The sequence below is a fragment of the Scyliorhinus torazame genome, chromosome 20 (genome assembly GCF_047496885.1).
Source record: "Scyliorhinus torazame isolate Kashiwa2021f chromosome 20, sScyTor2.1, whole genome shotgun sequence".
NCBI lineage: Eukaryota > Metazoa > Chordata > Chondrichthyes > Carcharhiniformes > Scyliorhinidae > Scyliorhinus > Scyliorhinus torazame.
Window position 1 is genome coordinate 27,804,547 of NC_092726.1, and position 144,179 is coordinate 27,948,725.

At 51.5% G+C, this 144,179-nt stretch overlaps 1 protein-coding gene across 2 annotated transcripts; it reads left to right on the forward strand.

Moving 5' to 3' along the window:
- The first annotated feature begins 20,775 nt into the window (after positions 1 to 20,775).
- On the forward strand, positions 20,776 to 103,842 carry LOC140396748 (prosaposin-like). 2 transcript variants are annotated; one of them, XM_072485488.1, is made up of 11 exons: positions 20,776 to 20,891; positions 25,858 to 25,991; positions 47,432 to 47,524; positions 50,791 to 50,940; positions 63,505 to 63,657; positions 65,617 to 65,706; positions 76,693 to 76,873; positions 80,140 to 80,273; positions 88,241 to 88,318; positions 89,373 to 89,483; positions 103,089 to 103,842. In XM_072485488.1, exons 1-11 carry the CDS (start codon positions 20,849 to 20,851, stop codon positions 103,122 to 103,124), a joined length of 1,203 nt encoding a protein of 400 aa, XP_072341589.1. In that variant the 5' UTR covers positions 20,776 to 20,848; the 3' UTR covers positions 103,125 to 103,842. The 2 variants fall into 2 exon arrangements, with proteins under 2 accessions (XP_072341589.1, XP_072341590.1); XM_072485489.1 differs by having other exon boundaries at positions 50,791 to 50,916.
- The last annotated feature ends 40,337 nt before the right edge of the window (positions 103,843 to 144,179 follow it).

Sequence of the window (144,179 nt, forward strand, 5' to 3'; positions counted from 1 at the left end):
GGTGAGATCGTGGTCAGTGTTCAACGGCACTTGGTGGCGAAGATGAGCTCCCATGAGCTTCTCGCTATTCCTGGCTGGCTCGCCGTCTGATGGGCCGGACTCTCCGCTAACCAGAGGGAGCTGTTTAGAAGCTCTCACTCCCAGTGACCACACAAGAGTGCAGGTGTGCTCCTCATTTTCGGCCTGCCCACCAGTCCAGGCTTCTCCACATTGTTGCCCGAGGGGGTCGGATGACCAGCAGCAGAGTCAGCGATGCCCCCTGGGAGGCAGTGGCAGCAGCTCTCAGTGCGGGCAGAGTGACCAGGAGGCACAGCCGTCCAATGTCGGAAGAAGACCAAGAACCTTCACTGAGCTGCAAGGGTAAGTTACCACCACTCTCTTGGCATCGCTTCAATCTAGCAGCCCTCCAAGTTCCCAAACCCCCCCCCCCTCCCACCACGGCACCCACCAGCACAACCTCTTCATGTCCCGGTACCGTGCCCACACATGCCACCTGTTCTCGACCCATCAAGCGTGCAACTCACGTCGGCCTCTCTTTGTCTTCGCAGAAGATATCCCATAATAAGCAGGGAAGGCCCAAGCCCGGGCTAGGTGGAGTCCCAGAGATCCGAGCCCTCACCCACTATGAGTACCGGGCCGTGGAGACTGTGGGATTGACCGAGGAGGCAGTCAATGACAGTGAGGTTAGCTGCACAGGTGAGGCTCCACTGCCCATTCTCCCAGTAGGCCTCAATTCAGCAGTTCATGTCAGACAAAACGATCCTTCCCCTCTCAGTGACCACACGCCCATTGTCTAGCAGGATCTCCATCCTGATGGGCCAGAATTTCCTGAGTCACCTTCCCTCTCTCTGGCCACACAAGAGATGACCTCGGAGGAGAGCGCCGAGGTGACCGCCATCTAGGCATCTCAGCTATCACCCCCGCCTTCCACCAGCAGGGACACACACCTGGGTGGGCGACATTAAGGGACAGGCACCCGGGGCACAATCTGGCGAGCTCCACAAAATCTCTAATGTACATCTGGTGGAGGCAAGACCTTCCAGGCAGAGGTCTGCTGGATCCCAGGGCTCAGATGGGTCCCAGTCAGATGCCCAAGGTTCTCCCAGGACTGCTGCAGGTGACGGGCCATGCCATTTAGGAGGGGGTTTTAGGTACATTCCAGCAACTGCAATGCCCATTGGAGGAGTCCCCAAGATGGCAGGAGATGGTGCTGACAATGCGTGGCACCGAGGCCAACACAGAGGCGACCGCAGTGTGGAAAACCTGGGGCACGACGTCCGCCCCCCCCCCCCCCCCCCCCCCCGACCTCCATTCTGTGGTTCCACCCCCGGCTCGTCCTCCACTTTCTCCCGGTTTGGTTCCCCCTCCTCCGAAGGCGAGGCCACATGTCGCGCAGCCTCCTCCAGCATGCCACCCCGCTGCTGTGCCAGATTGGAGAGAGCACAGCAGACCACCACAAAGCGGGAGACCCTCTGGGAGGCCCCACCAGAGCGGGCGAGACATTGGGACCAGATTTCCAGCAGCCCGATGCTCAACGACAGCATGGGTGGTAAAATGGGCCTCATTCTAACGCATCAGTCTACAGCCTCCGCAACAGCAACATCAGCCAGGTCCTCAACGGGTATTCCTTGCCCCCATCAAGAGCAAACCCAGGCGGCCAAACACACTGGGGATCTCCGAGTGCCCCAGGGCGCAGCTGCCATGCACACGCTCCCTGGTTAGCGGGCACACACGGACATGGGATGGAGGCGATGGTTACGCATAATCTGAGGTTTCAGGGAGTGGAACGCCTTCCTGTGAGTGAAGGACACTCCCTGGTGCCCGAGTACACACAGGGTGGCATGTGTGCCATCAATATTCCCTGGACCTGGGACATCCCGGCGATGGCAGCGAATCCTGCAGCCTGGGCATCTTGGTGGGCCTGGTCCACCTCAAAGGTGATAAATTCTGATGCCCGGGTATACAGGGCATCTGTGACCTCCTGCTCGAGCCCGGGAATGACCCAGCGGCATAAAGATTGAGGGCTGCGGTGACAATCCCGGCCGCTGGGAACGGGTATCCACCTCGTCCAGATGATGCCAAGTCTGCAAGAACTTGGCACAGGTGCCGCCCTGCCTGACTCCTGAGATGGAGTCTCCTGCGGGCACGTGCTGTCCGTCGACTCATTGAAAGACCATCGATGCTTGTACACTTTGGGCCATCATTGGCCGACCCCTCTGGGCTCCTCCTCAGCCTGATGGGTGGTCGGATCTTCAGGGTGGTGCAGTGGTCCCTCTGCACATGAGGTGCCGCCTCCAGATTGCGTTGTCGCTGTTGCCTTCTGCGGTGTCTACCCGCCTGGGCTACTACCAGCAACGTGAGGGAGCCCGCAGCTGGACCGAACACCACCATCGATCTTGGTACCTGTAAGGAATTGAAGAAGGCCACAGCCCGGCAATCAGTTACAGCTTCCATTCCACATCCCCGATGTCCCACAAGCCTCCCCCACCCTTCCAACCTTACCACAACTGTCCTGCCTTCTCTCAGAGTGCCACTCTCTGTGCGGAGTCAGCACGTTCTTCCCCGTGTCTGCGTGGGTTTCCTCCGGGCGCTCCGGTTTCCCCCCACAAGTCCCAAAAGACGTGCTTGTTAGGTGAATCGGACATTCTGAATTCTCCCTCTGTGACCCGGACAGGCGCCGGAATGTGGCGACGAGGGGATTTTCACAGTGACTTCATTGCTGTGTTAATGTAAGTCTACTTGAGACAATAAAGATTATTATTTCATAGAATTTACAGTGCAGAAGGAGGCCATTCGGCCCATCGAGTCTGCACCGGCTCTTGGAAAGAGCACCCTACCCAAGGTCAACACCTCCACCCTATCCCCATAACCCAGTAACCCCACCCAACACTAAGGGAAATTTTGGACACTATGGGCAATTTATCACGGCCAATCCACCTAACCTGCACATCTTTGGACTGTGGGAGGAAACCGGAGCACCCGGAGGAAACCCACGCACACACGGGGAGGATGTGCAGACTCCGCACAGACAGTGACCCAAGCCGGAATCGAACCTGGGACCCTGGAGCTGTGAAGCAATTGTGCTAGCCACAATGCTACCGTGATGCCCTAATTATTGTTGAGAAGACGAGGGACCTGGGTGTATACGTACATTGATCATTGAAGGTGGCAGTGCAAGTAGAGAGAGCAGTGAATAAAGAATATAGTATTCTGGGCCTTATCAATAGGGGTACAGAGTACGAGAGCGAGGTGGTTATTCTGAATGTATACAAGACACTAGTTAGACCTCAGTTGGAATATTGTGCACAGTTCTGGGGGCCACACTATAGGGAGGATGTGAACAGGTGCAGAAGAGGTTCACAAGAATGGCTCCAATAAAGATTATTATTCTCACACTAATCATTGAACATTGAGGAAATGTCATTGTTTCATATTGGTACCAATACAAAGCCATATCAGCTCACTCTCACAAAGAGACCAAACATACTGTACAGGCTTCTCCCAGCTTCCGTGTCGAAATCGCGTTCGGCGCGGGAGCGGAGAATGGGCGTTCGCGCGGCATCGTGACGCGTGCCGCTGAAGCGATTCTCCAGTCACAGTGGCCCCCCCCGTGCGATTCACCGAGGGTAACGGGCCGCGTTCCCGCCGGTGTGGTTTTCACCACATATCGGCCGTCGTGACCCTCGGGTGGCCGCTGCGGACTCAGGGCGGGGGTATCGTTCACCGGGGGTGAGGGGGGACCCCCTAATGGACGGCCGGGCAAGCTGTCGGGCGGCACCTATCCGCGGGCACGCGCGATCGCGAGGGGGGCTACTTCTTGCATCAGGGTCCGCGGGTGCGAGTCCGCCAATACGCACGGGGCGGTCGCCGCAGGCGCATGCGCGGACTCCCGACCGGAGGTGCGGGGTCCTGTATTGGCAGCCAGAGCTGCGAGGAGCACTCCGGGGCCCTGCTAGTCCCCTGCAGGTTGGAGAACCACCCTGGACTTTCTTGAGCAAAGTCCAGAGTGAAACGCCCGCGTTTTGACACTGCTGTGGGGACATAGCCCCATTTGTGGAGAACCCAGCCCACTGTCTCACCGCTCGCAGCTTCCTGAGCAGCAAAAGGAGGATAACCAGGAGAATGTGTGATCATGTCCAGAACTTTGTCGTAGAAATGATCTGTCCATCAATGTGTGGCTTGTTCCACATATCAGTGCAGCTGAACATCCTTGACTTCTAGCGTGTTCATCCCGTGGTGACATGCCAGTTACATGCAGCACTCATCACACTAACAACAAAAACACCAGAAATCTGCAAAAGCATTTCTTCAACGGAGTCATCAGGTAGCACATTTTGACCAATGTCGCGCACCAGGTCCCACGGTGCCTTCTTGCTTCAAACCGGATCTCCTCCTGGATGCATACGTCCCCTGAGCCCCGTGTTCCAGCACCCAACTGGCCCCGAACAAATTGTCCTCCTTTCCGGCGACAGAAAAGGCAGGAAACAGCAACAGCAGCCTCCAGGCATCTGCAGCCACCAGCAGGAGCGAGCAGCAATCACAACCTGCAGCGGTGAAGAGCCAACAAAGGCTTGTGAAGCTGGAGGCTGCTCCCAGTCAAAGGGATTGCGATTGACTTTGAGCACTGAGTCCCAGAAAGACTCTGTCCTAGATGTGTTTTGTGGAACAGACAGGCGACAGCTGTGGTTGCCCCTGTCATGGGTATCCACAATATTTAAAGGCGGCTTGAGGTTCTCACAGACGCCAACCCCCACCCCCCTCCCTCTCCCCCTCCGCCACAGCCGAGGGACGACTTGACCTGAAATGCCTCAGCCCCCCCCCCGACCAAGGTCCTTGAGGGGTGTCGTCCCCCCCCCCCCCCCCGCTCACTGAGCACTGGACCAGCACGCTGCTGAAATCTCGCTAATGAGGTTGAAATGAACGCAAATGAGGGTTAATGACATGCTCGCCGTGTTCGGATGAGATCCGAAACGCGCCAGCAGGGGTGGGCTGGGTTGAGTTACAAACTGGTTCGTGCCCGGCTCAGATTTTGGCCTCTTGCGCTTTGTACCCGGCGCCCCCAGATCTGTGCCAGGCGCACTGTGGGGATCAAATCATGCCACATGGTTAAATCATGCCGTGGGAATTAATGGTTGACAACGAGAAGAATTATTGGAACAAACATCTGCACTTTCAAATGAGAAGAATCATTATTGAAATCTCTGTCTCGACTATGGGAAAAATCCTGGGAATATATTGATGTGCCTTCCTTTACGGAAAATGATCGTTTGTGCTCTGAAACTTTCAGCGAAGCAATGAGAAAATAATCAGTATTATTTATTTTAAACAGCAGTCAAATCATAATCCTGGAACGATAACAGGAGCATGGCGATAAAATACATTAAAAGTGTTAGGGCCAGGGTTTAGAGAACCCCAAAGTGTATCATGGAGTTCACCTGACCCACAACTTTTACTAGATTGTGGTATGGGGAGCACACGGCCCACTCTACAGGTGTGGGGCAGCAGAAATGGAAAAGTATTTTTTAAAGCAAAACAATGTTTATTCTCTGAACTCAAGGTAACCTTTTTAAAATATACAGTGAACATCTCAGCAACCATCAATTCAAATACAACCCCCAAAGAATACAACACTAAGTAATCCTGAATAACTTCCCAAACAACATCCAGAAGACAAAAGAAACACCTTTCAACAGAAGCACATCAGGTTTACATTCACTACTGAAAACATTTATACTTCTGAATTCACCAAATGATCAAGAGATGGTCTTTTGATGGCAGAGAGATCAACAGTACACCTGCTCTGTCTGGCTTCAGCTCCAACACTGAAAACGAAACTAAAACACACCCTGCAGCAAACAGCCTAAAACGAAAGTAAAAAGCTGACAGACAGCCCAGCTCCACCCACTCTCTGACATCACTGATAAACACCCATTTCTTAAAGGTACATTTCTTAAACACCCATTTCTTAACGGTGCTCTCACATGACACTGAATACTGGTTAACCCTTTCCCTCCATACTTCCAGGATTCCCTACACCAGGATTTTCCGGACATGGTCAAACCAACGACGCTATGAGGACCAACCCAGGTTTCCTGATTTAAAAGGAAAAGGCACACTTTTTACAAAACAAAGAAGTGATTGTGACAATTGTCACCATTGTTGTAAATCTGCATTAACTCCCTAACATCTATGATTTATGCTGTGCTCTGGTTTCCTCCCACAGTCGCCATTAACACACACAGCCCCCCCTCCCCCCAACACTCCCACCCACACGCCCCAACTAATGTTCAATGTTATCATAGATTTCATAGAATTTACAGTGCAGAAGGAGGCCATTCGGCCCATCGAGTCTGCACCTGCTCTTGGAAAGAGCACCCTACCCAAAGTCAACACCTCCCCCCTATTCCCAGAACCCAGTAACCCCACCGAACGCTAAGGGCAATTTTTGACACTAAGGGCAATTTATCACGGCCAATCCACCTAACCTGCACATCTTTGGACTGTGGGAGGAAACCGGAGCACCCGGAGGAAACCCACGCACACACGGGGAGGATGTGCAGACTTCGCACAGACAGTGACCCAAGCCGGAATCGAACCTGGGACCCTGGAGCTGTGAAGCAATTGTGCTATCCACAATGCTATCGTGCTGCCCAAATGATCCAGATGATTTGCATATTCAATAAACTTCTACCAATCTACATATTTGCAAATTGATGCGGTTTGTTGTCATGTCTTTCAATCCTTCAATGAGCCATTTACCATCGGGGAGGCTGAACATTGAGGGCGGGATGTCCCGTCGACACTCGCCTGGTGACCAGTAATTCCCGCCCGAGATCAAGGACCTTTCCATGGTTCCCTTCTGTGGCGGTCTTGCTCGGGATGCGGCTAAAAAATCCAGCCCTGAGTTTCTGAAGGATGTTTCTACAGCTGTCGTGAACCATCAAAGCTCAGTCTGGCTCCTACCCAATATCCACACCTCAGCAAACCTGTAGCAGCTGACGCCAACAGGCAGGGTCACTCAGCGCAGACTGGGGTCACTCAGAGCAGACTGGGGGTCGCAGCACAGACTGGGGGTCACCATTTCACTTATTTGATCTTGGACTAAACATGGAACTCAAGGAATGGTCTCAATCATATAAGACATGGGATAGACTCTGCGAAACGAGTTGACACGACACCCTGGGCTAGTGCACGGTCGATTCGAGCCCCACAGACCCCGGAGTCCCAACACAAGTGAATTAACCAATAATACAAATAAAATGTGCAGAACCGCTTCCCCCTTTGACTCAGTAAGTTACAGCCACCAGGTTGGTAAGTTGAACACAATAACTGTTCATTTATTACAGAAACAAAGTTGAAATCTGCAATAATTATAAAGGAATAACGGTCGTCTAATGTATTACCCCTCTTCTAACATTCCACCCTCTACGAACACACAGACAAGACAGACAAACACAGAGGGAGGGGTAAAATAAGAGGGATTACGATAAAGAGAGAATCCTTGCTTCTGATGTTAAAATCTCTGCAGCAGGCTGTCCTCCCAGAATGTTTAGGGATCAAACAGTCACATGGGAGATGGTCTTCTGGCAGCTACATTCAGCCAGTCCTCCCAGACAATAGGATGTCCTCTGGATAAACACTTCAATTTTCATTAACCTGGGCCTTCATTCAAAGGAACACCCTCAAGCCTATTTAATTCTTACTTGTTTCCAACTCCACCAGAATGACCACTCCTGACGGAATTTCCTGTTTTTAAATTTAAGGTATGCCGCTTGGTTTTAAAGGCATTAAACATCCATGGACCCAATGTTGTAATGGCAAATTAATGGAAATTTAAAGCAAAAAGGGGACAGTCAGGGATTAAAGAGGAGGTTCCTTACATACCTGGCCCTCTAAACGAATGAAACGTCAGGGCACAGACGTTTCATTATGAAGTATCCAAGACATAAAACACCAACAGGTTCCCATTGAAACTAGCCCTATTAGACAAGTCCTTTCCCCTTTTCTGCATCATTACTTGAGTCTGCCTTTAAGTGCGTGTCAAAGCGTCTACTGACACAGTGGGCGGGATTCTTTGTCCCGCCAGCCCCGTTTTCCGGCACGGCACACCCCCATGTTCCCGCAGCCAGCCAAAGGGGGTTCCCATTGTGGGCCATCCCAAGCCATCGGCAAGTTGTTGCAACAATAAATTCCAACAGAATAATCCTGCATTCTGGGTCTTCAACACCTCAAAAACGCATGATGTGGAGATGCCGGCGTTGGACTGGGGTGAGCACAGTAAGAAGTCTTACAACACCAGGTTAAAGTCCAACAGGTTTGTTTCGATGTCACTAGCTTTCGAAGTGCTGCTCCTTCCATCGAAACAAACCTGTTGGACTTTAACCTGGTGTTGTAAGACTTCTTACTCTAAAAACGCAAGTAGATAATGGTTTGGAAAAGTCCAGGGCAGTCTCCAATATCCTCCCAACACAGTCATCAATCTTCCAAACCCTCCTTGATGTTCCGTGGTCCACACAGTTTCATTTGTTTCTGCAACATGTCCAACGTACATTGTTCCGCAGTCTCTAAACCGAGCCAGTCTCTGTGATTCTAATTGAGGCGGATGTGGTTTTCGTGGCTCGTAGTTTCTTATGTCCACAGCATGAGTAGTTAGCAGAGTAACCCCTGGTGTTTCCTACACCCCCATCTCTACTCTTCCAGTACGTTTACTATTTCTCTCTCTTTCTGTCCCTCGTGTCATACCGTCAGTCTTTCCTGATTGTCTAATCAATGTTTAACCAAGTTTCGACGATCGCCTGCAACCAATCTACGAGTAGGATTGCCAACACAGAGATGTATTGGGTTCTCTTTTAACCAATAGACCCTTTTCAACACACCCCCCCTCCCCCAGCTTTACATTATCTCTTGGCCTTCACATTGCTACCTTCAGCAACAAGGGCAGCTGAGGGGTCAGTCCTCTCAGGGCTGGTTGACTTGAAATGCACTATTCCTACAGTGACGACTTATACTTCCTGATTGGAGTTTTCGTAAACACAACTTGCACAGCCAGTCAGTAATACAGAATGACACGATTTGTGCTTTCCTGATTTCAATTTCGCTTTTCTACTTCAGAATCAGAGTATTATTGCTTCTATGAACGTTTTGGGTTTTGCTAACATCTGTGGGTACAGAGCACAACAGGGTTCTCCATCCTCCTTCCTCTTAACTCACAAAAGGAATTGATTGCCAATTACTTCACCTCCATTGCTATCTACTTCAGTTACCTCGAAGAGGCGCTGTAGACCGTCAAAAGGATGTGGGTTAACGAGCCGCTCGCTTCGTATCACGTCACAACCCTTACTGTCCTTGTCCTGAATAGCTGATACCATGCCGTCACGTATCCTTTCCTTCAAAGTGTTGCCTTTTTTACCTACTGTAAATATGGCAGTCAGTGAGTTTGCCCTCCTTTCTTTGGATATCAATATTCTAATGCTGAGAGTCGCCAGGTATCAAATGATACCACCACAAGGTTCAACCGGCGATCGATCAAAGAGCCAAACACCAGTTACTTAGTTTAAGGTCAAGGGGACTTTATTTACACACAGTTAATCATGCAGCATAAACACTACTAGTTAAACTACACCTAACAACTATGTCAACCTGTACTTAACTTCAGGCACCCGGCTTAGGTCAGAGGAACAGTGGCCGTTGTCCGATTCTGGGCCTATCGGGTCTGGAGAAGTAACTGCTGCTCAGCTGGGCTCATCCGTCTGGGTAGCGGGCTTTGAACTTGAATTTGCTTCTGGTGGGGCTGCGATTGGAGGTGGACGTTGCCGGAGAGCCAGGTCCAAGAGGGATCAAACACATGGGGGTCTCTCTTTATCCTTGGGGAGTTTCGCGCTCTTTTGGGCGGGCCTTCAGTTTGGACCCCACTAATTGGGTAATTCCTGATCACTGAGTTCAATTCGAACCAATAAAGGGGCGGGTGCCTTGCTGACTGGGCGTGTCGTAAGCGGTCATTGACCCTGTTGTTGATGCTTCCTGGGTACAGGGAGTGACGCCGAAATGTCTGGGATTGTATCGGTTACTCGAGTATCATAGAACATTACAGAGCAGTAGAAGGCCCTTCGGCCCTCGATGTTGCGCCAACCTGTGAAACCACTCTAAAGCCCATCTACACTATTCCCTTATCGTCCATATGTCTATCCAATGACCATTTGAATACCCTTAGTGTTGGCGAGTCCACTACTGTTGCAGGCAGGGCATTCCACGCCCTTACTACTCTCTGAGTAAAGAACCTACCTCTGACATCTGTCTTATATCTATCTCCCCTCAATTTAAAGCTATGTCCCCTCGTGCTAGACATCACCATCCAAGGAAAAAGGCTCTCACTGTCCACCCTATCCAATCCTCTGATCATCTTGTATGCCTCAATTAAGTCACCTCTTAACCTTCTTCTCTCGAATTGTTACAGCCTCAAGTCCCTCAGCCTTTCCTTATAAGACCTTCCCTCCATACCAGGCAACATTCTGGTAAATCTCCTCTGCACCCTTTCCAATGCTTCCACATCCTTCCTATAATGCGTCGACCAGAACTGCACGCAATACTCCAAATGCGGCCGCACCAGAGCTTTGTACAGCTGCAACATGACCTCATGGCTCCGAAACTCAATCCCTCTACCAATAAAAGCTAACACGCCGTACGCCTTCTAAACAACCCTCTCAACCTGGGTGGCAACTTTCAGGGATCTATGCACATGGACCCTGAGACCTCTCTGCTCATCCACACTGCCAAGAATCTTACCATTAGCCCAGTACTCTGTCTTCCTGTTATTCCTTCCAAAATGAATCACCTCACACTTTTCTGCATTAAACACCATTTGCCTCCTCTCAGCCCAGTGCTGCAGCTTATCTATGTCCCTCTGTATCTTGTAACAACCTTCCGCACTGTCCACAACTCCACCGACTTTAGTGTCATCTGCAAATTTACTCACCCATCCTTCTACGCCCTCCTCCATGTCATTTATAAAAATGACAAACAGCAGTGGCCCCAAAACAGATCCTTGTGGTACACCACTAGTAACTGGACTCCAGTCTGAACACTTCCCATCAACCACCACCCTTTGTCTTCTTCCAGCTAGCCAATTTCTGATCCAAACTGCTAAATCACCCTGAATCCCATGCTGCCGTATTTTCTGCAGTAGCCTACCATGTGGAACCTTATCAAACGCTTTACTGAAATCCATATACACCACATCAACTGCTTTACCATCATCCACCTGTTTGGTCACCTTCTCAAAGAACTCAATAAGGTTTGTGAGGCACAACCTACCCTTCACGAAACCGTGTTGACTATGATTATTCAAATTATTCCTTTCCAGAAGATTATACATCCTATCTCTTATAAACCTTTCCAAGATTTTGCCCACAACAGAAGTAAGGCTCACTGGTCTATAGTTACCTGGGTTGTCTCTACTCCCCTTCTTGAACAAGGGGACAACATTTGCTATCCTCCAGTCTTCTGGCACTATTCCTGTAGACAAAGCTGACTGAAAGATCAAAGCCAAAGGCTCAGCAATCTCCTCCCTAGCTTCCCAGAGAATCCTAGGATAAATCCCATCCGGCCCAGGGGACTTATCTATTTTCACCCTTTCCAGAATTGTCCTTTGTCTTGCGGAGATGGGCCATCAAAATGCTAATCGGTTGGGGGTTTCGATACCGTCTGGATTCCTCACTCACAAATATACATTCAGGCTCAGGGCCTGCCCGAATCTCGCATTGTCCAATTTTCCCACTATGCTTTGCGACCTTCCCTATTCCTGATTGTAAGTGGCCGTCCCAGATGGCTACAAAAGTCAACCTGCTCTGGGAAATTCACATGAAGGGCGTGGTAATGGATTCACTGCAAGAGGCGACAACAACTGACTTTTAGAAAATTCCAATGCCCTTTCTTCTTCCGGGTCGCCGTGTCCTTCACCGAGCTTTGGAAGAAATGCTTATCAATTGTTCACGCCAAATTAGGGATAGGTCTATTTCGTAAAAACTGTTCGGGAATCGCTTCATAGTCAGAACCAAAATCAAGGAACTTCCAGGGGTGACACACTGGTGGAGGTTGCACGTTGGGTATCTCGTACTAGAGCTTTCGTTTTCGTGGCCCATTTCACCCAGATTTGGGGGAGAATTTACCTGATTGATTGTTAGAAAAGTTGCAGCAACCAAAGGATGCTGAAATACTAGGTGCGAGCGATAGGCAGCCAGCGGGCCCAGGTTCGGTGGGGAGCGCTATGGGAGGAAAGATGGGGGAAGCAAGCTTGCCGGGTGGGGCTGCTCCTATTACAGTGGAAACGATGTGGGAAGGGAGGGGCTGCGGATGTTGGAATCTGTATGGACAGGTTTGGATGGGCCTGGGAGATGGGAATGATGGGAGGATGGGGACGACCCAGGAGAATTGGTTTTGAGAGGCAGTGGCTGGGGTTTCTGGGAAAGGGGAGGGGTATTTGGCTGGTATAGGGCTAGGGCTGGGTCGCCCCTGACGAGCAGGGCCACGAGTGGCGGTTATGACTGACAGCTGACAGGAGGGGTGGGGCGGGGGGGGGGGCTGGGCAATGAGAGATACCCTGTTCTGTATGGAACATGGAACATGTGAGGGTTGGGCAACCAGTGAAGGAAGCGCGAGGTTTCTCACATTTGAAGAGCTTGGAACCGCGACGTGTGCTGCTGCAAGAGACCCATTTGAGGGTGAAGGACCAGGTAAGGCTTTGGAACGGCTGCGTGAGTCAGGGGCTTTGATATTTGGGCCTGAGGGTGAGCAATATGGTGGGTAAGAGAGCGAGGTTTCAATTGGAGAAGGTATTGGCCTGACCGGGGGGCGCAGGTAAGTGATATTGACGGGTGCTTTTGGGAGGGCGGAGGTTGGGGGTGTCGGTTCGTGTGTACTCCCCGAATTGGGATGACGCAGGGTTAATGAAGAAGATGTTGTCTGCCATACGGAGTTTGGATAATGTGGTATTATCAGGTATTGCTGTACCAAAGAGGCTGATGACCATTGGTTAAACCTAGGAGTTTACCATTGGCTGCTGATACGTAGCTCCGCCCTGACAGGCGGAGTATAAGAACCGGTGCCATCCCAGCAGCCCTCACTTTCTGTACCGAAGCGGCTGGGGAACAAGTTCTAGTCGATTAAAGCCTTCAGTTATGAAATCACTTCTTCTTGAGTGTCATTGATCGTGCATCAGATACGTACCAGTTAATACTGAGGGGGGAGCTGTGCTGCTTCATTCCTTCTAGATGGTAGAGGTGGTGGGTTTGGAAGGTGCTGCCGAAGGAGCCTTGGTGAGTGGCTGCAGTGCTTCTTGTAGATGGTACACACGGCTGCCACTGTGCGTCGGTAGCTGAGGGTTTAATTGTTTGAGGAAGGGGTACCAATCAAGCGGACAGGTGGAAACATCCTCTCCACGTCCACTCTATCCAGGCCTCGCAGTATCCTGTAAGTTTCAATAGGATCTCCCCTCATCCTTCTAAACTCCAACGGGTACAGACCCAGAGTCCTCACCCGTTCCTCACATGACGAGCTCTTCATTCTTGTGAACCTCCTCTGGGCCCTTTCCTAGGCCAGCACAGAGGGGCTGAATGGCCTACTCCTGCTCCGACTTCATACGTTTGTACACATGTGGGATGTGTGGCACCCATGGTCTTTCCTGTTCCTTATGGGATGGAGCGTTCGTGAGGGGAAGGTCCTACTGTGCGTGCGCCTGCTGAGGAAAGGGTTGGCAAGGCCCAGGCGTGGTGTCCTCAGCATTGCCTGACAAGTGACAGGATAGCAAACCTTGCCTCGTTTCATCAATGCAGTTAGGGCTCGAGGCCTTTGAGGAGTTTGGTGGCTCTTCTGGAAGCAAGCATGGGGCAAGATGCCCGTGGAGGGGACGCCATTCAGATGGGTGTTGTGGGTGTCAGCGGGTCTGAGTTATGAGTGAGGGACTTTCAGGGAGGAGCAGCAAAAGATAGTTACAGCAGCGGACACAGAGCTTAGGGTCGAGCGGCGACATTGGGAGTTGAACAGCGGACACAGGATGGCTAATGAGTACACAAAGTACTCTTAATGGGCCAGCTCTCACAGGGCAGCAAGGTTTCAGCATTCAGTGACATGAGCAATGAGTACCTGAGTGGGATGGTCAGAGTTCGACTCCAGTGGGCTTCCGGGGTTGTATCCGGGTGGAACATGTTGAACGGCGCCGATAACTGCCCTGTTATTTGGCACAAGTCACCGAGCTGCCTCCACATCTGAGCTCCTCCAGGCCTACACCCCAGCCCATAGCCAACCGGGAGTTACAAACCCCACTCTCATCCACCTCCACATCTCTCCGAGATGTCACTTCACTATCCCCCTCACCGTCTTCAACCTTTCGAAGTCCCACATCATCGAGGAACGTCGAAACGTTACCCAAGCCCCGGTCGTTAACAAATATTACAAAGATAATGCAGACCCCTGGGGAACACTACTGTCTCCTACCCTCCAGTCTGAACCACAACTGCTCACCACTGCTCTTCATTGGCCAGAATCAGTTTTATATTCATTCTGCTGCTGACCGGGAGGTGGTATGTGGTGGTATTCTCACTGGGCTAGTAATCCAGAGATACAGGGTAATATTCTGGGGAGCCTGGTTCAAACCCTGCCAGGACGAATGGTGACATTTGAATTCAATAAAACTCTGGAATTTAAAGTCTACTGATGACCATGAAATCATTGCCGATTGTTGTAAAAAAAAACGCATCAGGTTCACAAATGTCCTTTAGGAGTGTTTGTCAAACTGTTTTTTTCCTGGGACCCACTTTGACCAACCGGCCGACATTTGTGACCCCCACCGGCCATCCTTCACAACCCACAACATTTTTGCTTACCTTTAATGTGACAGGTGAGTCCTCACGATCTGACTTGCTTTGTTACGTTCAATGTTACATTTCTGTGAAAGAAATTTGTCCGTGAACTTGCCGTCAAAAGTCTTCAAAACCTTTTGAAGTTTTGATGGTTTTAAACTCTCATTTACCAGTACTGCCCTGCAAATAACACACTTGAAATCTACATTGGCACAATTAACAAAGCCATACCTCAAGAAATCATCTCTGTACTGCTTTGCTCCCGCTTTTGGTTTTCCAAATGTTTAAAACGGTCCATCTTCAGTTCTTCACAGTCCTGTTGCCTTGCTCACAGCTAGAAAATGGAGGGATCTCTCCTGATCTTGCGGCAAAAGCATGGACGTACAGGGCACGTGACGTCTGTGATTGAGGACGACGCGACCGATCGCTTGCGACCATCCCAACACCATGCTGCAAATGCCAATGATTCAATGTCGACACTGTTGGAATGTAGGGAACGCCGCTGCCAATTTGTGCACAGCAAGCTCCAACAAACAACAGCATGAAAATATCCAAATGATATGTTCTTTTTCTGTGATGTTGACATCATTGGCCAGGGCATCAGGAGAAACTGCCCTAATGTTCTTCAAGGGAGCACGACAGGAACATTTCCATTGACTATATCTGTTTAATATGTCATGAAAAACAGGGCGGTTAAGATTCTCCGTTGATCAATGGCGGAATGGTGACGCGCGATTGGGAGGGTATCGGTTTTGGCGCCGAAATCATGGAAAGTGCCACGTTTACGCCAGATCGCGATCCTCCTGTGACTTGACAGCAGCGTCAATGCGTTCCACCCCGCGCGTACAGTAAATGGCGTATCGTTAGCGGGCCTGACCCGCTATCCTCCGGGGTCATCGCTATTCTCCACCTCCACCATGGGCAACTCCCGACGGCGAGGTTCACTTATTCTGATGAGGGGGAGAGAGGGGAAGTGTCCAACATCATCGGGGGGGGGGGGGCTTCTGCCAGGGCTGGGGGGGGGGGGGGCCTTCTGGGGGGGCTTCTGCCAGGGCTGGCTGGGATGAGTGTCCTTGTGTGGAGCGGAGTGCGAATACGCGGCTGCAACTTGTCAGCCCGGAGTGCCAATCCCGGCACCATTTTCCATTGGTGCCGGCGCCGACCCCTCAACGCTTGGTGGATCGGTCCAGGTGTGGCACCAGCTGTGCTGTGGCGGAACTCCATCAATCCTGCCCCCACGTCAACGCGTCGTCTCCGGAACGGGAAATCCGGCCCAGGGTTTCCAGCAGGCCAATGACTAACACACTGGAGTGTCAATGTATGTGCTCGCGCCCCCAGAGGCCGACTTGAACACACAGGGCGGCATTCTCCAGTTGGCTGGAGCCAAAATTGGGAAGCGCGATTGGGCGGAGAATAGGTTCCAACACCAAAATTGCGGCAGGCGCCGATGTGCAGACGAATCGCAATTCTCCGGCACCTCGACAGCGGTGGCAATGCGTTCCGGAACGTACGTACTGTCACGTGAGGGCACCTTTAAGACATGGATGTTTAAGCAATGTGCCTTTAAGAACAGTAAGAAGTCTTACAACACCAGGTTAGAGTCCAACAGGTTTGTTTCGAATCACTAGCTTTCGGAGCACTGCTCCTTCCTCAGGTGAATGAAGAGGTCTGTTCCAGAAACACATATATAGACAGATTCAAAGATGCAAGACAATGCTTGGAATGCGAGCATTAGCAGGTGATTAAATCTTCACAGATCCAGGGATGGGGTAACCCCAGGTTAAAGAGGTGTGAATTGTGTCAAGCCAGGACAGTTGGTAGGATTTCGCAGGCCAGATGGTGGGGGATGAATGTAATGCGACATGAATCCCAGGTCCCGGTTGAGGCCGCACTCATGTGTGCGGAACGTGACTATAAGCTTCTGCTCGGCGATTCTGCGTTGTCACGCGTCCTGAAGGCCACCTTGCAGAACGCTTACCCGGAGATCAGAGGCTGAATGCCCTTGACTGCTGAAGTGTTCCCCGACTGGAAGGGAACATTCCTGCCTGGTGATTGTCGCGCGATGTCCGTTCATTCGTTGTCGCAGCGTCTTCATGGTCTCGCCAATGTACCACGCTTCAGGACATCCTTTCCTGCAGCGTAATTGGCTACCTTTAAGAAAACAGTGATGTCAGAGAGTGGGTGGGGCTGAGCTCAGGTCAGCCATTTTGCAGGTTTTTAGTTTCAGTTTAAAAAGCAGTGTATGTGTGTTTCCAGAGAGCTGCAAGTTTTGAAAAGAGCTAGGGGTGTGTCTGTGTTTGCAGTGAGCTGCATCTCTGCCATGAAAGACTATCTCTGGATCATTTGGGTGATTTAAGTAAAGCCTTTAACTTGATGTGATTTTGTTTAAAGGTGTTACGTCTCTTGGAAGTTTGAAGAAACATTTTAAGGAGCTATTCACTGTTGCAATATTTTCTGAGTTATCTTTGAAGTAAGGGGTGTTAAGAGATCCAATGTTTATTTAAGATGTTAAGTTGAGTTCATGGAATAAACAGTGTTTTGTGTTTAAAAACCCACGTGTCCATAATTGTAATCCCACACCTAGAAAACAAGCCGTGTGCTAGGAAAAGCAACAAATCCATTAAAACATAGAACATAGAACATTACAGCGCAGTACAGGCCCTTCGGCCCTCAATGTTGTGCCGACCTGTGAAACCACTCTAAAGCCCATCTACACTATTCCCTTATCGTCCATATGTCTATCCAATGACCATTTGAATGCCCTTAGTGTTGGCGAGTCCACGACTGTTGCAGGCAGGGCATTCCACACCCTTACTACTCTCTGAGTAAAGAACCTACCTCTGACATCTGTCCTATATCTATCTCCCCTCAATGTAAAGCTATGTCCCCTCGTGCTAGACATCACCATCCAAGGAAAAAGGCTCTCACTGTCTACCCTATCCAATCCTCTGATCATCTTGTATGCCTCAATTAAGTCACCTCTTAACCTTCTTCTCTTTAACGAAAACAGCCTCAAGTCCCTCAGCCTTTCCTCATAAGATCTTCCACATCTTTCCTATAATGCGTCGACCAGAATTGCACGCAATATTCCAAATGCGGCCGCACCAGAGTTTTGTACAGCTGCAACATGACCTCATGGCTCCGAAACTCAATCCCTCTACCAATAAAAGCTAACACACCTTACGCCTTCTTAACAACCCTCTCAACCTGGGTGGCAACTTTCAGGGATCTATGTACATGGACACTGAGATCTCTCTGCTCATCCACACTGCCAAGAATCTTACCATTAGCCCAGTACACTGTCTTCCTGTTATTCCTTCCAAAATGAATCACCTCACACTTTTCTGCATTAAAATCCATTTGCCACCTCTCAGCCCAGCGCTGCAGCTTATCTATGTCCTCTGTAACTTGTAACATCCTTCCGCACTGTCCACAACTCCACCGACTTTAGTGTCATCTGCAAATTTACTTACCCATCCTTCTACGGCTACCACCGTCATTAAAGCCCTCCTCAGCATCTTTACCTTGTTCGGTTTCCCCACCTACATCCATAGCGATAGGGGATCCTCCTTCATGAGTGACGAGCTGCGTCAGTTCCTGCTCAGCAAGGACATCGCCTCCAGCAGGTCGACCAGCTACAACCCCCGGGGGAACGGTAAGGTAGAGAGGGAGAATGGGACGGTCTGGAAGGCCGTCCTACTGGCCCTACGGTCCAAGAATCTCCCAGTGTCCCGATGGCAGGAGGTCCTCCCCGATGCACTTCACTCCATCCGATCACTACTGTGCACTACTACCAACGAAACACCTCATGAACGTGTCCTTGCCTTCCCTAGGAAGTCCTCCTCGGGGACATCGCTCCCAACGTGGCTGGCAGTCCCCGGACCCGTCCTACTCCGCAATCACGTCCGGGCCCACAAGTCGGACCCACTGGTCGAGAGGGTACATCTCCTCCATGCTAACCCCCAGTACGCCTATGTGGTGCACCCCGACGGCCGACAAGACACGGTCTCCCTCCGGGATCTGGCCCCCCGCTGGATCCCCCCCCTCACCCCCCCCCCCCCCCCCCCCATTGTGCCGGTGTGTGGTGAACCATTTTTTCACCGGCGCACACCACTGCAGCCCCCTTCCCAGGAGGATCCGTCCTCCCATTGGCCCCGTCCGGATGCGATGGAGCTGAAGACCACACGCTCCCAGAGCCACAGATGCCCGAGCCGACGCCAGCATCACCGCCGGGACTGCGACGATCGCAGAGGACGACCAGGGCCCCCGACCGGCTGATAGTTTCATTGGAAAATGAACTGGTAAATAATTGTCTGTAAATATGTGTAATGCATGTAAAGGATCCGAAGGGTACCACTATAACCTCTACCACTGTAAAAGCAAGGCCACCACACCCGCCGGATTCTTTTTTAAACAGGGGGTGAATGTGGTAGGCTATATTAGGGATATCGCGGTACCTAGGTGGGATGTACCTTATACTGTAGTATGAGTGGTGGAACCTGCCTGCTGGTTCCGCCCAGCAGGCGGAGCATAAGAGTCTGTGTTTCACCCACAGCAGTCATTCTGTGCCGGAGCTGCTGGGGGAACTACTTGTTCATTAAAGCCTTCAATTGGACTACAATCTCGCTTCAGTAGTGATTGATCGTGCATCATGGGGTAGGTCTTATGAGGAAAGGTTGAGGGAGCTAGGGCTTTTCTCTTTGGAGCGGAGGAGGATGAGAGGCGACTTAATAGAGGTTTATAAGGTGATGAGAGGGATAGAGAGAGTGGACGTTCAGAGACTATTTCCTCGGGTGGATGTAGCCGTTACAAGGGGGCATAACTATAAGGTTCAGGGTGGGGGATATAGGAGGGATGTCCGAGGTAGGTTCTTTGCTCAGAGAGTGGTTAGGGTGTGGAACGGACTGCCTGCTGTGATAGTGGAGTCGGACACTTTAGGAACTTTCAAGCGGTTATTGGATAGGCACATGGAGCACACCAGAATGACAGGGAGTGGGATAGCTTGATCTTGGTTTCGGACAATGCTCGGCACAACATCGAGGGCCGAAGGGCCTGTTCTGTGCTGTACTGTTCTATGTTCTAGGTTCAAAACGTCTGCCCCCAAATCCCGAGAATGGATTCTTGCAAGATGTAAGCTAAAACCTCTTCTAAAAATGCTACCAACCAACAGGACTGTTGTTCCTGTTGAGTATCACATGTAGGCAGCTGGGCCTCGCTGTCTGAATCACGAATAACTCAATGGTTTTTGTCATAATATACACCAGTATATTATGGTGCAGACACACCTCACACACTGATGGCCATGCAGTGGGACCAATCAGCATACACAACACCGCAACCAATCACCAGCGAGAGTACACGCACTATAAAGGCAGGGGACAGGAGAGTTCCCGCTCATTCTAGTAGCAGCCAGCTCGGAGCACAGAGCTCACAGCCTGCAACACAGACATTCACCATGTGCTGAGTGCATCGCCTGGTTAGGACTAGGCAAGGGTCAACAGTTAAAGCTGGTATTGCATTTACCCACAGTTCAAGTATGTTAATATAGTTAACCTTGTAATAAAATAGAGTTGCACCACTTCCAGTGTTGGTGACCAGTTTGTGATCCAGAACACCCAACACATCAGTTTTTATTACTGGTGATGTCGGATGGGAGCGAGAAAGAGAACACAGGAAACATACCTATGGAAAAATGTGAAGTTCTGCTGAATGACCTCGTGGCTTTAAAGAGAACACGTTAAAGAGTGGCTCCCTTTGAACGTGAAATTTTAATTGTAACAGGGTGACGGGGAGGAGATACCACTTTAAGAACTGGCACATTGCAATAAATCTGCTGGCTTGAGTAAGGGACGTGGATATTGGCATGTTTTCTATTGGATGAAACTTTCTTGTTTGACACTCAGTATTTTCTAATTGGCCGATGAAGTCTTTGCTGAGGCTCGCTCCTTCTATATAACAGTGAGAGTCAGTGTGGTTTGTACAGTAAGGAAGCAGAGATGACTCCCATTGTGTTCCTTGTCTTGTTATTCGCCCTTCCAGGTAAGATGTCAGCCGCTGAGTAAAATGTATTTCTCCAGTACTCGGAGAGAGGGCTGAGTATCAGTGTGTGTCACTCCACGTTGCTGTCTCGCTTCTTTTAAGTGTTTGTGAAGTTGCAGCTCAGATTGTAATCCAAAGTTGTAATGTGTTTCCTCTGTGTGTTCAATGACCCTGCCGTGTTTAGATCACCTTCAGTGATAAGCTAACATGGGCTCTGTGCCCACCCAGCCGTGCCTGTCCAGTACTTTCCGACAGAATGATTCTGTCGAGCGAAATCCTGAATCTCTCCTCAAACCCGAGGATGAGGATCCTTCGCCTGTGATGGGCATTCAGACTTGGCAATTCAACAACCCATTTCTCATTTTCTATTTAACTCAGCTGATCAGATGCTGCGGGTGATCAGATGGTTTCTTTAGCAGCGAGGCTGTTGTGCGGTCGATATGAACAAAGAACAAAGAAAAGTACAGCACAGGAACAGGCCCTTCGGCCCTCCAAGCCCGTGCCGACCATGCTGCCCGACTAAACTACAATCTTCTACACTTCCTGGGTCCGTATCCCTCTATTCCCATCCTATTCATGTATTTGTCAAGATGCCCCTTAAATGTCACTATCGTCCCTGCTTCCACCACCTCCTCCGGCAGCGAGTTCCAGGCACCCACTACCCTCTGTGTAAAAAACTTGCCTCGTACATCTCCTCTAAACCTTGCCCCTCGCACCTTAAACCTATGCCCCCTAGTAATTGACTCCTCGACCATGGGGAAAAGTCTCTGACTATCCACTCTGTCTATGCCCCTCATAATTTTGTAGACCTCTATCAGGTCGCCCCTCAACCTCCTTTGTTCCAGTGAGAACAAACTGAGTTTATTCAACTGCTCCTCATAGCTAATGCCCTCCAAACCAGGCAACATCCTGGTAAATCTCTTCTGCACCCTCTCTAAAGCCTCCACATCCTTCTGGTAGTGTGGCGACCAGAATTGGACACTATACTCCAAGTGTGGCCTGACTAAGGTTCTAAACATCTGCAACATGACTTGCCAATTTTTATACTCAATGCCCCAGCCCATGAAGGCAAGCATGCCGTATGCCTTCTTGACTACCTTCTCCACCTGTGTTGCCCTTTTCAGTGACCTGTGGACCTGTACTCCTAGATCTCTCTGACTTTCAATACTCTTGAGGGTTCTACCATTTACTGTATAATTCCCACCTGTCTTAGACCTTCCAAAATGCATTACCTCACATTTGTCCGGATTAAACTCCATCTGCCATCTCTCCGCCCAAGTCTCCAGACAATCTAAATCCTGCTGTATCCTCCGACAGTCCTCATCGCTATCCGCAACTCCACCAACCTTTGTGTCGTCTGCAAACTTACTAATCAGACCCGTTACATTTTCCTCCAAATCATTTATATATACTACAAAGAGCAAAGGTCCCAGCACTGATCCCTGCGGAACACCACTAGTCACAGCCCTCCAATCAGAAAGGCACTCTAAAACAGATACCTGTAGACTCTGTGCCTCACTCTGTGCAGTTACATAAACAGGCTGGAACCCCGCCTCCCCACATCCTGGCCAGGCGATAGATGGAAGAGGTCCTAACCAGGGAACTGAAAGAGATGAAAGATGTGATCTAGGCCGAGGTCAAGGCTGCAGTCAAGGTGGTGGAGGTCCTCGCCGCCATGCCGATGGCGCTCGACGACATGGGGAAGGGACTGAAAGCCCAGGGTCGGGGAGCAGCCGAGGGTGATAATAGCCAAGCTGCACAAATACCAGGACTGGGAAAGGATCCTTCACTGGGCTGGGAGAGACGTCAGATCAGAGTGTATCAAGACATTGGGGCGGACCTGGCAAAGCGCAGGCCCGTATTCAAGCATGCCAAGTCAGCGCTATATCAGAACAAGGTCAGATTTGGGAAGTTATTCCCAGACAAGCTCTGCGTAATGGACCAGGGCGAAGAGCATTATTTAACTGCCCCTGCAAAGGTGGGCAGGCTTGTCTGTAAGATCAGTCTGGACAGGTAACAAAAGAGGCAGCGGTGAGGACGGCGCAGAGGAGGCGAAGGGAAGAGATTGGACAATTTTGCATGGGATTCCATCGCCTAGCTATGAACAGGGGAGCCAGCTGATAGGAAGGAGGGGGTGTGGGCGGCAGAGGGCAGGAGTGGGTGAGGAGGCGACAGAAAGGGCACCAGCAGAACGGAAGTAAAAGGGGGTTGGATGGACACTGGGGGGGGGGCCACCACATGAGCGGGAAAGCGAGCACCAGGAGGGGTGGAGCAGTGGTTAGCACTGCTGCCTCACGGCGCTGAGGACCCGGGTTCGCTCCCGACCCCCGGGTCACTGTCCGCGTGGAGTTTGCACATTCTCCCCCGTGTCTGCTGGGTCCTCACCCCCACAACCCTAAGAGGTGCGGGGTAGGTGGATTGGCCGCGCTAAATTGCCCCTCAATTGGAAACAAATGATTGGGGGCTCTAAATTTTTTTTAAACGCGGCAGGAGGAGTGAGAGAGAGGGGGGGGGGGGCACATCTCCCACCGGGGAGAGAGCGTCTGGCTGGGGGTGGGTGGGTGGGGGGAAACACAGTGATGGTGGGGAAGGCAAGGGGCAAACAGAAGAGGGTGAGGTATGGGGGGGGTGAGGGGCAATGAGGGAGGCAGAAGGGCAATCAATACCACGGCGGGAACGAAACTACAGAGGAGGGAAGGGCTTGAGACTGGATTCAGCAGATTAATCTCGGACACATGGAACAAGATGGCACCGTAAGCGGCCATTTTGGAGAGTCCCTAAACAAAGGGATACCCCAGAGTTCAGAGGCTCACCCACATGGCATACACCCAGTTGGTAGCCATGTTGGGTGGCCGCTGGACAAAGGGAACACCAGAGAGCAGGCCCTCGGCTTCATGATGAGTACGGTGACTGAGGCCAACAGCACCTATACCTCCTCAGGAAACTAAGGAAATTCGGCATGTCCACATTGACTCTTACCAACTTTTACAGATGCACCATAGAAAGCATCCTATCGGGCTGCATCACAGCCTGGTATGGCAACTGCTCGGCCCAGGACCACAAGAAACTTCAGAGAGTCGTGAAAGCCCAGTCCATCACACGAACCCGCCTCCCATCCATTGACTCCACCTACACCTCCTGCTGCCTGGGGAAAGCGGGCAGTATAATCAAAGATCCCTCCCACCCGGCTCACTCAGTCTTCCAACTTCTTCCATCGGGCAGGAGATACAGAAGTCTGAGAACACGCACAAACAGACTCAAAAACAGCTTCTTCCCCGCTGTCACCCTCTTATGGACTGATCGGCGGGGAATGGGTGAGGGTGGAGGAGTCCTCCTGTACTGGGACGACTCTCTGGACCCTCGCCACAGCAGCGCTCCCAGTCCCGCCAGCAAAACGGTCGGGGCGGCACGGCAGCACAAGTGGCTAGCACTGCGGCTTCCCGTAACAGCCTCCCCGAACAGGCGCCGGAATGTGGCGACAAGGGGCTTTTCACAGTAACTTCATTTGAAGCCTTCTTGTGACAATAAGCGATTTTCATTTCATTTCACAGCGCCAGGGCCCCGGGTTCGATTCCCCGCTGGGTCACTGTCGGTGCGGAGTCTGCACGTCCTCCCCGTGTGTGCGCGGGTTTCCTCCGGGTGCTCCGGTTTCCTCCCACAGTCCAAAGACGAGGATTGGCCACGCTAAACTGCCCTTAGTGTCCAAAAAATGTCTGTCGTCAGTTCATCCCATCGTGAAACGATAAATCTGCCGATCTCCACAGAAGCTGTCCGACCTGCTGCGTTTTCCCAGAATTTCTGGGCGGAATTTGACCCCCACCTCGGCAAATCCGGAAAATGCGGCGCACCTTTCAAAGGTCCATCGTCTACGGCGGGACAAGAAAGTCCCGCCAGAGGCAGAGGCCATAAAATTCCACCCTTTGTTTTATTCTCGATGTCCAGCATCCAGAATGCTATGTTTTTTTTACAAAGAACAAAGAACAAAGAAATGTACAGCACAGGAACAGGCCCTTCGGCCCTCCAAGGCCCGTGCCGACCATGCTGCCCGACTAAACTACAATCTTCTACACTTCCTGGGTCCGTATCCTTCTATTCCCATCCTATTCATGTATTACGTGCAGCTTCTATCTTCAGTGGATTGGAACCATTAACTTTTAATGAACACTGATATAAATTGAACGTTGACCGTCCAGACAAAGGAGGTTGAATCCTCAATCTGCTCTGAGGCTGTGAGATGGGCCTGAAACAGGAAATGCGCAAAGCCCCAAGCATCAGGCAGTATCTGTGGATAAAGGAAGGCAGAGTTTACAGTTCATCTTCATCCAGTCAGCCAGCCTACTTTTGGTTGCAGTCCAGTCACCTTGGGTTGCCTTCCCGGTTTGGGCGTCTCCCGGCAGCCTTAAAAACGGTGGCATTCTACGCCTGGAAAGCTGGCGCAAAAACGGCCACCTATTCCCCGTTTTGCTGGGGGCCAGCAGGGAGGCAGCGTAGAGCAATGGTAGTGCCCCCCACCCTTCGGCCGCTCGCGCGCCCACAGGGCCCTGAATAAAGCACCCCCCCCCCACGCCCGCAGATCGGCCCTCCCCTGAACCGCCGCGCTACGTTCACGGCGGGTGAGACCATGAGAGTCCCACGTCGTCGGGTACTCAGCCGGTCGGGGACCTAGCATCGCGGGGTGGACCTCAGGCAACGGCCTGAGGCCGCGGGTACCTGGTGCAGCGTACTCCCCGAGTATGCCGCATTTCAGGGGGCGCAGAATCCGAAAACCGGCGGCGCCCCCCGATGTTGGCGTCAAAACGGATTCTCCGCCCGGTCGCCGAACGTGATTCCGGCGTCAGGCAACGTACAACCTTCGGACCGCGTATTAATTTTAATCCTGTGAAGTGAATAGGCCTGGAGGCAATCAAAATGTGAGCTCTTGTGTTTTGGAGGGGAGCGATGATTATCTGCTTTTAATATCTCTCAGTTGTGGCCAATTTGGATCAAAGGATCTGGACATGCAGTTCTGACATCGAAAACGAGTGCCAGGACTTGAAGATAGCTAACCAGTGCAACGCGGTGTCTCGTTGTGTGAAGACTGAATGGATAAAGCCTACATTGGTAAGTGGGGTTGAGGCCAATGTTATTGCTCCATGAGCACAAGTGAATGTGTTCACTCCCAGACCAACTGAGGCCCCTTAATATTTGACGCCATGAGCTGACTGACCCATAAGATGGTGGGCCTTTATAAAAGACTGCTTCTGCCTCACCTGTTGTATTGTGTTCAGCTTTGGGCACTGTCCCTGAGGAAAGATGTGAAGGCATTGGAGAAGATGCAGAAAATATAGTTTGTGCTTTATCATATATTTAAAACATATTTAAGTGTGCTGTTGATTGTTCCTTGGCTTCAGTGCTACAGAACAGGGGCGAAATTCTCCCGAAACGGCGCGATGTCCGCCGACTGGCGCCCAAAACGGCGCCAATCAGACGGGCATCGCGCCGCCCCAAAGGTGCGGAATGCTCCGCATCTTTGGGGGCCGAGCCCCAACATTGAGGGGCTAGGCCGACGCCGGAGGGATTTCCGCCCCGCCAGCTGGCGGAAACGGCCTTTGTTGCCCCGCCAGCTGGCGCGGAAATGACATCTCCGGGCGGCGCATGCGCGGGAGCGTCAGCGGCCGCTGACAGTTTCCCGCGCCTGCGCAGTGGAGGGAGTCTCTTCCGCCTCCGCCATGGTGGAGACCGCGGCGGAGGCGGAAGGGAAAGAGTGCCCCCACGGCACAGGCCCGCCCGCGGATCGGTGGGCCCCGATCGCGGGCCCGGCCACCGTGGGGGCACCCCCCGGGGTCAGATCGCCCCGCGCCCCCCCCCAGGACCCCGGAGCCCGCCCGCGCCGCCTGGTCCCGCCGTTAAATAGGTGCTTTAATTTACGCCGGCGGGACAGGCAATTTATCGGCGGGACTTCGGCCCATCCGGGCCAGAGAATCGAGCGGGGGGGGGGGGGCAACCGGCGCGGCGCGATTCCCGCCCCCGCCGAATCTCCGGTGCCGGACACTTCGGCAACCGGCGGGGACGGGATTCACGGCAGCCCCCGGCGATTCTCCGACCCGGCGCGGGGGTCGGAGAATGACGCCCCTCGTTTGGTTTTAATCTGTCTCATCACTGCGCGGTTCTCTGGAAAGGTTTCTAAGTGTGGGAGCGAGCGGGAACAGCCACACGGGCTTCACGCCATCCGATGAAGGCTCGCCAGCCGAATTGCCAGACCCCACGAACAAGCTCAGAGCAGCCATGGGGCCGAGACGACCGGCGCCAATATTTGGAGAGGCGGATCTGGGGAGGCTCCCAGATGCAGTGGAGGCCAGGAGGGATGTTCTGTTCTCCCGTGGGCGAGCCGCAGGGCAGCCAGTGCCGTCTGGGACAACGTGGCAGCGGCCGTCAGCTTGGGAAGCGGAACCAGGCGGATTGGCCTCCAGTGTCGCAAGACGGTCGACGACCTACTGGGCAGCATGAGTGAGTTTGCTCACTCCCCCATCCCCAACGACACTTTTCCGTCACTGCGCGGGCACCCACCACCCCAACCCTCCATGCGTCCCCCAACCCTCCCTTTACCCCATCTCTCATCAACGGCCCCACCCAGCCCTTCCTTCACCACCACTCCCCACCACTGTGAACCATGGCATGTGGCTAACGGTGGCCTTTCCGTGCCTGCGCAGGAGAAACTCCCACAATCGTCGGGAGAGGGCCCAGGCTGGCGTTGGGGGTGCTGGACATAAGACTCCTCACCTCCTTCGAGGAGCGGGCCATGGAGGTGACTGAGGTTGCCGAGGACAGAGCGGTCACCCAAGTGGAGTCTAGCGGGCACCGCAGAGGTGAGGATGCACCGGGCCCCACCCGGAGGACCTGTCAAGTGTGAGTTGTTATTGCCTTACTGACTGACCCATCCCCCCCACTGACCGCATGTCCCTTCTCCAGCCCACGGCTTTGGCCCATCCCAGGTGGCCCCCGCTCTCCAGCTTCCCAGGAGAACACCTCGGAGGAGAGCTCTGAGGGAGGAGAGATGGAAGGCCTCACAGCTGTCGTCCCCACCCTCCACCAGCTCAGTGGGAAACATCAGTGGTCAGACTTCTCGGGCACAATCTAGTAAGCACCACACAGCACATCAGGTGGAGGCAGGAACCCCCAGACGAGACAGAAGTCTGCTGGACCCCAGGAACCCAGCTAGGCCCCAGCCTGATGCTGAGCCTGTGGAACATGCGAACGAGCGAGTCGACAGACCCACGAGGCAAGGCCCCCCCGCCCCGCCCCGACCTGGAAAGGAGTAGAAGCCATTCCTCACCAAGGAGCTGATCGTGATGAAGGAAGAAACCAAAGTGGAGAGCCAGGTGGCGGTCAGGGCGGTGGTCGCCACGCCGACGGCGCTCCATGGGATGGCGAAGAAGCTGGGGGCTCAAGGAAGAACAATCCACGAGCTCAAAAAGACACCGACTGACCAGAGCGACTGGGCCGTCACCCTGGAAACGGAGGTCGGTGGTGAGGCCAAGGGGAAGGACGAAGGCCAGGGAAGCCTGCTCCGGGCGACAGAATATTTGCTGGAAGAGATCGAGGGCAGAAGCCCAGCTGACTACGTGGCCCAGATTCTGGGCAACTTGGTTGGAAATAACAGCGTCCCCAAGCCGAAGATGGACAGGGCCCACAGGTCACTCGGGCCGAAGCCCAAGGCCGGGCACAGCCCAGGGTGATAATCAACTTGCACAAGTACCAGATCGGGCTCGGCATATCAAAACAATAGTTGGGACCGACACAGAAGTTGGGTGTATCAAGATACTGGGGCAGACCTGGCATAGTGCAGGTCCGAGTTTAACCACGCCAAGTCGACCCTATACAGAACATACAGTGCAGAAGGAGGCCATTCGGCCCATCGAGTCTGCACCGACCCACTTAAGCCCTCACTTCCACCCTATCCCCGTAACCCAATAACCCCTCCTAACATTTTTTGGTCACTAAGGGGCAATTTATCATGGCCAATCCGCCTAACCTGCACGTCTTTGGACTTGTGGGAGGAAACCGGAGCGCCCGGAGGAAACCCACGCAGACACGGGGGAGAACGTGCAGACGCCGCGCAGATCGCGACCCAAGCCGGGAATCGAACCTGGGACCCTGGTGCTGTGAAGCCACAGTGCTAACCACTGTGCGACCGTGCCGCCCCGAACAAAACAAAAACAATGTAAAATTCCGGATGTTATTCCCAGCCAGACCCCGGATGACATTCCAGAATAAAAAACACTGGGTTGGGTTCTCCGGTCCTCAGGCTATATCCTGACGCCCGGTGTGGGAACGGTGGTGTTTTACAACTGAACATTTGGCGCAAAGCGGCCACCGGTTCTCCGTTTGGTGGGGGGGCGGGGGGGGCTAGCAGGACGGCAGCGTACAGCACCCGGCCCTAGCTGCCGGTACGGCCTGGAGAATTGTTCATCCGGTACGCGCGCCCCGGACCACTCCCCAACAGTGCCCCCTGCCCCTGACAAAGTCCCCCCCTGCCCGCGGATCGGCCCTCCCCCGGCTGCGGCGACGCTGAACTGAGTCCGCAGCCGCCACGCCGAGTTCCCGACAAATAATAGCATGAGAGACCCACGACGACGGGAACCCAGCCGGTCGGGGACGGAGCGTCGGGGGGTGGTGGGCCTCAGGCAACATCCTAGAGTCCGCCGCTTTGGAAGGGGCGGCACATCGCGAAAGCGGCGCCCCTCCCGATTTAGTCGGGAACGGGGATTCTCTGGCCAATCGCTGAACGCGGGGTTCGGCGTCAGAGACGGGGGGGAATCCCGCCCACTATTCCACCGCCCCGACACAGGCAGACGCATTTGTGCAACGCGAGGGGCCCGGGAAAAGCAGCGGAGAGAAAGAAAAAGCTACGGACATGGGCAACTCGTGCGCAGGGCAGGCATGGCTTTGACTCGGAGCACTAGCTCATAGCGAGGGAGGGACAAGGGCAGCTGAGCGCGAGAGAGGGTGAGGAGGAGACAGAGAGGACAGCAATGGATCGAGCATAGGAGGGGGGCAAATCAGCCCTGAGAGATGGGGAGGGGGTCCACCTCACTAGCGGGGAAAGCTAGCGCCAGGACGGGGGGGGGGGGGGGTAGGACAGATGCCCCTCACCAGAATAGTCACCTGGGATGTTAGGGGACGCAAGGGCCCAGTGAAAAGATCCAGTCTTCGCCCAGCTGAAAAGTATGAAAGCCGACAAGGTCTCTCTCCAAGGGAGAAGGACCGACAACGCGTAATGAAGGGCTGGGTGGGACAGACCTTCCATTCATGCTACGGGACGAGTACTAGCCCGGTCGCCGCACTGATAAGTAAGAGAATGGGGTTCACAGTGACAAAAGCGATACGGACCAAGGGTGACGGTATGTCATGATCAGCAGTGACCTAGGCCGGACGTCGCGGTAAACGCACCAATTGGGACGACGCGGAATTTGTTAAAAAGACCACAGCGCAAATCCCCGACGTAGGTCCGCTCCGACTGATCGTGGGATGGGACTTGAACTGTGTGCAGGACCCACTGACGGGCAGATCAAACCCCAGAACGGGGAAAACGACAGGCATGGCGAGGGAACTGGGAACGCGAGTACGTTACTGGTCACCGGTCACTGAAAGGGGCGACACAGGTGGAGAAGGTAGTCAAGAAGGCATACGGCATGCTTGCCTTCATTGGCCGGGGCATTGAGTATAAGAATTGGCAAGTCATGTTGCAGCTGTATAGAACCTTAGTTAGGCCACACTTGGAGTATAGTGTTCAATTCTGGTCGCCACACTACCAGAAGGATGTGGAGGCTTTAGAGAGGGTGCAGAAGAGATTTACCAGGATGTTGCCTGGTATGGAGGGCATTAATATGAGGAGCGGTTGAATAAACTCGGTTTGTTCTCACTGGAACGACGGAGGTTGAGGGGCGACCTGATAGAGGTCTACAAAATTATGAGGGGCATAGACAGAGTGGATAGTCAAAGACATTTTCCCAGGGTAGAGGGGTCAATTACTAGGGGGCATAGGTTTAAGGTGCGAGGGGCAAGGTTTAGAGGAGATGTACGAGGCAAGTTTTTTTACACAGAGGGTAGTGGGTGCCTGGAACTCGCTGCTGGAGGAGGTGGTGGAAGCAGGGACGATAGGGACATTTAAGGGGCATCTTGACAAATACATGAATAGGGTGGGAAGAGAGGGATACGGACTCCGTAAGTGTAGAAGATTGTAGTTTAGTCGGGCAGCATGGTCGGCACGGGCTTGGAGGGCCGAAGGGCCTGTTCCTGTGCTGTACTTTTCTTTGTTCTTTGTTTGTTCTTTGTACTAACAAGCAGAATGGGGAGGTCTCACCTTCCACATTCTGGGAGGCACTGAAGGCCATGATTGGGCACAAGCTCTAGCCAACAAGGAGAGGGAAGAGAGGGGCGGCTGTGCAACAACAGATCGACACCGTCCTGGAGGTTGACAGGAGATACTCCCAGGCCCCCCCACCGTGGAACATCTGGTTGAGAGGAGAAAGCTCCAAATAGACTTTAGCCTGCTATCCACCAGGAAGACAGCGCACCCACTCTGCCAGACACGGGGGGCCTTTTATAAACACGGAGACAAGGCCAGCCGCCTGCTGGCTCACCAGCCGAGAAAGTAGGCAGCCACAAGAGGAATAGCCCAGGTGTAGCACGGAGGCGGACTGGCAGCAGAACCAAAAATGGTCAGCAAAGTGTTCGGGGCCTTCTCCCAGGCGGCTGTACACCTCAGAACCCCCTTGACGGGGACTCGAGAATGAAACAGTTCCTCGACAGACTGGACTTGCCAGTTGTAGGGGTTGGCAGACGGAGGGAGCTGGAAGCATCAATAGGACTTGCAGCGGTCATGGAGAGCATCAACTCCTGGCGGACATCTACAAATAAGTCGCACTGCCCAGGTTCCTCTTCCTGTTTCGATCCATGTCCCCGCACCTTTGGAAGATGTTCAGAGACTCGCTAGCGAAGGGCATCTTGCCTCCAACGCTAAGAAAGGCCACCATCTCGCTGATACCCCCAAAAAAGATCCATTCCTCTGTTCAATGTGGACGCGAAAATACTCGCAAAGGTCCTGGCCAGGAGACTGGAGAACTGCATAACAGAGGTGGTCGCAGAGGACCAGGCGGGCTTTGTCAAGGGTAGACAGCTAACCTCGAACATCAGGCGCCTGCTGAACGTGACAACGACCCCCATCCGGGGAGAGAACACCAGAGGTGATCGTCTCCCTGGACGCAGAAAAGGCCTTCGACAGAGTCGAGTGAAAGTACCTCATTGAGGTACCAGAGCGGTTTGGGCCAGGGACGGGGTTCACCTTATGGGCGAGCATTCGGACGAACACCATCATCTCTGGATACTTACATTTGCATAGAGGTACCAAGCCGGGATGCCTGCTCTCCCCGTTCTTGTTCGCCCTGGCAATTGAACCCTTGGCGATCGCCGTGCGAGGCACGAGAGGCTGGAAGGCAATTCAAGGAGGATGCAGCGAGCACAGAGTCTCGCTCTGTGCGGATGGCCTGATCCTCTACACCGCCGACCCGCAAAACGGCATGAACAAATCCATGAAACGCCTGGGAGAGTCCGGAACCTTCTCTGGCCACAAACCCAACCTGGCCAAAAGTGAGGTTTTCCCGGTGAACCCGAGAGGGGGAGGGGCAGAACTGGCAGGTCTCCCATTTAAAATAGCCCAAAACGAATTCCGCTTCCTGTAAATCCAAATAGCCCCCGACTGGACACGGATCCACAAAAGAAATCTTAGTCTGTGAGAGGAAGTTAAAAAGGGCCCACTGCGATGCGATGCACTCCCGCTCTCCCTGGTGGGAAGGGTACGGATGATCAAGGTGGAATCATAGAATTTACAGTGCAAAAGGAGGCTATTCGGTCCATCGAGTCTGTACCGGCCCTTGCGAGCACCCTACTCAAGCCCACGTATCTATCTGACTCCCATAACCCTGACTTAACCTTTTTAGGGCAATTTAGCATGGCCAATCCACCTCACCCGCACATCTTTGGACCTGTGGGAGGAAACCGGAGCACCCGGAGGAAACCCACGCACACACGGGGAGGACGTGCAGACTCCGCACAGACAGTGACCCAAGCCGGGAATCGAACCCGGGACCCCGAAGCTGGGAAGCAACTGTGCTAACCACTGTGCTACCGCGCTGCCCATATGATGAACGCACTGCCCAGGTTCCTCTTCCTGTTTCGATCCATGTCCAACTACATCGCCGCGGCCTTTTTCCAAAACGTAGTCAATCCTGACGTCTGTGGTGGCCCCCATCTTCGGCAATCGCAGGTTTGCCCTTGCTCTACGCCAGAGGGGGAGACAGGGCAGGGTGCGCGGCGGGGGGGGGGCACGAGGGGTGAGGGAGTTAGACACAGGGGGCGGACTTGCGACCCTAGAAGAGCCGACGGGAGACTGGGGCTACTGAGCGGACGGGGATTCCAACAATTGCAAATCAACAAGTTTCTCCGCAAGGAGAGATACCCTCGGGCCGCGAGAGTCAGAATGCTAGAGGAGTTACTGGGTGGAGACAGTCTGGGAAAGGGGACATATACGGACGATTATTAGAAGGGACACACTCCCCACCGGACGGAACGAGGGAGAAATGTGGTGGGCCCTCTGGAGCGGAGCAGTGAACAGGGCCAACTCCACCTCCTTCTGCGCAAGGCCTCATGCCGCTTAAAGTGATGCACAGAGTGCCTGACAAGTTCTCGCCGGAAGTGGAGGATAGACGTGAACAGTGGCAGCGAGGCCACATGTTCTGGAGAGCCTTCGGCGAGGCCATGCCCAAGGTTGTGGGGTAAGAGTGGGGCCTTGCCCAAGAGCGGCAGTGTTCGGGGTATCGGACCAGCCAGAACTTCATATGGGGAAAGAGGGCCGACGCCCTCGCTTCCCGAATCGCCCGCCGAGAGAATCCTGCTCGGTTGGCGATCGGCAGTGCCACCCACGGCTGCGGACTGGCGGGCAGACCGAATGAAAGTTCTCCATCTTGAGAAGGTCAAGTTCACCTCCGCAAAGCGTGGGGACCATTCCAAGACTTGGTTTGAAGGCCAATAATAAGAACATAAGAACTAGGAGCAGGAGTAGGCCATCTGGCCCCTCGAGCCTGCTCCGCCATTCAATGAGATCATGGCTGATCTTTTGTGGACTCAGCTCCACTTTCCGGCCCGAACACCATAACCCTTAATCCCTTTGTTCTTCAAAAAACTATCTATCTTTATCTTAAAAACATTTAATGAAGGAGCCTCTACTGCTTCACTGGGCAAGGAATTCCATAGATTCACAACCCTTTGGGTGAAGAAGTTCCTCCTAAACTCAGTCCTAAATCTACTTCCCCTTATTTTGAGGCTATGCCCCCTAGTTCTTCTTTCACCCGCCAGTGGAAACAACCTGCCCGCATCTATCCTATCCCTTCATAATTTTATGTTATAAGATCCCCCCCCGCCCCCCCCCCCCCCGGCATCCTTCTAAATTCCGAGTACAGTCCCAGTCTACTCAACCTCTCCTCGTAATCCAACCTCTTCAACTCTGGGATTAACCTCGTGAATCTCCTCTGCACACCCTCCAGTGCCAGTACGTCCTTTCTCGAGTAAGGAGACCAAAACTGAACACAATCCTCCAGGTGTGGCCTCACTAACACCTTATACAGTTGCAGCATAACCTCCCTAGTCTTAAACTCCATCCCTCTAGCAATGAAGGACAAAATTCCATTCGCCTTCTGAATCACCTGCTGCACCTGTAAACCAACTTTTTGCGACTCATGCACTAGCACACCCAGGTCTCTCTGCACAGCAGCATGTTTTAATATTTTATCATTTAAATAATAATCCCTTTTGCTGTTATTCCTACCAAAATGGATAACCTCACATTTGTCAACATAACTGACAGAATGGAGGGTGGGGGGGGGGGCGGGGGAGGGGGGGGGGGAGCCCAGGGAGAGACCGGAGATGGGTCCAGAGGGCCCATTACAAAACCATAAGACAAACACCAAACAAACCATCTCCGGTGAAAGAAAGGGCCAAAGGATAGGACCCGGAGACGTCAGAGAAGGGAAGGCGGGGGAGCAGGGGGCAGTGGGCAAAGGGAGGAATGCCAAAATATCTTTTTTGTAAATGCGTGGCACCGAGGCCGACAGTGCCAGGGTGGCGACTGCAGTGGAGAGCCTGGCGCACAATTTCAGCAGCATTAGTGGAGGTGTCCAAGGCGTGGCACAGTCGGTGACGACCGTGGCTGAGGGTCAACGCAGAATGTCCGCCTCGCCGGGTGGGGGGGGGGGGGGGGGGCGACGTGACCCAGTACCCGACTGACCTTGATGAGGTGCAGCCGGACATCTCCCGCTTTCAGTGTCCCGCTTTCAGATAAGGATGGCCGAGGGGCCGCGGATCGTGTCCCACTCACTGAGGGGTATCGTCCAGGGCGTCGACACGATGGCGCAGACATCGGGGAGTGGCCAGGCCTGGCAGAGCCAGATGATGCAGGGGCAGCCGGGGCTCGACCCCAGCTGAGAGGGAAGGGGGGAACCCGGACCCGTCCTGTGGAGTTGTCATGGTGACCCTTCTGTTGAGGCCACATATCAAAGTTAGCACCTGGCACGGCTGTGCACGTGCCGTGGACAAGTGCGTCGGGGGCCCTCCAGCCCCGGAGGATGCCCGCGAGGAGCATCAAAGGCCACGTGATGTGGTACGCAGCTGGCACCTCCGACGTACATCCTTGGGACACGTGTAGATGTAGCGGGTCGAGCAAGGAAGGCAAAGCCCATTGAGGATCACTGAGGGCACCGGGGGAAAGGGAGGGGTAGGCAGGGGCTTGGGGGGGGGGGGGATGATGGCGAGAGCAGGGCCACCGGGCGAGTGGGGCATTGTTGGCCACCGGTGAAACGTTAAAAACCCTTCGCCACAATCAGTATGACGCCTCTGCCACTTTCCTCGGCAATGCGGGCCAACCTCCGAACCCATGGCCCATCCCTCCGAGCATGCACACACCTTCCCCCCCTGCCCCCCCCAACCCCCAGCACACTGCGTGATGGGTGTGAGCGAGCACTCAGCAGACAGGCAGGGGTCCTCGACAGTGACCCGCTGATGGGTATGTTTATTGTCAAGTGTTCGAAATTGCAAGTGAAAAGGTGAAAAATGAAACGAGACTTGAAGTTGCTGGGTTTTTTTTCTTGGGGGGAGGTGTCATGTGAGAGTACCTTTGAGAAAGGTTTTTGTCCTATCACATGGCTTCAGTGATAGGTGCCTTGGAGTGATGTTACACATACCCTGGGAGGGTGGGGGGATGGGGAAGGTAGTGATGGTGGACCTGGCCAAGTTCGATGTGAGGCGGAAGAGTACGAGGGCCTCCCTGGTCCTCCGGTTGATCCCCGGGCTCGTCCTCCAGCCTGCTGGTCCGGCGCCGCTCACCACCCTTGTCCTCCTACTCCTCCTCCTCGATGGGCACATGTTCCTCATCCCCAACCCCCAGCACGTCACCCCACTGCTGTGCCAGGTTGTGGAGGACACAGACCACCACAAAGCAGCGACCCTCCGGGAGAAATATTCAGAGCACCTCCGGAGTGGTCGAGGCATCGGAACCACACCTTGAGCAGTCTGTTTCACCACTCAATGACAGCCACATGGGCCTCATTGTATCGGGTCTCTGCTTCGGTCTCTGGCCTCTGTACTGGCGTCACTGGCCTTGTCCTAAGCGGGTACCCTTTATCCCCCAAGAGCCAGCCGCTCATCCTTGGGTGGTCCTTGAAGATTCCGCGGATGTATGACCTACTCAGGATGTAACTCCCAGATGGCCCGGTGAGCACAAGGCGATATGCGCGCTGTCTATCAGCCCCTGGACCTGGGGCATCATGGCGATGGTGGATAAACCTGCTCCCGGGCATCCTGTTGAGTTTGGTCCATGTCAAAGTTTATATAGTTCTCCGACGTGCAAACTGCCTGTTTGACCACCGACCACTTCCGTGGGCCATGGTTTAAAAACTCCAAAGTGGTCACCTGACCAAAAACTTTTTATGTTGAATTTGGCTAGGGTGAGCACAGGAGATGTTATTTAGCAGTCTTTCTGAATACTTTAATCCAAACATGCTTTATTCTAAGAACTTAGTTAACATTTATATAAACACACAGCAAGACTTTTATCAATTACAAACATTAAGACCCACACAGCTACAGTACTCTATGTATAACACTTAATGAATTCCCCCTTAACTGTTCCAATTCCAAAACAAAATCCTATAAACCCCTTTTCAAGGACGTTGGCCCATCACTCTGCATTCTCACTTGAACAAGACTGGCTTTTCCTGAGATCCTGACCCCATCTCACCGGCAGGTTTAAACCCTTCCGGAAAGCAAGCTATATCTTTTAAGCTACCAAAGCAGTAGGTAGCTATAATCAATGTTCTTTTTTTTACTGATATTTAAAATGAAAATTGAGAGAGAGGCAGAACCAAAACACTTATTTTCTCTGTCTGAGTCCACAGCAGTCAAATCTGAAAGCGAATGTAAAACTTTCACACAGCCACAGCCCAGCTCCACCCACACAATGACATTGCTGAAGCCATGTGATAGGACAAAAGCCTTTCTGAAAGAGATACTCACATGACACCTCCCCCAAGAAAAAAAATAAACCATCAACTTCAAGGATGGTTTATTTTTCACCTTTTCACTTGCAATTTCGAACACTTGACAATAAACATGCATACATTTGAAAACACCAAAATAGGCAAACATTTACAATAATACAGTTGATTTTAGTTCTTCGTCTTCCACCATCGAACCTGCTTCTCTTCATCACATTCGCGACAAAGCATCGGCTATCACGTTTTCTCGTCCTGCCACATGTATAAGTTTTAAATTAAATGGCTGTAATAATAAACTTCATCGAAACAGTCTGGCATTTCTATTCTTGAATTTCTCCAAAAACATCAATGGATTATGATCAGTATATATATAATTGTTTCAGACGAATTGCTGGTAACATAAATGTTTAAATGTTGCAAAGCTAGCACCAAGCTCAAAGTCTCCTTTTCAATCGTTGAATACTTCTTCTGGTGATCGTTTAATTTCTTTGAAAAATACCCAATAGGCAGCTCGATTCCTTCGTCGTCTTCTTGTAAGAGCACAGCACCTACACCCACATCACTCGCATCGATAGCCACCTTAAATGGTTTTGTGTAATTTGGGGCGGCCAACACAGGAGCAATGGTTGACACAGCCTTCAGGCCGTCAAATGCCTGTTGACACTCCGCTTCTTCAGCAAGTCCGTCAGTGGAGTAACCACGCTGCTAAAATTTGGCACAAATTGACAGTAACAACAACTCATGCCAAGAAATCGCATTATTTCCCTTGGTGTCGAGGGTATTGGAAACTCCCCAATAATCTCCCCAAGAACCTGTTTTCACAGACTGTGGGACCATTTGTTCCACGTCTGATTGTGTGGCCAAGAAACGTGACTTGGGCTTTTCCAAATTCACTTTTGGCGAGGTTTACCACCAAACCCGCCTCCTGAAGTCGATCGAATAACTCCATCAGATGCTTCAAATGTTCTTTCCATGTCTGACTAAAAATCACCAGATTGTCGATGTACCCCGCACAATTGATGAATCCTGAAATGACTTTGTTAATTAACATTTGAAATGTGGCTGGGGCGTTTTTCATGCCAAATAACATTGAATTGGTATATACCATTTGGAGTCACAAAAGCTGAAATCTCCTTCGCCCTTTTGGGTAAATGTACCTGCCAGTAACCTTTCAGCAAATCCAGGTTGGAGATAAAAGTTTATTGTCCGACCTTCTCAATGCAATCCTCCAAACGTGGGATAGGATAAGAGTCCGTTCTTGTAACTGCATTAACCTTTCTATTGTTCACACACAATCATTGGGTAATGTCTGGTTTTGGTACCATCACTATGGGTGAGCTCCATTGGCTGCAACCCACTTCAATTATGCCATTTTTAAGCATACTTTCACTTTCTTTTTGAACCTGTGCTAATTTTAGAGGGTTAAGTTTATATGGATGTTGTTTGATTGGAACAGCATTTCCCACATCTACATCATGTATAACCATTTTAGTACTTCCAAACTTATCTCCACAAACTTGCCCATGTGATAACTTTCAGGTCAGTCCGTTTTTCCTCTGGAAGGTAACTCAACAATTTTTCCCAATTTTTAAGAACATCCTCATTATCCAATTTAGTTTGAGGAATGTCAAATTCAGAGTCATCTGGATTTGGTTCGTCACTTTGAGTTGGAATCATTAAAACCTCCTCCTTTTGCTCTCCTTCCCTTTCAAAATACCTTTTAAGCATATTCACAATGCACACGTGGTGAGTCTTCCTTCTATCTGGCGTTCTTACCAAATACTTCACCTCACTCAATTTCCTTTCAATCTGATGAGGTCCACAAAACACTGGCTTTCTTGTTGGCTACCTGTTTCATCAGATGCTGTGCACCTTCTAAATGTTGTCTGACCAATTCCTCTGCTCTATTTAATCGTTCCCTAAAATCTGACATGCAATCCAATAACATTGTTTTAGACTGCTCAAGCACCAATTTCTCCTTAATCAATTTCAATGGTCCTCTTACCTCTTACCTCATGACCAAAACTTAGTTTAAAAGGACTGAATTTGGTTGACTCATTAGGTGCATCCCTAATTGCAAACAATGCAAATGGAATTCCTTTATCCCAATCCTCTGGATAATCTTGACAATAAGCCCTTAACAATTGTCTTTAATGTCTGATGCCACCTTTCTAACTCTTCCTGCGATTCTGGATGGTGTGCAATTGATTTAAATTGTTTTACTCCTAAGCTATCCATAACTTTTTCGAATAACCTTGAGGTAAAATTTGATCCTTGATCCGATTGTATTTCTGTGGGTAGTCCATAGCTGGTAAGAAATTTAAGTAACTCGTCCACAATCTTTTTAGCTGCAATATTACGTACTGGAATGGCCTCTGGAAACCGTGTAGACACATCCATTATAGTCAAAAGATATTGATTTCCACTTTTCATTTTAGGAAGCGGTCCTACACAATCAATTAGGACCCTTGTAAAAGGTTCCTCAAATGATGGAATGGGTATTAAGTGCACTGGATTTATCACTGCTTGAGGTTTCCCTATAACTTGACATGTGTGACATGATCGACAAAAGTTAACTATATCTTTATGTAGTCCAGGCCAATAAAAATGTTTCTGGATATTAGCTTGAGTTTTCCTTATTCCCAAATGACCTCCCACTGGTACATAGATTTCATAGAATTTACAGTGCAGAAGGAGGCCATTCGGCCCATCGAGTCTGCACCAGCTCTTGGAAAGAGCGCCCTTCCCAAGGTCAACACTTCCACCCTATCCCCATAACCCAGTAAACCCCACCCAACACTAAGGGCAATTTTGGACACTAAGGGCAATTTACCATGGCCAATCCACCTAACCTGCACATCTTTGGACTGTGGGAGGAAACCGGAGCACCCGGAGGAAACCCACGCAGACACGGGGAGGATGTGCAGACTCCGCACAGACAGTGACCCAAGCCGGAATCGAACCTGGGACCCTGGCGCTGTGAAGCAATTGTGCTATCCACAATGCTACCGTGCTGCCCTCATGTGCAACTCGCAACACCTCCTTTCTATACCCCACCGGCAATACTACTTGATAAACCTCTGCCCACTTTTCATCCACCTGTATATGTCTCAATTTTCTCATTAAGACATCATTTTTAAGGTAATAACATTCTGGTATACACTCAGATTCCTCTCCCGTGTATGCTTTCTGATACATCGTTTTATTTCTATATCTTTCTATTGTAATTGCGCCAATTTTCCTGAACTAAAAATATCCACCTCATCTTCCACCTCTTCTTTTCCAATGATCTGATCAAAAATCGTTTCAACTTCATCTTCACTCTTTGATTTCTTCTCTTGTCTTAACCTGTCACTTTGCGATCTTGTTACTACACAATCCGGTAAAATCCCAGGATATTTGTCCTTCAACGCTTCAGTTGTCTGATATTCCACTGGCTTATCAACCACAGTAGGCATCACTCCCACCTGCGATCCAGCTATATCATTACCCAAGATAAACTATTCCTGGACAAGATAGTCTATCTATTGCTCCTACTACCACTTCACCACTCTTCACTGGATTCTCCAACCTCACCTTATATAATGGAACACTACTCTTCTCACCCTGAATTCCACATATTACCACCTTTTCTGGCAATATTCCTCCCAAACTACATAACTCCTCATCTCTTACCATAAAAGATTGACTAGCTCCTGTATTTCTTAAAATTGTGACTTCTTTACCTGCTCCTGCTGATACACATGAGTAAACTTTACCCACACAGGTAAATTCTTAAAAGAGATCTGGCACCTTCTTATCAATCACCTCTTGATCAGGCTGTACATTCTTTTGCATCTCCTTCGCTTCACTTGGGCTTTCCTTTACCATTTTACCAAACCCCACTGGCTTATCCTGTTTTACCACATCAGCCTTCCCAGTGCTTTTCTTCAACTCCCAACCCTGTGACTTTACATGGCCTAGTTATTACAGTGAAAACATCTGAAACTTATCATTCCTCTTCCACCCTCCTGGATTTCTTTTTTAATCTGAGGTACACTCTCTTTATTGTCTCCCATCAGATTCCTTTTACCTTTACCACTTGAGTATTTCTCATGTCCCCAGTTTATCCCTGACAGGCTGAAACTGATGTTGGAAACCAAACTTTGATTTATGAACTAATTCATAATCATCTGCCACTTCTGCTGCTAACCTCGCAGTTTTAACCCTCTACTCTTCCACATGAGTTCTCACAACATCAGGGATTGATTTTTAAACTCCTCCAACATTATAATTTCTCTGAGAGCTTGGTACATTTGGTCTATTTTCAAAGCCCCTATCCACCTGTCAAAATTACTCTGATCCTTTCAAACTCTATGGAACAGGTTCTTTCCTTAAAATTCTAAACCTTTGTCTGTCGGCTTCAGGCACTAGTTCAAATGCACTTAAGATGGATTCTTTCACCTTCTCATACATCCCAGATACCGCCTCCGGTAGTGATGCAAACACTTCACTAGCCCTACCTACCAGCTTTGTTTGAATCAGTGCCCACATGTCCTGTGGCCATTTCATTTGTTTCGCCACCTTCTCAAATAAAATGAAAAAAGCTTCTACATCCTTCTCATCAAACCTTGGCAATGCTTGGACATATTTCAATAGATCCCCACCAAACCTTTGACAATGACACTCTTGCTCTTTCTCACTATCCTCAGACTGTACGTTTCTCTTGACCTCTGCCAATTTTAACTGACATTCACATTTCCTGCCAGTTTCTGAAGTTCAAAGTCTCTCTCTCCTTTTCTTTTCCCCTGATCTGCACCTCCCTTTCTCTCGCATTTTGTTCTGCTCGGGCTATTCGTTCTTTTTCCCTTTCCTCTCCCTCTTTTTCTTTTTCCCTGATCTGTACCTGCCTTTCTCTCGCTTTTTGTTCTGCTAGGGCTAGTCTTTCTATTCCCTCATTTTGAATTCAAGCTTTTAATTCTTTTTCACGTCAAAGGTGCTTTCATTCTTTTTCATGTTCAAGCTGCTTGATCAGAAAATTGAATTCTTGCCATTTCCAATGATTCTGACTGTGTCTCGGGCAATTTTAAATGCTCAGCTACCGCCGCAATTACTTCCTTTTCGTATTTTGTCAGGCATTGTTAACTGCAATGTTTTTTTGCCATACCTAAAAGCCTTTTTTTAGTCTCCGTTTCTAAGGTACTGCACGTGACCTCCTCCACCCCCAAAAATCTCTGAGCCTCTGAAAGAGCCATTGTCCACAACACACTCCTTATTTAACTTTGAATACAATACCTGAATAGCAATCACAAATATGCTCACCCCTCACTGTCATTAAGTTCACTAAGCCAACCCAATCACGAAAGATAGACTTTTATCCCGGACGAGCCCCCAATTTAGTTTTGGGCCAGAGTTTAAAAACGCCAAAGTATACTATGTTTTGTTGAATTTGGCTCGGGTGAGCACAAGAGCCTTCGCTTGAGGTGTGATTTGACAGTCTCCCTGGACACTTCAATCGAAATAAGCCTTAATCCAAGAACTTAGTTAACATTTATATAAGCACGCAGCAAGATTTTTTAATCAATTAGAAACATAAAGACACTCCTCAGCTACAGTAATCTACGTAGGATATTTCGGGAATTCCCCCTTAACTGTTCCAATTCAAAAACTAAATCTGATAAACCAAAACCCTTTTCAAGGGCGTGGCCCCGCACTCTGTATTCTCACTTCAATAAGACTGACTTTTCTTGAGATTCTGACCCCGTCTCACCAGCAGATTTAAACCCTTCCGGAAAGCAAACATATCTTTGAGTTACCAAAACAGCAGGTTATTTACTGGAACAGACCTTTGAAAGGAAAATAGCGAGAGAAAGGCAAAAACATTGAGTTTCTCAATCTGAGTCCACAGGAGTCAAATTATGAAAGCAAAAGCAAAACTTTCTCACAGCCACAGCCCAGCTCCACCCATATAATGACATCACTGAAGCCATTTGATAAGACAAAAACCTTTCTTGAAGGAACACTCACATGACAGACCCATAACTCCCGCTGACAGCGGAGGCCTCTAGCTGTTCAGCTGAAGGCTGTTGCTAATAGGGAATTGGCAATCGTGGGGAAGTGAGCATTTCACCCATCCCAAGTGGATTCCCGCGGGTGGGGGGGGGGGGGGGTGCCGTGTAGCATGTGGGGCCCATTCGCACCACGCTTGAACACAGGCACAGCAGCCAACCTTCGCTCGCCCAGGAAACGGAACCCCAGCCGTGGGCACGTGCTCACGGCCGGGTGTGCGTGCGTGTTGGGTGGGGGAGGGGAGGCGGCCGGGGGAGGGGGGGAGGGAGGAGGGCAGGTTCCCATGCCTGGGGGTGGGGGCCTGCGATTGGTGGTCAGATCGCTTCGCGCGACAAAGAGACTGGTTGCGTTGCGGGTATTTTAATGTTTCTCGAACAAGTGCACACCACTGCCCCACTCTCCCGAAGGTCCCGTGCCGCTAGCCCCCTTCCCCCCCACGTACCTTCCACGCCTGACCCCATACCTACCCCCGCCCCGCTCCAGTACCCCCCTCATTGATGCTTCAATGTGCTTCGCTTTCCTTGCTCTACGTCTTGGTGTATCCCCAGGGCTGCACATCAGAGGTGGAGGCAGCCTGCTGCTTATCCATCCACGTGGCCTTCGATGCTCCTGATGGTGAATGCTGGTGGGCTCTAGGGACCCGTCGCACTTGACGGCGGCACATGAACAGCCGTGCCACCCTGTTCCGAGTGCGGACTACGGAATGGGCCTTCGTCAGAGTGGCGGAACCCGGGAGAGCTGGTGGCCATTGTTGTCACTCCGTAGGATGGTTCTGGGTGGCCACCCTGCGCCCACGTCCTGCCGGTTGGTGCCCCTCGGGAGCGACGGGCAGTCGGATTGAGCCCCGGCCACCCCTGCGTCATCAGGCCCTGCCAGCCCTGGGGGCCCCCCGATGTCTGCGCCGTGATGTCGACGCTCTCGGCGATGGTCCTCGGCGACTGGGCCACGCTCTGCCGCGACTCGGCAATGCCCACCTGCGACTGGGACAAGCTCCGCAGCATCTCGGCCTTTCCCTGTCTGATGTATCCCACAGCACCTCATCAGGGTGCGCCTAGCGCTGCATCACGTCACCCAGTGAGTTGGACATCCTGCTGTGACCCTCAATCGACTGCGCCATGCCTTGAACACCACCAATGCTGCTGACGTCGTGCGCCAGGCTGTCCTTTGCAGTTGCCATCCTAGCGGGGTTGGTCTCGGTGCCACTCACTGCTGGCGCCACCTCTGTGCCCGTAACCTTTGTTACACGGTAGCACAGTGGATAGCACTGTGGCTTCACAGCGCCAGGGTCCCAGGTTCGATTCCTGGCTTGGGTCACTGTCTGTGCGGAGTCTGCACGTTCTCCCCGTGTCTGCGTGGGTGTCCTCCGGGTGCTCCAGTTTCCTCCCACAAGTCCCGAAAGACGTACTTGTTAGAACATAGAACATAGAACAATACAGCGCCGTACAGGCCCTTCGGCCCACGATGTTGCACCAAAACAAAAGCCATCTAACCTACACTATGCCATTATCATCCATATGTTTATCCAATAATCTTTTAAATGCCCTCAATGTTGGCGAGTTCACTACTGTAGCAGGTAGGGCATTCCACGGCCTCACTACTCTTTGCGTAAAGAACCTACCTCTGACCTCTGTCCTATATCTATTACCCCTCAGTTTAAAGTTATGTCCCCTCGTGCCAGCCATATCCATCCGCGGGAGAAGGCTCTCACTGTCCACCCTATCCAACCCCCTGATCATTTTGTATGCCTCTATTAAGTCTCCTCTTAACCTTCTTCTCTCCAACGAAAACAACCTCAAGTCCATCAGCCTTTCCTCATAAGATTTTCCCTCCATACCAGGCAACATCCTGGTAAATCTCCTCTGCACCCGCTCCAAAGCCTCCACGTCCTTCCTGTAGTGCGGTGACCAGAACTGTACGCAATACTCCAAATGCGGCCGTACCAGAGTTCTGTACAGCTGCAACATGACCTCCTGACTCCGGAACTCAATCCCTCTACCAATAAAGGCCAACACTCCATCGGCCTTCTTCACAACCCTATCAACCTGGGTGGCAACTTTCAGGGATCTATTAGGTGAATTGGACATTCTGAATTCTCCCTCTGTGACCCGAGCAGGCGCCGGAATGTGGCGACGAGGGGATTTTCACAGTAACTTCATTGCAGTGTTAATGTAAGCCAACTTGTGACGCTAAAGATTATTAAAAAAGTAATCGGCTATGGACTTGCTGGAGTTTCGCTGACATCTCCCTCTGAATGTCACGGCCGATCCTTAATGTCTCCATCAGCTCTAGATAGCCTGGAGTCAGCATCTGGCTGGGACCCGACTGAGCCCTGGGATCCAGCAGCCCTCCGACTACTGTCATGCCTGGCTGTTCCCGCCACCATCTGATGTACATCAGCGGCTGTGTGGTGCTCACCAGAATGTGACCCAGAGGCCTGGGGGGGGACGGTCTTGGATGGAGGGTGTAAACGTCCGCGTGCGGCTCCGGTGTGGGCCGTTGACCTTCTTGCAGGACTGGAGGTCGGTCCTCCCGCTCGCACATCCTGAGCTCACGGTCGCTGCCGCTTCACCCCTGGCTCACTTTGCAGGACCCTCGGGGGATCAGGATATCCCTCCCTCCCCAGCCCCAGGTTCCCAAACTTTGGGGCCATGGTTGGCGAGCCTCCATTTGTGGTGCGAAGCATGTGGGGCCTCGCTGTGGACCAGTTACTGTCAGATTGCATTGCCGACCTCGCCACCCACGCATCAGGGAGCTCACAGCAATTCCTGCTCTCTTCCACAATCCGGAGAATCGCGCCCCACGGATTTTGTTCGATCGTGTGCTAACTGTCCTCCGCTGTATGCAACCTGGATGCATATAAATGCAGCGTTTTGCCGTCAAAACGGAACTCGTTGTTTGTGAAGCATTTAAAAAGCACCGATGTGTCATTGCACTGCACAGACGCACATTCCTCCTGTCCATTTTTGCCTGTGGGTGCTCATTGTGATAGCACAACAGTCAAATAGCCCACCAACGCTCACTGTCCTGGCTTGTATATTCACGAAGCTCGGTTGAGTCACATACCCAGTCGTCTTGACCTTGTGTTACAGGCGAGGCGTTTTCAGAACCCCAAAATGGATCATGGAGTTCAACCAACCTCCCCCTTTAATGCTATTGTTGCTTTCCCGAGCACACGGCCTGTTCTCCAGATGTGATACAGCAATTATGGACAAATGGTTTTTAAACACAAAATAATGTTTATTCCATGAACTCAACTTTTTAAATAAACATTGGATCTCTTAACACCCCTTACTTCAAAGATAACCCCAAAAATATTACAACACTAAATAATCCTTCAGTTATTCCTTTCAACATCCAAGAGACTTAACATCTTTAAACAGAAACACATCAGGTTAAAGGCTTTACTATTATGAGTTTAAATCACCCAAATGATCCAGAGATAGTCTTTCATGGCAGAGATCACAGCAGGTCCAGCTCACTGCAAACACAGACACTCCCAAGCTGTTTTTAAACTTAGCTTTCTCCTTCCAAGCAGCACACAGCCGCTCCCAGCTTTCTCCTCAAACTGGCTTTTTCCTTTCAAGCCTCTCGCAGCAAACCAGCCAGGCACCTTTTAGCTGCTCGCTCCCAAAACTGAAACTAAAAAACTGCAAAATGGCTGATCTAAAGCCCAGCTCCGCCCACTCTCTGACATCACTGCATTTCTTAAAGGTACATTGCTTCAACATCCGCGTCTTAAAGGCACTCCCGCATGACACTTGTGAGGAGAGGACATCTGGAAAACTGGGAGGTAGTGTGGAATAATAGAAATGTTTCTGCTAATTTGATGCCCCATTGTAACAGCTGTATCGTGACAAAGAGATATTCACCGTGAACTGCAATTCCAACAAATTCCTTCTTGTTTTTCAGGATGACAAAAACTGCAAAGTGTGTAAAACATTCACGCGTGAGGCAGTTAGCAAGTGGAAGGCCACTGCCCCGCGGAAGGTCAAAGTACAGCAGGTACTGATCAGTAATAAGGAAAAGGCGTTTGGGTCAGGGCGAGGGTAACGCAGGGAACCCAGTCTCTGAACATTTTAATGTTAAATATTCAGTTATCCCAGTTGTGGTGAATGTAATCACCTCATGCATGCATGATACTGTAACCTATGACCTATGACCTGGAAGTGGTGATACGAGCTGCTTCCAGGTACTGTACTGTAACCCCGGTGGGCTCCGCCCTCACCGGGGCCATATATAGACCGGCCACCTGTGGGCGGCACTCATCTGTACAACCGACTCTGGCTAGGCAAGTTCATGATTAATAAAGCCTAATGTTCACTCGCTCTCTCTGCCTCTCGGTGAATTGAAGGTATATCACCTGTCGTTACCATTGAATCATGGTGCCTGGAGCCATGGTCACAATCTGAACTATTGCTGCTGCAAAGCTGATTCCAGGGACTGGCTCTGTGATCACAGCAGGATCACCCCACTGAGAATCCTCCGCATAGCAGCATCTGGCTTTCAAGGGGAGTCTTGTCATTGTCTGTCCCAGCTCTTCCTGCCTCAGCAGCAGTCATGAGGTGCCCTGGACTTGAGGGTGATAAGAGTGTCAAAGCTTGCAGCGGGCTTTACTCCTCACTGATACCACTCCCCGGTACAATCCTACTGCTGTACCTGTAATGAAATGAAAAATGAAATGAAAATTGCTTATTGTCACAAGTAGGCTTCAAATGAAGTTACTGTGAAAAGCCCCTAGTCGTCATATTCCGGCGCCTGTTCAGGGAGGCTGTTACGGGAATTGAACCGTGCTGCTGGCCTGCCTTGGTCTGCTTTCAAAGCCAGCGATTTAGCCCTGTGCTAAACAGCCCCTAGTCAGGTGTTCAGGACTGGGTTAATGTGGGACTGGGGCGACTGTACTGCCCACATGATCTGAAGATAGGGGCAGCACGGTAGCAAAGTGGTTAGCACTGTTGCTTCACAGCTCCAGGGTCCCAGGTTCGATTCCCGGCTTGGGTCACTGTCTGTGCGGAGTCTGCACGTTCTTGTCTGCGTGGGTTTCCTCCGGGTGCTCCGGTTTCCTCCCACAGTCCAAAGACGTGCAGGTTAGGGGGATTGGCCGTGCTAAATTGCCCTTCGTGTCCAAAAGGTTAGGTGGGGTTACGGGGATAGGGTGGGGGTGTGGGCTTAAGTAGGGTGCTCTTTCCAAGAGCTGGTGCAGACTCGATGGGCTGAATGGCCTCCTGCTGCACTGTAAATTCTATGTTCTATGTATTCTATGTTCTACATGATTAGTGGTATTGGATTGGATTGGATTTGTTTATTGTCACGTGTACCGAGGTCCAGTGAAAAGTATTTTTCTGCGAGCAGCTCAACAGATCATTAAGTACATGAGAAGAAAAGGGAATAAAAGAAAATACATAATAGGGCAACACAACATATACAATGTAACTACATAAGTACTGGCATCGGATGAAGAATACAGTGTGTAGTGTTAATGAGGTCAGTCCATAAGAGGGTCATTTAGGAGTCTGGTAACAGCGGGGAAGAAGCTGTTTTTGAGTCTGTTCGTGCGTGTTCTCAGACTTCTGTATCTCCTGCCCGATGGAAGAAGTTGGAAGAGTGAGTCAGCCGGGTGGGAGGGGTCTTTGATTATGCTGCCCGCTTTCCCCAGGCAGCGGGAGGTGTGGATGGAGTCAGTGGATGGGAGGCAGGTTCGTGGGCGAGATGCCGACAATGGGGAAAATCCATTGACCTCTGGAGGGATTCTCTGGTCGCCCGGGAAGCCCAGCCGGAGAATCCCGCTCCAAGTGAATTCTTGGCGGGTTTTTCAGAGAGCCTGCTGCCGCTGAGTTCCCCATCGCTATTCAATGGCACGTAGTCATTTTCTGGGGCCTTCGGGAGCTTCTCACCGATTTAGCCCACACTTAGGGCAGGATTATCCGGAGAATCCCGCCCAAGGTCTGTGGTGATATACATCACTGTAAGTACACAAAGGGTTAATGTGCATACACTACACCTAGCTAGACACTAGAGGGAGCACCAGAGACATGACAGACAGTCAACCAATAGGTCAGTAAGATAGGACACGACCAATGGGCATTCACGATACACACAGAGGTGACACTACCGCAGGAGGACATTACACCAACCCATATAAAAGGACACATCACACATGCTCAGTCTCTTTCCAGTGGAGACACTCAGTGAGTACAGACACAGGGTTGATTGAACATCACAACCACCACGTGGATTGTAGCAGACTGGTTAGTCAGTCTGAGTAGCTATAGCAGGATCAACAGTAGCGTCGAATCCAAGTAGGAGAATAGTTAACAGTTTAATAAACTTGTTGAAGCTATCTCCAAGTCTGAACCTTCCTTTCTCAGAGTGCACCTCAAGGAAGCAGGTTATGCTACGACAAGAGCGTAACAAAACAAGGTCAATGGACTTTTCTGTTGCCCGTGTCTCGCCCGTGGCGATCGTGCGGTAGGCGGGGCGGAAGAATCCGGCCTGGTCTCCCCTCCAGGCCACTATCAAGCCACCTTACAGCACCCCTTCCCTTCCATGACCCCCACCTGTCACCACCCCCCAATCTCCTGGAGGCCCCTACTTACCGGCCCTGCACTCCCCCCCCCCCTTCAAACCCCCCCTCCCTCATTTCATGGGCATGGTCCCCCTCGCCCCCTGACCCGTGGCAGTGTCATCCTGGCGCCTGGGCGCCCTTGCACTCCCACTCTGGCACCCAGGTAGTGCTCCAGTTGGCTTGGCAGTACCACCCGGGTATCTTGGCATTGCCGCTCCGCCTGGTCCATGTTTGCGTGGAGCAGCACCAAGAGGCCCGACTGCAGCCTCCCTGGTGAAGCCAGAGAATCGAGGGAGGCCGGTAGTTCGGCGAGCCCTGTTTAGTCCCTCTCTTGTTGGGCGAGGTTCCGATTCCGAAGTCCGATGTGGGAGAATCCCACGAGGCACAGAAGCTGTTGCGAGGCCTGCTGTAGGCTTCTCCCGGAATTCTCGAGTCGCATTGTGCTCTCTCTTGAGCGCAATGTGGCAAGAAAATCACGGCCACAGTTTCTGTCAGCTCTACGTGGCTGGATATAGAGAGAGGGAGGATCGACACGTGTAGATTGATAAGATGCATTATTGTCCAACAGCCAGAGTCTTTGACATACATTTCCCACGATGAGCTCTGTGCGTGTATTTTATGCTGTGCGTGTAGTTTGCGTATCGCACGTTATATGCTGTGCGGTGTACCATGCCCCTGGGTCAACTAGTTTCTCTCTTTTCGACAGATCGGTGTGAGAGATGCTTTAAACAAAGGCTGTCGTTCCATCGCTGTCCAAGAGCTCGCAAAGCAGTGTCAAGACTATGTTCATTTATATCTGCGCACAATAACGCACTTACTCAAGAAAGAGGTGGTAAGTCCATCCCCGGGCTCGAAGGTGAGTGAGCTCACTGCTCCTTGTTACTGCATGGAAGGGGATCGGGGGTTATGGGGAGAAGGCAGAGAATGGGAATTTAGCCGGTAGAGGACAGAGAATCGCGGGGCGGGCCTCAAGCAATGGCCTGAGGCGGTGGATACTCGCTGCGGCGTACTCCCCGAGTACGTGAGCGAAACCGGATTCCCCCCCCACCCCCCATCGCCGAACGCGATTTTGGGGTCGGGTTACGGAGAATCCAATGTAGTATTTGCGGAGCTGTGATAGCTACGTGGAAAACCCTGTGAATAATAACAATAATCTTTATTGTCACAAGTAGACTTACATTGACACTGCAATGAAGTTACTGTGAAAATCCCCTCGTCGCCACATTACGGCGCCTGTTCGGGTGCACAGAGGGAGAGTTCAGAATGTCCAATTCCCCTAACAAGCACGTCATTTGGGACTTGCGGGAGGAAACCGGAGCACCCGGAGGAAACCCACGCAGACACGTTCAGATTTGAGCCCAAACTCTGCCTGCTATTTCAGCAGCACCGTGGGGAGTATCGCCAGAATCATACCTGCCTGCACTAGTCATTCCGTTCGATGCAGATGATTTCAAGGCCCGATTCAAGGCGGTTAATTCAATGACCAGTCAGCAATCATTCCGTGTAAATGTTCTGTTGTTCCTCCCTAGTGCCAAAAGCCAAACTCAAAATGTAAATTCTTGCTCTAACCGGATCGTGTCCAATCGTGGATGCACGCACCCGTCACTAGCAAGGCGTCCGTGAAATTGAGGACTGCTTCGATCTCATCCGCCTTGGGCTGATCCGCCGAGAGAGCCGGCAACGGGAGTCGACTTAAGGCGTCGGCATTTGGATTCGACGTGCCCGGATGGTGTTCAAATGAGTATTCGTACATAGCCAATAGTAGAGCCCGCCTCTGGATCCGTGCCGACACAATTGGTGGGACTGCGTTAGTGTCGTGAAGAGGCCAATCAGCAGCAGCTTATGATCTGATCTGCTGAAAAAATGGCCGCCGTCAATGTGTTGGTGGAAGCGTTTGACTCCGAAGCCACCCACCAGATCTTCTTTTTCTATATGTGCCCAATAGCCTTTTGCAGCCATTAACGTCCTGGAGACAAGTGGTACTGGACGGTCCTGTGCGGTGGGAAAGCCCATCACCAATTTCATACGCCGATGTGTCACACGTCAAGTAAAGGGGTTTCGCGGCGTCAAAATGAGTGAGGGCCTTGGACGGGGCTAACGTCCGTTTTACCAAATGAAATGCTGTACCCTGGTCGACGTACCAAACCCAGGATCGGATTATCCGCAGAGGAAAATGGAGGAGGCGCCACATTCGGTTTGAGGCGGCTATAACAATTTTACAGGCCGAAGGAGGAGCGAAGCTGTGTAGCATCACGTGGTGCGGGACCATCGTTATGGCGAGGCCGCTGCCCAGTCAGCAAAGCGAACCGCCCCAATGAGGCCCAGGCTTTCTAATGACTAGAGCTCAGCTTCAACCTTGCCCACAATTGCATCGGGCAGAGGTCAAGCAGGGCAAAGGCGAGGCGGGGCCTGCGGATCCGCGTGAATTTTTGCTGTGGCCCGTTTTACCTTCCCAAGGCCGGGCCCGGAAACGGCGGTTAATTCCTGCGAAACCGCCCGTTTCGGCCGTGAGGTAGCCAGTCGAGATGTAAGTGGCGCAGTCAATCCCGACCCAGCAGGTTGGGACCACTGCTCTGCATCGCGGTAATGTGACGACTCAAAGCCCTTAAAACACTGGGGCGAGCGTGTAGCCCTCAATCGACATACGCCGCCCTGTATTTGTAGCGAGCCAGGCGGCCAAATAAGCTAACCACAATTTACTCACTCCGCGTTGGATCTGGTCGAACACGTGGTGGGGTGCAGAACTGGATCTAATTCTGTCTGAATTAAGTGGCCATTAACTCGCCCAGGGATGCGACGGGGTGCCACTCGAGGTGCAGCAACACAGTTCAGCTGCATTTCAGTCTCATCTCCCACCATCAGGATCGTCTAACTCAAGGCCTGCGCATTGGGCCGATGCCTATCTCGCCCCGAGCGGTCTGGGCGCTGCCCCTCGTGCTGCCGGTGGCTTCGGTGATCCCCAACGCCCTCACATCTCATGGGGGTGGCGTCGAGCCCTCCTGAATCCAGAGAGGGAATGCGCCACGGCCTAGCTCCTTGAGACTTCGAGCCTGTTGCATTATGGCAATGGAGAAGCCACCCCACTATGTTTTGGCCTCAATTGTTTCCTGGGGTAGAGACTTCCATTGACTTGCCTTCTCTGGGTGAAGACATTTCTCCTCATCCATTCCTACCCCATATCCTCAAACTGTGACCCCCTGGTTCTGAAACACCCCCAGCATCGGAAAAGTCCTTTGTCCATCTACCCTGTCTAGTCCTGTTAGAAATCTATAGGTACCTTTCAGATTTCCCCCTCATTCTTCTGAACTCCAGCGAGAACAATCCTAACCGACTCAATCTCTCCTTATACGTCAGTCCGGCCATCCCAGGAATGAGCCTGGTAAACCTTCGCCGCACTCCCTCCATAGCAAGAACATCCTTCCTCAGGTAAGGAGACCAAAACTGGATACAATGTTCCAGGTGTGGCCTAACCAAGGCCCTGTACTACTCCAGCAAGTCGACCCTGCTGCTGGTACTCGAATCCTCTCGCGATGAAGGTCAACTTACCATTTGCCTCCTGTTGTGTTGGGCGCTCTGGATCCGTGGAACACATACAGGCCACCGACACTTGAAATAGTGCAACACTATTTTATTAAGTCAGAAACTGTTTAACATACTTTCACTGTGGGTTAACACAATATTAGATTGAACTAAAGCCTTGTCCTAACCAGTCGATGCACCCAGCACATGGTGAAGATCTGTGCTGCAGGCTGTGAGCTCTGTCCTACTGGGAGGCTGCAGCTCGAATGAGCGGGAACTCTGATGCCCCCTGTCTTTACAGTGCGGGTGCTCTAACTGGTGATTGGCTGTGGTGTTGTGTGTGTTGATTGGTCCCACTGTGTGTCCATCTGTGTCTGCACCATGATATACTGGTGTATATTATGATGCCTTCTTTACCACTTGCTGTACCCACATGCTTGCCTTGAGCGACTGGTGTATGAGGATACCCAGGTCTCGTTCCCCTCTCAATTTATAGCCCTTCTGCCCTCCTATTTTCGCTACCCAAGTGGATAATCTCGCATTGATCCACATTCCACGACATGCATTTGCCCCCCCACTCAGCTTTTCCAAATCGCACAAAAATCTCTGCCTCATTCTCACAGCTGTCCCTGCTTTGCATCGTCAGCAAATTTGGAGAGACGGGCGGAGCAGTGACCCTGGTTGCCCAGTGGCTAGGATTCGCCGCTTTCACTGCCACGGCCCCCGGTTCGATTCCCGGTCAGGGAGTGATGCTGTATTATTGTCCAATAAACCGTTCAATGAAGCTGACCAGCAGTCGAACAGAGAAGAGGTCTGCCAGAATCAGTTGAGTGAGATTTTGTGGACGGCACGGCCGCACAGTGGTTAGCACAGTTGCTTCACAGCTCCAGGGTCCCGGGTTCGATTCCCGGCCTTGGGGCACTGTCTGTGCGGAGTCTGCGCGTCCTCCCCTTGCCTCCGTGGGCTTCCCCCGGGTGCTCCGGTTTCCTCCACAAAGATGTGCAGGTTAGGTGGATTGGCCATGATCAATTGCCCTCGGGTTAGGTGGGGTTACTGGATTACGGGGAAAGGGTGGAGGTGTGGGCTTAAGTAGGGTCTCCAGGTGACCCTTTGTCAAAGTTGACTCGAAACGTTCGCTCTTTTCTCTCCCTACAGATGCTGTCAGACCTGCTGAGATTTTCCAGCATTTTCTCTTTTGGTTTCAGATGCCAGCATCCGCAGTAATTTGCTTTTATCCCCTGTTCTCCAGTTGGCTCCTCAATGTATTGGTCCCGAAAACCATCCCGTATACACTCCAGGAATTTGTCCTGTACGGTATTGTGGCTAATTTAATTTGCCCAATCTATATGCAGCTTAAAGTTACCCATAATTACAGATGTTTCTTTATTGCATGCATCTCTAATTTCCTGTTTAATGCCAGTCCCGACATCAACACTACAGTTTGGGGATCTATATGCAACCCACACAACAGGCGGCATTCTCCCAACGGGAATCTAAGTGCCGACGCCGGAGAAAAAACCGGAGTGTTTTATTCCGGCGTCGGGGCCCGTTCCCAGGCCCCTATTGTGGGGCCTCCGTGGGGCTGGCAGCGGCCTGGCGCGATTTGCAGGGGCCGGGTATCGGCGCGGCGTCGGAGACCCTTGGGTCCCGCGCATGCGCAGTTGGGCAGAAGCCAACTAGCGCATGCGCAGTGGTCGTCCACCCCCAGGCCGCCCCCGCACAACAATGGCGCAGGGATGTGACATTGCCGGCGGAGGAAAGGAGGCCCGCCGTCAGAGAGGCCGGCCCGCCGATCGGTGGGTCCCGATCGCGGGCCAGACACCATCGGAGCACCCCCTCCCCCCCCGGCGAGGGAGCCCCCCTATCCCCCCCCCCCCACCCCCACAGGCCGCCCCCCCCCCGAGCGTTTCCGCAGGGTTCCCGCCGGCAGCGACCAGGGGGGAACGGCGGCGGCCGGACTCTGTCGCGGCGGAGCAGCTGCTCGGCCCAATTCCGGCGGCCCTTGGCCGGCGCCGCGCCAAACTCGCCGGCGCAAATGGCGCCGATTCTCCGCACCTCGGAGAATCGCGCGACGGCATGGGGGCGTCGCGGCGCGGTTGCTCCGTTTCTCCGGCCCGGCGCGGGGCTCGGAGAATCGGCCTCAACGGTTTTGTCCCTTAGGGATTCTCAGCTGCACCCATACATGTTCCAAATTGTCGTAACTAATATCTTTCCTCGCTATTGCATTAGTTTCCTCTTTAACCAGCAATACTACTCTCCCGCCTTTTCATTGTTGCCTCTCCTTCCTAAATACTGAATACAACTGGATGTTCAATTCCCATCCCTGGTCACCTTGCAACCATGTCACAGAATCACAGAATAACAGTGTAGAAGAGGCCCTTTGTCCATCGGGTCTGCACCGACACATGAAAATCACCTGACCTGTCGACCTCATCCCATTTGCCAACACTTGGCCCATAGCCTGGAATATCATGACCTGCCAAGGTCTCATCCAGGTACTTTTTAAAGGATGTGGGGCAATCACCCTCTTGCCCCTCAACTTGAACTTGTGTCCCCTTGTAACTGACCGTTCAACTGAGGGGAACAGCTGCTCTCTATCCACCCTGTCCATGGCCCTCATAATCTTGTACCCCTCCATCAGGCAGCCCCTCAGTCTTCTCTGCTCCAGCGAAAACAACCCAAGCTTATCCAACCTCTCTTCATAACTTAAACGTTCTATCCCAGGCAACATCCTGGTGAATCTCCTCTGCACCCCCTCCAGTGCAATCACATCCTTCGTACAATGTCACAACCAGAATTACACACAATACCCCAGCTGTGGCCTCGCCAAAGTTCTACACAACAACATGACCTCCTTTCTTTTGTAATCTATGCCTTGATTGATAAAGCTGTATTCTGTCGTAACCCGGATCAGGAAAGAGAGGCCCTAGATTAATTGATATTATCTAATATTTAGCATCTTCCAAAGGTTTATTTTAAAGGGTTCATGGCAGGAGAGCTCAAAGCAGCGGTGTGCTCCTCTTGCTACACGTGGGAAGCCAGGAACATTTCTAGTGCCCGGGGCTAAGATGTGTGCAGGAAGTATCTCCAGCTGAAGCTCCTGGATACCAGAGTTTCAGAGCAGGAGCAGTGGCGCGACTCAACATGGAGGAGTAAAAAGTGTGTGATAGTGTGTGATTCACCTGAGGAAGGAGCAGTGCTCCGAAAGCTAGCGATTTGAAACAAACCTGTTGGACTTTAACCTGGTGTTGTAAGACTTCTTACTGTGCCCACCCCAGTCCAACGGCCGCATCTCCACATCTTGATTGATAAAGGCAAGTGCCTCATTTGCCTTTTTCACCCCCTATTAACCTGCCTTCAGAGATCTATGGACAAACACGCCAAGGTCCCTTTGTTCTTGGGAACTTTCCAGTGTCAGGCCACTCACTGAATACTTCCTGGTCACATTACTCCTTCCAAAGTATATCACCTCACATTTTTCAATGTTAAATTCCATCTACCACATTCTGTCCATTTGACCATTCCGTCTACACCTTCCTGTAACCCAAGACACTCAACGTCACTGTTACCCACCCGGCCAATCTTTGTGTCATCCACAAACTTACTGATCCTACCCCCACACAGTCATCTATGTCGTTTATATAAATGACAACAATAGGGGACCCAGCACAGATCCCTGTGGTACCCCACTGGACACTGGCGTCCAGTCGCTAAAGCACCACCCTCTGTCTCCTATAGCTAAGCCAATTTTGAATCCACCTTATCAAGTTACCCTGTATCCCATGTGCATTTGTCTCCCGTGTGGGACCTTTGCTGAAATCCATGTAAACTACATCAACCGCACTACCCTCATCTACACCCCTGGTCACATGCTCAGAAAATGTATTCGCGTGACCGCCCTCTGATAAACACGCTGACTATTCCTGATCAAACCTTGCCTCTCCAAGTGGCGAGAGATTCTCTCCTTCAGAATTTCTCCAATTGTTTTCCTATCACTGACGCGAGACTCACTGGTCAGTAGTTCCCTGGCTTATCTCTACAACCTTTCTTCAATAGTGCAACCACGCTGTTCTCCAGTACTCTGACACCTCCACCTCGGCCACAGAGGATTTGGATCGGAGCCCCTTCAATCTCCTCCCTCACTTCCCACAGCATCCTGGGACACAATTTATCCAGGCCACTTTTAAGCCTGCCAACGCCTCCATGACACTGCTCCAGCTCTGAAACTCTGGTATCCAGGAGCTTCAGCTGGGGACACTTCCCGCACACATCTTAGCCCCGGGCACTAGAAATGTTCCTGGCTTCCCACGTGTAGCAAGAGGAGCACACCACTGCTTTGAGCTGCTCCTGGAGCAGACCCGATGGGCCGAATGATCTAATTCTGCTCCTATGAACTTATGAATTTAATACCTTGTCAGTCCCTGTGACAATTTGCTGAAGAGCTTCACAGTCTCTCTCTCCCAGAGTTCCATTCTACCTCCTCGTTTTCTTGGGTGAAGACAGATGTGAAGATAGAGTGCCCCCACGGCACCAGCCCGCCCGCGGATCGGTGGGCCCCCATCGCGGGCCAGGCCACCATGGGGGCACCTCCCGGGGCCAGATCCCCCCCCCCCCGCGACCCCCCAGGAACCCCGGAGCCCGCCCGCACCGCCAGGTCCAGCCGGTAAGGGATCAACTCTAATTTACGCCGGCGGGACCGGCTACAGGCGGGCGGGACTTCGGCCCATCGCGGGCCGGAGAATTCGTGCATCCTCGGCGTCCATTGAGTCACGCCGGACCGCGCCATTCACCGAGGCGGGCGGCGCGACTCACGCCGGGCCGGTTTTTTTGGGGGGGGGTAGAATTGGGCGGACGGCGGAGGCGGGATTCACGCCAACCCCCGGCGATTCTCCCACCCGGCGGGGGTCGGAGAATCCCGCCCCAGTTGTTTCATGGCGAATACTCCCCACGTTAATGCACACAGTTTTTTTATGTCCTATTCTCACTGCTTTGCGCAGGATTACGGCCCTTGATTTCTCTGTCGATCATTTTTCTTATTCCTCTTTCTGTCTTGTTCTTGTCCATGTTTCCGCCTCCTCTGGCTCCTTGAATAGGTTCCCATCCCACTGCCATTTTCGTTTAAACCCTCCCCAACAACTCTAGCAAATACTCCCCCCTACCCCCCCCCCCCCCCCCCCCCCCACCCAGTGTCATGATATGCAGACACACACACAATGATATACAGACAAGCAGCTAATGGACACAGAGAACAGGACATGACCAATAAGCAGGCAGGACACTCAGGGGTGGGATCTGACTAGAAAAGACATGAGGTACTCACACTCCACCTCTTTCCACTGATGAACATCGAGAGAGTCAGTCAAGGGTGTTGTTACAATCTCACACCTCCACCACGTGGCTAAGAGCTAGTCTGGTTCAGTCAGACAGAGTAACCACACTTAAGTTAGCAGAGAGTCGAACTCACAGAGAACTGTGCTAACTGTGCTGTTAGTTCAATAAACCTGATTGAACTTACTTCAAGGTCTGGAGTATCTTTCTGGTTTAAACTGCATCCTGTTGCGGCCAGTGTTAGACCAGTGCACCTAACACGACACCCAGGACATCAGTCCTAGTCCTATCCTAACTGGCCCCACCCCCCCAGAACTGGTCTCAATGTCGCAGGAATCTAAAGCCCTCCCCCTCACACAATCTCGTCAGCCACATATCCGCCCAATATATCCTGCTATTTTTACTCTAACTAGCACATTGCACTTGTAGTAATCCTGAGAGCAAACCTGGGGCTGGCTTAGCACACTGGGCTAAATCGCTGGCTTTGAAAGCAGACCAAGGCAGGCCAGCAGCACGTTACAATTCCCGTACCAGCCTCCCCGAACAGGCGCCGGAATGTGGCGACTAGGGGCTTTTCACAGTAACTTCATTGAAGCCTACTTGTGACAATAAGCCATTTTCATTTCATTTCGTTCATTTCAGTACCTGTGAGGTCCTGCTTTTCAATTTACTTCCTGTATTCTGCTTTTAGGACTTCATCCATTTGTTTTAACCTATGTGGTTTGTACCAATGTGTACCACGACCACAGGACTGTTCATCCTCCGCCACCCCTCCCCCTCTCCAGAATGTAACCGCTCTGAGACATCCTTGACCCTAGCATCAGGAGGCAATATCACATCTTGGAGTCTCTTTTGCAGCTACAGAAACAGCTATCTATTTCTCTTACAGTCGAATTCCCGATAACCATTGAGTACCCACACTTTTTATTCCTCCATGTTGAGTCGAGCTACTGCTCCAGCTCTGGAACTCTGGTGCCCAGGAGCTTCAGCTGGAGACACTTCCTGCACACATCCTATCCCCGGGCACTAGAAATGTTCCTGACTTCCCACATATAGCAAGAGGAGCACACCACTACTTTGAGCTCTCCTGCCATGACTTACCCCTTCAAATTAAACCTTTGGAAGATACTAAATATCAGATAATATCAATTAATGTAGGGCCTCTCTTTCCTGATCTGAGTTACTACAGAATATAGCACTTACAAACGATAAGCCACAAAAGGACCTTACAATCTATAAGCGGTAAAAGTAAGAAATACTAGTTACTAATCAGCTCTCTTCCTTGTAGCCTCTACTGCTGCGACAGAGCAAAGCCACTCTCTGAAGATTTAAAAGTTAGAAAACAAAAGAGAAAAACGCAAAAAGCAATACTTTCCATTCTGCCCCGACTTCCAACTGTGCTCCAAATTCCCGATACTCAGGATATGCTGTCATGTTTTAAGAAATGGGAGTTTATAAATGGGTGTGTATATAAATATCTGCAGTGAGAGTACCTTTAAGAAATGGGTGTTTATAAATGGGTGTGTATATAAATATCTGCAGTGAGAGTACCTTTAAGAAATGGGTGTTTATAAATGGGTGTGTATATAAATATCTGTAGTGAGAGTACCTTTAAGAAATGGGTGTTTATAAATGGGGGTGTATATAAATATCTGTAGTGAGACTACCTTTAAGAAATGGGTGTTTATTACTGCAGTGATGTCAGAGAATGGATGGAGCTGGGCTGTCTGTCAGCTTTTTACTTTCGCTTTAGGCTTTTTGCTGCAGGGTGGGTTTAGTTTTGGAAAAGCTGCAATTACAGCAGGATGTGTGTGAATCTCTGCAAGCTTATGTCCATTTGCTGATTTCAACATAGTAACTGTTCTCAGTCGTGAAGTTAAACCTGAGGTGCTTCTGTTAAAGGTTTTGTTTTAAGTCTTATGGATGTTACAAGTAAAGCTTAAGGGTGACTTAGTGTTGTATTCTTTGGGGGTTGTATTTGAATTGATGGTTGCTAAGATGTTCACTGTATGTTTTAAAAACTTGAGTTCGTAGAATAAACATTGTTTTACTTTAAAAAATACTTTTCCATTTCTGCTGTCCCACACCTGTAGAGTGGGCCGTGTGCTCCCCATACCACAATCTAGTAAAAGTTGTGGGTCAGGTGAACTCCATGATACACTTTGGGATTCTCTAGACCCCCTCCCATAACAGTGCCATCTCTCACTGCGCATGTGCAAAGCTTGCCTTAACTTCGTCAACGTTCCCCCAGTTGAGCCCCTGCACTGCACTGCAGTCCCGTCCCTTGGCGCTGTCCACTTTCCCTCCTCCCTTATTCTGTCTCTCTGCCTGCAGCCCATTACAAACCACCATCGCATTACTGCTGGCCTGGTAGGTCGAGCCATGCCTGTGAAAGTGATGTTGTGCTGCCTGGCCCTATGTCTGACGTGCCGGGAGTGCTGCATGGTGCCAGGTAGGCAACTAAACCTTAAAGTTACAAGCAAAATGCAGGGCACTCCATTTATATACAGCTTCAAGAATGTCGGTCAAGTTAAAGGCCAAAATACCCTTCTGATCAAGCATGAAAGGGTGGAGGGTGATTCTAGGGACCAACCAATATGCATTATGTTCAAATATATTAAATTGACGTTCCCAATATTGCACAGCAGGAAAAGCGAACCACCATTGAAGTCAGGAGTGGATGACCATATCCTGTTTTCCCAAAGTCATAAAACTGCTTTGTTTTTTTTGCTTATTTTCCACTTCCGGTTGGCATGACGACCACCAGGGACAGGAGCGTAGAATCCCGGCCTCTGATCTGAACCCTGGTCCATTGGTAATCTGCCTCTTGTCTAAGATGGAAGGTGGAAACTACCGCCCTGACTGTCACTGTGTGGGTGTAGAAGCCAGCTAGTTTAGAACATAGAACATACAATGCAGAAGGAGGCCATTCGGTCCATCGCGTCTGCACCGACCCACTTAAGCTGTCACTTCCACCCTACCCCCGTAACCCAATAACCCCTCCGAACCTTTTTGGACACTAAGGGCAATTTATCATGGCCAATCCACCTAACTTGCACATCTTTGGACTGTGGGAGGAAACCGGAGCACCCGGAGGAAACCCACACAGACACGGGGAGAACGTGCAGACTCCGCACAGACAGTGACCCAGCGGGGAATCGAACCTGGGACCCTGGCGCTGTGAAGCCACAGTGCTATCCAGTTGTGCTACCGTGCTGCCCGACACGGTAGCACATGGGTCCTCTATGGGTAAAAGATAGCTATTTAGCATTCAGCTCCTAGTCTATTAAATACCATTTTAAAACTCACTCATCACCTCAGGCCATTTCAAAACACACATTCAGCATTTCAAAACGTAGCTTCGACAGGACAGAGGAACAGGTAGATTAAAACGGCATTCTTATTCAGCTAACAAATACATTTGCAAGACAGGGCAGGCTCCATGGCAACGCCACAGTAACCTACAGGCGCTGTTGTCCTCAGCAAGAATCCAGCTCAAGCAGCTCGGGAAGCTGAATCGCATTCCATAAGCTCCTACAAGAATACATTTGAGGTTAATGTTGCCTATTAATGAGTGACAACGAACCCTCGAATCAAACTCATTAGACGTCAATCCAAACCAATTAGGATTACATTGGGGTGTAATTAGGTGGCGAAAGTTTGATACGATTTGGTGTAATCGTGATGGATTGTTGTCTCTCTCTCTCTCTTTCATGAATCATACTTTGACTTTACTATTCGCTGTCTCCCTGTCTTTCATATTTCACTTTCAGACTTTGCGTTTTGAAGTTATTGCGAGCTGTTTGCCTAAACAAGAAAATCATTTCTGTCATTGTTTGAAAATTCAATTGTCTACAAATTGCCTCTCTGTGAGTCCGATGCCGGCTGGACTCATTATAGAACATGACTTCAAATGATTCTCAATTGTAATCACTCGAGGTAAATAAAACTACTTATTTGCACCTGGGAAGTTTTAACTCAAGTTTCTACTGAGTTTTAGTGATCGCAAAGTGCCGTTAAATCTGCATGGTAGATCTAACAGTGGGCTCCCTGTGATCCCAGCTCCACTTTTCGAAATGACCAACAGGAAAACAATGGTCAGGATTCTCTGGGGCCCCAGCTCCCTGTTTCATGGCATTCTGCGGCAACGGAATACTGTACTCACACCGCCTTTCAATGTGATTTCCCACTGACACCGTCCCAAACCACCCGGAAACCCAGGGATGCAGAGAATCGCAACGGCTGGCGAATTCCAGCCAATATCTCTGGCCCATTTAGCTGTCCCGCCCTGCAGTGAATTCATGTGCATCACAATATATACAATGATTCAGACCAATTTTAGATTTGAAAAATCCAGCTAATTATGGAGGGCAGCTACAGAATTCCTTTCTCTGCACCCATCCCTCAAAATCCTGAGCAAAACATAACTTAAAGCACCGTGTGACTATCTTCAAAAGCAGGGGATGACGTTGAAGTGGCAGAACCAGTTCTGAAGGGAATAGGGGAGGGGGTGGAACGGTTCAGTTCCAGGCGTCTCTCACGGCCAAATTCCGTCTCCTTTGGTTCCCACCAGACACCAGATGTGTTTTGTGCCGCTCTCGGCCTCTGCAAGCTTCAGCAGCGGGAACGTCCCTCCGATGGGATCGCTGAGGACAAGCCAGATGTGGACAAGCCAGCTGTGGTCAATGACTCTCCGGATAACACAGTAGACAGGAGGCACTACCGGGTAAGGATACTATAGACTGGAATTTGCACCTTTGGTGGCGATTAGTGACGTGGAATTCCTTTTTGTTCTGTTCGTGACTAATTAGTCCTTGTGAAGAAGTTAAGAATGGACAACATGGGCGGCATTGAAGTCTACTAATGCAGAACAAGGCCAGCCGCGCGGGTTCAATTCCCGTACCGGCCTCCCCGAACAGGCGCCGGAATGTGGCGACTTGGGGTTTTCGCAGTAACTTCATTGAAGCCTACTTGTGACAATAAGCCATTTTCATTTCATTTCGTTCTGGTGTGCCCCATGTGCCTATCCAATAACCGCTTGAAAGTTCCTAAAGTGTCCGACTCCACTATCACAGCAGGCAGTCCATTCCACACCCTAACCACTCTCTGAGTAAAGAACCTACCTCGGACATCCCTCCTATATCTCCCACCCTGAATCTTATAGTTATGCCCCCTTGTAACAGCGACATCCACCCGAGGAAATAGTCTCTGAACGTCCACTCTATCTATCCCCCACATCATCTTTTCAACCTCTATTAAGTCGCCTCTCATCCTCCTCCGCTCCAAAGAGAAAATCCCTAGCTCCCTCAACCTTTCCTCATAAGACCTATCCAGGCGGCATCCTGGTAAATCTCCTTTGCACCCTTTCCAATGCTTCCACATCCTTCCTATAGTGAGGTGACCAGAACTGCACACAATACTCCAAATGTGGTCTCACCAGGGTCATGTACAGTTGCAGCATATCCCCGCGGCTCTTAAACTCAAGCCCCTGTTAATAAACGCTAACACACTACAGGCCTTTCCCACGGCTCCATCCACTTGAGTGGCAACCTTCAGAGATCTGTGGACATGAACCCCACGATGTCTCTGATCCTCCACATTCCTCAGAACCCTGCTGTTGACCCAGTAATCCGCATTCAAATTTTTTTCCACCAAAATGAATCACCTTGCACTTATCAGGGGTTAAACTCCATCTGCCATTTTTCGGCCCAGCACTGCATCCTATCAATGTCTCTTTGCGGCCTACAACAGCCCTCCACCTGGTCTACTACTCCACCAAGTAGGGACCTCAATAACTCTGAAAATGACAAACTTTACCTCAGTTACCTACAGCAGATACATGCTGAATTTGGCATCTTTCAATTCTGATTGCATCAGAAAGAATGCACCAGAACCCATCTCTCAATTGCAATCTTTCACATGTGAAATGTCCAGGTATAATCCCAGCCCCTGGGGGTGAGAGTTTGAATTGGGTCCAGATGGATAGGGTAAACAGTCATAGAATTTTTTTACAGTGCAGAAGGAGGCCATTCGGCCCGTCGAGTCTGCACCGGCTGTTGGAAAGAGCACCCTACCCAAGATCAACACCTCCACCCTATCCCCATAATCCAGTAACCCAGTAACCCCATCCAACACTAAGGGCAATTTTGGACACTAAGGGCAATTTAACACGGCCAATCCACCTAACCTGCACATCTTTGGACTGTGGGAGGAAACCGGAGCACCCGGAGGAAACCCACGCACACACGGGGAGGACGTGCAGACTCCGCACAGACAGTGACCCAAGCCGGAATCGAACCTGGGACCCTGGAGCTGTGAAGCAATTGTGCTATCCACAATGCTACCGTGCTGCCCCAAAAGTCGGAGGGAGTAAAGGGGGGTAAAGGAGCTTCAGCAATGCCAGTCACATCACATACGAGCTTGTACACATCATGAAAATTGCCTCTAATTTGGACAAAGATAGCGATCAGCCTCAGAGGTCATGGGAGACATGGAAAGGGTTGTCTGAGGTTAGGGTTGAGACACAATGGTCAAACAGAATAAACAGAGCCTCTGCATTTCGCTTGTGAGATGGGAGTGCTTGACATCAAGGGTGGAAACATTGAAATATTTATTTCCCAGCACAATTCTCCATTTGAGAATCATTCTTCCAACTGTACACTGATGTTTTATTTACGTTGAACAGGTTACTCCCAACAAATTAACAGCCAAGTGCAAAGTATGTAAGACTGTCATGGGAAACGTGCATAAACTTCTTATCAACAAGAAAGTTCAGGTGGGTTACTGCGTGTCATTAAAATAAAGAGTTCTGAAGCACAAATTCTGGGAATCCAAATGTCTTGTACCGAAAAAGAGTGAAGAGGTGAATGTCTCTCTCTATAGATCTGATGTGCATTCCCACCCAATTTCCCTCCTCTTCTGATGACCCTATTTCTTGATGGAATGCCACAGTGACCCTTCACCTGTGAGATTGACAGAAGGCCGGTTAGATGTGTAATGTCCACAGAGCATCCTGATCCAGGGGCAGGAGCTTGCAGAATTGCCTCCAAGTTTAGGGCCACAAAGTGCCTCAACCAAGGGCTCGGAACAAGGAATCGCTGCAAGTACCCACCCAGTACGGTCTCTGGGCGAACGGGGACCCCAGAGTGCAGGGGACTACCCGCGTGGCGGACGCACAGCGGGCGGCCATGTCGGGTGCCCCCGGGACAAAGGGAAACCCCGGAGCGCAGGGGCCCGACCGTATGGGGTGAGCAATGACAGCGGCCTTCCTGGACGGCCCCCTAACGAAGGGGAACCCCGGCGGGCAGGGGTACGTCCACCAGGTAAGCATGGTTAATCCCACAGGAGCGGGGGTTGGGGCAGAAGCCCCCCTCCAGGATAGTCACCTAGAACGTAAGGGGACTCAACGGCCCAGTGAAAAGATCCAGAGTCCTCACCCACCTAAGAAATATGAAAGCCGACATAGTCTTCCTCCAAGAGACGCACCTGAGAGAAGCAGTACCGACTGCGGGTAAGAAAGGGCTGGTTGGGATAAACCTACCATTCCTGCTATGGGACAAGGGCCAGGGGGGTAGCGATACTAATCAGCAAGAGCACGATGTTTAGGGCGATGAAGACGGTTACGGGCCCAGGACGACGGTACGTCATGGTCAGCGGGGCCCTGAATGGGGCACCGGTATTACTAGTTAACCTATACGCGCCCAACTGGGATGACACGAGATTCATCAGAAAGACTGTGGTAAACCACTATGTTCTGATATTAGAGGTTGTACGGTAGAACCTGCACTACAGGTTCACCTGTGGCCCCTGCATGCTAGCTCCGCCCAGGAGGCGGGGTATAAATACGCGTGGCCTCCAGCTCGCAGCCATTTCGCCAGCTGCTGTGGGAGGCCACACATCTGATACTCATAAAGCCTCAGTTTGGGTTCAACTTCGTCTCCAGTCAAATTGATCGTGCCTCAAAGACCATTGGCAGAAATCCCCGACACAGCGACGCACCGCCTAATCATGGGGAAGGGACTTCAATTGTGTACAGGACGACTGACAGATCAAGCTCCATAACGGGGAAAACTTCAAGCATGGCAAGAGAACTCGGTCACTTTATGGAACAGATGGGAGCTGTGGACTGGAGGTTCGCCCAGCTAGGGGAGAAGGAGTTTTCCTTCTTCTCCCCAGTACACAACGTATACACCAGAATTGACTTTGTGGTGGGGAAAACCGTGCTTCCGGGGATAGACAAAATGGAATACTCCACAATTGTGATATCAGACCATGCTCCACACTACATGGACGTGAGGCTGGAGACGGGCAGGGCCCAATGCCCCACATGGAGGTTGGACGTCGCCCTACCAGCAGACAAGGCCTTCAACGAAAAGATATCACAGACCATAGCAGAGTACGCGGAGAACAACCGAAACGGGGAGGTCTCGCCCTCCACGTTCTGGGAAGTGCTAAAAGCCGTAGTAAGGGGGGAAATTATAGCTTTCAAAGCTCGAAGAGATAGGGAGGAAAGGGCGGCTAGGCAGCAGCTGGTCGACTCCATACTGGAGACCGTAAATACTCCGAGGCCCCGATTGTAGAGCTCCTGGCGGAGAAGAAAGAGCTACAAAGGAACTTTGATCTGCTCTTCACCAGGAACATAGAACATGGAACATTACAGTGCAGTACAGGCCCTTCGGCCCTCGATGTTGCGCCGACCTGTGAAACCACTCTAAAGCCCATCTACACTATTCCCTTATCGTCCATATGTCTATCCAATGACCAGTGAAATGCCTTTAATGTTGGCGAGTCCACTACTGTTGCAGGCAGGGCATTCCACGCCCTTACTACTCTCTGAGTAAAGAACCTACCTCTGAGTAAAGAACCTACCTCTGACATCTGTCCTATATCTATCTCCCCTCAATTTAAAGCCATGTATCGTCGTGCTAGACATCACCATCCAAGGAAAAAGGCTGTCACTGTCCACCCTATCGAATCCTCTGATCATCTTGTATGCCTCAATTAAGTCACCTCTTAACCTTCTTCTCTCGAACGAAAACAGCCTCAAGTCCCTCAGCCTTTCCTCATACGATCTTCCCTCCATACCAGGCAACATTCTGGTAAATCTCCTCTGCACCCTTTCCAATGCTTCCACATCCTTCCTATAATGCGGCGACCAGAATTGCACGCAATACTCCAAATGCGGCCGCACTAGAGTTTTGTACTAGTGCAACATGACCTCATGGCTCCGAAACTCAATCCCTCTACCAATAAAAGCTAACACACCGTACGCCTTCTTAACAACCCTCTCAACCTGGGTGGCAGCTTTCAGGGATCTATGTACATGGACACAGAGATCTCTCTGCTCATCCACACTGCCAAGAATCTTACCATTAGCCCAGTACTCTGTCTTCCTGTTATTCCTTCCAAAATGAATCACCTCACACTTTTCTGCATTAAACTCCATTTGCCACCTCTCAGCCCAGCGCTGCAGCTTATCTATGTCCCTCTGTAACTTGTAACATCCTTCCGCACTGTCCACAACTCCACCGACTTTAGTGTCATCTGCAAATTTACTCACCCATCTTTCTACGCCCTCCTCCAGGTCATTTATAAATATGACAATCAGCAGTGGCCCCAAAACAGATCCTTGTGGTACACCACTAGTAACTAGACTCCAGTCTGAACATTTCCCATCAACCACCACCCTTTGTCTTCTTCCAGCTGGCCAATTTCTGATCCAAACTGCTAAATCACCCTGAATCCCATGCCTCCGTATTTTCTGCAGTAGCCTACCATGGGGAACCTTATCAAACGCTTTAATGAAATCCATATACACCACATCAACTGCTTTACCCTCATCCACCTGTTTGGTCACCTTCTCAAAGAACTCAATAAGGTTTGTGAGGCACAACCTACCCTTCACAAAACCGTGTTGACTATCTCTAATCAAATTATTCCTTTCCAGATGATTATACATCCTATCTCTTATAAACCTTTCCAAGACATTGCCCACAACAGAAGTAAGGCTCACTGGTCTATAGTTACCGGGGTTGTCTCTACTCCCCTTCTTGAACAAGGGGACAACATTTGCTATCCTCCAGCCTTCTGGCACTATTCCTGTAGACAATGATGTCATAAAGATCAAAGGCTCAGCAATCTCCTCCCTAGCTTCCCAGAGAATCCTAGGATAAATCCCATCCGGCCCAGAGGACTTATCTATTTTCACACTTTCCAGAATTGATAACACCTTCTCCTTACGAACCTCAAGCCCTTCTAGTCTAGTCGCCTGTATCTCAGTATTCTCCTCGACAACATTATCTTTTTCCTGTGTGAATACTGACAAAAAATATTCATTTAGCACCTCTCCTATCTCCTCGGACTCCACGCACAACTTCCCACTACTGTCCTTGACAGGCCCTACTCTTACCCTAGTCATTCTTTTATTCCTGACATATCTATAGAAAGCTTTAGGGTTATCCTTGATCCTACCTGCCAAAGACTTCTCATGCCCCCTCCTGGCTCTTCTTAGCTCTCTTTTTAGGTCCTTCCTAGCTAACTTGTAACTCTCGAACGACCTAACTGAACCTTCATGTCTCAAATTTACATAAGCCTCCTTCTTCCTCTTGAAAAGTGATTCAATTACTTTAGTAAACCACAGTTCCCTCACTCTGGTTTAGCACACTGGGCTAAATCGCTGGCTTTTAAAGCAGACCAAGGCAGGCCAGCAGCACGGTTCAATTCCCGTACCAGCCTCCCTGAACAGGCACCGGAATGTGGTGACTAGGGGCTTTTCACAGTAACTTCATTTGAAGCCTACTTGTGACAATAAGCGATTTTCATTTCAGTTTTCATTTCGACCACTTCTTCCCTGCCTGACAGGTACATACTTATCAAGGACACGCAGTAGCTGTTCCTTGAACAAGCTCCACATTTCCATTGTGCCCATCCCCCGCAGTTTCCCTCCCTATCCGATGCATCCTAAGTCTTGCCTCATCGCCTTTCCCCCCCGATCTAACTCTTGCCCTGCGGTATATACCTATCCCTTTCCATCACTAAAGTAAACGTAATCAAATTGTGGTCACTATCACCAAAGTGCTCACCTACCTCCAAATCTAACACCTGTCCTGGTTCATTACCCAGTACCAAATCCAATATGCTATCTACATACTGTGTCAGGAAACCCTCCTGCACACATTGGACAAAAACGGACCCATCTAAAGTATTCGAACTATTGCGTTTCCAGTCAATATTTGGAAAGTTAAAGTCTCCCATAACAACTACCCTGTTACTTTCGCTCCTATCCAGAATCATCTTTGCAATCCTTTCCTATACATCTCTGGAACTTTTCGGAGGCCTATAGAAAACCCCTAACAGGGTGACCTCTCCTTTCCTGTTTCTAACCTCAGCCCATACTACCTCAGTAGACGAGTCCTCATCAAACGTCCTTTCTGCCACCGTAATACTGTCCTTGACTAACAATGCCACCCCTCCCCCTCTTTTACCACCTTCCCTGAGCTTACTGAAATATCTAAACCCCGGCACCTGCAACAACCATTCCTGTCCCTGCTCTATCCATGTCTCCGAAGTGGCCACAACATCGAAGTCCCAGGTACCAACCCATGCCGCAGGTTCACCCACCTTATTCCGGATGCTCCTGGCATTGAAGAAGACGCACTTTAAACCACCTTCCTGCCTGCTGGTACACTCCTGCAACTTTGAAACCTTACTCATGACCTCACTACTCTCAACCTCCTGTATACTGGAGCTACAATTCAGGTTCCCAAGCCCCTGCTGAACTAGTTTAAACCCTCCCGAGGTGCAGTGCACCAACTCCGCCAGCCACGTGGGACCCTAGACGAACACGGAGACAAAGCCAGCCGCCTGTTGGCACACCAGCTGAGAAAGCAGGCAGCCACCAGGGAAATTACACAAATCAGGGATACCAGAGGCACATTAGAAACAGAAACAGAAAAGATCAACAAAACCTTCAAGGCCTTCTACCAAGGGCTGTCCACCTCAGAGCCCCCAATGGGGGAGTCTGGGATGAAACGGTTCCTTGATGGACTGGACATTCCAGTCGTGGGGGAGGACAGAAAACGGGGCCTGGAAGCACCACTAGCACTGGGAGAGATCATGGACAGCATTAGCTCCACGCAGGCGGGGAAGGCGCCGGGACCCGACGGGTTCCCGGCGGACTTCTACAAACAATTTGCGACAGCACTGGCCCCGCACCTGCGGGAGATGTTCACAGACTCGCTAGTGAGGGGCCCACTGCCGCCCACGTTAGCACAGGCCTCAATCTCGCTGATACCTAAGAAAGACAAAGACCCAACGGAATGTGGGTCGTACAGACCCATCTCACTGCTGAACGTAGACGCCAAAATACTGGCCAAGATTCTAGCCAAAGGGCTAGAAGACTGCGGTACCAGAAGTGGTCACAGAGGACCAGACGGGCTTTGTCAAGGGTAGACGGCTAACCTCGAACATCAGGCGCCTGCTGAACGTGATAATGAGCCCCTCCGGGGAGAGAACACCAGAGGTGATCGTCTCCCTAGACGCAGAAAAGGCCTTCGACAGAGTCGAATGGAAATACCTCGTGGAGGTACTGGAGTGGTTCAGGCTTGGAACAGGGTTCACCCCCTGGGTAAAACTCCTATCCAACGCTCCCATGGCGAGCGTACGGACCAACAACACCAACTCCCGATACTTCCAGCTGCACAGGGGCACCAGACAAGGATGCCCACTGTCCCCGCTGCTGTTCGCTCTAGCGATCGAACCACTAGCAATTGCGCTCAGAGCAGCAAAAAGCTGGAGGGGGATCCGAAGGGGAGGCACAGAGTCTCACTCTATGCAGATGACCTGCTCCTCTACATTTCGGATCCATAAAACAGCATGGACAGAACCATCGCGCTCCTGAAAGAGCTTGGCGCCTTCTCGGGCTACAAACCCAACATGAGCAAAAGCAAGATCTTCCCGGTACACCCACAAGTAGGGGGGGGCAGCACTAACGGGACTGCCATTTAAACAACCCCGACACAAATTCCGCTACCTGGGGATCCAAATAGCCCATGACTGGAAAGGGATCCACAAATGGAACCTCACCAGTCTGACAGAGGAAGTAAAAAAGGACCTGTAAAGATGGAACACACTCCCACTCTCCCTCGCGGGGAGAGTCCAGACGATCAAATTGAACGTACTGCCAAGGTACCTCCTCCTACTTAGATCCTTTCCGATCGACATCCCCAAGGCCTTTTTCAAAGCGCTGGACAAACTAATCATGGCGTTCGTATTGGGGGGGGGGCACTGACAGTCAGGGACCTATACACGGACGGCAGGATCGCAACACTGGACGAACTGACAGAGAGATTCCAGCTAGCCAGGGGGAACGAGTTAAGGTACCTGCAACTCCTAAAAGGAGACAAGGACCTGTCCACAACCACCACGACAGACATCACTGGAGGAGTTACTGGATGCAAGCATCCTAGATAAAGGGAACTGGAGCGACATGCATGACCGACTGGTAGAAAGGGTCAACACCGTACTGGACGCAACAAGAAAGAAATGGGAGGAGGACCTGGGGATTGAGATAGGGTGGGGACTCTGGAGCGAAGCACTGCATAGGGTCAACTCCACCTCCACGTGTGCTCAAGGCTCAGCCTGACGCAACTAAAAGTGGTACATAGAGCTCACTTAACAAGAACCCGTATGAGTAGGTTCTTCCTGGAGGTGGAGGACAGATGTGAACGGTGCCAAGGAGGCCCGGCCACATGTTCTAGTCTTGCCCCAGACTTTTGGGGTACTGGACAGCCTTCTTCGAGGCAATGTCCAAAGTGGTAGGGATCAGGGTGGAGCCATGCCCATAAGTGGCGGTCTTCGGGGTTTCGGATCAGCCAGATCTATTCCTGGGGAGGAGGGCGGACGCCCTTGCCTTTGCCTCCCTGATCGCCCAGCGTAGAATCCTGTTCGGCTGGCGGTCAGCAGCACCACCCAAAGCTGCCGACTGGCTGTCCGACCTCCCGGAATCTCTCCAAATGGAGAAAATCAAATTGGCCATCCGAGGGCCGGGAGGGGGCTTCCACAGAACGTGGGAGCCATTCACCCAATTGTTCCGGGGCCTGTTTGTGGCCAACGAACAAGCGGAAGAATAGCCAGGTAGCCAAGAGTCAGGGGGGAGTAGCCGAGGCGGGGGAGGGAGGGATAGACCGGTGGACAGCTAAACCTAAGAGGAAAGAAAGGCGAACCCCGGGAGAAGGGGAGGAGGGGGAAGGGGGCAGAAGGGGGGGGGGAGGGCGTGGAAGAGGGAGGAGACAGGGAACAATAGAGGGGAACCAGAGAGGTGGGGGGGGGGGGAGGCAAGGGAATGACAGCCGGAAGGATAACAAACTTGGCATCTCCAGGAGCAGGGAACCAGGAACGGAGGACTCATCCCCCGATTTCATATCCCACCACGTCAGTGGGGAAAATGAATCGAACAAATGTAGGATGAAAAGCTAGGAGCACTGGAAACAACTGGCGCAGCCGGAGGAGCCGAACTGCGTGCCGGAGCGGGAGGTGATGTCGCCGAGGGTTTGGGCCATGGATCAACATGTCCAAGGTCCGGGGCAGCCCTGCTCCAGAGCCACCGGGGCATTGCGCTCCTGAGTGTGGCCCAGTCACAGCAGGCCATGGCTGAGAGCGGCGGCAGCATTGCCCTGGCACTGCCAACGTGGCTCAGACACAAAAGTCACTGGCTGGTGTGGCGCAGACCCAGAAGGTGGTGGCACAGTCGCAGTGTGATGTGGAGATGGTCCACTCCCTGTGCTCCATTGCCATGAGCGTGGCTGAGATGGCAGCTGGCCTCCAGGACTGGCAGCGCCAAGGGGTTTGCTCCGCCAGCACCCCCCATCCCACGGTGAAGCGTGGGGGCCATCAGGCACTCCGAGGGAGGAGAAGGTGATGGGGGTCGGTGCTGGCGACTCCCGCAGGGGAGATGCCCGAACACTGCTGCTCCCCCTCCCGTCCCCGGCACATCACATGGGCAGTGGGCAGAACAGGGCAGGGCCGCACCAAGCCATCTGGGACACCCGAGCAGCAACCGGGCGCATTCCAGGCCCGGTTGCCTGGGAGACGGCTGGAGATCCACCTTGGGTCCGCAAGGCCAGAAGATTAGACACCAGTTAGGTTGGCACCCAGGTGAATGGTGGGAGGTGCAACTGTGGGCAGAACCCAGGGCCCACCCACCCACCGAGTCGGTGAACATGGAAGCGCTCAGAGCATACCGTGCGCATACCATCCACGGCCTTCCCCGCATCTTCCCTGTCAGCCGAGGGTTCACCCCCCCCTCCTCCAGCACGTCGCTCCCTCTGCTGCGTGGTGGTGCGGAGGAGGACACAGCAGGCCACCACGATGCGGGCGAGCCTCTCCGCATCAGTCCCCCTCGAGCGGTCGAGGCGCCCGACCGCCATCTCCCAGCTGACGAAGCGCCGCTCGATCACACCCCTGGCCGTGGCACGGTCGTTGTTCCGGGCCTCCGCGTCGGCCTGCGGTCTCCGGAAAGGCGCCACCGGCCACGGCGGGAGTGGATGACCCCTGCCACCCAGGAGCCAACCCCCCCAACTAGGCGGGCACCTGGAAGCGGCCAGGAACCATCGGGCGTGCCTGGGTGAGGGCACGCAGGTCGCACGCCAGCTGTACGTTCATCGAGTGGAATCCCTTTCCGTTTGTGAAGATCGGCCTGTCCTCGGCCGGTGCTCGTAGGGTGACATGGATCCCGTCCATCACCCTGGGGCATCTCAGCAATAATGGCCAACCCCACTGCCTGGGCATCCTGGTGGGCTCGTTCCACATTGAAGTGGATGTATTGTGTCCAACTGGGCATACAGGGCCTCCGGGTCAGCGCCATGCACCTGTGCACTGGGCACAGTGACATCCAGGCCAGGTCCCCACTTGGCGCCCGGAAGGACCCCGTGGTGTAAACGTGAATCCCGCCCAGCCACTCCGATGGCGGCTGCCGAATTCTCCGGCGCCGGTTTTCGGGCTGGGGCGGGGATCGCTGCGCGCCGTTCGGGGGCCGTTGGCAGCGCAAGCCCCCCCCCCCCCCCCGGCAATCCTCCGGGCCCCGAGGGACGAGCGGCCGCCCGTTTTCGGCCAGACCCGCCGGCGAGAAATAGATAAGGTCCATCCCGGCGGGACCTGGCTTGGAGGGTGGTTAGCGGGGGGGGGGGGGCCTGTGCCGTGGGGGCGCTCATTCCCTCCGCGCCGCCCTCAGTAAGGCTCGGCGATGGCTGGCGTGGAGAAGAAACCCCCTGCGCATGCGCAGGAACCACGCCGACGGTTCTGCGCAAACGCCGGCCAGCAGAAGCCCTTCGGTGCCGGTTGGCACGGCGCTAACCCCTCCAGTGCCGGCCTAGCCCTTGGAAGATTCCGCACCTTCCGGGCGGCCCAACGCTGGAGTGATTCACGCCACTCTTTGGCGACGGTACGGGCCGCCCCGCCGATTGCGGGAGAATCCCGGCCAATATTCTATAAGTAACCCTTAATTCCTCCTTCCAACATCCATAAGACAAGTACCCTCTTCAACTCAGAGATCAGGTTTAAATTCTCTACTGAGAGCAGTCATCACTTTGAAATCACCCAAATGAACTCTCTTTAGCTTGTAGAGAGATCAATGCACATCTGCTGCCTTTCACTGCAGCCCGTAACTCTCAAAACGAAACTAAAACTCACAGACACACACCCGAAACTAAAACTCACAGACACACACCAGCTTTTGTGCAAAGCGAAAGTAAAAGCAGACCGACAGCCCAGCTCCACCCACACTCTGACATCAATTATTTGATAAACACCCATTTCTTAAAGGTACACTCCCATGACAGCTGTAAGTATTGAATCTTTCCCAAAATATGACACTATTGTCTCTGTGTTCATATGCCGGATATGGTAATGAAGGTTGATACAGTCACCGAAATCAGAGCCTTTGCCTGCACAATGTTACAAATAACTGACACAATATTTTTCCATCAAAATAACAATATTGCACAATATTGTTAAGTCAAATTTGCACTTGTTGGTTTGTTTAATAGTCACGGCGGCTTCACATAAATTGACACAGTTTTATATCATTGCTGCTTTTAATATTAATGACTCACTTGACGTCTCTATCGGGCAATAGTTGTAACCAGATGCCAAAATGGGTGTGATCATTTTACTCGTGGAATTATAGAGTCATAGAATTCGCAGTGTAGAAGGAGGCCCTTCGGCCCGTCGAGTCTGCACCAGGAGAAACGGCCGGGCCCAAGATTCTTTTCCCCGGCCTTGACATGCCCTGGGCACTGTATCCAAAATATTGCTGGTTTTCATAGAACAGCGGCTGACTGCCTTCATCCGCCAATCCAGGGGGCAAGTTTCAAAGAGTAAGGGGATTTCCATTAACAGTTGAATTGCAGCTTGTGGTGAATGTATTCACCTAAGTATGAACTGTCTGCACAGTGCTCTGACCTATGACCTGGAAATGATAATACGGTCTACTTCCAGGTACTGTACTCGAACCTCGGTGGGCTCCGCCTCTTGCTCCGCCCTCACCGGGACGATATATAGACCGGCCACCTGTGGGTGGCACTCATTTGTACAGCGGACACTGGCAGGCGAGTTCCTGGATAATAAAGCCTTATATTCACTCGTTCTCACGGTCTCACAGTGAATTGAAGGTATAACACAGTTACAAACAGGATCAGTAATGCAGAGGTGTAATTGCGCTGGAGATTTTATGCTGTTGGTTTAAATGTTTAACTTGCATTTACAGAAATACAGCACCAAAGCGATCTGGAAGGTCTGTACCCTGCTGCCAAGAATATACGAGGTAAAATGCAAAGATATAATTACTGGTATCAAGAAAGATCCAAGTGACAAGCTCCAAGAAAAATACACGACCAAGAAAATGTGTCAAGATATGACCCTCTGCTCTGAAAAGAAGAGGGATGTAGGTATGTGTCCAAACCACCAGAGATCAATATCTTAAAGCAGGAGGCAGGCATTCATTTAAACCTCACAGGGCTGGATTCTCTGCCTCGTGCCACTGGGAACACGAATTGCGACCGGGTAGAGGATCTGGGGGTCAAGAGCCAATTGAGTTTTGTGTCGAGCACCGATTAACACATCTATGTACACATGTAAACGTAGCAAAACATTTTATCAATTACAAACATAAAGACACCACAGTAACCTGTGTATGACGCTTAATGAATTCCCCCTTAACTGTTCCAATTCAACAACAAAATCCAATAAACAAACAAAACAACCTTTTTACGGGTGTGGCCGAGCACTCTGCCTTCCCACTTGAATGGGACTCGTCCTTTTCCTGGGATTCTGATCCCGGTCCAACCGGCAGATTCAAAGTCCTTCCGGAAAGCAACTGTATCTTTGAAGTGAGCAAGGCAGTTAGCCACAACCAATTGGCTTTTTACTGGAACAGCTTCTAAAATGAAAATGTAGAAAGACAGGGAAATACTCTCTCCTTCTGAGTCCACAGCAGTCAAACTGAAACTGAAAGACTCTCTCACCTCACAGCCACAGCCCAGCTCCGCCCACAAAATGACATCACTGAGCCCATGTGATAAGATAAAAACCTTCCTGAAAGGGGCACTCACATGATACCTTTAAATGCTCAGAAAGCCTCTAGTCACCTGGAAGCCTACCCAGGCTGCCACTCTGGGCATGATCGTCCTCCAGCTGTATCATCAAGTGGATGGGTGTGGCCAAGCTCAATCAGGGGCTCAACAGGTGTTGCCACTCCTCAGAAATGCTGCCCGACTACAGATCGGCTGGATTCAGCAGGCTCACCCAACCAGAGGGCACCTACACCCTAGCCTTTGGAACCCTCCCTGGTTCTCTGCCCATCTCAGGGCTGAGGCCTCACCAGGACCCCCACCCTGTGGACCACCAGCTGTCTCCTCCTGGTAATCTGTGACAAAAATTAACTCCCTCCCCCACAAAGCTTTGTGCCCAGGTAGCACTGTCAGGCTGGAAGGGGCACTGCCAGGCTGGCAGAGCCTAGGTGCCAGGTTGCCCATGCCAGGGATCGGGCCCTGGGGTGCCCTGCCCTTATGAGATGGGGCGAGAGGGGGCTCGAGGAGCCCTAATTGGTAAATTAGAATATTAGGGGAACGGGGGAATTTAAAAAAGGCTCCCCGATCTCTTCCTGTGCTTACGTTCCCCATAGGGGGCCCCAAAAAAGTCCGGTTTGAGAGCAGTGTCGTCCTGAGCACTGCCTGCTCCAGGAAATACCCCGTTATTCCAGTCCACCTCAGGGAGAGCTTAAGATTTCTCTCACCTTTCCGAAACTGAGATTGTGGTTCGATTTTCCGCATCCCGCGCAGATCTGGTCTCCATTGACTCGCAGCAGGATCTTCTGCAGGCTCCGAGAAATACCCCGTCACTCCAACCCCAAAACGGGGCTCTGGATATCTTCACTCAATCGTGCCCAGAGCTTGATTCATTTCTCGGTTTCCCACCCTGCTCTCACCCACGCCCGTCAGCCTAACAATTGAGGCTTGGCAGGGAAAGGTACTTAAATGTCCACTTTAAAGACCCTAATAGGAGAAAGGGCGGGCTCCGACCCGAGACCCCCCCCCCTCGCTACCCCCCCCCCCCCCCACCGTGAAATTGCAACAAAGCCGCAATCCTGGAGGGAATTCCAGGAGGCTTTGTAGAGAGTAAAGAAGAGGTTTACCAGGATGTTGCCTGGTATGGAGGGCATTAGCTATGAGGAGCGGTTGAATAAACTCGGATTGTTTTCACTGGAACGACGGAGGTTGAGGGGCGACCTGATAGAGGTCTACAAAATTATGAGGGGCATAGACAGAGTGGATAGTCAGAAGTAGTGGTTGTAGCTTAAACGGCAAATATTTTTAGATACAAGAAAGTCCATTCACCCACGTTGAATCTGCCTCCACCACACTCTCAGCAAGGACATTTCAGATCCTAACCATGCAATGATTAAAAGTAAATTTGTCCGCATGTCACCGTTTTGTCGTTGGTTTAAATCGGTGTGCTCCGCATGCAGCACATATCGTGAAATTAGAAAGTATGTGAATTTCTCCCAGTGATGTGGCTTCAACACAAAGCTTTCAAATTAGTTTAGTCCGGTTCAGGATTGGCCAATGAACCCATCCGAGTTTAATTAGAACATAAGAACTAGGAGTAGGAGTCGGCCATCTGGCCCCTCGAGCCTGCTCCACCATTCAATGAGATCATGGCTGATCTTTTGTGGACTCAGCTCCACTTTCCGGCCCGAACACCATAACCCTTAATCCCTTTATTCTTCAAAAAACTATCTATCTTTATCTTAAAAACATTTAATGAAGGAGCCTCTACTGCTTCACTGGGCAAGGAATTCCATAGATTCACAACCCTTTGGGTGAAGAAGTTCCTCCTAAACTCAGTCCTAAATCTACATCCCCTTATTTTGAGGTTATGCCCCCTAGTTCTGCTTTCACCCACCAGTGGAAACAACCTGCCCGCATCTATCCTATCTATTCCCTTCATAATTTTATATGTTTCCATAAGAGCCCCACATCCTTCTAAATTCTAACGAGTACAGTCCCAGTCTACTCAATCTCTCCTCCTAATCCAACCTCTTCAACTCTGGGATTAACCTAGTGAATCTCCTCTGCACACCCTCCAGTGCCAGTACATCCTTTCTCAGGTAAGGAGAGCAAAACTGAACACAATACTCCAGGTGTGGCCTCACTAACACCTTATACAATTGCAGCAGAACCTCCCTAGTCTTAAACTCCATCCCTCTAGCAATGAAGGACAAAGATCCAATCGCCTTCTTAATCACCTGTTGCACCTGTAAACCAACTTTTTGCGACGCATGCACTAGCACACCCAGGTCTCTCTGCACAGCAGCATGTTTTAATATTTTATCATTTAAATAATAATCCCTTTTGATGTTATTCCTACCAAAATGGATAACATCACATTTGTCAACATTGTATTCCATCTGCCAGACCCTAGCCCATTCACTTAGCCTGTCCAAATCCAAATTAATCACAACAATTTCTCTCGTTCTCATGCTTTGATGTACGTATTTCCCCAGGGAGAGTGAAACAGCTAGTTTCTCTTGGACATTTTCCCTCATTTTCCAGCTGATAAATTTAAAGCATCCATTTATTGCTTCCCAGGAAAAAATTGGGTTCAATTCTTCACTCTGTTCAATCTGAACCTCTCCCCCATTCCCACAATGCAGTGCTGCCCACGATGTTCTGTGATACATGTGAGGAAATAATGCTTCGTCTCCAGTCAGCTCGGAAGCAGGGCGCAGAAGTGGACGCGATTCTGTCTGAAGCCTGCAACCCGTATTCTGATGTCTCCAAGTCGGAGGTGAGTTCCTGTAAGGGGAAGTTGAAAGGGCTTCTGTGGACCGTGTTGAGATCAGATAATGTACAGAGACCAGGGGTGGGATTCTCCCCTACCCGGAGGGGCGGAGGGTCCCGGCGTGATGGAGTGGCGGGAACCACTCCGGCATCGCGCCGCCCCAAAGGTGTGGAAGTCTCCGCACCTTTAGGGGCCAAGCCCTCACCTTGAGGGGCTAGGCCCGCGCCGGAGCGGTTTCCGCTCCCCCGGCTGGCGGGAAAGGCCCTTGGCGCCACGCCAGCCTGGGCCGAAAGGTCTTCACCGGGCGACGCAGATCGGCGCATGCGCGGGAGCGTCAGCGGCCGCTCACAGCATCCCCGCGCGTGCGCAGAGGAGGGGGTCTCTTCCGCCTCCGCCATAGTGGAGACCATGGTGAAGGCGGAAGAAAAAGTGTGCCCCCCCCGGCATAGGCCCGCCCGCGGATCGGTGGGCCCCGATCGTGCACCAGGCCACCGTGGAGGCCAGATCGCCCCACGCCCCCCCCCCCCCCGGACCCCGGAGCCCGCCCGCGCCGCCTTGTCCCGCCGGTCAAAAGGTGGTTTAATCCACGCCGGCGGGACAGGCATTCCAGCAGCGCGACTTCGGCCCATCGCGGGCCGGAGAATCGGCAGTGCGATTCCCGCCCCCGCAGAATCTCTGGTGGCAGAGACTTCGGGACATGGTGGGGGCGGGATTCACACCAGCCCCCGGCGATTCTCCGACCCGGCGTGGGGTCGCAGAACCCCGCCCCAGGATGTCGCAAATCTGTGAATTGGATGGAGAATGTCTGATTGAAATGTGAAACACTCAATGTTGTGTTATGCCTCTTCATGTAGCATAAGCTGCTTCCTCTATGTATACTCTGACAAAGGAAGGTTCAGACTTGGAGATAGGTTTAACACATTTATTGAACAGTTAACAATTCTCCTACTTGAGTTCGATTCTCCTGCTAATCTTGCTGTAGTAACTCAGTCTAACTAACCAGTCTGCACTAAGCCACGTGGTGGGTGTGATGCTTCAGATCTGCCCCTGTCCTACTCTCTAAGTTTCGCCTGTGGAAAGAGACAGAGCATGTGTGCCCTGTCCTTATATATGGGTTGTGTACTGCCCCCTTGTGGTAGTGTCACCTCTGGGTGTCTTGGCTGCCCATTGGTCGTGTCCTATTCTATGTGTTCATTAGCTGTATGTCTACATGTCATGACATCTCCAGTGCTCCCTCTAGTGTTTACTTAGTTGTAGTGTATTTACATTAACCCCCTGTGTATTTACAGCACAATGCCAGATTCTTCCCTCCAAAACTAGAGTTGTGCTTGAGGCGGGCCCAGCAAACACTCCTGGCAGTGTAGGTCTGTCAGCGAAGGTGATAACCAATTAGGAAAGACCCACATAGCGTTTGTCTCCATGTTCACCTCTTCGAACAGGAGACCTCCACTCTTCACAATGGATTCTTACACGGGTCTCCAATACTCTTCCTCCACCTGGACCTCTTGCCCGGTCTTGGTCTTTTCATTGATAACTGACTGGCAGGAAGCAGACAGTCGAGATAAATGGGTGTTTATCGCGTGGTGTGAAGTAACGGTGACACGGGGATCAGTGCTGGATCCTCAACTATTTCCAAACTACTTCAATGAGGTGCATGAACGTTTAGTTGTTAAGTTGGTTGATGACACCAAGTAAGTTGCACTAAGTGCATTCCAGCCACTCGAGCGTGTGATTTCACGGTATTGACAACGCCTTGATGTGGGCAGCCTCCGCACAGACAGTGACCCAAGCCGGGAATCGAACCTGGGACCCTGGCGCTGTGAAGCCACTGTGCTAACCACTATGCTACCGTGCTGCCCCAGCATTGGGGTTTCACCACTTAAGCCACTGAAGTGTGAAGGGGGATGAATGGATGAAAGGGACAGTTGGTTGTCAATCAGAAACCACTACTAGAAAGCCATGAATGGTGTGCAGAAAGTGTGTCTGTGGGAATGAGACGCAGGCAGAGCTGCTGACCTTGGAGGGATGGAGACGTGGTGGGGCTGCAATGCTCCCCACTGCCCCGGTCTGGGCTGCTCTCGAGCTTCCAGATAGGGGTATTTATTCTGGAGGGGTCTTTGTGGGTGGGGGTGGTCTGTGTGTATGTGGGGGGTCTGTGTGTGCGGGGTCTGTGTGTGTGAGGGGGGTCTGTGTGTGGGAGGTCTGTGAGTGAGGGGGGCTGTGTGTGAGGGGGGGGCTGTGTCTGGGGGGGTCTGTGTGAGAGGGGGGCTGCGTGTGGGAGGTCTGTGAGTGAGGGGGGCTATGTGTGAGGGGGGCTGTGTGTGAGGGGGGCTGTGTGTGGGGGGGCTGTGTGTGGGGGGTCTGTGTGAGAGGGGGGCTGTGTGTGGGGGGGCTGTGTGTGGGGGGTCTGTGTGAGAGGGGGGCTGCGTGTGGGAGGTCTATGAGTGAGGGGGGCTGTGTGTGAGGGGGGCTGTGTGTGGGGGGGGCTGTGTGGGGGGGGCTGTGTGTGGGGGTCTGTGTGTGTGAGGGGGGTCTGTGTGTGGGGAAGTCTGTGTGTGAGGGGGGTCTGTGTGAGAGGGGGGCTGTGTGTGGGGGGGGCTGTGTCTGGGGGGGTCTGTGTGAGAGGGGGCTGCGTGTGGGAGGTCTGTGAGTGAGGGGGGCTGTGTGTGAGGGGGGCTGTGTGAGGGGGGGGCTGTGTGTGGGGGGTCTGTGTGAGAGGGGGGCTGCGTGTGGGAGGTCTATGAGTGAGGGGGGCTGTGTGTGAGGGGGGCTGTGTGTGGGGGGGGCTGTGTCTGGGGGGGTCTGTGTGAGAGGGGGGCTGCGTGTGGGAGGTCTGTGAGTGAGGGGGGCTGTGTGTGAGGGGGGCTGTGTGTGGGGGGGGCTGTGTGTGGGGGGGCTGTGTGTGGGGGTCTGTGTGTGTGAGGGGGGTCTGTGTGTGGGGAAGTCTGTGTGTGTGAGGGGGGTCTGTGTGTGAGGGTGTCTGTGTGTGAGGGGGGTCTGTGTGTGAGGGTGTCTGAGTGTGAGGGTGTCTGTGTGTGAGGGGTCTGTGTGTGGGGAAGTCTGTGTGTGTGAGGGGGGTCTGTGTGTGAGGGGGGTCTGTGTGTGTGAGGTCTGTGTGTGTGAGCGGTGTCTGTGTGTGAGGGGTCTGTGTGTGGGGGGTCTGTGTGTGAGGGGGGCTGTGTGTGAGGGGTCTGTGTGTGTGGGGGTCTGTGTGTGAGAGGTCTGTGTGGGGGGGTCTGTGTGTGGGGGGTGTCTGTGTGTGAGGGGGGTCTGTGTGTGAGCGGGTCTGTGTGTGTGAGGTCTGTGTGTGTGAGGGGGGTCTGTATGTGTGAGGTCTGTGTGTGTGAGGGGTCTGTGTGTGCGGGGTCTGTGTGTGTGGGGTCTGTGTGTGGGGGTGTTTGTGTGTGAGGGGGGGCTGTGTGTGTGGGGGGGTCTGTGTGTGGGGGGGCTGTGTGTGGGGGTCTGTGTGTGTGAGGGGGGTCTGTGTGTGGGGAAGTCTGTGTGTGTGAGGGGGGTCTGTGTGTGAGGGTGTCTGTGTGTGAGGGGGGTCTGTGTGTGAGGGTGTCTGAGTGTGAGGGTGTCTGTGTGTGAGGGGTCTGTGTGTGGGGAAGTCTGTGTGTGTGAGGGGGGTCTGTGTGTGAGGGGGGTCTGTGTGTGTGAGGTCTGTGTGTGTGAGCGGTGTCTGTGTGTGAGGGGTCTGTGTGTGGGGGGTCTGTGTGTGAGAGGTCTGTGTGGGGGGGTCTGTGTGTGGGGGGTGTCTGTGTGTGAGGGGGGTCTGTGTGTGAGCGGGTCTGTGTGTGTGAGGTCTGTGTGTGTGAGGGGGGTCTGTATGTGTGAGGTCTGTGTGTGTGAGGGGTCTGTGTGTGCGGGGTCTGTGTGTGTGGGGTCTGTGTGTGGGGGTGTTTGTGTGTGAGGGGGGGCTGTGTGTGTGGGGGGGTCTGTGTGTGTGGGGTCTGTGTGTGGGGGTGTTTGTGTGTGAGGGGGGTCTGTGTGTGCGGGGTCTGTGTGTGGGGGTGTTTGTGTGTGAGGGGGGGCTGTGTGTGGGGGGGTCTGTGTGTGTGGGGTCTGTGTGTGGGGGTGTTTGTGTGTGAGGGGGGCTGTGTGTGTGGGGGGGTCTGTGTGTGTGGGGTCTGTGTGTGGGGGTGTTTGTGTGTGAGGGGGGCTGTGTGTGAGGGGTCTGTGTGTGTGGGGGTCTGTGTGTGAGAGGTCTGTGTGGGGGGGTCTGTGTGTGTGAGGGGTTTGTGTGTGGGGGGTCTGCGTGTGGGAGGTCTGTGTGGGGGGTCTGTCTCTGGGGGTCGGTGTGGGAGGTCTGTGGGGGGGGTCTGTGTGTGGGAGGTCTGTGGGGGGGTCTGTGTGTGAGGGGGGTCTGTGTGTGAGGGGTCTGTGTGTGAGGGGTCTGTGTGTGGGAGGTCAGTGTGGGCGGGCTGTGTGTGAGGGGGGTCTGTGTGTGAGGGGAGTCTGTGTGTGGGGGGGTCTGTGTGTGGGGAGGGGTCTGTGTGTGAGGGGGCTGTGTGTGTGAGGGGGTCTGTGTGTGTCTAGGGGTCTGTGTGTGGGGGTCTGTGTGTGTGGGGTGTCTGTGTGTGGGGGGGTCTGTGTGTGGGGGGGTCTGTGTGTGGGAGGTCTGTGTGGGGGGTCTGTCTGTGGGGGTCTGTGTGTGGGGGGGTCTGTGTATGTGGGGGGGTCTGTGTGTGGGGGGGTCTGTGTGTGGGAGGTCTGTGTGTGAGGGGGCTGTGTGTGTGAGGAGGTCTGTGTGTGTGTGGGAGGTCTGTGTGCATGGGGGTCTGTGTGTGGGGGGGTCTGTGTGTGGGAGGGGTCTGTGTGTGGGAGGTCTGTGTGGGGGGTCTGTGTGTGGGAGGTCTGTGTGGGAGGGATCTATCTGTGGGGTTGGTGTGTGCGGGGGGTCTGTGTGTGAGGGGGGTCTGTGTGGGGGGGTCTGTCTGTGGGGGTCTGTGTGTGGGGGAGGTCTGTCTGTGAGGGGGCTGTGTGTGGGGGTGGTCTGTGTGTATGTGGGGGGGTCTGTATGTGAGGAGGTGTGTGGGGTCTGTGTGTGAGGAGGTGTGTGTATGTGGGGTGTGTGTGTGAGGGGGCTGTGTGTGTGTGGGTCTGTGTGTGAGGAGGTGTGTGTGTGTGGGGGGGTCTGTGTGTGGGGGGGTCTGTATGTGGGGGGGTCTGTGTGTGCGAGGGGGCTGTGTGAGGGTGGTCTGTGTGTGAGGGGGGCTGTGTGTGTGTGGGGGTCTGTGTGTGAGGGGTGTCTGTGTGTGAGGGGGTCTGTGTGTGAGGGGGTCTGTGTGTGTGGGGTCTTTGTGTGGGGGGGAGCTGTGTGTGAGGGGGGCCTGTGTGTGTGGGGTCTGTATGTGTGAAAAGTCTGTGTTTGCAGGGTCTTTGTGTGAGGGGGTCTGTGTGTGGGGGAAGTCTGTGTGTGAGGGGGTCTGTGTGTGAGGGGGGCTGTGTTTGAGGGGGGCTGTGTGTGAGGGGGGTCTGTGTGGAGATACCGGCGTTGGACTGGGGTGAGCACAGTACAAAGTCTTACAACACCAGGTTAAAGTCCAACAGGTTTGTTTCGAATCACTAGCTTTCGGAGCGCTGCTCCTTCCTCGGGTGAATGAAGAGGTATGTTCCAGAAACATATGTATAGACAAATTCAAAGATGCCAAACAATGCTTGGAATGCGAGCATTAGCAGGTGATTAAATCTTTACAGATCCAGAGATGGGGTAACCCCAGGTTAAAGAGGTGTGGATTGTGGCAAGCCAGGACAGTTGGTAGGATTTTGCAGGCCAGATGGTGGGGGGTGAATGTAATGCGACATGAATCCCAGGTCCCGGTTGAGGCCGCACTCATGTGTGCGGAACTTGGCTATAAGTTTCTGCTCGGCGATTCTGCGTTGTCGCGCGTCCTGAAGGCCACCTTGGAGAACGCTTACCCGGAGATCAGAGGCTGAATGCCCTTGACTGCTGAAGTGTTCCCCGACTGGGAGGGAACATTCCTGCCTGGTGATTGTTGCGCGATGTCCGTTCATTCGTTGTCGCAGCGTCTGCATGGTCTCGCCAATGTACCACGCTTCGGGACATCCTTTCCTGCAGCGTATGAGGTAGACAATATTGGCCGAGTCGCACGAGTATGTTCCGCGTACCTGGTGGGTGGTGTTCTCATGTGTAATGGTGGTATCCATGTCGATGATCTGGCACGTCTTGCAGAGATTGCCATGGCAGGGTTGTGTGGTGTCGTGGTCACGGTTCTGAAGACTGGGTAGTTTGCTGCAAACAATGGTTTGTTTGAGGTTGCGCGGTTGTTTGAAGGCAAGTAGTGGGGGTGTGGGGATGACCTTGGCAAGATGTTCATCGTCATCAATGACGTGTTGAAGGCTGCGAAGAAGATGACGTAGTTTCTCCGCTCCGGGGAAGTACTGGACGACGAAGGGTACTCTGTCGGTTGTGTCCCATGTTTGTCTTCTGAGGAGGTCGGTGCGGTTTTTCGCTGTGGCGCGTTGGAACTGTCGATCGATGAATCGAGCGCCATATCCCGTTCGTACGAGGGCATCTTTCAATGTCTGTAGATGTCTGTTACGCTCCTCCTCGTCTGAGCAGATCCTGTGTCTACGGAGAGCTTGTCCATAGGGGATGGCTTCTTTAATGTGTTTAGGGTGGAAGCTGGAGAAGTGGAGCATCGTGAGGTTATCCGTGGGTTTGCGGTAAAGCGAAGTGCTGAGGTGACCGTCCTTGATGGAGACGAGTGTGTCCAAGAATGCGACTGATTTTGGAGAGTAGTCCATGGTGAGTCTGATGGTTGGATGGAACTTATTGATGTCATCGTGTAGTCGTTTCAGTGATTCTTCGCCATGGGTCCAAAGGAAAAAAATGTCATCGATGTATCTGGTGTATAACGTTGGTTGAAGGTCCTGTGCGGTGAGTAGATCTTGTTCAAACTTGTGCATGAAGATGTTGGCGTATTGGGGTGCGAATTTGGTCCCCATGGCTGTTCCGTGCGTCTGGATGAAGAACTTGTTGTCGAAGGTGAAGACGTTGTGATAAATAATAATTAATGTTATAATAAATAGTTGTTGCTTTGGGCGCGATCTACCGGTCACGCTGCGCGCAAAAAACAGCGATGCAACATGACGTAAATGACGGGAGACTCCACTCCCAGGATCGATGGGGCTCGCCGTGCCTCACGAGATCTAACGCGATCTCGCAAGACGTCGCGATGTGAAGCCCGGCCATTGTGGGCTGCGTCACCTTTTGGCAAATCCGCATATTAGACTGAGACAGCTAATCTCACTTTAATATGGAGCTCCCCGAGGGAACCAAGACTTTGGGATCGGTCCCCCTTCGCCTCGGCGAGCTCGGGCGAGCGCCGTTCAGAACCGGTCGAGGACCAGACGGAACGGCACTCGTGGGGGTCTTCCAGGTGATTGGAGGTCCCCAGGTACAGGCCTTCTGGGTAGGGTTGTACCCTGGTGCTGTTGATGCTCCCTGGCACCCTGATGGTACCACTGCCAAGCTGGCATTATTTGCACAGCAGTGATCAAGTTGTGGGGGGGGTGGGGTGGGGTTGCCCTGCATGGATGGGGGGGGGGGTCTCCTGACAGTTAGATGGGGCTTGAGGGTGGGTTCGGGGTTGGGTCGGGGGCCCTCCCTGCCCTGAGGGGTTTCGGCGAGCGAGTCTCCTCAGCGCGGGAAACGGGACTCAGTGCGGCCTGGGCCGCACGTTCCCCACGCGTATCTAACCGGAGTCACGTTAGATAGCGTTGTATTCCTCGGTGCTGCGAGCACCGGGAAACGCAGCGAACCGCGCTCGCTGAGGGACATAGTTCCCAGTTGGCGAAACCGTGACCAACATTTTCTTTTTGCTTTGTGTTCAGTCACCATTGTTTAAGGCACTTGGGTGTGAAGAGCGTTGAACCAATTTAAATTATTAGGTGCACGAGATTGAGATGATCTGATTTTCCTTTTTTATTTAATCTGATTCTTATAGTGCGAAGACTTTATTCACTCCAGTAAACCGCAGCTCAGCATTCTTCTTCAGAACCAGGAGCAAAGCGATCTCTGTGTAGTAAGTGTATAAAGGTTAACACTCCCATTCTCCAAAGGGACGGCCTTCCTCCATGACAAAGCGGCGAGGAAATATGGGGGTGACTGATGTCATCACAGCCAAATACCATGCGCTGGATTCTCCAGAAATGGGGCTATGTCCGCACGCTGACGTAAAACTGCAGGTGTTTCACTCCCCAGTTTCCTGAAAAAATAAAGAGCTATTCACTTATTTGCAGGGGGCTGGCAGGGACCCTGGGAGCTTTGCGCAGCTTTGGCCGCGGATACGAGCCCCCGATACCAGCCCCAAGAAACAAGATTCCCCCCCCCGATCCGGCCTGCGACAACAGGCCCGATCGTTCTCCCAGCCGCCCATAAGGCCTCCCCCCCCTCCCTCGGGTGCTGGATCCCCCGCCCCGCCCCCAGTGCGGCCGCAGACTGAGTCCCGAGCGGCCAGATGTGGAGCCGTCAGGAAATCGGCCGGCCAGGAGCATCGCTGCTCCAGCTCACTGGGAGAATAACCATCTCATAGCATTTTTTTCCCATAGAATTTACAGTGCAGAAGGAGGCCATTCGGCCCATCGGGTCTGCACCGGCTCTTGGAAAGAGCACCCGACCCAAGGTCAACACCTCCACCCTATCCCCATAACCCAGTAACCCCACCCAACACTAAGGACAATTTTGGACACTAAGGGCAATTTATCATGGCCGACCCACCTAACCTGCGCATCTTTGGACTGTGGGAGGAAACCAGAGCACCCGGAGGAAACCCATGCACACACGGGGAGGATGTGCAGACTCCGCACAGACAGTGACCCAAGCCGGAATCGAACCTGGGACCCTGGAGCTGTGAGGCAATTGTGCTAACCACTGTGCTACTGTGGGTGCCCTAGAAAATAACCAACACCCATAGAGTTGTGCTGATGGGAAGATTCATGACGGGGTCAACGTCTCTTCCCCGATAATGTACAAACAGCAAAGTGTACCCGTTTGTTGACCTGTCAGAGAGCTGTCTAAACTGATGTTCATTCCAGGCTGGGCCTTGATCTTTATCACCATTGTGTATTCACTGACAGGAACTGTCTGTCTGTAGAAGACAACGGACTATTGAAATACTTGGACCGGATAAGTGTACTTGGGGACCAGCCTACTGGTGTTCAGCACCAGAAAATGCCCGTGAGTGTGGCGTAAGTATGACGTTACATTTTTTACAAGTTCTGGGATGGGGCCGCCACTAGCTAAAGCAGCATTTATTGGCCTTCCCTAATTGCCCCTTGAGAAGGTGGTGGGTGAGCCGCCTTCTTGAGCCGCTGCAGTCCGTGTGGTGTAGGTACGCCCACTGTGCTGTTAGGGAGGGAGTTCCAGGATGTTGCCCCAGCGACAGTGAAGGAACGGCCGATATATTTCCCAGTCGGGGTGGTGAGTGACTAGGAGGGGAACCTCCAGGTGGTGGGGTTCCCAGGTATCTGCTGCTCTTGTCCTTCGAGATGGTAGAGGTCGCGGGTTTGGAATGTTGCCGAAGGAGCCTTGGTGAGTTCCTGCAGTGCATCTTGTAGATGGGACACACGGCTGCCACTGTGCGGCGGTGGTGGAGGGAGTGAATGTTTGTGGATGGGGTGCCGATCACGCGGGGCTGCTTTGTCCTGGATGGTGTCGAGCTTCTTGAGTGTTGTTGGGAGCTGCACTCATACAGGCAAGTGGGGAGTATTCCATCACACTCCTGACTTGTGCCTTGTAGATGGTGGACAGGCTTTGGGGAGTCAGGAGGTGAGTTACTCTCCGCAGGATTCCCAGCCTCTGGCCTGCTCTGGTAGCCACAGTATTTATGTGGCTGGGTCCAGTTCAGTGTCTGGTCAATGGTAACCCCCAGGATGTTGATAGTGGGGGATTCAGTGATGGTAATGACATTGAATGGCAAGGGGTGATGGTTAGAACCTCTTATGTTGGAGATGGTCATTGCCTTGTGCTTATGTCACGTTAATGTCAATCTGTATAATGATTGGTAATGTTTAAAGATTTATAGACAACTGATAGTGGCTGACAATTAAACCTTATTTAAAGTTTGTGTTGTGGGAGGTTTTACGGCTATGGTGTACCTTAGTCCCTTTGAGCACCAACCTGACAGAGTTCTGATTAAGATCTTGATTCAAGCAATAGCAAGGAGTGTTGTCTGCCAACACGTGGCCCACAGGTTCCCTGAACGAAGACACGGCAGCACAGTGGTTAGCACTGTTGCTTCACAGCGCCAGGGTCCCAGGTTCGATTCCCGGCTTGGGCCTGTGTGGAGTCTGCACGTTCTCCCCCGTGCCTGCGTACGTTTCCTCCGGGTGCTCCGGTTTCCTCCACAAGTCCCGAAAGACGTGCTTGTTGGGTGAATTGGACATTCTGAATTCTCCCTCTGTGACCCGAACAGGCGCCGGAATGTGGCGACGAGGGGATTTTCACAGTAACTTCATTGCAGTGTTAATGTAAGCCTACTTGTGACAATAAAGATAATTCTTATTATTAATTATAATTTTAGCTTATCTTACAAACAATTTGCATCGACCAATTGAAATGAGACACTTACTCGAAGATGGATTCACAGAGTGTCATGTGAAAGTACCTTTAAGAAATGGGTGTTTAAGAAATGTACCTTTAAGAAATGGGTGTTTATCAGTGATGTCAGAGTGTGGGTGGAGCTGGGCTGTCTGTCAGCTTTTTACTTTCGTTTTAGGCGTTTGCTGCAGGGTGTGTTTTAGTTTCATTTTCAGTGTTGGAGCTGAAGCCAGACAGAGCAGCTGTACTGTTGAACTCTCTGCCATGAAAATACTATTTCTTGATCATTTGGTGAATTCAGAATTATTAATGTTCTCAGTAGTGAATGTAAACCTAATGTGCTTCTGTTAAAAGGTGTTTCTTCTGTCTTCTGGATGTTGTTTGGGAAGTTGTTAAGGATTACTTAGTGTTGTATTCTTTGGGGGTTGTATTTGAATTGATGGTTGCTAAGATGTTCACTGTATGTTTTAAAAAGGTTAACTTGAGTTCATAGAATAAACATTGTTTTGCTTTAAAAAATACTTTTCCATTTCTGCTGTCCCACACCTGTAGAGTGGGCCGTGTGCCCCCCATACCACAATCTAGTAAAAGGTGTGGCTCAGGTGAACTCCATGATACACTTTGGGGTTCTCTAAACCCTGGTCCAGAACAAGAGTCATACAGCGTAGAAACAGTCCCTTCAGTTATCATGTCCAAGCTGAGCATCAAATAGCAATCTATACAAATCCCATTTACCAGCACCATTACTTGCTATGGCTTGGGTCAACAAAGAACCAAGAAAAGTACAGCACAGGAACAGACCCTTCGGCCCTCCAAGCCCGCGCCGACCATGCTGCCCGATTGAACTACAATCTTCTACACTTCCGGGGTCCGTATCCCGCTATTCCCATCCTATTCATGTATTTGTCAAGATGCCCCTTAAACGTCACTATCGTCCCTGCTTCCACCACCTCCTCCGGCAGCGAGTTCCAGGCACCCTCTACCCTCTGTGTAAAGGGGTCGTGGATAATAATCAATATCCAAGCACAATTAATAGTCATTGTTTCCACAGTAGCATCTGACCAATTACAGAAAACCTAAGCTTTCTTAATTACAATATCCCGCTCCAATTGAGGTCATTGCTCAAGTCCTTGAATTCCAGATAGCGACATGTAGGAAGCAGCCACATACATAGAACATACAGTGCAGAAGGAGGCCGTTCGGCCCATTGAGTCTGCACCGACCCACTTAAGCCCTCACCTCCACGCTATCCCAATAACGCCTCCTAACCTTTTGGTCACTGAGGGCAATTGATCATGGCCAATCCACCTAACCTGCACGTCCTTGGACTGTGGGAGGAAACCGGAGCACCCGGAGGAAACCCACGCAGACTCGGGGGAGAACGTGCAGACTCCACACAGACAGTGACCCAGCGGGGAATCGAACCCGGGACCCTGGCGCTGTGAGGCCACAGTGCTATCCACTTGTGCTACCGTGCTGCCCTGTCCCGTCCGGGAACTTTACCTTGTCACCTTTCCCGCCCTGTTTTTTTTTGAAGGGTGTTGGGGTGCTAATTTAAGAAATTTGATGGGATAAGGATCCCATGTTGTTGAAAGGCCAGGGAAGTCACGGTCGAAGAAGCCAGCAAGCAAAGACGTGAAATGAAAATCGCTTATTGGCACAAGTAGGCTTCAAATGAAGTTACTGTGAAAAGCCCCTTGTGAAAATCGTCATCCGATTCAGTAACCTCTCGGTTGACAAAATGGCGGAGGCCACTGTCCAAGCTTAGGTTACCTCATTGACCATCGAGATGCCTACGGGCACCTTTGCTGAGGAATTCAAGAAACAACGCCAGCCTGCCTCTGAGGACCTCCATACTTCAACTGAAGAGGCCCTAGTTCCTATTCGGTCGGCGCTGGCAAAGACGGACGAAACGGGAAAAGTGCATGGCGCAGCGTTGCCAGGTGTAGAGGCGGCACTTTCGCCTCTTTGGAGGCTGGGAATAGCAAACCTCCGCCTGCCGAGGCGGACGACTCGGAGAATGGCTCCAGCAGGCAGAACCTCAAAGTGGTGGGGCTGCCGGAAGGAGCGCAGGTCCCGAAGCTGACGGAATATATTGCCGAAGATGTTTGGGAAGGTGGTGGGGGAGGGTGGGCAGTTGTCCCCTCCCGAGCTGGATCGGGCCCATCAGTCGCTCCGTCAGACGCCTCACCGTGGGCAAGTATCGCGAGGTTCCACAGTCAGCAGGAGAAGGAAGAGTCCTGAGGTGGGGGAAAGATCACCCTGACTACAAATGGGAGGGCCACACCATTAAGCTCTATCAGGATGCGAGAGGGAGCGGAGCTTGCCAAAGGGAGAGCGCCGTTCAACAAGGCCAAGGCAGCATCATTCAAAAGTAGAGCTTGGTTTGTGTCGTTTACCCTGCAGGCCTCTGAGTGACTTAGAACGTAAAAGACGATTACTTTGAGGCGTCGGCGGATGCCAATTCTTTTGTGAGGAAGCATGGGCTGGGGGCGAGCCGATTATGTATTATGTGGGACATCCTCTTGTTATTGGAGAGGGCTTGAAGTTTTGGGGACTTGTTGGGGTTTCTTAGACCAGTTTGTATTTTATTGTTCGCATTTAGTGTGTTTCTTCTTGGTCATTAATGTTGATGTGGATGGGGGAGGGGGGTGGGGGTGGGGGGGGGGGGTTGTGATTGGTCTTCCATACCTTACGAGGGAATCCAACAAACACCTCAACCTGTCCAAATCGGAATCTTTTATTGAGTCTCGTGTGGTAAGATAGCAATCTGATACAGAGCACGTTATCATGGAGGCTGCTCCTCTGGCATCGACACCGAGCACTGACCAATCAATTGGATGTCATACCACTCTCGGCAATGGCCGGACGTGTCTCCCCTTGTACGGGAGCCACTGGTCACATGGCCCTGGCCTTGAGGCCGCATTGGGTGTCTGCACTGCCACCTGCTGGTTGGAGGTCTCACACCGTCCATCTATGATATAGCCCAGAGGCATATCACCATCGTGGGGTGGCGTGGGGCTGCTGGTTGTCATGGTTATTTATTTTTATATGTCCCGGGTGGGGGTTTTCCCCGCTCGCTGTAGAAGCTAGCTGACGGGAGTGAAGCAGTGGGGATAACTGCGGCTCATTATCTTAGTCTAGGTTTTAGACAATGAAATTAGGGGGGGGGTTTGTTTCGGGTTAGGGGTAGATGAATGAGGGGTGTTGGTGGCCTATTGACTGTTTGTTTGGGCAATTGGGTGTGGTTAATGAGAGGCGGGAAGGTGGGGGAAAGGGGAGGGTTTATTAACGGTGACTACAACTTGTCCCTTGTCCTGTGCGTTGATAAATTAAAAGGGTTTCTTTCTCGGCTGTAAAGATACTGCCAGATCAGAATGGGAGACATGGGATTATCCTTGTCCATGTCTGTGCTCCGAATTGGGACTGTACGGTTCATATTGATAAATTACTGGCCTCTATTTCTGATTTGGATTCACATCAGCTAATCTTGGGGGAAGATTTTAATTGTATTCTCGATCCTAGATTGGACCGATCTATGCCCAAATGATTGATTCCTTCAGGAGTGCAGGCAGCTTTTATAGACAAGTTTCGAGGGGTAGGCCCGTGGCCGTTTTTAGATCTGAGGGATAAGGATTTTTTGATCTTCTCCCATGTACATGAATAGACTTTTTTCTGCTGGGTGGGTCTCCTTTCTCGAGTGACGAAGGTGGGCTGCTCAGCAATTGTCATCTCAGACCACGCGCCACATTATGTCGATTTAGTGTTTGAGCCGGGTCCCTAACTTGAAGGTGTACCTCAGCAAGAGACCCTCGCTGTTCAAGTGAAGACAAGCATCCAGCAGAGGGCAGTAGAGCGGAGCTGGTGACTGGCTGTTGCGGGGGAAATTTGCATGCGTCCGTGTACTCACCCTAACTTGAAGGTGTACCTCAGCAAGAGACCCTAGCTGTTCAAGTGAAGACAAGCATCCAGCAGAGGGCAGTAGAGCGAAGCTGCTGATTGGCTGTTGCGGGGGAAATTTGCATACGTCCATGTGCTCATCCTAACTTGAAGGTGTACCTCAGCAAGAGACCCAAGCTGTTCAAGTGAAGACAAGCATCCAGCAGAGGGCAGTAGAGTGGAGCTGCTGATTGGCTGTTGCGGGGGAAATTTGCATACGTCCGTGTACTCACCCTAACTTGAAGGTGTACCTCAGCAAGAGACCCTAGCTGTTCAAGTGAAGACAAGCATCCAGCAGAGGGCAGTAGAGCGGAGCTGCTGATTGACTGTTGTGGGGGAAATTTGCATACGTCCGTGTGCGCACGCTACCTTGAAGGTGGTTTGTAGAGGAGCTGTTATCAAGTGACACTTAAACCCGAAACACTTCTTCAGTGGTTCCCTCCCTACCCCCTCTTCTAACCAAAAAACCAACAACCGCTGTTAAGCTCAAGAGGAAGGCTCGAGGGCAGGTCGAATTAGAAAGAAGTTGGACCGTGACGTCACAGCCTGCAGGTAAGGGACTGGCTGGTGACTGGTAAGTAGTTTTTCTTTTATTTTCCCTCAGGTGTTATTGTGCGGGGCGCAGAGGTTGCTGAGTGAGTGCTTGCTGAGACGGGGAGTGAATAACAGGTAAGCGCTTTCTTTCTTTTTCTTTTTTTATCCAGAGGGGATGGCAGGGAAGGCAGTGCAATGTTCCTCCTCCAGAATGTTTGAGGTGAGGGACGCCGTCAGTGTCCCTGCTGATTTCATCTGTGGGAAGTGCACCCATCTCCAGCTCCTCAGAAACCGCGTTAGGGAACTGGAGCTGGAGGTGGATGAACTTCGGATCATTCGGGAGGCAGAGGTGGTCATAGATAGAAACTTCAGGGATGTAGTTACTCCGAAGAATAAAGATAGATGGGTGACGGTGAGAGGGGCTGGGAGGAAGCAGTCAGCACAGGGACCCCCTGTGGTCGTTCGCCTTAGTAACAAGTATATCGCTTTGGATACTGTTGGGTGGGTTGGGGGGGAGGGGGGGGGGCTTACCAGGGGTAAGCCATGGGGTACAGGTCTCTGGCACAGAGTCTGTCCCTGTCGCTCAGAAGGGAAGGGGGGAGAGGAGTAGAGCATTAGTCATTGGAGACTCCATAGTTCGGGGAATAGATAGGAGATTCTGTGGGAACGAGAGAGACTCGCGGTTGGTGTGTTGCCTCCCAGGTGCCAGGATGCGTGATGTCTCGGATCGTGTTTTTGGAATCCTAAAGGGGGAGCAGCCCCAAGTCGTGGTCCACATAGGTACCAACGACATAGGTAAGAAAAGGGATAGGGATGTAAGGCAGGAATTCAGGGAGCTTGGGTGGAAACTTAGATCTAGGACAAACAGAGTTATTATCTCTGGGTTGTTACCCGTGCCACGTGATAGCGAGATGAGGAATAGGGAGAGACAGGAGTTGAACACGTGGCTACAGGGATGGTGCAGGAGGGAGGGTTTCAGATTTCTGGATAATTGGGGCTCATTCTGGAGTCAGTGGGACCTTTACAAACGGGATGGTCTACACCTGGACCAGAGGGGTACCAATATCCTGGGGGGGAAACTTGCGAATGCTCTTCGGGGGGGTTTAAACTCGTTCAGCAGGGGCTTGGGAACCTGAATTGTAGCTCCAGTATACAGGAGGTTGAGAGTAGTGAGGTCATGAGTAAGGTTTCAAACTCGCAGGAGTGTACCGGCAGGCAGGAATGTGGTTTAAAGTGTGTCTTCTTCAATGCCAGGACCATCCGGAATAAGGTGGGTGAACTTGCGGCATGGGTTGGTACCTGGGACTTCGATGCTGTGGCCACTTCGGAGACATGGATAGAGCAGGGACAGGAATGGTTGTTGCAGGTGCCGGGGTTTAGATATTTCAGTAAGCTCAGGGAAGGTGGTAAAAGAGGGGGAGGGGTGGCATTGTTAGTCAAGGACAGTATTACGGTGGCAGAAAGGATGTTTGATGAGGACTCGTCTACTGAGGTAGTATGGGCTGAGGTTAGAAACAGGAAAGGAGAGGTTATCCTGTAAGGGGTTTTCTATAGGCCTCCGAAAAGTTCCAGAGATGTAGAGGAAAGGATTGCAAAGATGATTCTGGATAGGAGCAAAAGCAACAGGGTAGTTGTTATGGGAGACTTTAACTTTCCAAATATTGACTGGAAACGCAATAGTTCGAGTACTTTAGATGGGTCTGTTTTTGTCCAATGTGTGCAGGAGGGTTTCCTGACACAGTATGTAGATAGGCCAATGAGCGGCGAGGCCATATTGGATTTGGTACTGGGTAATGAACCAGGACAGGTGTTAGATTTGGAGGTAGGTGAGCACTTTGGTGATAGTGACCACAATTCAATTACGTTTACTTTAGTGATGGAAAGGGATAGGTATATACCGCAGGGCAAGAGTTATATCTGGGGGAAAGGCGATGAGGCAAGACTTAGGATGCATCGGATGGAGAGGCAAACTGCAGGGGATGGGCACAATGGAAATGTGGAGCTTGTTAAAGGAACAGCTACTGCGTGTCCTTGATAAGTATGTACCTGTCAGGCAGGGAGGAAATGGCTTAGCAAGGGAACCGTGGTTTACCAAAGCAGTCGAAACACTTGTCAAGAGGAAGAAGGAAGCTTATGTAAAGATGAGACATGAAGGTGCAGTTAGGGCGTTCGAGAGTTACAAGTTAGCTAGGAAGGACCTATAGAGAGAGCTAAGAAGAGCCAGGAGGGGACATGAGAAGTCTTTGGCAGGTAAGATCAAGAATAACCCTAAAGCTTTCTATAGATATGTCAGGAATAAAAGAATGACTAGGGTAAGAGTAGGGCCAGTCAAGGGCAGTAGTGGGAAGTTGTGCTTGGAGTCCGAGGAGATCGGAGAGGTGATAAATGAATATTTTTCGTCAGTATTCACACAGGAAAAAGACAATGTTGTCGAGGAGAATACTGAGATTCAGGCTACTAGACTAGAAGGGCTTGAGCTTCATAAGGAGGAGGTGTTAGCAATTCTGGAAAGAGTGAAAATAGATAAGTCCCCTGGGCCGGATGGGATTTATCCTAGGATTCTCTGGGAAGCTAGGGAGGAGATTGCTTTGATCTTTAAGTCATCTTTGTCTACAGGAATAGTGCCAGTAGACTGGAGGTTTGCAAATGTTGTCCCCTTGTTCAAGAAGGGGAGTAGAGACAACCCCGGTAACTATAGACCAGTGGGCCTTACTTCTGTTGTGGGAAAAATCTTGGAAAGGTTTATAAGAGATAGGATGTATAATCATCTGGAAAAGAATAATTTGATTAGAGATAGTCAACACGGTTTTGTGAAGGGTAGGTCATGTCTCACAAACCTTATTGAGTTCTTTGAGAAGGTGACCAAACAGATGGATAAGGGTAAAGCAGTTGATGTGGTGTATATGGATTTCAGTAAAGCATTTGATAAGGTTCCCCATGGTAGGCTACTGCAGAAAATACGGAGGCATGGGATTCAGGGAGATTTAGCAGTTTGGATCAGAAATTGGCGAGCTGGAAGAAGGCAAAGGGTGGTGGTTGATGGGAAATGTTCAGACTGGAGTCCAGTTACTAGTGTACCACAAGGATCTGTTTTGGGGCCACTGCTGTTTGTCATTTTTATAAATGACCTAGAGGAGGGCGTAGAAGGATGGGTGAGTAAATTTGCAGATGACACTAAAGTCGGTGGAGTTGTGGACAGTGTGGAAGTTACAGAGGGTCATAGATAAGCTGCAGCGCTGGGCTGAGAGGTGGGAAATTGAGTTTAATGCAGAAAAGTGTGAGGTGATTCATTTTGGAAGGAATAACAGGAAGACAGAGTACTGGGCTAATGGTAAGATTCTTGGCAGTGTGGATGAGCAGAGAGATCCCGGTATCCATGTACATAGATCCCTGAAAGTTGCCACCCAGGTTGAGAGGGTTGTTAAGAAGGCGTACGGTGTGTTAGCTTTTATTGGTAGAGGGATTGAGTTTCGGAGCCATGAGGTCATGTTGCAGCTGTACAAAACCCTGGTGCGGCCGCATTTGGAGTATTGCGTGCAATTCTGGTCGCCGCATTTTCGGAAGGATGTGGAAGCATTGGAAAGGGTGCAGAGGAGATTTACCAGAATGTTGCCTGGTATGAAGGGAAGATCTTATGAGGAAAGGCTGAGGGACTTGAGGCTGTTTTCGTTAGAGAGAAGAAGGTTAAGAGGTGACTTAATTGAGGCATACAAGATGATCAGAGGATTGGATAGGGTGGACAGTGAGAGCCTTTTTCCTCGGATGGTGATGTCTAGCACGAGTGGACATACCTTTAAATTGAGGGGAGATAGATATAGGACAGATGTCAGAGGCAGGTTCTTTACTCAGAGAGTAGTAAGGGTGTGGAATGCCCTGCCTGCAACAGTAGTGGACTCGCCAACACTAAGGACATTCAAATGGTCATTGGATAGACATATGGACGATAAGGGAATAGTGTAGATGGGCTTTAGAGTGGTTTCATAGGACGGCGCAACATCGAGGGCCGAAGGGCCTGTACTGTTCTATGTTCTAACTCTGAGAATCTCTACAGTTCAGAAGGAAGCGATTTGGTCCAACGCATCTGCACTGGGCCTTGGTCCATCAGAGCTCCCTGCCTAGGCCCAATCCTGCACCCCGATCCCAATAACCCCACCAAACTATTTTGGACAATATTAGCATGGCCAATCCACCTAACCTGAACGTCTTTGGACTGTGGGAGGAAACCTCACTTGCAGATCACCTCGCTCAATGGGCGCGAGGGAAGAATGGGAACAGAGCCCGTAGCGAGTGCGTTTTCCCGGGTATTTCTCAGCACACGGAACGCTGAGACACACCACGCTATTGAGTACCCATCAGTGTGGATATGGGGCCTCAGCGAGGAGCATCCCGTCGAGGCCGCACTCAGACGCTCCAGTCGCCGGAGTTCCTCAGCGCGGAAGAAGATGGGCGCCATCTTTAAATGGCGTCCCGATCTGAGACCCCCCTGCACCCGCACTGGGCACTTCCAGGCCCGATCCGCAGTACAGGGAAAATGCCAGCTTGGCAACGCCCCTGCCAACTGGCGTGGCATTGATCGGGCCCCGGGGGTGCACAGTGCGGCTGTGGAGGAGTGTGGGGGGTGGGGGTGGAATCTGGGGGCCCCTTTATAGGGAGTTGGGGCTACAGGGGGTCACGTCGGGAGCTCCACGTCGGGGACTTCCCCGTTGAGACCCCCGATGTACCCGAATGGCCGTTAGATAGTGTGTTCTCAGCACCTGCATCAAAGACAAGATCACAATTGCCAACAGGAAGAACATTCAAGCACGACAATCCCACAGATCATTATGAGCAGTTCAAGAAATCTCCAGCCAAGGTTACCATGACAGGAACTGGATGTACCCGCAAGTTACCTCAATGTTTTCAAAACTCATAGATGTATCTGTTGTATGTAGATTGGGAGGGGGAAAATTTAACTTGGAAAAGGGTGGAAGAAAACAGGGAACTTGACACCGGTTCGTCTTACATCCAGTGTTAAGGAAAATGCTTGGGTTCTATGTTCTATATTCAAATGGTCATTGGATAGACATATGGACGATAAGGGAATAGTGTAGATGGGCTTTAGAGCGGTTTCACAGGTCGGCGCAACATCGAGGGCCGAAGGGCCTGTACTGCGCTGTAACGTTCGATGTTCTATGTTCTATTACAAAGATGTGGGGCGATATTCTCCGACCCCCGTGCCGGGTCGGAGAATCGCCGGGGGCTGCCGTGAATCCCGCCTCTGCCGGTTGCCGAAGTCTTCGGCACCGGAGATTCGGCGGGGGCGGGAATCGCGCCGCGCCGGTTGGCGGGCCCCCCCGCTCGATTCTCCGGCCCGGATGGGCCGAAGTCCCGCCGATAAATTGCCTGTCCCGCCGGCGTAAATTGAAACACCTACCTTACCGGTGGGACAAGGCGGCGCGGGCGGGCTCCGGGGTCCTGGGGGGGGGGCGCGGGGCGATCTGGCCCCGGGGGGTGCCCCCACGGTGGCCTGGCCCGCGATCGGGGCCCACCGATCCGCGTGCGGGCCTGTGCCGTGGGGGCACTCTTTCCCTTCCGCCTCTGCCACGGTCTACACCATGGCGGCGGCGAAGAGACTCCCTCCACTGCGCAGGCGTGGGAAACTGTCAGCGGCCGCTGACGCTCCCGCGCATGCGCCGCCCGGAGATGTCATTTCCGCGCCAGCTGGCGGGGCACCAAAGGCCTTTTCCGCCAGCTGGCGGGGCGGAAATTCCTCCGGCGTCGGCCTAGCCCCTCAATGTTGGGGGCTAGGCCGCCACTCTGAGCCTGAGTATTCTTGTCCTCCCCATTGTCCTCTATGCTTTTGCCTCTTTCCATGCCCATTCCGTGACTGCATGTCTGTCCCTGACTCTGGACCGGCCAAATCCAACACCCCCTGTGACTGTGACTGTCTTCCTGCCACCTAAGGACCCACAACTATGTCCCAGGGACCAAACCTTACCACTAACAATCCCACCCCCTAGGCCGAGTGTCCACCATACCATCGCTGCTTGGAACCTCCCCCACCCCTCCTTACAGGACCCCAGGCCCGTCTCTCCCCCCCGCACTTACCTGCACCTGAATCCTCACCTTTCCCTACCCACCGCCCGGGCAATGCAGTCGACACCCTTACCCATAACCCGTTAGGACAGGGCCAAGGTCTGGAGCCCCTGCAATGTCCAGGTAGCTCTTGTACAAGGCCGCATGTGACAGGGCCACCCTGTCTGGTGTCTCGTCTACTGTCTGCACCATCTGTGCCCCAGGCTTTTGACATCCTGGCCCATGGCTGATACCTTCGCAACCAAGGACCCCACCAGGGATGCCACCTTTGCGGCGTTGGCATGGGTGGCAGGCATGACGGGTACCGCCTCCTGCCCCTGCAGACTCCTCCCACTGCACATGCCGGCCCTGGATGGTTGTTGACACCCCCTCATGTAGCCCCCCCGCTCTGTGTCTGCATCATTATCGAGAAGGTTCCAGAAGCCCCGCCTTAACGGCAGCTAGTCCCTGGGGTTGCACGTGTGTGCGGGGCGCACCAGATACTTCCCACAGGAGCCTCTTCGCTGAAGTGCGCAACCGAGGTGAGAGTCTCTGGGATCGGGGAGAGTGTTAGAGACAGCTGTGACGGACCATCGCTGGCATCCCCGGACTGGTCCAGGGTGTCTCGGGCTGGCGTCCCGGGCTGGTTCCCTTTGCTGTCTGTTGCTGCCTTGTCATTGGTATCTTCTTGGGGTTGTGGCCGTGTGCGGGGATGGGGGGCACCAGAAAGGCCCGCTACGTCGTCAACTCACACGGCATGGCATGAGATGGCGCGTGGGTTGGTGTGGCGTGGGGAATGGTGGGTGGCGTGGGGGTGGGGTGATCTGAGGGTCGTGAGGATGGCGTGGGGGTGGTATGGTGGTCTGGGCGTGGTGGGTGGGGAGCGTGCCACGCGTGCCGCAGGGACACCGCAACTCAGCGGGGGCTCATTTGACTGCCCAGTGCCGACCTCCACCTCGGGCATCTGCCCTCTCTCCTGGTCCTCCGACCTGTCCCAGGCGGTCCCCCTCCTGCCACCTGTCTCTCTCTGCGGTTGTGCGGCACGTTCGCCTGGGGTGGGGGGGGGGGGACGGACTGAAAACGCAAGACAGTCGGATGTGTGGCGCACAGGGGGTGCGCAGCTGGTTGAACTTGTGCCAGGGGGCCCGGCCATGCCGGACACTATTGGGTGCTGGCGTGTGGTACAAAGTGGGTACGAACGGTCGGCCGATGGGTGTGTTCAGTTGACCTCCGTGTGGGAGGGGGGGGGGGGGGGGGAGGGGGGGGGGGGGGGGGTGGAGGTTGGGGGGGGAGGTTACGGGCGTGTGGAACAGGGCCCGGTGCCAGGAGCACAATGCTGCCCACTCACCCTGGCCACCACGAGAAGGCTGTGCAACGTCTTCCGGCGTTGCTGGCTGGTCCTGGCGCCCACGATCCCTGGCACCTGCGCCAAGGCCCGTGGCGGGCCTTGCCCACCCCGGGGAACAGGGCGGCCTGCCCCTCCTCCAGCAGGATAGCGGCAATTGGAGAATCCCGCCCTTCGACGCAGAAAAGGCAAACCCCGCCCCCCCCCGATATTTCGCAGCACATCTAATTAAGTCACCCCCGCGCCATATTTTCTACTCTCACGGGCTTCATAAAAAAGCATCCGCGTTTTGCAGGAATTAGCAAACGGTGGGGCCTCTGCCCAAAGTCTGTCTTTGAGTAAAGCGCCCTCATGTTTGAATTTTGGCTGTTCTTTCTTTCAGACTCTGAATTACTGTGAGAGGCACGGATGGAGCTAAAGCAAATGTTTAAAAATCTCCGGTGGAGCATTGCTTAAATTTAAAGAAATTAAATTGCCACACAATCTTTGCTCGGAAATTCACTTCAGCGTCAGCACCAATAGATCTGTCCCACTCCATGCTATGTGCTTGTCTCTTGTTTGCTGCCCATTACTTGTTAATGCAGCACAATCCCGACCCTGCGAAATGAGCCACTGTGGCTGAATCCTTGTTATCCCTGCCGCTCCATACTTATCTTTCCCTGTGGATGGTGTTGCCTCCAGATCAGGGTTGCTGGCCTTTTGCACTGAATGTGAATTTTATTTTTCAATCAGACCTTCTCCGTTAATTGTGGTCGTGTTTGCTCACATCGCAACTCGTGCAGTTTAAAAGTTAGTTATTGACTGAGAGACAGGTCTGGCACCGTGATAAGTTACTGTTTCAGTTTGAGTCCTTCTTGTCTGTGCGCTGTGCTGTCAATTACTTCAGCCAATTCCTATTCCATGGAGGCCGACGAGACTATTCGGACCTGCACAAGTTTCAAGAACGAAAGTGATTTTGGCAGAATGTTGCGCGCTGATGTAGATCTGAATTAACCCACTAATATTCATGATTAAGCATCCGTTCCTTGCCCTCTGTTGCTGATTTGCGCTGCAATGATGGACTCTGACAGTTAAGCATGTAGGCTAAAATGCTTTGAAACCACGATTTGCTTGTTTAATAAACTTTTACTAACTTATTTGGGAGTTGATGTGGTTCGTTGTCATGTCTTTCAATCCTTCAACTCAATACCTCGTTCAATTAGCCTTTTGTCATGGGGGAGGCTCAATGTTGGCTCAATGAAGGGTGTTTTCTTCAGCTGGGGCGACCGATAAAAGCTGATTCTGCTACTTATCTGCTGAAACTGAATGAATGAAATGAAAATCACTTATTGTCACAAGTAGGCTTCAAATGAAGTTCCTGTGAAAAGCCCTTAGTCACCACATTCCGGCGCCTGTTCGGGGAAGCTGTTACGGGAATTGAACCGTGCTGCTGGCCTGCCTTGGTCTGCTTTCAAAGCCAGCGATTTAGCCCAGTGAGCTAATCCAGCCCCTGTATATTATGCACCTTATCCAACACGGTGCAGCTGAGGCGAACTGCAGGGTCACAACAGAGAGGGGGCTGAATTCTCTGCTTCCTGCCACCGGCAGCGAATAGCGCGGAATGGAAAAATTGGCCCAGCGCCGATTCTAAAGTGTAGTCCCGCGCGGGCGGGTCCATGGGACACCGTCATTGGCATGGGTTTGAATCTCAGTCGCGGGTTGAAACTTCCTGCTACATCCCTCTGCGAAGCTCCGCCCCTCTCAGGTCACATGGGCGCAAATTGGTACAAGTATTTAGCAGCGGGGCCTGGGTGTCGCTGTTGTCCAAGAGCAAGGAGAAGCTCAAATCACTCTCAGAAAATATGGGGCGTGCTAGGGGGTGGCTGTCACTGCATTCCTGAATGCCCTGCTACGAAGCAGTGACGCCCATTCATAACAGCTGGAGGGGCATTTGTACACGTATCCACTGCGGCACAGATTATAATAGTTTAAAAGATAATGCTTTCTTTTTCACATACAAACCGACTTAAATCGATTTATTGCTAAAATGAGGGATGCATTTCGATCTTGCACTGGGACAGGACCACTCAAAGGTACTTTCTCAAATTGTGAGAGACTCAGGCACTCAGGGATCACACAGCCCCTTGAAGCTACTTTGCTATTCAGTGCGAGCATAGATTAACCCAAGTCTCTACTTCACTTTCCTGCCCCTTCATTTCCTGATAGACAAAAATCTCTCACTTTGAGCTGTAAATAGATTCCAGGCCCAAATCGTCCACTTTCCAGATCACCAGAACTGGAAAACAGGGTGATAAGAACATAAGAACATAAGAACTAGGAGCAGGAGTCAGCCATCTGGCCCCTCGAGCCTGCTCCGCCATTCAATGAGATCATGGCTGATCTTTTGTGGACTCAGCTCCACTTTCCGGTCCGAACACCATAACCCTTAATCCCTTTATTCTTCAAAAAACTATCTATCTTTATCTTAAAAACATTTAATGAAGGAGCCTCTACTGCTTCACTGGGCAAGGAATTCCACAGATTCACAACCCTTTGGGTGAAGAAGTTCCTCCTAAACTCAGTCCTAAATCTACTTCCCCTTATTTTAAGGCTATGCCCCTTAGTTCTGCTTTCACCCGCCAGTGGAAACAACCTGCCCACATCTATCCTATCTATTCCCTTCATAATTTTATGTTTCTATAAGATCCCCCCTCATCCTTCTAAATTCCAACGAGTACAGTCCCAGTCTACTCAACCTCTCCTCGTAATCCAACCCCTTCAGCTCTGGGATTAACCTAGTGAATCTCCTCTGCACACCCTCCAGCGCCAGTACATCCTTTCTCAGGTAAGGAGAGCAAAACTGAACACAATACTCCAGGTGTGGCCTCACTAACACCTTATACAATTGCAGCATAACCTCCCTAGTCTTAAACTCCATCCCTCTAGCAATGAAGGACAAAATTCCATTTGCCTTCTTAATCACCTGTTGCACCTGTAAACCAACTTTTTGCGACTCATGCACTAGCACACCCAGGTCTCTCTGCACAGCAGCATGTTTTAATATTTTATCATTTAAATAATAATCCCTTTTGCTGTTATTCTTACCAAAATGGATAACCTCATATTTAGAACATAGAACATAGAATGATACAGTGCAGTACAGGCCCTTCGGCCCACGATGTTGCACCAAAACAAAAGCCATCTAACCTACACTATGCCATTATCATCCATATGTTTATCCAATAAACTTTTAAATGCCCTCAATGTTGGCGAATTCACTACTGTTGCAGGTAGGGCATTCCACGGCCTCACTACTCTTTGCGTAAAGAACCTACCTCTGACCTCTGTCCTATATCTATTACCCCTCAGTTTAAAGCTATGTCCCCTCGTGCCAGCCATTTCCATCCGCGGGAGAAGGCTCTCACTGTCCACCCTATCTAACCCCCTGATCATTTTGTATGCCTCTATTAAGTCTCCTCTTAACCTTCTTCTCTCCAACGAAAACAACCTCAAGTCCATCAGCCTTTCCTCATAAGATTTTCCCTCCATACCAGGCAACATCCTGGTAAATCTCCTCTGCACCCGCTCCAAAGCTTCCACGTCCTTCCTATAATGCGGTGACCAGAACTGTACGCAATACTCCAAATGCAGCCGAACCAGAGTTTTGTACAGCTGCAACATGACCTCCTGACTCCGGAACTCAATCCCTCTACCAATAAAGGCCAACACTCCATTGGCCTTCTTCACAACCCTATCAACCTGGGTGGCAACTTTCAGGGATCTATGTACATGGACACATAGATCCCTCTGTTCATCCACACTTCCAAGAACTTTACCATCAGCCAATATTCCTGCCAGACCCTAGCCCATTCACTTAACCTCTGCACTTTTTTTGCTTTACCACTTGTGGCGCACAAAGACTCCGTGAGACAAACAGAGTGAAGTCGATGAGGCTTTATTAAGCGTGTCTGTTCCCCAGCAGCCCGATAGTAAACTGGCATGCGGGGGAAGGCACCGGCTTCTTATACTTCGCCTTCAGGGCGGAGTATGAGGTCAACGGCCAACCAGGACCCGGGATCTGTCAGCCAATGACATTAGGGCTTCCAGTCCCACATGACCCCCAATACATACTACCACACCACTCATCTTCGTGTCGTCTGCAAACTTGGACACATTGCCCTTGGTCCCCAACTCCAAATCATCTATGTAAATTGTGAACAATTGTGGGCCCAACACTGATCCCTGAGGGACACCACTAGCTACTGATTGCCAACCAGAGAAACACCCATTAATCCCCACTCTTTGCTTTCTATTAATTAATCAATCCTCTATCCATGCTACTACTTTCCCCCTAATGCCATGCATCTTTATCTTATGCAACAACCTTTTGTGTGGCACCTTGTCAAAGGCTTTCTGGAAATCCAGATATACCACATCCATTGGCTCCCCGTTAACTACCGCATTGGTAATGTCCTCAAAAAATTCCGCTAAATTAGTTAGGCACGACCTGTCCTTTATGAACCCATGCTGCGTCTGCCCAATGGGACAATTTCCATCCAGATGCCTCACTATTTCTTCCTTGATGATAGATTCCAGCATCTTCCCACCTACCGAAGTTAAGCTCACTGGCCTATAATTCCCCGCTTTCTGCCTACCTCCTTTTTTAAACAGTGGTGTCACGTTTGCTAATTTCCAATCCGCCGGGACCACCCCCGAGACTAGTGAATTTTGGTGAATTATCACTAGTGCATTTGCAATTTCCCTAGCCATCTCTTTTAGCACTCTGGGATGCATTCCATCAGGGCTAGGAGACTTGTCTACCTTTAGCCCCATTAGCTTGCCCATCACTACCTCCTTAGTGATAACAATCCTCTCAAGGTCCTCACCTGTCATAGCCTCATTTCCATCAGTCACTGGCATGTTATTTGTGTCTTCCACTGTGAAGACCGACCCAAAAAACCTGTTCAGTTCCTCAGCCATTTCCTCATCTCCCATTATTAAATCTCTCTTCTCATCCTCTAAAGGACCAATATTTACCTTCACCACTCTTTTTTGTTTTATATATTTGTAGAAACTTTTACTATCTGTTTTTATATTCTGAGCAAGTTTACTCTCATAATCTATCTTACTCTTCTTTATAGCTTTTTTAGTAGCTTTTTGTTGCCCCCTAAAGATTTCCCAGTCCTCCTAGTCTCCCACTAATCTTTGCTACTTTTTATGCTTTTTCCTTCAATTTGATACTCTCCCTTATTTCCTTTGATATCAAAGAACAAAGAACAAAGAAATGTACAGCACAGGAACAGGCCCTTCGGCCCTCCAAGCCCGTGCCGACCATACTGCCCGACTCAACTACAATCTTCTACACTTCCTGGGTCCGTATCCTTCTATTCCCATCCTATTCATATATTTGTCAAGATGCCCCTTAAATGTCCCTATCGTCCCTGCTTCCACTACCTCCTCCGGTAGCGAGTTCCAGGCACCCACTACCCTCTGCGTAAAAAACTTGCCTCGTACATCTACTCTAAACCTTGCCCCTCTCACCTTAAACCTATGCCCCCTAGTAATTGACCCCTCTACCCTGGGGAAAAGCCTCTGACTATCCACTCTGTCTATGCCCCTCATAATTTTGTATACCTCATAATTTTGTATTGCTGTCAGAGTGCTTGATGCTGAGACTGGACACCTACATTTGAAAGAGTTCCCTTGCATTAATATGGTACCAAGCAGCTCTTATCAAAGCAACAAATGACATCCTATGTGACTGAGGAAGATAAACTACTCCTCCTCACCCTTCTTGACCTGGTCTGTAGTCTTTGACATGGTTGACCACGCCATCTTCCTTACTGCACTGTCGTCCAGCTAGGTGGGATTGAAATCACCTGGTTCCATTCTTAACTATCTAATCATAACCAGAGAATCATTTACAAAGAACAAAGGACAAAGTACAGCACAGGAACAGGCCCTTCGGCCCTCCAAGCCTGCGCCGACCATGCTGCCCGTCTAAACTAAAATCCCTACCCTTCCGGGGTCCGTATCCCTCTATTCCCATCCTATTCATGAATTTGTCAAGATGCCCCTTAAACATCACTATCGTGCCTGCTTCCACCACCTCCTCCGGTAGCGAGTTCCAGGCACCCACTACCCTCTGTGTAAAAAAACTTGCCTCGTACATCTCAACTAAACCTTGCCCCTCGCACCTTAAACCTATGCCCCCTAGTAATTGACCCCTCTACCCTGGGGAAAAGCCTCTGACTATCCACTCTGTCTATGCCCCTCATAATTTTGTATACCTCTATCAGGTCGCCCCTCAACCTCCTTCGTTCCAGTGAGAACAAACCGAGTTTATTCAATCGCTCCTCATAGCTTATGCCCTCCATACCAGGCAACATTCTGGTAAATCTCTTCTGCACAAGAGATATCCACGGTCGATTTTTCCTCCTTCTACCGTCCTTCCTTTTTGTTGGTATAAACCTTTGCTGAGCACTGTGAAAAATCGCTTGGAAGGTTCTCCACTGTTCCTCAACTGTTTCACCATAAAGTCTTTGCTCCTGGTCTACCTTAGCTAGTTCTTCTCTCATCCCATTGTAATCTCCTTTGTTTAAGCACAAAAGACTAGTATTTGATTTTACCTTCTCACCCTCCATCTGTATTTTAAATTCCACCATATTGTGATCGCTCCTTCCGAGAGGAGCCCTAACTATGAGATCCTGAATCAATCCTGTCTCATTACACAGGACCAGATCTAGGACAGCTTGTTCCCTCATAGGTTCCATTACATACTGTTCTAGTGAACTATTGCGGATACATTCCATAAACTCCTGCTCAAGGCTGCCTTGACCGACCTGGTTAAACCAATCGACATGTAAATTAAAATCCCCCATGATAACTGCTGTACCATTTCTACAGGCATCAGTTATTTCTTTGTTTATTGCCTGCCCCACCATAATGTTACTATTTGGTGGCCTATAGACTTCTCCTATCAATTACCTTTTCGCCTTACTATTCCTGTTTTCCACCCAAATGGATTCAACCTTATCCTCCATAGCACCGATGTCATCCCTTACTGTTGCCCGGATGTCACCCTTAATTAACAGAGCTACACCACCTCCCTTACTATCCACTCTGTCCTTCCGAATAGTTTGAAACCCTCGGATATTTAACTCCCAGTCGTGGCCATCCTTTAATCATGTTTCAGTAATAGCCACTAAATCATAGTCATTCACAATGATTTGCACCATCAACTCATTTACCTTATTCCGAATACTATGACCATTCAGGTAAAGTAAACTTATGTTTTTTTTTTTACCTCTGTTCTGAATCTTAACACCTCGATCAGTAACCTCTCCTAAATTATATTTCCTCTTAACTTTTCTCCAAATTTTCCTCGTCGTTGAACCCATATCTTCCTGTAACAATCTGCCGCATCGCTTACCATTAATGTTTTTACTTCCAGTTTGATTCCTTTTAGTATTCCTGGTCCTATTCACTGAGCTCCCCTCAGTCACTGTACCTTGTACTGTCGCCCTTTTTGATTTTTGACTATGGCTTCTCTGCCTTGCACTTTCCCCCTTACTGCCTTTTGTTCCTGTCCCTGTTTTACTACCTTCCAACTTCCTGCATCGGTTCCCATCCCCCTGCCACATTAGTTTAAACTCTTCCCAACAGCTCTAGCAACCCCCACCCCCCGAGGACATTAGTTCCATTCCTACCCAGGTGCAGACCGTCCGGTTTGTACTGGTCCCACCTCCCCCTGAACCGGTTCCAATGCCCCAGGAATTTGAATCCCTCCCTCTTGCACCATCTCTCGAACCACGCATTCATCCTATCTATCCTGACATTCCTACTCTGACTAGCTCGTGGCACTGGTAGTAATCCTGAGATTACTATCTTTGAGGTCCTACTTTTTAGTTTAACTCCTATTTCCCTAAATTCAGCTTGTAGGACCTCGTCCCATTTTTTACCTATATCGTTGGTTCCTATGTGCACCACGACAGCTGGCTGTTCACCCTCCCCCCCAGAATGTCCTGCATCCGCTCCGAGACATCCTTGACCCTTGCACCAGGGAGGCAACATACCATCCTGGAGTCTCGATTGCGTCCGCAGAACCGCCTGTCTATTCCCCTTACAATTGAGTCCCCTATCACTATAGCCCTGCCATTCTTCTTCCTGCCCAGCTGCGCAGCAGAGCCAGCCACGGTGCCATGAACCTGGCTGCTGCTGCCTTCCCCTGGTGAGCGATCTCCCTCAACAGTATCCAAAGCGGTATATCTGTTTTGCAGGGAGATGACCGCAGGGGACACCTGCACTGCCTTCCTACTCTTGCACCGTCTTTTGGTCACCCATTTTCTATCTCCCTCAGTAACTTTCACCTGTGGTGTGACCAACTCGCTAAACGTGCTATCCACGACGTCCTCAGCATCGCGGATGCTCCAAAGTGAGTCCATCCGCAGCTGCAGCGCCGTCAAGTGGTCTAACAGGAGCTGCAACTGGACACACGTCTTGCACATGACGGAGCCAGGGACAGTGGACGTGTCCCTGAGCTCCCACATCGCACACGAGGACCATAACACGGGTCTGAGATCTCCTGCCATGCCTGAAACCTTCGGTTAACTTCAACAACTACAATTTCAACAAAAAATAAATAAATAAATATACCAATGAAAAGAAACAGAAAAACAGAAACACGACTTACCAGTCACTTACCAGGGATAAAAAGCACTTCCTCCCCACCCAGCTTCGAATTCCCACCTAGATTCAAATTCCCAAACTCACTCTTTGCTGTCTCACTCTGGCTGTGTCTTCTCTGGCTCACTGGGAGATGCTGAAGTCTGATGTGGAATTCCTCAATCTGGTTGGTAACATGCACAGTGAAGTTGATCCCATCTAGACACAAACACATGGGAACCACCCAGTAAATGTAAACTTCCAAAGGGCTCCTCCCCGGAATGTGTCCGTCACTGAGCTAAGGCGAACTTAATTTTCTCTATTCTGAGAACCCAGCCATGTCGCGAACCCCGAGCTCTGATTTTGGGGGCTTCGAGTCCCTCCACGCTAACAGTATCCGTCTCCAGGCTACCAAGGAGGCAAAGGCCAAGACGTCAGCCTCTCTCTCGCTCCTGGACTCCCGGATCTTCCGACACTCCGAAAAATCGCCACCTCTGGACTCGGACTTGTTTTTAGCACCGTGGACAAGACATCTGCAAAGCCGTGCCAGAAACCTGGACATGCCCAAAACATAGGGGCATGGTTTGCTGGCCCTTCCACACACCTAACACACCTGTCCTCTATCCCAAAGAACTTGCTCATCTGGGCCAACATCATGTGTGCCCGGTGAATGACGTTGAATTGTATCAGGATAAGCCTAGCGCATGATGAGGACGTGTTGACCCTGTGCAGTGCGTCCACCCATGCACCCACCTCTATCTCCCCCCCCTAGCTCATCCTCCCATTTGCACTTTAGCTCACCCCCTACTCCATCAGCTCTTTGTAGATATCTGAAACCTTTCCCTCGCCCATCCCCGTTCTAGAAACTACCCTGTCCTGTATCCCCTGTGGCGGTAGGAGCGGAGAGGTCGAAACCGGCCTTCGCACAAAATTCAGTTTCTGCCGATATCGAAACCCATTCCCTCTCGGCAATTCAAATTCTTCCTCCAAATCTTCCAGACAGGGAAAGTTCAATAAATAGATCTCCCATTCGCTCAATCTCTGCCCTCTAGAACAGAGAACATAGAACATTACAGCGCAGTATAGGCCCTTCAGCCCTCGATGTTGCGCCAACCTGTAAAACCACTCTCAAGCCCATCTACACTATTCCCTTGTCGTCCACATGTCTATCCAATGACCATTTGAATGCCCTTAGTGTTGGCGAGTCCACTACTGTTGCAGGCAGGGCATTCCACGCCCTTACTACTCTCTGAGTAAAGAACCTACCTCTGACATTACAGCGCAGTACAGGCCCTTCGGCCCTCGATGTTGCGCCAACCTGTGAAACCACTCTAAAGCCCATCTACACTATTCGGAGGATGAAGAGCAGTCTCTGTCAGGGAGCGAACCTGAGAACATCTAAGACACTCAGAAGGTAAGTAAGTGATTTTTACTCATTTTTACTTTTATACCTTTTTCAAATTGTGTGTGTCGGGGGGAAACTGAAGTGACATCACAGAAAAGCTGTGACCTGAGTGGCTGGTTGGGAATCTGCACTAAATTAAAAAAATTAAGCATTGGTAACTAATTAAACATAATTACTTAATTATAATTTAGAGGGGTATCTAAGCCAGAGATCGGAGAGTACTATATTTAGCTTTCGCATTTATATTAGAAACCTAGTGCTAGGAAACAGATAGTTAACAGTAACTTAAAAAAAATATTTAAAAAAAATAAAATAACATTTAAAAAAAAACTTTTAATTTTAATTAATTGACGCAATGTCAGTTAGAGGAGTGCAGTGCTCTGACTGTGAGATGTGGCAGGTCCAGGAGGCTTCCAGCGTCCCGGATGGCTTCATCTGCAGAAAGTGCACCCAACTGCAGCTCCTCACAGACCGCATGGTTCGGTTGGAGCAGCAATTGGATGCACTTAGGAGCATGCAGGTGGCGGAAAGCGTCATAGATCGCAGTTATGTAAATGTGGTCACACCCAAGGTGCAGGTAGAGAAATGGGTGACCACCAGAAAGGGCAGGCAGTCAGTGCAGGAATCCCCTGTGGTTGTCCCCCTCTCGAACAGGTATACCCCTTTGGATACTGTCGGGGGGGATAGCCTATCAGGGGAAAACAGCAGCAGCCAGAGCAGTGGCACCACGGCTGGCTCTGATGTTCAGAAGGGAGGGTCAAAGCGCAGAAGAGCAATAGTAATAGGGGACTCTATAGTCAGGGGCACAGATAGGTGCTTCTGTGGATGTGAAAGAGACTGCAGGATGGTATGTTGCCTCCCTGGTGCCAGGGTCCAGGATGTCTCCGAACGGGTAGAGGGAATCCTGAAGGGGGAGGGCAAACAGACAGAGGTCATTGTACATATTGGTACTAACGACATAGGCAGGAAGGGGCATGAGGTCCTGCAGCAGGAGTTCAGGGAGCTAGGCAGAAAGTTAAAAGACAGGGCCTCTAGGGTTGTAATCTCGGGATTACTCCCTGTGCCACATACCAGTGAGGCTAGAAATAGGAAGATAGAGCAGCTAAATATGTGGCTAAACAGCTGGTGTAGGAGGGAGGGTTTCCATTATCTGGACCACTGGGAGCACTTCCGGGGCAGGTGTCACCTATATAAGAAGGACGGGTTGCATCTAAACTGGAGAGGCATAAATATCCTGGCCGCGAGGTTTGCTAGTGTCACACGGGAGGGTTTAAACTAGTATGGCAGGGGGGTGGGCACGGGAGCAATAGGTCAGAAGGTGAGAGCATTGAGGGAGAACTAGGGAATAGGGACAGTGGGGCTCTGAGGCAGAGCAGACAGGGAGAAGTTGCTGAACACAGCGGGTCTGGTGGCCTGAAGTGCATATGTTTTAATGCAAGAAGTATTACGGGTAAGGCAGATGAACTTAGAGCTTGGATTAGTACTTGGAACTATGATGTTGTTGCCATTACAGAGACCTGGTTGAGGGAAGGGCAGGATTGGCAGCTAAACGTTCCAGGATTTAGATGTTTCAGGCGGGATAGAGAGGGATGTAAAAGGGGAGGCGGAGTTGCGCTACTTGTTCGGGAGAATATCACAGCTATACTGCGAGAGGACACCTCAGAGGGCAGTGAGGCTATATGGGTAGATATCAGGATTAAGAAGGGTGCAGTCACAATGTTGGGGGTATACTACAGGCCTCCCAACAGCCAGCGGGAGATAGAGGAGCAGATAGGTAGACAGATTTTGGAAAAAAGTAAAAACAACAGGGTTGTGGTGATGGGAGACTTCAACTTCCCCAATATTGACTAAGACTCACTTAGTGCCAGGGGCTTAGACGGGGCGGTGTTTGTAAGGAGCATCCAGGAGGGCTTCTTAAAACAATTTCGGCGGGAGCAGATTGCAGGGGCCTGTCAGGAGGTGAGTTTTTCATTTAAAAACACTTTTATTTTTTATTTTTTTTAATATAAGGCGGGAACCGGAAGTTCGACCCGCGGACTTCTGGGAAGGTTCCCCCCCCCCCAACCAATAAATTCTGGTGGAGAGGAAACCTGAGACACTACACGTGTAGTGTCTCCCACCCGCCCTCCTCCTCTAACCTAATAATAAGACCCATTGGTGTGAGGTAAGTGCCATATTATATTATTATTATTTTTTAAAAAATTTATTTATTTATTAACCAGATCTTGGTTAGAAGTTAGCGGGATGGCAGGGAAGGGAGTGCAATGTTCCTCCTGCAGGATGTTTGAGGTGAGGGATGCCGTTAGTGTCCCTGCTGATTTTACCTGCAGGAAGTGCAGCCATCTCCAGCTCCTCCAAGACCGAGTTAGGGAACTGGAGCTGGAGCTGGATGAACTTCGGATCATTCGGGAGGCAGAGGGGGTCATAGATAGCAGCTTTAGGGAATTAGTTACACCAAAGATTGGAGATAGATGGGTAACTGTAAGAGGGACTGGGAAGAAGCAGTCAGTGCAGGGATCCCCTGCGGTCGTTCCCCTGAGTAACAAGTAGACCGCTTTGGATACTTGTGGGGGGGGATGACTTACCAGGGGTAAGCCATGGGGTACGGGCCTCTGGCACGGAGTCTGTCCCTGTTGCTCAGAAGGGAAGGGGGAGAGGAGCAGAGCATTAGTAATTGGGGACTCGATAGTCAGGGGCACAGATAGGAGAATTTGTGGGAGCGCGAAAGACTCACGTTTGGTATGTTGCCTCCCAGGTGCAAGGGTACGTGATGTGTTGGATCGTGTTTTCCGGGTCCTTAAGGGGGAGGGGGAGCGGCCCCAAGTCGTAGTCCACATTGGCACGAACGCCATAGGTAGGAAAGGGGACAAGGATGTCAGGCAGGCTTTCAGGGAGCTAGGATGGAAGCTCAGAACTAGAACAAACAGAGTTGTTATCTGTGGGTTGTTGCCCGTGCCACGTGATAATGAGATGAGGAATAGGGAGAGAGAGGAATTAAACACGTGGCTACAGGGATGGTGCAGGCGGGAGGGATTCAGCTTTCTGGATAACTGGGGCTCTTTCTGGGGAAGGTGGGACCTCTACAGACAGGATGGTCTACATCTGAACCTGAGGGGCACAAATATCCTGGGGGGGGAGATTTGTTAGTGCTCTTTGGGGGGGTTTAAACTAATGCAGCAGGGGCATGGAAACCTGGATTGTAGTTTTAGGGTAAGGGAGAATGAGAGTATAGAGGTCAGGAGCACAGATTTGACTTCGCAGGAGGGGGCAAGTGTTCAGGTAGGTGGTTTGAAGTGTGTCTACTTCAATGCCAGGAGTATACAAAATAAGGTAGGGGAACTGGCAGCATGGGTTGGTACCTGGGACTTCGATGTTGTGGCCATTTCGGAGACATGGATAGAGCAGGGACAGGAATGGTTGTTGCAGATTCCGGGGTTTAGGTGTTTTAGTAAGCTCAGAGAAGGAGACAAAAGAGGGGGAGGTGTGGCGCTGCTAGTCAAGAACAGTATTACGGTGGCGGAGAGAATGCTAGATGGGGACTCTTCTTCCGAGGTAGTATGGGCTGAGGTTAGAAACAGGAAAGGAGAGGTCACCCTGTTGGGAGTTTTCTATAGGCCTCCTAATAGTTCTAGGGATGCAGAGGAAAGGATGGCGAAGATGATTCTGAATAAGAGCGAAAGTAACAGGGTAGTTATTATGGGAGACTTTAACTTTCCAAATATTGACTGGAAAAAATATAGTTCGAGTACATTAGATGGGTCATTTTTTGTACAATGTGTGCAGGAGGGTTTCCTGACACAATATGTTGACAGGCCAACAAGGGGCGAGGCCACATTGGATTTGGTTTTGGGTAATGAACCATGCAAGGTGTTAGATTTGGAGGTAGGAGAGCACTTTGGGGACAGTGACCACAATTCGGTGACGTTTACGTTAGTGATGGAAAGGGATAAGTATACACCGCAGGGCAAGAGTTATAGCTGTGGGAAGGGCAATTATGATGCCACTAGACATGACTTGGGAGGGGTAGGTTGGAGAAGTAGGCTGCAAGTGTTGGGCACACTGGATAAGTGGGGCTTGTTCAAGGATCAGCTACTGCGTGTTCTTGATAAATACGTACCGGTCAGGCAGGGAGGAAGGCGTCGAGCGAGGGAACCGTGGTTTACCAAAGAAGTGGAATCTCTTGTTAAGAGGAAGAAGGAGGCCTATGTGAAGATGAAGTGTGAAGTTTCGGTTGGGGCGATGGATAGTTACAAGGTAGCGAGGAAGGATCTAAAGAGAGGGCTAAGACGAGCAAGGAGGGGACATGAGAAGTATTTGGCAGGAAGGATCAAGGAAAACCCAAAAGCTTTCTATCGGTATGTCAGGAATAAAAGAATGATTAGGGTATGAGTACGGCCAGTCAAGGACAGGGATGGGAAGTTGTGTGTGGAGTCTGAAGAGATAGGCGAGATACTAAATGAATATTTTTCGTCAGTATTCACTCAGGAAAAAGATAATGTTGTGGAGGAGAATGCTGAGCCCCAGGCTAATAGAATAGATGGCATTGAGGTACGTAGGGAAGAGGTGTTGGCAATTCTGGACAGGCTGAAAATAGATAAGTCCCCGGGACCTGATGGGATTTATCCTAGGATTCTCTGGGAGGCCAGGGAAGAGATTGCTGAGCCTTTGGCTTTGATTTTTATGTCATCATTGGCTACAGGAATAGTGCCAGAGGACTGGAGGACAGCAAATGTGGTCCCTTTGTTCAAAAAGGGGAGTAGAGACAACCCCGGCAACTATAGACCGGTGAGCCTCACGTCTGTTGTGGGTAAAGTCTTGGAGGGGATTATAAGAGACAAGGGGCGAAATTCTCCCCCAACGGCACGATGTCCGCCGACTGGCGCCAAAAACGGCGCTAATCAGACGGGCATCGCGCCGGCCCAAAGGTGCGGAATGCTCCGCATCTTTGGGGGCCGAGCCCCAACATTGAGGGGCTAGGCCGGCGCCGGAGGGATTTCCGCCCCGCCAGCTGGCGGAAATGGCGTTTGTTGCCCCGCCAGCTGGCGCGGAAATGCGGCGCATGCGCGGGAGCGTCAGCGACCGCCGACAGTTTCCCGCGCATGCGCAGTGGGGAGAGTCTCTTCCTCCTCCGCCATGGTGGAGGCCGTGGCGGAGGCGGAAGGGAAAGAGTGCACAGGCCCGCCCGCGGATCGGTGGGCCCCGATCGCGGGCCAGGCCACCGTGGGGGCACCCCCCGGGGTCAGATCGCCCCGCGCCCCCCCCCCCCCCCAGGACCCCGGAGCCCACCCACGCCACCTGGTCCCGCCGGTAAATACCAGCTTTGATTTACGCCGGCGGGACAGGCAATTTCTGGGCGGGACTTCGGCCCATCCGGGCCGGAGAATTGAGTGGGGGGTCCCGCCAACCGGCGCGTCCCGATCCCGCCCCCGCCCAATCTCCGGTACCGGAGACTTCGGCGGGGGCGGGATTCACGGCGGCCAACGGCCATTCTCCGACCCGGTGGGGGGTGGGAGAATGACGCCCAAGATTTATAATCATCTAGATAGGAATAATATGATTAGGGATAGTCAGCATGGCTTTGCGAAGGGTAGGTCATGCCTCACAAACTTTATTGAGTTCTTTGAGAAGGTGACTGAACAGGTAGACGAGGGTAGAGCAGTTGATGTGGTGTATATGGATTTCAGTAAAGCGTTTGATAAGGTTCCCCACGGTAGGCTATTGCAGAAAATACGGAGGCTGGGGATTGAGGGTGATTTAGAGATGTGGATCAGAAATTGGCTAGCCGAAAGAAGACAGAGGGTGGTGGTTGATGGGAAATGTTCAGAATGGAGTTCAGTTACAAGTGGCCTACCACAAGGATCTGTTCTGGGGCCGTTGCTGTTTGTCATTTTTATAAATGACCTAGAGGAGGGCGCAGAAGGGTGGGTGAGTAAATTTGCAGACGACACTAAAGTCGGTGGTGTTGTCGACAGTGCGGAAGGATGTTGCAGGTTACAGAGGGACATAGATAAGCTGCAGAGCTGGGCTGAGAGGTGGCCAATGGAGTTTAATGTAGAGAAGTATGAGGTGATTCACTTTGGAAGGAATAACAGGAATGCGGAATATTTGGCTAATGGTAAAATTCTTGGAAGTGTGGATGAGCAGAGGGATGTCGGTGTCCATGTACATAGATCCCTGAAAGTTCCCACCCAGGTTGATAGGGTTGTGAAGAAGGCCTTTATTGGTAGAGGGATTGAGTTCCGGAGTCATGAGGTCATGTTGCAGCTGTACAAAACTCTGGTACGGCCACATTTGGAGTATTGCGTGCAGTTCTGGTCACCTCATTATAGGAAGGACGTGGAAGCTTTGGAACGGGTGCAGAGGAGATTTACCAGGATGTTACCTGGTATGGAGGGAAAATCTTATGAGGAAAGGCTGATGGACTTGAGGTTGTTTTCGTTAGAGAGAAGTTAAGAGGAGACTTAATAGAGGCATACAAAATGATCAGAGGGTTAGATAGGGTGGACAGTGAGAGCCTTCTCCCGCAGATGGATATGGCTGGCATGAGGGGACATAACTTTAAACTGAGGGATAATAGATATAGGACAGAGGTCAGAGGTAGGTTCTTTACGCAAAGAGTAGTGAGGCCGTGGAATGCCCTACCTGCAACAGTAGTGAATTCGCCAACATTGAGGATGTAGCGCACAAAGACTCCGTGAGACGAATAGAGTGAAGTCGATGAGGCTTTATTAAGCATGTCTGTTCCCCCGCAGGCCAGTTTACTATCGAGCTGCGGGCGCCCCCGGTGCGACTCGGCGTTTGGACCGCGCAAGCCTGTGGGGTGTCCGGGGGGTGGGGGGTAGGGGGTTTGCCGCGACGGGTACGTATGGGGCCCAATTGGTTGCCGCGCGGTCGGGGCCGTAGGCGCGGGTGTTACGCGCGGCCATGTCTAGGGAGGCTGCTAGGGCCCAGGCCTCTGAGAGTCCTAGCGACTCTTTTTCTAGAAGTACTCCGGCTTCTTATACTCCGCCTTCAGGGCGGAGCTAGAGGTCAACGGCCAACCAGGACCCGGGATCTGTCAGCCAATGACATTAGGGCTTCCAGTCCCACATGACCCCCAATACATACTACCACATTCACCCCTTGTCAAAAATGAACCCGGTGGGGTGATGCTTCGTATGGTGGTAAGGGTTTACAGGGCTGGTCCTGGGAGGAAAAGAAAAAAAACATTCGCAAGGCAACACAGTATTGTACAATTTTGTCCTGTTGCAACTATTTACAGAGGGTATGGGAAGAAAAGCAACATGTTCTTGTGAAAGTCCATATTTAGTTTTAGATCGACGCCACGAGTCGGTCAGGTGGTCTGGTCGTCCGTGTCGATCGCCTCGGCCCCGGTGGTGGTGGTGCTTGTACCGTTGTCGTCGCCTCCAGGAGCCTTACGGTTTCAGCTTGGGCTTTATTCTTGGTCGGTGCTGAGGGAGGGGAACCGATCCTCCTGGGAAGGGGGCGGTCGCGGGGTGCGGCGGTGGCAGGAAGTGGGGTGGTTGGGTTGATGATGTCGGGGGGGTGTGCGTGTTGCCAGCGGGCGCCAGATCCCGTAGGGAGACCGTGTCCTGTCGGCCGTCGGGGTACTCCACGTAGGCGTACTGGGGGTTCGCGTGGAGGAGGTGAACCCTTTCGACCAACGGGTCCGCCTTATGTGCCCGCACATGCTTTCGGAGCAGGATGGGTCCTGGGGCCGCCAGCCAGGTCGGCAGCGACGTTCCAGAGGAGGGTTTGGAGGCGGTTAATTTGTGCGTTGGCACATGTGCCGCGGGATAGGGCATCGGACGGCTCGTTCAGCTTTCCGGGACGATACAAAATCTCATAGTTAAAGGTGGAGAGCTTGATCCTCCACCTTAAGATCTTGTCGTTTTTGATTTTGCCCCGCTGTGCATTATCGAACATGAACGCTACCGACCGTTGGTCCGTGAGGAGAGTGAATCTCCTGCCGGCCAGGTAATGCCTCTAATGTCGCACAGCTTCCACTATGGCTTGGGCTTCCTTTTCCACTGAGGAGTGGCGGATTTCTGAGGCGTGGAGGGTCCGGGAGAAAAAGGCCACGGGTCTGCCCGCTTGGTTAAGGGTGGCCGCTAGAGCTACATCGGAGGCGTCGCTCTCGACCTGGAAGGGGAGGGACTCGTCGATGGCGCGCATCGTGGCCTTTGCGATATCCGCTTTGATGCGGCTGAAGGCCTGGCAAGCCTCTGTCGACAGAGGGAAGGTCGTGGTCTGTATTAGGGGGCGGGCCTTGTCTGCGTACTGGGGGACCCACTGGGCGTAGTATGAAAAGAACCCCAAGCAGCGTTTCAGGGCTTTTGGGCAGTGCGGGAGGGGAAATTCCATGAGTGCGCGCATACGTTCGGGGTCGGGGCCTATTATCCCATTGCGCACTACGTAGCCCAGAATGGCTAGCCGATCGGTGCTGAAAACGCACTTGTCCTCGTTGTACGTGAGGTTCAAGGCTTTGGCGGTCTGGAGGAATTTTTGGAGGTTGGCGTCGTGGTCCTGCTGATCGTGGCCGCAGATGGTTACATTGTCGAGATATGGGAACGTGGCCCGCAACCCATGTTGATCAACCATTCGGTCCATCTCCCGTTGGAAGACCGAGACCCCGTTTGTGACGCCAAAAGGGACCCGTAGGAAGTGGTATAATCGCCCGTCTGCCTCGAAGGCTGTGTACTTGCGGTCACTTGGGCGGATGGGGAGCTGATGGTAGGCGGACTTGAGGTCCACGGTGGAGAAGACTTTATATTGGGCAATCCGGTTGACCATGTCGGATATGCGGGGGAGAGGGTACGCGTCTAGTTGTGTGTACCTGTTGATAGTCTGGCTATAGTCAATGACCATCCTTTGTTTCTCCCCTGTCTTCACTACTACCACCTGCGCTCTCCAGGGACTATTGCTGGCCTGGATTATGCCCTCCTTTAGTAGCCGCTGGACTTCGGACCGAATGAAGGTCCGGTCCTGGGCGCTGTACCGTCTGCTCCTAGTGGCGATGGGTTTGCAATCCGGGGTGAGGTTCGGAAACAAGGACGGGGGTTGCACCTTGAGGGTTGCGAGGCCGCAGATAGTGAGTGGGGGTATTGGGCCGCCGAATTTGAACGTAAGGCTCTGTAGATTGCATTGGAAATCTAATCCCAGCAAGGTGGGGGCACAGAGTTGGGGAAGGACGTTTAGTTTGTAGTTTTTGAATTCCCTCCCCTGCACCGTTAGGGTAACTATGCAGAATCCCTAGATCTGTACGGAGTGGGATCCTGCAGCTAGGGAAATCTTTTGTGCGCTGGGATAGGTGGTCAAGGAACAGCGTCTTACCGTGTCGGGGTGTATAAAGCTCTCCGTGCTCCCGGAGTCGACTAGGCATGGCGTCTCGTGGCCGTTTATTAGCACCGTTGTCGTCGTCGTCTGGAAAGTCCGGGGCCGAGCTTGATCGAACGTGATTGAAGCGAGACGTGGTTATAGTAGTGGAGTGGGGTCCGTTGTTGCCGTCCAAGATGGCGTCGGGGATGGACAAAATGGCCGCCCCCATACATCGCACGTGGCTGGGGGGTCCCAAGATGGCGGCGTGGGTGGACAAAATGGCCGCCCCCACGCGTCGTACAGGTCTGGGGCGGTCCAAGATGGCGGCGCCCCTCCTCCCCTCGTGGTGGCCGGGACCCAAAATGGCGGCGTCTGCGGGTCGCACATGGTGTGCTGGGGGGGGCTGGGGAGCGCTAGGACCGCGAGCGCTAGGACCGCGAGCGCTAGGACCGAGCAGAGCTCCCTCACCGGGGACAGCGGTGGTCGGGGCCCAAGTAGGTGGCGCCGGCGGGTCAGGCGTGGGGCGCGGGGTGGGGGTTAGGGTGGCGTTAGGGACGCGCAAAACTCCCTCCTCTCCGTGGAGAGTGTTGGCCGGGACCCAAAGCGGTAGCGCCGGCGGCGAGTCATACATGGGCTGCGGGGAGGGGGGTTGGGGAGCGTAGGTGGCGTGCAGAGCTCCCAGTTCTCCCGGGACCGCGGTGGTCGGGACCCAGAGCGGCTGCGCCTGAGGGTCGTACATGGCGTGCTGGGGGGGTTGGGGCGCGTAAACTGCTTGCAGGGCTCCCTGTGCTCGGGGACAGCGGCGACCTCGCGGGACCGACACACAACCGCATAAAGGCCCTTTTTCCCGCAGCTTTTGCAGATAGCTGCGCGGGCCGGGCAGCGCTGTCGGGGGTGTTTCGCCTGGCCGCAGAAATAACAGCGGGCGCCCCTGGTGCGACTCGGCGTTTGGACCGCGCAAGCCTGTGGGGTGTCCGGGGGGTGGGGGGTAGGGGGTTTGCCGCGACGGGTACGTATGGGGCCCAATTGGTTGCCGCGCGGTCGGGGCCGTAGGCGCGGGTATTACGCGCGGCCATGTCTAGGGAGGCTGCTAGGGCCCAGGCCTCTGAGAGTCCTAGCGACTCTTTTTCTAGAAGTCTTTGGCGGATTTGGGAGGATTGCATACCTGCCACAAAAGCGTTGCGCATTAACATGTCCGTGTGTTCGTTTGCGTTCACCGACAGGCAGCTGCAGGCTCGTCCCAAAATCAGCAGCGCGGCGTAGAACTCGTCCATCGATTCTCCGGGAGCTTGCCGTCTCGTCGCGAGCTGGTAGCGAGCGTAGATTTGGTTAACTGGGCGAACGTAGAGACTTCTCAGTGCTGTGAACGCCGTCTGGAAATCCTCCGAGTCTTCGATGAGGGAGAAAATCTCCGTGCTCACCCTCGAGTGCAGGACCTGCAGTTTTTGGTCTTCTGAGACCCGGCTGGTGGTCGTTCTGAGGTAGGCCTCGAAGCAAGTCTGCCAGTGCTTGAAGGCTGCTGCCGCGTTCACTGCGTGGAGGCTGATCCTCAGGCATTCTGGAATGATCCTGAGCTCCATAGTCCTTTTTAGGCACGCCTAATAAATTGTAGCGCACAAAGACTCCGTGAGACGAATAGAGTGAAGTCGATGAGGCTTTATTAAGCGTGTCTGTTCCCCCGCAGCTTAATAGTAAACTGGCCTGTGGGGGAGGACTAGGCCTCTTATACTCCGCCTTCAGGGCGGAGCTAGAGGTCAACGGCCAAACAGGACCCGGGATCTGTCAGCCAATGACATTAGGGCTTCCAGTCCCACATGACCCCCAATACATACTACCACAGAGGGCATTTAAAAGTTTATTGGATAAACATGGATGATAATGGCGTAGTGTAGGTTAGATGGCTTTTGTTTTTTGACTTCCCATGTCGGTGCAACATCGTGGGCCGAAGGGCCTGTACTGCACTGTATCGTTCTATGCTCTATGTTCTATAACCACTGCACCGCCGTGCTGCCCTTGCACAAGTCCAAAGATGTGCAGGCTAGGTGGATTGGACATGATAAATTGCCCTTCGTGTCCAAAAATGTTGAGTGGAGTTGCGGGCCACCCAGGGCCACACGTCCACTCCCATCCTCGGATGGTGATGTCTAGCACGAGGGGACATAGCTTTAAATTGAGGGGAGATAGATATAGGACAGATGTCAGAGGTAGGTTCTTTACTCAGAGAGTAGTAAGGGAGTGGAATGCCCTGCCTGCAACAGTAGTGGACTCGCCAACACTAAGGGCATTCAAATGGTCATTGGATAGACATATGGACGATAAGGGAATAGTGTAGATGGGCTTTAGAGTGGTTTCACAGGTCGGCGCAACATCGAGGGCCGAAGGGCCTGTACTGCGCTGTTCTATGTTCTATGTTCTATGTTCTATCCCCACCACCCCACCTAACCTTTTTGGACACTAAGGGCAATTTAGCGGGGATGGGGTGGGGATGGGGTGGAGGTGTGGGCTTGGGTAGGGTGCTCTTTCCAAGGGCCGGTGAAGACTCAATGGGCCGAATGGCCTCCTTCTGCACTGTAAATTCTATGATCTATGGCAGGCCCTGCCGGTAGCCAGAATCCTCATGTGGTGCCTCCTTTACATCTCGTCCCCTCCTCTTCATAGAATTGACAGTGCCATTCGGCCCATCGAGTCTGCACCGGCCCTTGGAAAGAGCACCCCCACGCCTCCACCCTATCCCCGTAACCCAGCCAACCTTTTTCGGACACCAAGGGGGCAATTTTGCGCGGTCAATCCACCGATCCGGCACATCATTTGGGACTGTGGGAGGAAACCGGGGCACCCGCCTGTTGGGTGGCCGGCTCTCCGTCCTCGGCGGCTGCCTCCTGTTCCCCCGGGGTAGGCTCCGCAGCTGCAGCTTCTTCCTCCTCCTCGAGCGGCCCCAGCTCGCACAGCCGCAGGGCATCCCCCCCGGGGCTGCGGCGACCAGGAGGAAGGCCGCCACTGTAGGTCGAATGTCAATGTCCATTGTCTGCAGGGGGGTGAAAGGTCAAGACGTTACCATGGTGCATAAACCCCCCCCCCGTGCTCAACCAGGTCAAATGGCCGAGACAGTGGCCCGGTTTGCCCACCCCCCCTTCCCCACCACCACCATCTCCGCAACCCGGGCCCGATCGGTGCCCGTGAGGCACCTAATCAAAGGCCTTTTGGAAGTCAAGATAGATAACATCCATTGGCTCTCCTTGGTCTAACCTATTTGTTATCTCTTCAAAGAACTCTAACAGGTTTGTCAGGCACGACCTCCCCTTACTAAATCCATGCTGACTTGTCCTAATCCGACCCTGCACTTCCAAGAATTTAGAAATCTCATCCTTAACAATGGATTCTAGAATCTTGCCAACAACCGAGGTTAGGCTAATTGGCCTATAATTTTCCATCTTTTTCCTTGTTCCCTTCTTGAACAAGGGGGTTACAACAGCGATTTTGCAATCCTCTGGGACTTTCCCTGACTCCAGTGACTTTTGAAAGATCATAACTAACGCCTCCACTATTTCTTCAGCTATCTCCTTTAGAACTCTAGGATGTAGCCCATCTGGGCCCGGAGATTTATCAATTTTTAGACCTCTTAGTTTCTCCAGCACTTTCTCCTTTGTGATGGCTACCATATTCAACTCTGCCCCCTGACTCTCCTGAATTGTTGGGATATTACTCATGTCTTCTACTGTGAAGACTGACGCAAAGTACTTATTTCGTTCCTCAGCTATTTCCTTGTCTCCCATCACTAGATTACCAGCGCCATTCTGGAGCGGCCCAATGTCTACTTTTGCCTCCCGTTTGTTTTTAATGTATTTAAAGAAACTTTTACTATCATTCCTAATGTTACTGGCTAGCCTACCTTCATATTTGATCCACTCTTTCCTTATTTCTCTCTTTGTTATCCTCTGTTTGTTTTGTAGCCTTCCCAATCTTCTGACTTCCCACTTCTCTTTGCCACATTATAGGCTTTCTCTTTTGCTTTGATGCATTCCCTAACTTCCTTTGTCAGCCATGGCTGCCTAATCTCCCCTCTGATAACCTTTCTTTTCTTTGGGATGAACCTCTGTACTGTGTCCACAATTACTCCCAGAAACTCCTGCCATTGCTGTTCTACTGTCTTTCCAACTAGGCTCTGCTCCCAGTCGATTTTCGTCAGTTCCTCCCTCATGCCCCTGTAGTTACCTTTATTTAACTGTAACACCTTTACATCTGATTCTACCTTCTTTCTTTCAAATTGCAGACTGAATTCTACCATATTATGGTCACAGTCAATGGGAATTGTGGCCCAGCCCCAGACAGAGATGGTCCATTCCCTGTGTTCCATGGCAGTTCCTGGTCGAGACCAGAGCCAGCTTCCAGGACTGGCAACGCCATGTGGTGGGGGAGCCTCAGGGGACAGCTCCGCTCACCCCCCCCACCTCCCCCCCCCCCCCCGTCCCATGGATATTTTTCTCATCCCCATCCTCCTGCCTTCTCCCCATTACCCCTGATCCCCTTATTGATCAAGGTTGAAGCAGTCAGGTGTTGAGGTTTTCAATGTTAGTTTTTGGCTGGAAGATGAGCTGAGAAGGTTTCTGAAGAAATGCAGCCCTAGATTCTGGCATCGTTCTGACAGGGTGTCGGGTCTCTTTCTTTTTAGCAGTCTCAAAGGATCCCTCTTTCTCAAAGTGGACTATCGAAGTCATCTCCAGACAGAAAGTATTCCAGAGTGCTAACTATATTTAAAAGTGGATTGGGATGATGCTTGAGTGGAAATAGAGATATCAACAAAGACATCAGCAAGCACAGAACAGTTGTCATCAACAGTGACCTGAACTGTGTATCAATGACACACAACAGCGGTCGCAAATTCCCATCGACAATGGTTCTCCCACATCCTCCAGATACAGAGGGAGGGCGGACCGTTGAACAAACTCTCGTGTCCTTTATGAAACCAGCTCCACCAGAATTCATGCAAAACTGCTGCAAAATCAATTTTGATGGACTGGGCACTGTGTCTGGATGGCTGGAAGGTGTCTCTACCACCATGTCTCATTCTCCCAACTCTCAAATAGACACCTTGAAGCATGGCAGTGTTGACATGAATAAGAACAAAGACCGATACAGCACAGGAACAGGCCCTTCGGCCCTCCAAGCCTGCGCCGATCATGTGTCCTACCTAGACCAATCACCTGTACCCTTCTACACCCCGTTTGTTCATGTGCCTAACCAGATAAATGTTAAAGGTCGTTAACCACCTCACTTGGCAGTGCATTCCAGACCACCACCACCACCCTCTTGTGTAAAAAACCTCCCCCGCACATCTCCACTGAACCTATCCCCCCCCTCACCTTGAACTTGTGCCCCCTTGTAATTGTCATTTTCGCCCTGGGAAAAAGCCTCCAGCTGTTCACATCTGTACCCCTCGTAATTTTATACACCTGCCAGATCACCCCTCAGCCTCCGTCTCTCTCGGGAGAACAATCCCAGTTCATTCAATCTCTCCTCATAGCGAATACCCTCCATACCAGGCAACAAACCTTTTCTGTACCCTCTCCAAAGCCTCCATGTCCTTCTGGTAGTGCGGTGACCAGAATTGGACACCGTATTCCAAATGTGGCCGAACCAACGTTCTGTTTAATTGTAACGTAATTTTCGAGCTTTTATATCCGTCCTATGAAGGCAAGCATGCCATACGTTTTTGTTTACCGTCATTTCCACCTGTGTTGCCAATAACTGGGAAAACCTTGCTACCAATTGTTCAAAATGGGGACAGTTATCTGTCAAGATGTATCACACTTTTTGGGTCACAATATTTCAACGACGAGACTATGTGGCGGGAGATAAGGAATGAAATGGAAGAAAACCCCTCCATTGCTGACCTCACTGCCTCTTGGGACATGCTGCCTGGTGTGCCCAAGGTCCTGTCGGTTCGCAATGAATCAGCCTGCTGCTAATCTCATCTGTGCCTTGTTATCTGTCGTCACGGCCAACCAAAACTTTAAGATGTCAAATTCTTATCCTCGTGTTTAAATTCCCCCATGGTCTTAGCTCTCTCTACGTGCGGGATTCTCCTCGAACCGGTGGTGGGCCACTCCAGTGCCGAGTGTCATGGTATTCAGATAAACATATCACCAGTGAGAGCACACGCACTATAAAACGGGGAACACCACAGTTCCTGCTCATTCTACCAGGAGCTAGCTCAGAGCACAGAGCTCACAGCGCACCTCTCAGACATACACCATGTGCTGAGTGCCTCTCTAAGATAGTGTTAGGGCTGGGTCCACAGGTTAAAGGGTAAATTACGAACCATAATCATAAGTTTACAGATGTTGTTATTAAGAGTAATGAAACTGAGTTGTACCATCTACAACCATGTTGGTTCGTCTGTATAGTGGAACACCCAACACGAGACCGAGGAGTGGCATGAACCACTCCGGCATCGGGCCGCCCCCAAGGTGCGGAATCCTCAGGGGTGGGCCGGCGCTGGAGTGTTTGGCGCCGCGCCAGCCGGCGTGGAAGGGCTTGTCGCCATGCCAATCGGCGCCAAGGGCCTCCACCAGCTGGCGCGAGTGCGCGCATGCGCGGGAGCGCCAGCCTGTGCTGGCGTCACACCAGCAAATGCGCGGGGGGGGGGGTGCTTCTCCGCACCGGCCATGGCGGAGGTTGACAGCGGCCGGTGTGGAGGGCAAGTGTGCCCGCACGGCACAGGCCCGCACGCGGATCGGTGGGCCCCGATCGCGGGCCAGGCCACCGTGGGGGCACTCCCTGGGGCCAGACCCCCCCCCCCCCCCCCGAGGACTCTGCAGGCTGCCCGTGGAGCCAGGTCCCGCCGGTACGGACCTGGTTTGATTTACGTCGGCGGGACAGGCCGCAAACGGAGCGGCCGCTCGGCCCATCGTGGGCCGGAGAATCGCCGGGGGGGCCACCCCCGCCAAAACCCCGGCGCCAGAGAATTCGGCAGCCGGCGGGGGGGGGGGGCGGATTCACACAGCCCCCCCCGGTGATTCTCCGACCCGGCGGGGGTTCGGTGAATCCCGCCCTGTATCTCTGCCAATTTACCCATCATCACTCTCCTTCTGACCCAAATTGGCTCCTGGTGTGGCAATAACTTGATTTCAAAATTCCCCTCCATATTTTCAGAGCCCTCCATGTCTTCGGCCTTCCCTTCTCAAGCCCCACAACCTTTTGATATAGGGTGGCACAGTGGTTAGCACGGCTCCTCCCAGCACCAGGGTCCCAGGTTCGATTCCCCGCTGGGTCACTGTCTGTGCGGAGTTTGCACGTTCTCCCCGTGTCTGCGTGGGTTTCCTCCGGGTGCTCCGGTTTCCTCCCACAGTCCAAAGATATGCAGGTTAGGTGGATTGGCCGTGATCAATTGCCCTTAGTGTCCAAAGGTTAGGTGGGGATATGGGATTACAGGGATAGGGCGGGGAATGGGCCTAGGTAGGGTTCTCTTTTAGAGGGTTGGTGTCGTCTCAATGGGCCTCCTCTGCACTGTAGAGATTCTATCATAAAAGAATAAAAAAGCAGCATATTATCTCAATGGTGAGAGATTGCAGAGCTCCGAGATGCAGAGGGATCTGGGCGTCCTAGTGCATGAATCACAAAAGTTTACTTCGCAAGTAATTAGGAAAGTTAATAGAATGTTATTTATTGCAAGAGGAATTGAATAAAAAAAGTATGGGGGTGATGCTTCAGTTCAACAGAGCACCCGTGAGACCATGGGCGCGGTTCTCCGCCCACCCGCCGGGCGACAGCGCCCCGCCCGGCGATTCTCCGGCCCGCGATGGGCTGAGTGGCCGTCTGTTTTAGGCCAGGTCCCGCCGGCACATATTATTATTCCAGGTGTTTGCCGGCGGGACCTGTCTATGCGGGCGGTCTCGGGGGGGGCGCGGGACGTTCTGGCCCCGGGAGGTGCCCCCGCGGTGGCCTGGCCCGCGATCGGGGCCCACCGATCCGCGGGCGGGCCTGTGCCGCGGGGGCACTCTATTCCTCGGCGTCGGCCGCTGTGGTCCTCCGCCATGGCCGACGCGGAGACGAACCCCCTTTGCGCATGCGCTGGGATGACTAAGAAACTCGTAATGGAAACAATGCGGGAAGGATATTTCCTCTTGTGGGAGAATCTAGAACGAGGGGCCAATTCAAACAAAGATGAGGGGCGGGATTCGTCATCCAGCGACGCCTGAATTGGGAAACACGATCGTGCGGAGAATGGCGTCAGCTAAAAATCGTGGGTGGCGCCAGGCGCCAAACAGAGTGCCATGCATGGGCGTGTGAATTGTACAGTAAACGCCATTGGCATATTATTAGCTGATCCTCCCCGGAATTCTCCAGGCCTCCAGCGATGTTCCACCTCCGCCAGCTGGAATTTCACGCCCTTGGAACTTAGCCCAACCCCAGGCGACCTCCCTAGGTGGCCTTTGGCCCCACGCGACCCATCAACGGAATGGGCGTGCTCCATCCAGCGTAAGCAGTGCCACCTTGGCAGGGATGTGTGGGCAGTGGAGTGCGTATATGCAGATCCTGCTTGTCAGGCTCTCCAGCGCCGTCGTACCACACGGTGGCCTGCACTGGAATTGCACTAGTTCCTCGTGGCGTCGCTTCCCGCCCATTAACGGGCCCTGAATCGCTCCAGGACCGGCACCACTTTCGTTAATGTAGAACACTCACGATTTAGTCCCGGCGCCAGAACTTAACGTAGAACCCCGGCCGAGGACAATTCGTTTATTTCAGTGGGTCGTGGGTCTTTGCAACAGTTCCTCAAAAGGCTGTGCAAGTAGGGTCTTTGAAAATGTTTAAGAAGTCTTACAACACCAGGTTAAAGTCCAACAGGTTTTTTTCGAATCACTAACTTTCGGAGCGCTGCTCCTCCCTCAGGTGAATGAAGAGGTGGGTTCCAGAAACATATATATAGCCAAAGCCAAAGATGCTTTGAATGCGACACTTTGAACTCGCATTCCTCACCTGAGGAAGGAGCAGCGCTCCGAAAGCTAGTGATTCGAAACAAACCTGTCGGACTTTAACCTGGTGTTGTAAGACTTCTTACATTATTTTTAAGGCAACCGGTAGATAGATCATTGAGGAGTAAGAGAGTGAAGCGTTGTTTCGGGTACATAGGACATACAGTGCAGAAGGAGGCCAATGGGCCCATCGAGTCTGCACCGACCCACTTAAGCCCTCACTTCCACCCTATCCCCGTAACCCAATAACTCCTCCTAACCCTTTTTGGTCACTAAGGGCAATTTATCCTGGCCAATCCGTCTAACCTGCACGTCTTTGGACTGTGGGAGGAAACCGGAGCACCCGGAGGCTACCCACGCACACACGGGGAGGATGTGCAGACTCCGCACAGACAGTGACCCAGCGGCGAATCGAACCTGGGGCCCTGGCGCTGTGAAGCCACGGTGCTAACCACTGTGCTACCGTGCTGCGTAGGTTTGAATGTGGAGCTCAGGTTCCAATCAGATCAGCTGTGATATTATTGAATGGTGGGGGAGCGGACTCAAGGGGCCTAGTCCGAATCATAATCCTAATTTGCATTTTGTATCTCTGCACTAATTTTAATCATCCCATCACTGATGACCATGCCTCCTGCTGCCTGGGCCCCAAGCTCTGAAATTCCCTTTCTAAACCTCTGCGGTTCTCTCTTCTTTAAATGTAATTTTTTTGGCGGCATCAACCTTAATACCCCTGCAATACCGCAATTGAGCACTAGGGAGTGATCTCTCCACAGGGCTGGGTTTATTCATGCGATCTGCTGCACATTGCTGTTTGGGCCACATGGTGGCGACAGCAGCTCTGTGTCCAATCTTGTCCGAATTTCCGGAGCACTGTAACAGGTTTAACACCAGGTTAAAGCCCGGGGAGGAGCGGCGGGAACCCTGCCCCGCTGGTCCAACGCCGGACGCCAAACTCTCCTCCGCCGGTTTTCGGGCGGGGTCGGGGTTCACGCCGCGCCGGCCAGGGGGCCGTTGGCTTCGCCCCCCCCACCCCGGCAATTCTCCGAGCCCCTGTTTTCGGCCAGTCCCGCCGGCGCGGGGGGGCGTGCGGGGGGATCCGGCCCCGGGGTGGCCCCCCCACGGTGGCCTGGCCCGCGACCGGGGCCCACCGATCTGCGGGCGGGCCTGTGCCGTGGGGGTGCTCTTTCCCTCCGAAACTTCCGGGCGGTCCGACGCCGGAGCGGTTCACGCCGCGCTTGGCGCCCCCCGTCGGGCCCACCAATTGCGGGAGAATCCCGGCCCAGATTTCTATCAGTTTAAGCTGTTAGCAGGAGCTAAGCCAGTAACTTGGAGTTGTGACGCAGACCCATTACCACACAGGCTCCTCCAGACTGGCCTCGAGTTCAGCCTCAAAGCACCACCAGGGTAGCAGGGTACCCCTTTCCTCCGTGCCAGGGTAACACCCTTCCTGAAGGGCATGCTACCTCCCACACAGCTCCCGACAGCAGACCCCAGGCCCCGGATAAAAGGGCTGTAGCTGACAAGCACTCAGCCTCTTAACTGCACCAGTGATCAGTTCACAGTACACGGGGAGGCGGTGGTGTCGAGGCCTTGTCACTGGACTAGCAACCCAGAGACCCAGAGTAACGCTCTGGGATTCCAGGTTCAATACCCGCCACTGCAGATAGTGAAATCTGAACTCAATCACAAGAAAATTGTCGTAAAAAACTAATCTGTTCACTAATGTCCATGAAAGAAGGAAAGCTGCCGTCCCTACCTCGTCTCCAGGCCCACAGTGATGTGGTGGACTCTTCACTGTCCCTCAAGGGCAATTAGGGATGAGCAATAAAAAGAAATATAAGGATACCAGCATCTAAATCTACCCACCTGCTGCTCCCTCCCCCTCCAACAGGGCCGACCGTGGGACAGTAGCGCAGTGGTTAGCACAGTTGCTTCGCAGCTCCAGGGTCCCAGGTTCGATTCCCGGCTTGGTTCACTGCCTGTGCGGAGTCTGCACGTCCTCCCCCCCCCCCCCCTGAGTCTGCGTGGGTTTCCTCCGGGCGCTCCGGTTTCCTCCCACTGTCCAAAGATGTGCAGGTTAGGCGGATTGGTCGCGCTCAATTGCCCTTAGTGTCCAAAAAGGTTAGGTGGGGTTACTGGGTTATGGGGTGGAGCTGTGGGCTCAGGTAGGGTGCTCTTTCCAAGGGCTGGTGCAGACTAGATGGGCCGAATGGCCTCCTTCTGTAAATTCTATGATTGTATGACACAGCGGAGGAGGGAGGGAGCACCCTGCTCCGGAAGCCAAGTCTCAATGAAAATCCTAAAGGTGGCGGTGTAAGTCCTGGGCTGGATTTGCTGTTAAAAGTGAGCAGGAGGTTTGTTTAAAAGTGTAATTTAGAAAGCTTGGACTGGATTTCAGAATTCAAACCACTAAGGGATTACTATGAGAGAAGATTTTAAAGCGTGTTTTTGGGAGTGGAGTTTGGAGACTCTCGTATGACAATTATCTGAGAGTTGTGAGGACAAATCCATAGACAGTAACTTGGGTTCAGAGCGGGTGAATTTGACCACAACTAATCTGTGTGCTTATGGGGATGTTTTGTTAATGAGACCATTGTAGCCTAAGGGGCCAGTGGAAGTTCACAAGACTGATCGCTGGAATGAAGAGCTTGTTGTATGAGGAACGGTTGAGGACCCTGGGTCTGTACTTGTTGGAGTTTATAAGGATGAGGGGGGATCTTATTGAAACTTGCAGGATACTGCGAGGCCTGGATAGAGTGGATATGGAGAGGATGACTAGAACCAGAGGACACAGCCTCAGACTGAAGGGACGATCCTTTAAAACAGAGATGAGGAGGAATTTCTTCAGCCAGAGGGCGGTGAATTTGTGGAACTCTTTGCTGCAGAAGGCTGTGGAGGCCAAATCACGGAGTGTGTTTGAGACAGAGATAGATAGGTTCTTGATTAATATGGGGAGAAGGCAGGAGAAGGTAGGAGAATGGGGATGAGAAAATATCAGCCATGATCGAATGGTGGAGCAGACTCGATGGGCCGAGTGGCCTAATTCTGCTCCTAAGTCTTATGGTCTAAAAGTACTTTCTAATGCAACAATCATAAAATCTGCGTGCAATTCTTAAACTTGGGGAATAACGGAATATTATATCGTAATCCAATTTTTCATGCTTAATAAAAAATGTTTTTTTTTCCTTTTGAAACGAATTCAAATTTGAATTGCGGATAGCGATGAGGACTCTCTGAGGATACAGCAGGATTTAGATTGTCTGGAGACTTGGGCGGAGAGATGGCAGATGGAGTTTAATCCGGACAAATGTGAGGTAATGCATTTTGGAAGGGCTAATGCAGGTAGGGAATATACAGTGAATGGTAGAACCCTCAAGAGTATTGAAAGTCAAAGAGATCTAGGAGTACAGGTCCACAGGTCATTGAAAGGGGCAACACAGGTGGAGAAGGTAGTCAAGAAGGCATACGGCATGCTTGCCTTCATTGGCCGGGGCATTGAGTATAAGAATTGGCAAGTCATGTTGCAGCTGTATAGAACCTTAGTTAGGCCACACTTGGAGTATAGTGTTCAATTCTGGTCGCCACACTACCAGAAGGATGTGGAGGCTTTAGAGAGGGTGCAGAAGAGATTTACCAGAATGTTGCCTGGTATGGAGGGCATAAGCTATGAGGAGCGGTTGAATAAACTCGGTTTGTTCTCACGGGAACGAAGGAGGTTGAGGGGCGACTTGATAGAGGTATACAAAATTATGAAGGGCATAGACAGAGTGGATAGTCAGAGGCTTTTCCCCAGGGTAGAGGGGTCAATTACTAGGGGGCATAGGTTTAAGGTGAGAGGGGCAAGGTTTAGAGTAGATGTACGAGGCAAGTTTTTTACGCAGAGGGTAGTGGGTGCCTGGAACTCGCTACCGGAGGAGGTGGTGGAAGCAGGGACGATAGTGACATTTAAGGGGCATCTTGACCAATATATGAATAGGATGGGAATAGAAGGATACGGGCCCAGGAAGTGTAGAAGATTGTAGTTTAGTCGGGCAGTATGGTCGGCACGGGCTTGGAGGGCCGAAGGGCCTGTTCCTGTGCTGTACATTTCTTTGTTCTTTGTTTGTTTTGTTGAATTCGCGATCATGTATCTCCTCCCCTTTTTATAGACAAAGGAAAAAATCCGGTCTTTTGAGCCAAGGCTATATTCTGGGATCTTCCTGTCCAGGTATAACATCAACTGAGGCCGGAACAAGACAAGATCAAATCGATTTAGAGGCACATTCTGAGTCCCTCACAGAACCAGGGGGCGGGATTCTCCCACCCCGCGGCAGAGTGTCCACGCCGTTGTAAACGCCGTCGCGGTTTACGACGGCGTGAACGAGCCGCTGCCAGGAGTAATTCTGGCCCCTCCAGGGGGCCGGCTGCGACCGGCGCTGCGCCAACCACGCCAGCGCCAATGGCACCAACTCTCCGCTCTGGAAACTAGTCGGGGCCCGGTCGTGGGGATTCTCCGGCCCAGCCCAGGGCTGAGCGAATCCTGCCCCAGACTCGCTTACATCCTGTTTCAATTTGATTTGTATTTGCACCTTATGACACCTGTACCTTTAACATTTTATGTACAATGTGAAAGTTTGATTAGCATCACAGGCTCCGAGGACCGTAACCGAGATACGGTTCACATTGTCTAAGAGATAACCTTGCATTTCAAGGTAAACTTGTGTGCGAACACACAGAATTAAATGGGACGCTGCACCCAGGCAGCCTCAAGGCCTCACAGGTAGTCGTTTGCCTGGAAACAGGATTAATCAAACCATTTCCAGTTGTTATGCAATATTGACTATGATCTGAGCCCGTGCAGTCTGAGCGATGGAACTCCTGCTGTGCTGTACACTGCAGGTTTGTCTATACTGGGCCTGGGGATCATTTGTTTCCATTCTCCTATCACAGCCCCCCGCTGATGTTTTTAATAGAGATATCAAAAAGAACGTCAGGACTTTCCCTTCCCTAAAGCAGACTTCAGGTCTTAATGAAGGTGAAACAATGGTATTGAGAGATAGTGGGGAGGAAATAGGCTTCAATTAGTTCATTTATTGTCCCTGGTGTCGGGTTCCCTCTGAAATGCTAGCTTTGCTGGAGGAGTGATTGGGTGACACTATGATTCATGGCTTTCAAAGGCCTTTGCCTAGAGCTCTGCTAGATTTGTTTACACAGAGCTCGGAGAGAAAGAGGTCAAATCGCCGTTCAGACCAAATGGGGCCTTTTCGCATTCTCCAATTTTCTGACAGAGATTTCGGACATGAGTACAAAGGCCCAGGAGCCCTTCGTCAAACAGCGTGAGGCCTGAGGTAGGAAAGGAGAGTGAGGCCCAGCAATTGGGAGCCTGAGGCCCACTCAACCTGGTTTCTGTTACCTTCCCCTAGAGGACAGGACCCTGATAACATCATGCCGTTCAACAGCATAAATCTGGCAGCAAGGGGGCTGTTTAGCTGTTAGCCTCCTTGAGAAAGCGCATCATACACCGAGTTTCTCATTCGCTTGTTTAAAATACTTCCATTGAAATGAATGATCAGCTCTATCCAAGGTATACATACTGGATGGCAATATATGGATACACTATGTGTAGAAGTTAGCATAATAATAATCTTTATTGTCACAAATAGGCTCATATTAACACTGCAATGAAGCTACTGTGAAAATCCCCTCGTCGCCACATTCCGGCGCCTGTTCGGGTACACAGAGGGAGAATTCAGAATGTCCAAATTACCGAATAGCACGTCTTTCGGGACTTGTGGGAGGAAACCAAAGGACCCGGAGGAAACGGGGAGACTCCGCACAGACAGTGACCAAAGCCGGGAATCGAACCTGGAACCCTGGAGCTGTGAGGCCACAGTGCGAACCACAATGCTACCGTGCTGCCCACAGGATACAGGAGCTGAGGGCGCAGATACGAAGTGAGTAGAGGTGCGGTACAGCTCTACGTCAGGACAAGTGTAGGGGCATCCCAGTTACAATGTCCTTTAGCAAGGTGATGTCAATCAGCTAAGGTTTCCACGCCTGGTCTCTGTTGACTGGCTCCTGCTGGAAGTGAATGGCGCATGGACAGCAGGTGAGGGCAGGTTGGACCTGGCGCCTGCCTCTGCCCGAGCTGTAGTTAAATATGCTGCAATAGAGACTCACGCATGAAGAGGCATTAGTGAGTGGCTTGCAGCCAATGCTCTTCAAGGGAAGTGGGGCCACTCACAAGGAAATGAATAAGAGAACACAATTATTTATAATTAAATGGTGGATTTGATTCCAGACCCACCCAAAAAGGTACCACATAAAATGATCGCGGAAATCTAAATGTGGGGGCTGGAAAAAAAATCGAAGCGCTGTACCTTTAAGATCACATCTTATATACAAACAAGATGGCAATATGGTAATTCTGCTGTTGTAAAGAAATGTCATTGCAAGCTTAAGACGGCTGATGATGGATGGTGGTGATACAGGCTTGAAATTGTGAGAAAATATTCCAGATCCATCAAGTCTCTGAACCTCCTAATGCAGTTTTAACGCTCCTCTGCATCTCAACGCAAAAAAACTCATAAATGTGCTACTTCTCAGGTAATTGACTTTTTTTTCCAAGGAATCCTCAGTTTCCCTATAAAAAGAAAATTCATTTCAAATTACTAATCTAATGTCATCATTATGTTTACTAAGCATGGATGATGTATATGAGCGATGCTGGCTTGCTCCTGAGTGCTTAATGATGCATAAGATTAAGTCCTGGGCTTCAGCTGTGCTGTGACTCCCGACTGGTTCCCAAGCTAGCAAAGCATCCTGGGAAATCAAGGTAGTTCTCTGCTCTCAACTGGCCATGGTCTTACCCAGATGTGTGTGTATATATATACACACAAACACACACACACACACACACACACACAGATACCAATTGATCTCTGCAATAAATCAGGTCCAGAACTCCACTTAAATTCGGGCTATCAATGATATACTATGGCAAGACTGAAATAGTTTGGCCGTAGGATTACAGAATGCAGACTCCACCAGACGAGCAGTTCTGACTCGATACTTTAGAAAGGATATTTTGACCTCGGAGGGGATGCAGCGTAGACTCACCAGACGGATACTTGCATTCCGAGGGTTAAAATATGACGATTGATTCCACAAACTAGCATTGCATTCTCTCGAATTTAGAATCTTTTTCTTTTTCTTATGAATTTAGAGTACCCAATTCATTTTTTTCTCATCAGGGGCAATTTAGTGCGGCCAATCCACCTACCCTGCACATCTTTTATGTTGTGGGGGGGGGGGGGGAAACCCATGCAGACACGGGGAGAGTGTGCAAACTCCACACGGACAGTGACCCAGAGCCGGGATCGAACCCGGGACCTCGGCGCCGTGAGGCAGCAGTGCTAACCCACTGCGCCGCCGTGCTGACCCAGAATTTAGAATCCGAAGGGGCAATTTGATTGATTTTTTAAAAAAGATATTAATGGGAACAGTTAAGGTAATTGAGAGAAACTACTTCAGCCAGTTGGGGAGTCCCAGGACAGGACATGGGCGCACATTCTAACAATTAGATCCCAAACTTTCAGGGGTTAAATTAAGAAACACTTTTCACACGCAGGGTGAGAGAAGTTTGGAAGACACTTCTGCAAATAAGCAAATGTTGCAAAATCAATCAGTAATATTAAATCTGAGTTTGATAGAACATAGAACATTTCAGTTGTTACTAACTGAAGCAGTGAAGACATCTGGGACAAAAGCAGGTATTGAGTTTGTTGCAGATCAAACTGATCAGGCTGGAGCTACTGAATGGTCTCCTCCTGTTCCTATGTTCCTCGAAGAACTCTGTTTCTTTCACAGTTGTCTCCTCCTGTCCGGTAAATGCTGACTTGATTGAAAGATGGAGAGAAGTAATTTGCTACATCAAGCCCTCACCATCCAGATGTGATGCAGCCAAGGATGCCTCTGACTACCCGTCAAAAACACTGGGCGGAAAACTTACACAATATTTCGAAGTGTGGTTGGATGTAGTGGTGCGATCCAGATCACAATCCACCCACTCTTAGCCAAGGATGACTCGTACCATGGGACCCAAAGACGTCAACAAGAAATGACACCCCAATCTCAGAATAACACAAAAGCAAACCCCCCCCCCAGCCAGACAATTGTTGGCAAGGCTCCCACCCAAAGGAGCGACACATCATTATGCATTCGCCAAAGAGCCCCCTTTCAGGGCCTACCCCTTTAAGGCCCCTTCAGGTCCCGCCCTCCTCAGTGCCTCCTTCAGGCACCGCCCCTTGGAAGTGCCAACGTAGCATTACCCATTGTGACCGGCAACCTGGCACTGCCAGGTTGACCCTGCCAGGGTGCGAGGAAGCTAAGTGGAGAGAGCGTACCCACACCCTTGCTCTCCCTCGGTGTCCCTCGTGCCTGGTCCCCGCTTGTAGGGACCAGTAGCGATTGGTGCCCAGGTGACTTCCCACTGCGGAGGCAGGTGAATACCGCTCGGCGGCTGCATTCAACTTTAATCGCACTAATGAGATGAAAGTGAATGCAAACGAGTTGTGATCAGGTTCCCACCCATTCTGGGCGAGATCCTAATCACATCAGCCGCTACAGAGGCTGGTTTAGCACAGTGGGCTGAACAGCTGGCTTGTAAGGCCAGCAGCGCGGGTTCGATCCCCGTACCAGCCTCCCCGAACAGGCGGCGGAATGTGACGACTGGGGGCTTTTCACAGTAACTTCATTTGGAGCCTAATTGTGCCAATAAGTGATTATTATTCATGGATGGACCAGGAGAATGGGAAACTGATTGGTGCCTGCTGCAAATCCCACAATTCTCTCAATATAGCGCCGGGCACAACCCAGACATGGAATTGTCCCCAGTGGCTCCCTCGATGAACCCTCATCCAAGTGGTCATCCTTCAGGTATAAGCCCAGATGCACACTGTGGGAAGATAGTTTGACCAGAAGGGTTGTTGGAACCAAATCTGATGTGGCCAGCTCATAAATATAGCCGGTACACTTTACCAGCGTCATCTCAGGGTCACTGAGTTTAACTATCGCATCCCGATTGCTGCCCTGACAGAGCACAAACATAGCAATGAATCTGCCATTTTCTGACTGTGAGACTCAGTGCACTGATAGTTATACATCCTGTTAAACAACTGGATTCTCCGTTTCCCCAGTGCGTTTCTCGGTGGCACGCAGCTGGCTGGCTGCTGCGTTCTCCACTACCGCCACTTACCATTCCATTATTAGAGGGGTCAATGATCAGGGGGGGCGGAGATTTGAGGGAAGAGGTAGAAGGTGAAGAGGGAGGATGGGCGTTTCCTGTTGCAGTCACCCAGGAAACCCGTGGGCGGGTGTGCGCTGACTGTGCGAACAGAGACTCCCAACAGTTGGAGAATTGCGGCCTAGTACACCAGAAATATAAGCCTGCTGTCGTTTAACAGGATCACTGTTGATTTCCAACCCTAATTCCACTCCCAATCGCTCCCATAGATTCTCCTTCCATCTGATCTCCCTTAACGACCAAAAATATGCTGATTCGTAGAGGTTTTCAGCTCAGAAGGGCGCTATTCGGTCTCTCGTGTCCACATTGGTCACAAAGATCTGACCACAATAATCCCAATTTGCAACGCTTGGCCCATCACCCTCGAGGTTCTGGCAGAGCAAGTGAATATCTAAAAGCTTCTTAAATGTTACCAGAATTTCAGGCTCAACCACCCTTTCCGGCAGTGAGTTCTAGACTCTCACCATCCTCTGTGTGAAAAGGGTTCTCCTCAACTTCCCTCTCAGCCTTCTACCTCTTACCTCAAATCCCTGCCCCCTGGTCATTGACCCCTCTAATAATGGGAAAAGTGCCTTCCTATCCACCACGTCTGTGTCAAAGAACAAAGAACAAAGAAAAGTACAGCACAGGAACAGGCCCTTCGGCCCTCCAAGCCCGTGCCGACCATGCTGCCTGACTACACTACAATCTTCTACACTTCCTGGGTCCGTATCCCTCTTTTCCCACCCTATTCATGTATTTGTCAAGATGCCCCTGAAACGTCACTATCGTCCCTGCTTCCACCACCTCCTCCGGCAGCGAGTTCCAGGCACCCACTACCCTCTGTGTAAAAAACTTGCCTCGTACATCTCCTCTCAACCTTGCCCCTCGCACCTTAAACCTATGCCCCCTAGAAATTGACCATTCTACCCTGGGAAAAAGCCTCTGACTATCCACTCTGTCTATGCCCCTCATAATTTTGTAGACCTCTATCAGGTCGCCCCTCAACCTCCGTCGTTCCAGTGAGAACGAACCGAGTTTATTCGACCGCTCCTCATAGCTAATGCCCTCCATACCAGGCAACATCCTGGTAAATCTCTTCTGCACCCTCTCTAAAGCCTCCACGTCCTTCTGGTAGTGTGGCGACCAGAATTGAACACTATACTCCAAATGTGGCCTAACTAAGGTTCTATACAGCTGCAACATGACTTGCCAATTCTTATACCCAATGCCCCGGCATGAAGGCAAGAATGCCGTATGTCTTCTTGACTACCTTCTCCACCTGTGTTCCCCCTTTCAGTGACCTGTGGACCTGTACTCCTAGATCTCTCTGATTATCAATATTCTTGAGGGTTCTACCATTCACTGTATATTCCCTACCTGCATTAGACCTTCCAAAATGCATTACCTCACATTTGTCCGGATTAAACTCCATCTGCCATCTCTCCGCCCAAGTCTCCAAACTATCTAAATCCTGTTGTATCCTCTGACAGTCCTCATCGCTATCCGCAACTCCACCAACCTTTGTGTCGTCTGCAAACTTACGAATCAGACCAGTTACATTTTCCTCCAAATCATTTATATATACTACGAGCAGCAAAGGTCCCAGCACTGATCCCTGCGGAACACCACTAGTCACAGCCCTCCAATCAGAAAAGCACCCTTCCATTGCTACTCTCTGCCTTCTATGACCTAGCCAGTTCTGTACCTATCTTGCCAGCTCACCCCTGATCCCGTGTGACTTCACCTTTTGTACCAGTCTACCATGAGGGACCTTGTCAAAGGCCTTACTGAAGTCCATATAGACAACATTCACTGCCCTACCTGCATCAATCATCATTGTGACCTCCTCGAAAAACTCAATCGAGTTAGTGAGACACGGCCGCCCCTTCACAAAACCGTGCTGCCTCTCACTAATACGTCCATTTGCTTCCAAATGGGAGTAGATCCTGTCTCGAAGAATTCTCTCCAGTAATTTCCCTACCACTGAAGTAAGGCTCACCGGCCTGTAGTTCCCGGGATTATCCTTACTACCCTTCTTAAACAGAGGAACAACATTGGCTATTCTCCAGTCCTCCGGGACATCACCTGAAGACAGTGAGGATCCAAAGATTTCTGTCAAGGCCTCAGCAATTTCCTCTCTAGCCTCCTTCAGTATTCTGGAGTAGATCCCATCAGGCCCTGGGGGTTTATCTACCATAATATTTTTCAAGACGCCCAACACTTCGTCTTTCTGGATCTCAATGTGACCCAAGCTATCTACACCCCCTTCTCCAGACTCAACATCCACCAATTCCTTCTCTTTGGTGAATACTGATGCAAAATATTCATTTAGTACCTCGCCCATTTCCTCTGGCTCCACACATAGATTCCCTCCCCTGTCCTTCAGTCGGCCAACCCTTTCCCTGGCTACCCTCTTGCTTTTTATGTATGTGTAAAAAGCCTTGGGATTTTCCTTAACCCTATTTGCCAATGACTTTTCGTGACCCCTTCTAGCCCTCCTGACTCCTTGCTTAAGTTCCTTCCTACTTTCCTTATATTCCACACAGGCTTCGTCTGTTCCCAGCCTTCTAGCCCTGACAAATGCCTCCATTTTCTTTTCGACGAGGCCGACTATATCTCTCGTTATCCAAGGTTCCTGAAATTTGCCATATTTATCCTTCTTCCGCACAGGAACATGCCGGTCTTGAATTCCTTTCAACTGACATTTGAAAGCCTCCCACATGCCAGATGTTGATTTACCCTCAAACATCCGCCCCCGATCTATGTTCTTCAGTTCCTGCCTAATATTGTTAGAATTAGCCTTCCCCCAATTTAGCTCATTCACCCTAGGACCACTCTCATCCTTGTCCACCAGCACTTTAAAACTTACTGAATTGTGGTCACTGTTCCCGAAATGCTCCCCTCCTGAAACTTTTACCACCTGGCTGGGCTTATTCCCCAATACCAGGTCCAGTACAGCCCCTTCCCTAGTTGGACCATCTACATATTGTTTCAAGAAGCCCTCCTGGATGCTCCTTACAAACTCTGCCCCGTCCAAGCCCCTGATACTAAGTGAGTCCCAGTCAATATTGGGGAAGTACACCTGCCCCGGAAGAGCTCCAAGCGGAGCAGCCTTTTTTGAGACGTCGAAGGAAGGAAACTGACTTTATTGCTCGTTTTTCCTCCGGGAGGGACACGGCACACAAAATTAGAAACACTTCCCTGATCAGTTCTCAACCCAACCATTATTCATGGTGCTCGCTCAGAGAAAGTTCAATCTATATCTGTGTAAATGCCTTGTACCATGCCCCCTTGTCTGTTTCTCTGTAATCATTCCATCCCAATTGTTTTTTCTTCTCAAAGTAACTGGAGTTTTATTGAAGTAATCTACTTAATGATGACGCTTATCACAGTGAGCTGGGCACGTATACAGAGACAGATCACTGCCTGGCTGTTTCCCGATGTGTGAAACTGAGCTGATATTGACAAGCTGCTTGAGGAGGATGGATATCACAGCTTCAGGATTCTTTCCACTGCTCGGAAAGTTGTTTTGCATTTCATTCTAAATGCTGCAGGCACTGAGCACTTGGTAGGGCATGAGGGGCGGGTTTAGCACAGTGGGCTAAACGGCTGGCTTGTAACGCAGAACAATGCCAGCGGCGCGGGGTTCAATTCCCGTACCGGCCTCCCCGAACAGGCGCGCGGAATGTGGCGACTGGGGGCTTTTCGCAGTAACTTCGTTGAAGCCTCCTTGTGACAATCAGGGATATTAAAATTAAATTTGAAAGAACAGCAACTGGAACTCCACTGGTAACCATTTTTGAAGGGCAGCACGGTAGCATAGTGGTTAGCACAATTGCTTCACAGCTCCAGGGTCCCAGGTTCGATTCC

Coding starts and splice junctions, on each gene's coding strand:
- LOC140396748 (XM_072485488.1), top strand. CDS start 20,849: ATGACTCCCATTGTGTTCCTTGTCTTGTTATTCGCCCTTCCAG. Junction 47,525..50,790: donor GGAAGGTCAAAGTACAGCAG/GTACTGATCAGT, acceptor TCTTTTCGACAG/ATCGGTGTGAGAGATGCTTT. Junction 80,274..88,240: donor CTGATGTCTCCAAGTCGGAG/GTGAGTTCCTGT, acceptor TGATTCTTATAG/TGCGAAGACTTTATTCACTC.